This window comes from Rousettus aegyptiacus, unplaced genomic scaffold, assembly GCF_014176215.1.
Source record: "Rousettus aegyptiacus isolate mRouAeg1 unplaced genomic scaffold, mRouAeg1.p scaffold_m13_p_15, whole genome shotgun sequence".
In the NCBI taxonomy this organism is placed as follows: domain Eukaryota; kingdom Metazoa; phylum Chordata; class Mammalia; order Chiroptera; family Pteropodidae; genus Rousettus; species Rousettus aegyptiacus.
Genome location: NW_023416290.1, coordinates 33,673,190 through 33,817,368, shown reverse-complemented (window position 1 = coordinate 33,817,368; position 144,179 = coordinate 33,673,190). Strand labels below are relative to the sequence as shown.

The window sequence follows — 144,179 nt, the reverse complement described above, 5'->3', positions numbered from 1 at the left end:
CAGCAAAGGAACTTTATTAGACTTAAAATTGGCAATAATCTAAATTTTCCATTAGAGTCACTTTCTTTTCTATGCAACACTCAAAATGCTTAGACATTAACCAATTGTTAAGAGGACTATTTGTTATTATTTTATACCATTAAATTTCAGAATGGAGGATTATTTTCACATTAAAATTTTAGAATTTTATACTTGCCTAATAAAGATTCAGCCTTGTCAAATTTTGGCATGCCTTATTTCAGTTTCCTCCCCAGAATAGATCTTCATTAGGATAATTTGCTGTAATGACATTTTATGAGAGAGGAAGTTTTCAGGAGACATAATTTTGGAAACAGGCAAAGATACTCATATGTTGTGCTGTCTTTGGAGTTCCTAAATCCTTTTCTGTTTCAATGCCACTTGATTCTAATAGCTATTAAGTAAGCCTGGAGTAAGTGCCAGAGTTTTCTTCAGTGCTTAATATATCATACACACAAATATCAATCCCCTAAATAAAAATTAGGATAAAAGGGCAGACAGAAAAACACACAAACAAACACAGGAACCCAGAAGATGATGTAGGTGAACAGATTTTTCCGAAACCCTTCTTTATAAGCAGAATTAGGGGTCAGGAAAAGGAAGCCTTCCCCCTCCCCCTATAACAAGGTATCCTTTTTCCGTAAAGATGTCCCCAACAGTGATGAATCTGAGTGCATTCATCCACACAGTTTAATCCTATATTTTTTGTGACTAAGAGGCATGTTTTTGCAAGACGACTTTCTGAAAGAAAGGTGGAAGTGGGGAAGGGGAAGGAACAGGCGAATGAGTAGTCTGAAGCTTTAGAACAGGAAACCAGGAGGTGCACATCTTTCCCACCTTGGTCTTTTGACTTAACGAGATACACACAGGCCAGAATAACCACTAGTTCTTGGTGCCCCGTCCCTGGGCAAGAGACTCTGTGGCATATTGTTGGGTTTATAGATCATGTGAGAGAAAAACCATGCTCCCGAGCAAGCATCTACATTTTTGTGTCCTGAAAGGGCCTGAAGTTTTATCTTTTGTAGTCATGTGGGGAGGGGTGAAGGTCAGAAAGAAAACAGGTATTAGAAGAGCACTAGTGTAAACGTTTAGAGTGCAAAGTTCTGGGCCAGGTGGCATGGGTTCAGGATCTGACCATTGCTTAGAGCTTCTAGCCTTGGGCTAGCTTCTTTAACCTCTTTGTGCCTTAGTTTCCTCATCTGTAAAGTGGGGATCATAATACTACCTGCCTCACAGTGTTCTTGAGAAGATTAAAGTTATATGGGTAATGCTTTAAGTCTGCAGGTAGAAATATGTATGAGTTATTTTTTTTTATCAAGTACCCAAGAGGTACCAGACCCCATTTAGGTGCTTTTATTTAATATTTTATTTAATCTTTATGACAAACTTAAAAGGCAGGTAATACTACTCCCATTTTATAAAGACATTAAGGCTCATAAAGGTTAAGAAAATTGCTCACATGTACACAGGTAAGTGGCCTAACTCAAAAGCATTCAATCCAGGTGTCTTCTCCAGCAAACACCGCTGGTGCCCCTAACTCACTTAAGCTACTATTTGATAAATACCTACATTATAGTCTAGACTACTACATTTCTAGTCAATTCTATTAGAAAATTATTCATCTCTCCATCATCATTTGACTAACTCATTAAAATTAATAGACAGCATTACATAAATGTGTCTGAAATCTGAAACTGAGTCACTCTGGACCTTTAGAGAAAAGCCTATGTGTCATGAGTTTTTGTGCAATTGGAGGAAAGGCAACAGTGCTCCTTCCTTCCTTCTTTCTCTCCCTCACCAGACAGGAAGGGCCAGCAAATTACAGCTGCCTCTCAACAAAGCAACAAAGCCCAGGGCAGCCTTCTGTCCTGAGCTGGAGAGGATCTGCTCACTCAATTACCTGGTAGTTATTCTTATATGGGCTATTCTTTGGAGGCCCCAAAGCACTCAGAAATTTAGAGCCAGGGCTTTCCTCACGAAAAGCACTCAAGCAGGAAGCAAGCCTTCCTGCCAGGCTACCCTGCTCAGTTTCTTGGTTACACAAGAGGAAGGGGAAAGAAAATGCAACGACAACCAAAAAAAAAAAAAAAAGCAAAACAAAAAACAAAAACAAAAACACTAATTAAAAAAATAATAAAACAATAAATGACCACGTTAAAATAACACAATGAGTTTATAAGGGATGTAATCCTTGCTAACAGTTATCTTCTTCATCTGCCAAAAGTTGCCAAAGTTCTTTGGAAGTTTCTCTAAGGTCCTTCTGCTTGGGCAGGGGGACTGAGGATGGGAGAAGGGCTGGTTATTGCTGGAGCCCGGAGAAGTAATATCGAGAAGACCCAGAAGCCAGGACACTGCGATATTACCATCAGAGAAAGGCCTGCAAGGGCTTGGTCTCTGTAGGACACTTGGGCTGGGCATAGCGAGAGAAACAATATGACTCATTATTACAACCAAAGATGAGCTTGTGACCTTGACTTTATAGGCTTCTTAACATAACCAAGGATACTGACTATGGAACTACTTTAACATTTCCAAACTAGTGTTTAAGATGAAAATAATGGATAGGTAAAAAGGATCATATTACTGAATGGAGAAATGACGCTAGACAATTTCTTTATACAAAGCCCTCTTTGCAAGAAATATAGTGTGTACATATTTGGATGTACAGAACTGATTGGGCAATTAATTATTCATGTTACAAAGAGTTCTTCTCTTCACGAAAATTATCTTCCTGTCTTTTCTTAAATAAGAAGGTTTTTTTTTTTAAAAAAAAAAAAAAGATATGTGTATCTTGCCAGGCACACAACTTTAATGCTCCTTGCTCTGCCCCAGTAACTCCCCAAATGAGAATCCTGCACAGTTGCATCAGCATCATCTGGGTGTTTAGTAAAAATAGGTTCTTGAGCCATTTCCCAATCCTACTGAATCAGAATCTCTAGAAATGGAAATCTGGAATCTATTTTTAACAAGTGCTCCTGGTAATTCAGAGTGCAGGTAACATTGGAAACCAACTTTCATACAATGTTGACTTCTAAAATGTTGCATGATTTGATTTTAAAAAGATTTTTAAAAAGGCAAATAGATGGCTATAGAATACCTCTTTATTTTACTTTAATTTTTAAAAATTTACCTAATTGTAAAATACTTAAAACATATGGAATAGTACAAAACATAACAAGAGACCTTTGTGTATCCACAAACTCCAATCCTCATTCATTTCATTGACTTGCTTCCCCACCAATGGCATGTTGGTAAATCAACTCTCTGTTCTTAGTTTAGTTCTATAATAGCACTTGAATAGCTTGAGATTATTTTAAGAATTTGCTCACTTTATGTGATTTCTTTTTTAGACAGGGTCATATTTCCCACTAGGTGGATATTCCAAGAAGGCAGGAAAATATCCATTTCATTCATTCGTCATTTTATTCTCAGCATCGTGCACAGTACATGGCACATAGCAGGTGTGCAATAAATAGCTACTAAGTGAATGAACAGGAATGTGTTCATCCCAAACGCCATATTTCATTAGAAGCAGGAAATAAAATATTTATAAAATAAAAATAATAGATAGTAGGGTTTTTTAATGTTCTTAGTTGGCACATTTCAAGACTACAGAATTTCAAAGAAGTTACAAACTATTCCCAGTTTGTTGAATGTTTTTGTCATTAAGGGGAATTGAATTTTGTTAAAAGTTTTTTCTGTATCAATTGAGGTGATCATACATTTTTTTCCCCTTCATTCTGTTGATGTGACATATCATATTGATCAATTTTTGTATGTTGAACCATCTTTGCATTCCAGCTTGGACTGGAAGGAAACCACCACCACACAATAAATGAAAGCTATATATGAAAAACCCACAGTGAATATCACATTCATTAGTGAAAGACTGAAAGCTTTTCCTCTAAGGTCAAGAACAAGGCAAAGACATTCCCTTTTACCGCTTCCGTTCAACATAGTACTGGAAGTTCTAGCCAGAGCGACGAGGCAAGAAAAAGCAAAAAAAAAAAAAAAAATGCATTCTAATTGAGAAGAAAAAAGTAAGATTATCTCTCTTCACAGGTGATATATGTAGAAAATCCTAAAGTTTTCACTCAAAAAAACCTGTTATACCTAACATATGAATTTAGCAAAGTAGCAATATATAAAGTCAACACACAAAATCAGTTGTATTTCTATATATGAACCATGAACAATCTTAAAATGAAATTATAAAAATAATTTTACTTCCAATAGAATCAAAAAATAAAATACTTAGAAACTAACTTACCCAAGCAGGTGAATAACTTGCACAATGAAAAGTACAAAACATTGCTAAAAGAAATTAAAGAAGACATAAATAAACAGAAATACATTTCATGTTCATGAACTGGAAGACTTAATAATGTTAAAATGCCAATGATTCCCCAAGCAATCTACAGATCAAATGAAATTCCTACAAAATCCTGATGATTTTTGCAAAAATAGAAGAGTACATTCTAAAATTTATATGGAGTCTCGAGGGACTTTGAATAGCCAAAACTGTTTTGAAAAAAAGAACAAAACTGGAGGACTTACACTTCCTGATTTCAAAACTCACTGCCAAGCTACAGTTATCAAAAACTGTGTTGTACCGACATAAAGACAGATACAGAGATCGGTAGAATAAGACAAGAGTCCAGGAATAAACCTTCACATATACGGTCAAATGAGTTTTGAAAAGGGTGCCGAGACCATGCAATAAGCACAACAGTCTTTTTAATAAGTGGTGCTGGGAAACTGGATATCCACTTTTAAAAGAATGGAGTTGAATCCTTAACTTATACCATATTCAAAAATTCTCTACTTACATTGACATTTGTAATCCCTCTTCTGAGAGGATCTTGAATTTCATTTTGCTTCTGTCAGCATAGCTTCACTTAGAACTTACCAACATAATTGACCCACTCCCTCTATAGCATCCATTTTAAGAATCCGATTTTCTAATGATCATCACCCACCTTTCCAGCTTACACACTAAATATCAGATTTTATAAGTCTTTGACCTTATAAGGACCTGTAATTAGTTGATTCTGCCACCTTTCCAGTGTTCTTCACTCTTTCTCCACGTCTTCTTTACTTATTTGAGATTCCTTACTCATTCCCTTCCTTACTTATTTGAGATTCCATCTTTTTTTTTTTTATCATTTCCTTGTTTACTTTCTCAACTTTCTGATCCTCTTCCTCTTTATTATACTCATAAAAAAGGCCAAACTTAGTTAAAGCCAACTTCCACCTACCTGGAGCCCTAGAGCCCAAACAAACAATTAACCAAAAAACAACCATACTGACATACCACCTTACATTTATGACCCTCAACCTCGCAGGAATCTTTGGTATTGCCAGGAAAAGCTAAGTTTTGTCCCTTTTACTGGCTGTTTCCTGTACTTGGAGGATGTTTTTTCCAGATATTCTAATGGCTACGTTCTTAAACTCTTTCTCTAAGAGCTCAATATCACAACAACATTAGTGAAATCCATCTTGACATTTTTACTTAAATTAGTGCACCCAGCCTTGTCAGGCAATCTCTTTTTTTGAAGAAAAGTATATATGTATGTATTTATACACACACACACACACACACATACACATACACACATACACACATGTGTATGTGTGTATATATACATATATGTATGTACATATATATGTGTATATATGTGTGTATAATTTTTTGTAAAACTAAATTATATGTATGTATAATTTTTTAGAAAACTAAAAAAGTTAGTACCATCTGGGTAATACTTTTCCTTATTCAGGAAAATAATAATCCATTTTTTAAAAATTAATATGTCAAATTTGTGTATTTAAAAGAGTATTGTCCTGCAAAGAAGTCCCTGGCCTGGGCAGCTACCTACCTGTGACATGATAAACTATTTGAGAAAATAGGATCTTGTTTCCCAGCTGACTAAGAAACATTTCTGCTCCCTCTACTCTGTCAATCCTAAACCATTCCCTAGGACATGGTTTTTCAACTTTGTCACTATTGATGTTTGGGTAATGCTTTGTTGTTAGGGCTGTTTTCTGTGCATTGTAGATTGTTTAGCAGCATCCCTGACTGCTACCCACTAGATACCAGTCCTGAACCCCAGTCATGACCATCAGAGCAGGGCAGGGAATAAATGGCATAGATGATAGAGGCTCTGTTCATTCCTCTGGCAACCAAATCAAAGTTGTGACAGGAACAAGGAGCAAGCAGCAAGGAAAAATCGCCTGGGATCTAGATGAACAAGCCATACGACTAGAGAGAAATCTAAGAAATAGATAAGATAAAGCTCAAACTGTAAAACATTGGTAGGTAGTCTACCCAAATAAGTTCAAGATTATGAGCAAACATGCCAACCGACTTTCTCCTTTGCAAACTCTGACAAACTCCACTTGTCTCTATGTTGATTAGATCCAACCATCATGAAAAGCTGTAGACCCTCAGGAAGAAGCAGCGTCTTTCTTTTGCCTTCCTGGGTCCAGACCAAGTCACCATTCCAGGGAACACAGAAAGGAGTTCCAATTCCAAGGTGGGACATTTTCCTGGAGGAGGTCCCGCCCACCTCCTGTTGTGCTGTTTCGCCACCTAGTTTTCTGAGATTCCTGCACAGCTGGAGGCAAGACCTCCAGGTCCAAGCCCGGGCGTCAGCACACTGGGGAAAGGGTGTTAAAGGAAAATGCTGGGAAGGCCAATTACCTGAAGTGGAATGAGATTTAGGGTTTCCCTAACCCACACATCTTTTCTACAGCAAAGAGAATTGAGGCTGGGAGACGTTAAGTACATTTTTGAGTTACTAGGTTTCTTATTTTCAGTTCACTGTTTTTTCTACCACACTATTCAGCCACCCTAACTATGTACTATTCTCTCCTGTGTGTGCATTAGTATTGTTATTAATCATTTTTTCAATTATTACCCTCCCATATGTGGTCTTTTTTGTAGCATTTTTAAAAATTGAGATATATGTCACAGAACATACGAGTCACCATTTTAAAGTGCATGCTTCAGTGCTTTTTGCCATACTCATTCTGGTCTGCTGCTACCATCACTTTCTACTTCCAGAACACTTAAATCACCCCAAAAAGAAACCCTGTACCTATTAGCAGTTATTCTGCATTCTCACCTTCCCCCAGCCCCTAACCAAGCACTAATTCACTTTGTATCTCTGTGGATTTGCCTATTCAGTACATTTCATATAAATGGAATCATATAACACGTGGTCTTTTGTGCCAGCCTCATTTACTTAGCATAGCGTTTTCAAGGTCTGCCTATGCCGCAGCATGCCTCAGTGCTTCATTCCTTCTTATGACTATATACATGGGCTTTTTAAAGTAGATTTTAGACTGAGAGAGAAGTAAGAGTCTTTCCCTCTGAAGATTTTTCTTGGAAGTAGAACTTTGGTGTACCTGAGCTTGGGAACATGCAGCCTTTTTTTGAGAGGCAATTTCATTGTACACACCTCACAATGTGGACTTAATTTTCTCCCTCTCTATATATACTCTCTTTTCTCGATTCAGCTTGAGAGGCCCCCTTAACAGGGAGCAGCATGCTTTTAAACTCAGCCAGGATATTATGACCACTTTGTCTGGTCTTTAGCAATAATGTAACTCAGAGGTGCCATCAGTGGCCATCCTACAATTATTTTGCTTTAATATAATAAGATATCACAGAGGAGAAATTCTGCTAGACGTTCCGCTAAATGTAACTAAATATAGCTCAGAATGATCAAGCCTACTCCTCTCAAGCACAGATCACTTAGCTGCTGCACACTCAGCTCAGAATCAGAGGTAAACCAGGCCCATTTAAACTACAGCTAAATATAATTCACTACTCTCAGTGGTGGGAGGACTGGCTGCCATTGCTCTTTTTCAGCAAGAATTTGCTGTGATTTCTCGTATTATAAAATATCTGTCAAATGTGAAGGTTCCTAACTGGGAAAGCAATAGTTCTATTCGATCCATTCTAGGTGAATTTATTACCCATCACTGTATAAAAGGGAAAGGTAGCTTTATTTTTTAAAACTCAAATGTCTTTTAACAGGTTATATTGGTCATTCAGAACTTTTGGATTTTGTAATTTTTTTATATTTGTTACTTTCTAGAAATTCCTTTGCTAGTTGATTTTCAAAATTCTGCTTGGAATAGATTAAGTTTCAGAAACCGGGAGATTTTTCCTGATCCAAGTTAATGGGTAGTTTGGCATGTTTTCTTTAGGTAGGATTTAAGTGTGAGTGAGATGGGGGGGAAGGAGATGAGCTGCAGGGTAGTCACTACTTGATAGCAGGACACAATTAAAGAGAAAGCTCAGCATTATTTTTCTCTAAACCATGAAATTCTATTCACAGTTCTTATATGAACATAAATAAAGAAAAGCATGCCATGCAGCATTTTTGGCTTCAAGAATTTGTTGTGAAGAGATCGACAAAGCACGAAGACTGCACACCATCCACGCTACCGGCACACGTTCGGCTGACACACCAGTGCGCCCTTCTCATTCTCTCTCATCTATCTCCCGTCGTCAAATGCTCACTTTCTCAGTCAGCCGTCTTTACATCTAGGAAAGGCCAGGTGACACAGTTGCATACAGAAAGCTCTTGCTTTTCTGACAAAAGCGGAAAATGTTGTCACTGTGACCCACTTCTCCCTTCTTTCTTCCTTGAAAGTGGTATGATGCTTGGAGCTACCAAAGCCTTTTGGGGCAGTCACCTTGCTATAGGCCAAGAGTATTGCAGAGACGGTAGCACTGAGATCGCATCATTCAGCTGATAAATCAACACCATTAACTGCTTAAGTCCAGCCTTCATATTGTGTAAGAAATAGAAATCTCTTTTTGTTGAAGTCACCTTGAGTAAGAGTTTTGCTACTTGAATGTACTGCTAACTAATAGAAACAATTTATGAAAAGAATTTTATCCCATACCTATCCTCTGCTTTGTTAATATTTACTCAAATTTTTCTTCCTAAATATCCTATGTATTGTGGTACTGTCTAAAGTCTGTTTTTATTATCCCCACAGGTTCTTTTTATGAAAACTTATTAAATTTGGGGGGAAACATTTTAAAAATCCATTTTGAAAGAAATGTATTCATAAGTGGTTTCATTTTCAAAATCTAATGTGTGTCACTCCATTTAGATAAAAATGTTTCCCAGGGCAGTTGCAACCCACACATGGCAGAACTAGTTGGTGTAGGAGAATGAGAAAGGGAAATTGTGACTGTGTCTGTAAGCACAAAGCTGTTTAATGATAGGCCTGTTTTGTGCAAAGACAATAATTTTAGAAACCCATAACCTTTAGCATCTTTAAATGCCAAACGCAGAGTGTGAAATAGTCAGAGCAGAAAAAAATAGGAGCCTTATTATTGATTTTTGTTATAGTAATATACCTTGAAATTTTAAAGAAATTAATATTTTTAGGAGAAAAAAGAAATCTCTATTTTTAATTACTTTCAAATTAATCCCCTGAATATATTTAAAAGACTCTGGGTAGTTAACATATTTTTTTGTCTGTCAAGGATATGGTGCATTGTATCATGTAGTTTCCTGTTTATTCTGACCCTTGGGGAAAATTTTCTGTCTGATCATAAAAACAAGAATATTTATAGCTTAGCAATAAGTTTATTTTTATCTCACAAATATTGTAGCTGATTTAACTGTCAATGAAATGCTGACTTTTGGTTTATTAGGTGCTTTTTAAAAAGACATTGTCTAGGAAAGTGCATAAGTTTCATAGCATTAGTTTATATTAGAAAATAATGAGTTAATTACATTAGATGTTCATCCAATGGCCGAGACTGACTCCAGACAATGCCTCCACTTGACGTTTCTTAGCATTGACTCAGGATATGTAGTGTTAACTAATATTATATGAACTTATAATATTTTATTTATCACTATCACCAACTTGAGGAATGTATGTTACAATGACAATAAATAGAGGTGAATGGGCATTTTAATTATGATAACAAACAATTCTAAAAATATACAATTGCTTTAACATCGTGACTAAAGTTTATTTTTCACTCAAGCCAAGTCCAAAATGGATGTTGACAGACCTTTCCTCCAACCCATACTCCTTCCAACTTGCTGCTCCGTCATCGTCGATATACAGCTTCCAAGACTGCCCCAAGTCTCTGCATCGAGCCTGCAAAACAGGAAATAACGGAAATGATGGGGCCTGGGGAAGTGTTACGAGCCAGGCTAATCAAATTTCATTGGCCAAAAGTCAGCCAGATGGCAACACGTAACTGCAAAGGGAGCTGGGAAATGAAGTCTAACTCTGTGCCCAGGAAGGAGGAAACAGGATCAATGAAGACCAAGCCAGTCTCTGCCACGCTGAAACAGATAACGAAGTGAAAGGTACACATGGTTTTATACCCTGAAGGATGGAAAATGCAGTTAACTCTAAGCATTTAGTGAAAAGATAGGCTACACCCCAAGAGGGACTGTAGAATTCTATCCACCCAAATCATGTGTTAAAAGGTGAGAGGGGCTATGATAAAAATAGGATTAGAGTGAAATTTGAAAAATACTCTGGGGATGCCATGGCACACTCCACTTCTGGTGACACCTTAGGCAGACCAGTCGAGCCATGAAAAGCAGCTCAGTGTGTTAACCCATTGCTCAGATAGAATCATCCCAGAAAAAATCCCAGTCTTGTATACCTTACTGATAATCTGCAATGCAGTTCCAAATAACTCCAGACTGCCAGAAACACCTTCCTGCTCACCCTTGGCTGGGTAAGTGACTTTGCTTCCACAAAAACAGATTTGAAAAAGCATGCACATGGCGAAGCCAATCAAACTTTTACTTTTGTGTTAAGTTTTAGAAGTTTTATAACCATCGTGATGATCCGTTTGTGTCTGTTATTTAAGGAGTTTGAAATGTTTAAGAGAATCTAATAAATTAGCCATGTGATTTTATCTTGAAATGATAAATTGGTATTCGTTTTATGATTATCATTTGAAAGTTGTAAAATAATTGAACATGCTTATAAATGTTTAAATGTTTAAGAGAACCAAACTTATTACCTGTATATGCTAGTTTTATTAGATTTACATGCTAGGTTTGTAGCGTTGCCCCATCAGGCATTTGAAATGTTTCAGAAGATCAAATATATTAAATTTGTAAGAGTAGTTGAAAAATATTTTAGAAAACTTAATTACATGTGTAAAGGTGATCAATCATTTAAAGAAATTTAATCTTTTAAAATTTATATTAATTAAACCTGAATCAACCAACAAAAAAAACAATTGTTTTCATTTTTATATAAAAATCACTATTTTTACAAATAGAATAACTTAATTATAGGTTATGTTTGAAGAGTTTAAAAAACTAAAATAAAATATTCAACTTTAACAAACTGAATATTAATTAAATAGAACACATGTAAGTAACTATTTTGTTCACAAATCCCTCATATTTAAATATTTAATTTACAGGAATAAGGAAGGGGAAAGAGACAGGGTGGTAGGCATTCAGTAAAAAGCAGGACCAACAACAGAAACAAATTAGTTCTTTCAAAGTGTGGTATGTGACTAGAAATTGGCCCATGGTATCTTTAGCAAAACAAGACAAAACAAAACAAACAAAAAAAACAATCTTTAGATATCACAACACCATAGTTTGTAAATAATAATAATAAAAAAGATATAGTGGGTTGCTACATTATATACACATTAAATTCACACAAAGTCAGCTACATAAGCTTCATAATGACAAAAGGAATTAATTTTGTCTCAGTTTCCTAAGACCTCCTAAAAATTCAGAGACTTTTCAAGGCCAACGTTGCCTTACAAACTGACTTGAGACTCCACCTGAGAGTAAGACATGACTCTGCCCAAATGACCATCTGACCTGAGCCTCCATGTTGCCTTTGCCCACAGAAAGGAGGTGAGTCCGGCTGGGCCTGGTCGCGGAGCTCAAAAGAGGCTGAGGAGGCTGGGGAGGAGTGGGGAGGAAACCAGGAGGATCTAGGGAGCTGAAAACTGAGTTGTGGCCCCAGTGGCAGGGCCTGGCCTTGGGAGACTTCTTCCTCGCAGTAGGGTGTTGAGACACATGGGGAGATCCAGGGGGACTGGCAGGCAGAGTTATGGCCATTTGATGAATTCTATCCAGAGCAGGCAAGAGAGAACAGAGGTAGAGGCCCAGAAAATGTGTCTGACCAGGATTCAAAAGGGTCATCAGGGCTCAGTGTGGACACAGAAACTCTGGGAGCAGAAAGGACAAGGGAAGGTCCTGTGGGAAGTGGCTATTTCCATAATGCAACTGTCTGGCCAATTGGTGTTGACATATAGAGCAGAACAGAGACTAAATATAACCAGCATCCCTATGGCCAAGGGGAAGGAGAAGGGACAGATGGGATAGACAGTTGGTGCACTGACACCCTAATATATGTGGTAATCCTCATCATCATCTTAACTGTGAACCGGGTGAAGAAGAAAGGGAGAAGCATAAGAGAAGTCCTGAGATGCAGAGGTGAGAGCAGAGTGCTGTGCAAAACTGCAGCTGCTCGACATGGGCTGTGACAAAGGAAGAGGCAAGAAATGGGGCTACATTAACTGCGTCCTGGGCCTCCACCTTCCAGATGATAGGAATGCTCCTGTCCATCATGACAACCAAAAGTGTCTTCAGACATTGCCGAATGCTCCCCTGAGAAAAAAATCATCTGTGGTTAACAACCACTGCTCTAGAATGTAAGCTCTAGAGTGAAAACTAGAATTATTTCTTCTGTATCTCCAGCACTCATAAGTGGCACTGGATAAGTATTTGTTGAATGAATGAAAGAATGAATGAACGAATGGCTCATAGATAGTAACAGAACAATGGAAAGGTAGTGATACCATGATAAAACTCTGAGATTAAATAGGTGAAAATTGATCGTTTAAGAGAGAGCCAAGAGATACTTATCCCAGTAAATTAAGAAAATAATGGTTGTACATACAACCTTACATACAGCCTTGAAAGAAAGAAAGAAAGAAAGAAAGAAAGAAAGAAAGAAAGAAAGAAAGAAAGAAAGAAAGAAAGAAAGAAAGAAAGAAAGAAAAAGAAAGAAAGAAATCCAATCATATGCAACAACAGAGATGAACCTTAAGGATATTATGCTAAGCGAAATGAGCCAATCAGACGGATGAACACTGCATGACTCCACTTGGATGGAATATAAAAAATGGTCAAACTCCTAGAAACAGAGGGCGTGGTGTGGTGGTTGCCAGGGCTGTGGGGAGGTGCTGTTGGAGGTGTGAAGTTTCAGTCAGGCAAGACGGATGAGTTCCAGGGTCTGCTGTGCAACACTGTGGTATAGTTAACGATACCACATTGTGCACTTAAACATTTGTTAGGAGGGTAGCTCTCATATTAAGTGGTCTTACCAATTTATTTTTATAAAAGGAAATAATATTTTGTTTATACTTAAATTTTTAAATTATTTTTCTAGTTGGCACATTATTTGCTTTATTTCCTCATGTTAATAATGAATCTGTGTTTACCATGACAAATATATTTATGTTACTTCTCTGAGGTTCTTAATATTGCCATTAGAAAATCACTTTCGTTTAAACCACAGAGCCCGTTACATGGTCTAGATGAGGGGACCGCTGATTACTTAGTGGCAATAACAAGAGGCAACAGCCACAGAGTGAAGGAAGAGGGTGCAAAACACCTTTAACATTTCCCCCCAAAATGCCAGGGTGCAATAGCAATGTCTCAGAAGAAAATCTGATTGACCAATAGGATGAGAAAGATTTTGGCAAATCTGGGAGGCCAGGCCAAGGGGTTGTTAAGGCAATGAGCGCTGCAGAGCTAAGTTAACGTGCTGAGCAGTTTCCTGCTGTCAGCAATGCCCTTCTAAGAGTCCTCAGGCATCGGAGGGCGTAGAGGAGAGTAAAGGGGAGACGTGCCCGGGTGAACTATGATGCAAAGTGAGCCAAGGGAGCTGGCTGCTGGGACTCAGAGCCTAAGGAATGGTGTGCCGAAAGGGACACAAAGCTGTGTTTCTGTAGAGGAGGACAGAGATCTCACAAGGCTCACATCGCTGGTTTACAATTCACTGAATTTAACAACATAATGATGATAGTGGATTTATTTTCCTTTTAAAAAACAACTCTGAGAGAGTTACTAAGGCAGGGTCGTGAAGACCTGGACAAACCAGTGCTCTCAGTGCTTTAGATAACCTGGGCCACTGAGTCCAATTCAGTGTTATCTGAAAATGAGGGGATGATTTTGTCTCAAGCTTTAGGATAAGATTCTAGGGTGAAATCTGCATTTAAAAAATTATTTTCATTAAGATCTGGAAAACAATTTTGAGCTATTATGAAGTTACAACCTCTTAGCTTTGCTTTTTTTTTTTTTTGCTTTTTTTTTTTTTTTTTTTTGACCTGTGTTACACTATGGCAGAGAAAGCCAGAGAAGTCCCAACGTATTCATCCTTCTGCTCTCCCTAACAGAATCCCTGTTTTTTCAGCTGGGAATGTGGATACCCAGATGACACACCTTATATTCCAGCTTCCCTTGCCAGATGGGGCCCTGTGGCTAAGTTCTGGCCAATGAGATGGAGGCAGAAGTATCATGTGGAAGCTTCTGGCAATTTTCCTTAAAAGACACCAAGAAGGCTCTCTGCCTTTTCTTTTCTTTGACTCTTCCTCCTGTCTTGCTGCTGACCCAGATGCAGCCATCCTGGGAAAGGAGGAGGGAGGCCACTCCTAGGAATGACAAAGTGGGGAGCTGAGGGTCTTGGGCCTTGAGGACTTTGCAGAGCAGCCACGACAGCCCTGACTCCCTGACCGGACCTTCACATGAGACAGAAATAATCTCACATTTGTGTAAGTCTCTCTTTGGCAGGTTTTTCTGTTACTTACAGTCAAAACTAATCCTCAGTAATACAAAAAACAAAATTTGGTTCTATTCACTCTCACATACCCTATTAAAAATATTTTTAAATTTCTTGCCTTATTCATTCTGTCTTCCCTATGATCTGTCCCACATGTAGTTGATAAATAATCTCTTAAATTCCGGGCTGAATCATAGCGCATTCCACCTCTTACGTTCAGTGCCTTTCCATTTCCCTCTAACCGTCTTAGGCCCCTCAGCCTGGCGTGTAAGGGCTCTGCATCCACCTCACCTTTCCAGTCTCCTTCCACCACTCCCTCCGCTTGGCTTCGACAGCCCTCTTCTCCCGAAAGGTCTGTCTCAATCTCTACCTCTCAGAGTTCTCCTTGGCCAAAGCCTGTCTGACGTGTCGCCCTGGCCATGCAGATTTTCCTCCTTCCCCTCAACAGGAAGCGATCCCACTCTCTGTGCTCCATCCGCGGCACCGCGTCTCTCTTGCCTGACAGTTATGCTCTGTGGTGCCCTTTAATTATTCTGTCCTTATTTTATCCCCATCCTAGACAGCAAGATCTGCAAAAACAGAAACTGTTTATCCATCTATGTAATCTCTACTGCCTTTAGCATAATTCTTATTCAAGATGGATACTTAATAGCTATTTGTGGGATCATATGGCCAAGGCTTCTTGGTATAGAAAGAAATCGGTATGATTCATAGCTGATTGGTTTGCTTTAGATTTGAATGTTAAGTTTCTTTCGTATATTCCAGTTCTATTTGAAACAGAGCCCTTTGCATTGGTGAGGATAATCAGATACTGTCTTGCAAATTTAGTTGTCATCTCTTATTAAATAGTAACCTCTTAATATCAGCGACTATTTTAAACTTATTTTCTATTTCCTTCCCTGTCATCTCTTCACCCCACCTCTAATAGTTCTCAGTGTCGTACTCACTGAATTGTTTAAAATACTTGTTGAAGTATGAATGAATGAATGAATGAATGAAGTCAAGTTACCTCCTCCTTGATATTGTTCACATTTTCTTTTCCCAAACCTTGATTTTTCTTTTCCACTTTCAGGGCCTGCCACTCATTCTGATGTTCTTAGCTTTCTTCTGATAAGTTGCCCAAGCATCATTTCAGGGCTCATTCCTACCTCTTTCTAGAACTCTCTCAGGTGTCTATTTACCAAAGGGAAGAACTCATCCAGGCTTTCTCTAGTTTCCATATAATGAAAAGGTGGTACAGCACCAAATGGCTCGAGGTGCCAAATTCTTTTTTAAAGACGTGATCATAACATAGTCGGGGTTTTTAGATATCTGCATGGATACGTTTAAATCAAAAGCTGCTACGAGGCCAAAAAGTACAATGCTATGAGGTCTACACTCCAAGATAAATATTGTTTCATAGACAATCTGTTCTTGTTTGGTTTTTGTCTGAGCACATGCTACCATTTTTCAAATTAGAATTACTGTAGATTAAGATCTGTTCATTTTCTGTTTTCAGGTTTGCAAAGTATCCCCAGGAAACATCCCCAGGAAGGGACTCTCTTGTCGCTTAGGAATAAAGTTGGGGAAGATGACTGGGACGGTGCCCCCAGCAAAAGGGTCTGTGGCCAGCAGACTTTCTGTGGGTACTGCCGCGTAAGAGTTATTTTCCATAGACCACACTGTTTCCTAACCTAGCTCCCTCCATCTACTGTCCCTGGCATCTCTCTTCGATGGCGTGTTGTATGACTACAACACACTCACTAGGTGAGCATCCCCAGGAGTACATAGTTTCATTACTTAAACTACTTCGAAAGAGCTTTTTACAGTGCACATTTTATAGCTGACAGCAGATTTACTTCGTAAGTCCATTCTTTTCCCCTGTCCAACAACAGTCCTTTGCCTCATCTGTTCTGTCACTGAGGAATGAGATCCTGCTATCTGGGTCTGTGGCCAAAGAAAACTCCACATGCCTTGGATATTTTAAGTGGGGATTCTTCCTTAGTTTCCTGCTCACATAAATCTCCCAAAGCTCACTTCTTTTGTGAACACACACCTCCAGTGAAGCTCCCCTAATCTATTCTTCCTCCTCTTCTGTTTAGATAGTCCCTAAAGGCCACTCCCAGCAGTTACTCAACCTGTGTGGAGTCACAGTGCTGTCAGCTCACCTCATTTCCACAGTTTTGTTCAATGTAACAGACTTCTATTGACAGCCCATTTCATGCTAAGCCCTAAGCCAGGCTGTAGGGATATAAGATAAACACAGGAGTTCTGCTCTCTGTAGGAGGGGCTCATGGCTTCCCCCCACCTTTTTTATTTTATTTTATTTTTATATTTGACACTCTTCTAATCATTGATCCACATGGATAGAATATTTTCTGGGAATCAGCATGTTTTCTAGGGACGGGGACTATAACACATGTCAAACAATCAAAAGACATTCAGATGAATGTCAACGTATTTTCCCAGACCCCTTCCTTTACCCCAATAATTTTGTGTCTGAAATGACCTAATTTGACTTTCCCTGTATACTACCAGAGATATTTGAGAGAAAATAAACTCTCCTGTTGCTTTGAAATAAAGTACAACTTGGACCTGGGGCATTTGAACCACTTACTGGTTAGCTCCTATATTTTACCCTGACAGGATTATCCAGGTATCTTGCATGAAAATCTAGAAAGTAAAAGAAGGTCCATAAGTACTTATAAGCTATAAGAATCTCAAGATATAGGGAAACTTAAAGATTATCAGGAATAAAAGAGCTATGGAAGGGGGCATGCCAGCTAACCCAAGGAAATCTAAGAAGAGAAGTGTGAAGAGAGCTATGGAACTGCAGAACCACAGAAGGCTGTTGGTCCTTTGCTTTGCAGATTCTTCTCCGCCGCTGCCCTCCACGGATGGACTCCTCGTCTTTGATCTGGAGGAAGTGTCCTTACCCTTTTCTGGGGCGGGAGAAGTCCACAAGGAGTCAATGTTGCTATTTCTCTAGCTAGGGCATCCCACATGTGGTCCGCTCTCTACCGGTGGCTTTCACTAAAGACATCATCTTTCCAGTTAACCTTCTGCCATTAGCATCCACAAAGTCTACATGTCCTCCCTGTTAACCTAATTTTTGGACTTCATTATACTTTGAGAACGTGTTTCTTCTTTCTAATTCTGAGTTACGTTACAAATCCTTCTTCTATGAACTTAGCCTTGGGTGGCACCATGCCTGGATCCCTGCTTCGTGGCCTTCCCCCATCAACTGCATAAACATCCAAGACAATCCCTTCAAATGAGAATTAAGAGGGACAATCGCTACTGCAGATTTTCGAGATTTTTTGAGGTTTTATTACCTCCACAGCATTTTGTGTGTGTGTGTGTGTGCGCGTGTGTGTGTGCGCGCGCGTGTGTGCGTGTGAGAGTCTGCGACTCTATTTCCACCAAGCAGCAAAAACTCTTAAAAACGAAATGGAGGTTGTGCGCTTGTGTCACAAACAGCAGGGGGTGAAATTGAGGGGTGGGATGCGGAGCCTCCATGCTACTCTGAAAGTCCATCAAGGCCAAGAGAAAGGCTTAAAGTGAACAATCGCTGGACCCTGGGAAGGAGAGGAAGTAAGAGAAGTCCTCCGGTCTTGTGCTATCGGTAAGATTGCTTGGCACTAAAAAGAAAGGGCTGTTACTTAAGAAAGGCCCAGCTCCCCAGTGCTTCTGTGGCATTGTAGCTGGTCTTCAATATCTGTAGATTTGTAGAGTAAATGAATTAGTCCAGAAACATTAAACCAAGGCTTAGGGGCTTTTTCCTGGAAGCACCATGTTTCAAGTCAGAGGCCACGATTCAAGTCCTGGCTCCTGAGCCCCCTGGCTGCATGATCATGAGTCTGTCTCTTATACTTTGGTTTCTTGGTTTCTTCGTCCATGAGAGGAATAGTAATCCCTGCCAGCCTACCTCTCAGTCAACAGATATTTGTTCTACATGCCATTGTACTCCAAAACCTGAGCTAGATGCTGGGAGCCAGCAGTGAATGAGACACTATGGTCTCTGCTCTCTTGCAGCTTACATTCTAGTTCGAAATTGTATGTGAACAAGTAACTGCAAGTGTGACAATGTCACAATCAAAAAGCACCTGGATTTATGGGTGCATTTACCAGGAAACCTAACCTAGCCTGGGAGGTCAGAGGAGGCGTCCTTGAACAAGCAACTTAAGCTGCAATGCAAATGATGAGTAGCAGTCAGACAGACCGAGTGGGGAAGTGAGAGCTGGTCTTGTAAAGGAAAAGACCAAGGCGGGGAGAACATGGCGCGTTGAACCAAGAAAGGGGTAGAGTGATCGGGAGCACGAAACCACACGGGGAAAGCGGAAGGCACGCTCGGCTCCTTCTAAGGAGATAACATGAATAATAAGGTGTGAACATTTCTCCGGCCAGGTGCCTTTACTTTATGTGCATCATCTCATTTTTCTCTCCCAGTAGCTGCTAGGTCACACAACTATTCATTGGTGGAGCCAGAACCCAGACTCAGGCAGCCTGCCCCAGACCCCTCACGCGGCAACGTGCTTTAGGTACAAGCTCTGTGCAGACTTGAAGGCAGTATGCCAATGTCGCATATGGACAGTTTAGACCCAGAAAGAATCGTCTCTTCCCAAACCTCTTTTGGATATTTCTATTTTTGTAGGAGGTGTTTCCCAAGGCTGCAGAGAATGTAAAAAAAGAAAATCAGCTTCTTTTTAAAGAAATTCATGAGGAACAAACAACTTTTGGTCAGGCTGTTCTCGCTCTGGTCAACATCCTGGCAGGAAACTTCTAAGCACAAGAGACTTGAGAAGGAAGGAGTGTTTTCCCTTGCCTATAATTTGGTTTCCTGTTTTGCCCACCAAAATTTGCATAGACATTTTTTAAATGCTTTTAAGAAAAGTGTGTTTTTTAAAGTCTTTTCTGTGAGACAAGATTGATGTTGGTGCACCATCGGCCTCAAGGATCGCACAGGATCAGCTCGAGTTGCTGGAATATAAACTCTGCTGTCCTCTCCGAAGCCTGTTCTGTGCACCTCGCCTGTTCACTTAGGAACATCCACTTCTTCCTTGTGCTCTTACGTGTTCCTATGGCGCTTCATCAAGCCTATTTGCTTACATGCCTGTTACTCTACTAGACTCCGCTTCTTGGAGACAGGAACTGTCTGACTTGTGTTTATCCCTTTGTTTGTATGGTGCCCAGCACATAGCAGCCACTCAATAGATGCTTCTAGAATGAATGTCGCTCGAAGGACATCAGCATTGACTGACACCTACTCTGTGACAAGCACTATACCAGTGGCTTTCATGTATTATTATTTCATCAAATTCTCACAAGTCTTGTAAGCCATCAAATCCTGACAACTTACAGGCAATCACTCTTATTCCTCAGTTTTTAGACAAAGAAACAGGGACTCAGGGAGTTAAGTGAATCACACAGGTAACATACAATTGAGCCAGGAGTAAAGCTCAAGTGTTTTTCCCCATTATACCTCTTTGCCTCCACTCCTAAAGTGGCAGATGGAAGAAGCCCGCAGGCAGAGGGTTTCCTGATCCTTATAGGCAATGGCCAGTTTTTAAAAGCTCTTTCCCTTTTTGCATAAGACTTGCTTTGGGGCAACTCCAGCAGGATGAGGTCGTAGGGGAAATAATTGCCTTCATTTTCTGCAGTGTTTCCTAGAAGAGGCAGCACGGAGTTGGGGGAAGGAAGGAGGCTGTGGGTCAGCCAGGCCAGGGTCCAAACCCCAGTTCTGTCACTGACCAGCTGTGTTACTCTGGCAAAGTGTCAAGCAGCCCTGTATCTTTTATAGAGGGATGATCATGCCTACCGTATAGGAGAGTGAAGAGTCTTCAGAAATTTCAGGCAGAGCGGCTGGCGCACAGTGAGTGCTCCATAAAGGATAGTGGTCTTTAATGTGATGCTGTTCGGGAGGTGCCAATGTCACGGCGTTGGCTGCCCTAGCTGAGCCTGTCCTCTAGCTCTAGCAGGCACAGGGCACCAGGCACAGGTTTGGCCCTTTGCCTGGAGCACCCTTCTCTCCCTTATCTACTAGATGACATGATCCTCCACAGGACACTTTCTCTTATCACCTTTAACCCTGCCGTGCAATAGCACAATACCTTTTTTCGTGTGTGTGTGCGCGTGTGCGCGCGTGCGTGTGGTTTGTTGATTGATCGGCTGGTATAAGAGGTATGAGCCAGGAGTCAACAAGCTAGAACCTGCAAGCCACATTTATCCCTTCCCTTATTTTTGTATGAATCACAAAATAACAATGGTTTTTACATTTTTAAAAAGCTGAAAATTTTTTTAAAATATTGTTTAATGACAAATAAAAATCAGAGAAACTTTAAACTTTAGAGCCCATAAATAAAGTTTTATTGGCACACGGCCACGTCCATTTGTTTACTGCTGCTTTCCTATTACAATGGCAACGCTGAGTAGCTGCAACACAGACTGTGCGGGCTGTAAAGCCTGAAACATTTCCTATCCAGCTCTTTACAGAATAAGTTTGCCAATCGTGGTATAAGCAAACAACAACAGAAGATTCGTCATGCAGAACTATCTAGCCAGACCAATTCCTCTTCTTTCTTCTCACTCCATCTCCAAATACAGCCTCAGATCAGAAAAAATACTTTTTTAAAAAATTGAAGTAACATTGGTTTATTACATCAGATGTGCAACATTATAATTCACCATCTGTATATAGAATTGACTCTTAAACAGTGTGGGGATTATGCGCACAGACCCTCATGCAGCCAAAAATCAGTGTATAACTCCTGATTCCCCAAAACCTTAACTACAGTTGCCCCTGCAGTATCCTCAGGAGATTGGTTCCGGGACTTGAACAGACACCAGAATCCACAAAGCTCAAGTCCTTTATATAGTGTAGATCAAAGCATGCAGCCAGCCCTTCACATCCTAGGTTAGCCGAATCCACGAATATGAAACCTGGGGATACAAAAGGCCAACTGTATATTTATTGAAAAAAATCCATATATAAGTGGACCCACATAGTTCAAACTTATGTTGTCCAAAGGTCAACTGTATTACTTCATGCTCACTACCGAAAGTCTAGTTTCCACCTACCACCATACTGTTGACTCCCTTTACCTGTTTCGCCCTACCTGCAACCTTCGTCCCTTCAGAAATTATTCCGGATTAACACACTGCAAACGCTCCCTGAGAACTTCATACACACACACCATTCTTCCCTCTCATTTTGTTTGACTTTATCACACCTTAGCTCGGCGCAGAGCGGGGAGAAAGGAGAAGGTGGAAATAGATGAGGAGAAGAAAGAAAAAGCAAAAGAAGAGAAGGGGGAAGCAGTGAGAAAGATAAGCGAAGTCATAAATAAATGTGTCGCAAACCAGCAGATCCATAAAGAGCCAGGAAAGAGAAAGGCTTAACAGAAATTTATAAATTCCTCTGCTTTCTCTGCCATGGACACAATCGTATCATCTTTTCTTCAAGAAAGCATAACAGTTTCGACAAGATGGCAACAAGAGGCTATAACACCAGTTAGAGAAGATGATTAATCAAGCAACTGTTGTTGAAACAATTTAATATTTACTCAACTGAGGAAATGATCAGCTGACAGAGATGAACTCAAAACTCCTGGCAAAATCTGGCTGTCTTTGCAAATGAGCTAAGTCAGAACATTCAAAAACTAGTCACCAGATCCCATAAAAAGAAAGAAGCTGCAGTTTTAGCATTAAAATCTTAATTTTGAAAGACTATAATAATCAACAAGCCCTCGGGGGGAGGGGAAGGATGTTATTTTAAAAATTAAAATGAAAAAGTCTACGCATTCATTTGATTAACATAAATCTTTATTAGTAGAAAGAAAAGCCCCAGTGATCGTAATACCAGAGATGATCCGGTTTTGTTCTCTATGACTAGGGACCTCAGCAAGATTTCTGGGCGCAGACATAGATAGGCATTGTTAAAATACCAGAATAAGCCTAGCAAAGCATTCCTCCATTTTAAAACAAAGACCAGACATGAAGACCACAAGGACGCAAGTGTGTGCCAAATTCAAGTCCCACTGGGCTTTGTTTTTTCTGAGCGGGCACATAATACAGAGGAGAGATTTAATCTAAGCAGGACTCACAGAGGGATGTGAAAAGCCGAAGAATCTCATTTCCTCACCTCCCAGGAACTCGCTAGTAACAAAACATAAAAAAGAGAAAGCAGAAAAGCAAAAGGCAAAGCACTACAGTAAGATTAGTAAAACACTTGCAACACTGGCTACACCCTGGTTCATCTGTCATTTGCATGTGCTCCTGGATCTCCCACTTCAGCGCCTCACTTTTTCCATTTGGGGGGGGGGGTGTGGTCACAAATTTATGTAAAGACTGTAAAGGGCACCCAATGGTTCACTGCCACAAATTAGTAAAGGGTTAGATAAGGAGGAAATATAAAGGAATCATTCTAATCAATACTCAAAACTGTCAAGGTCACAGAAACCAGGTAAGTTGAGAAACTGTCACAGCCAAAAAGAGTCTAAGAAGATACAACAACCAATGTAACATGGTATCCTCGATGAGATACTGTAACAGGAAAAGGATAGCAGGTAAATACCAAAGAAACTTGAGAGAGTATGGACTTTGGTTGATAATAATGTATCAGTGTTGATTGATTGTGACAAATCTACCATTCTAATATAAGATGTTAATGAAGGGAAACTGTGTGCCAAGGTTTGCTATAAATATAAAACCAATTTTTAAAATAAAGCTTATTTTTGAAAAGAAGAAACCATTTATTCACTTAGTGTTTAGTGAGTGCCTACATGTCAGGCTCTGTGCCACGATTCTCACTTAAAGCCTGGAGTTCCAGTGAGTTTGTATCCCTCAAACTTTCCAGTGGTCTCACAACTATAAAGGCTCAGGGAGTCAGCTAACTCCTTGAACTTTCAGTAGCCTAAGTCAGTGTTTTCTAAAGAGAAAATCACTATGAGATTTAATAGGTGTTATTAAGAGAGAGAGGAGAGAGGGGTGGGAACAGGAGGAGGAGGGGAGAGAGAGAGAGAGAGAGAGAGAGAGAGAGAGAGAGAGAGAGAGAGAGAGAGAGAGAGAGAGAGAGGGGCAGGTGGCTAGTGGGGGATAGAGAAAGAGAAAAAAGGATGGTCTGTGGTTAAAAAGATTTTTTTTAAAAAAAAATTAGATTAAAACAAATTAAACACAGGACTTCTCAGGGCTGTTATTTACTTATCCAAATTACAACTATTTAAAAAGGAGTTATAGAATACTTATTTGATTATGAAATTCTTTTATTGCAGCACACCTCTTGGGACTAGCTTCCTTCCAAAGATACTTTTGAAAGCACTAATTATGCAATCTGAAAAGAGGACTAAAACAGCTGAAAACTGCTAAAGGAAGGGCCTGCTACAAAAGAAAGAAACAATGAAAATGATTTAATTAGTCATTATTGATTTTTAACAGGTCACTTCAGGGATCTCAAAAGCAAGAGATGTTGCCAGATTAATTTCTGAAAAATGCTCATTTTATGCCCATGGCCTTAAACAAGAGCCTAATAGACTATGTATCTTGCTAAATATAACTGGATGAGGAAACTATTAACATTAGGCTCAGTTGATGTCCTTTGTTGCTAAACAAAAGGCATTTGTATCTCAACCTTTTGAAATGTTGCACAAATTTGGGTGGACAATGACTATTTGGTCAAGATTAGTTAATGCAGACATGCATGAATCCTTTCTATCCGGGGAACAAAGCCAATTCCGCTTGCAAATAACTGCAGACACCCAGCTGTATCTTGGACAGTTCATATATGAGATGCTGTGCATTTTAGTCCCTTAGTGCAACTTTTTCAAGTCTAAATTACATTTTAATTTAATCAGCTTGGGCAATTGTATCTCTTCGGCTAAGATTAAAATAATAATCGGTTCAAACTGTGCAGGGTTTTCTTGCAAATTTGATTCAAAATATAACAGATGATAAAGAATAAGACTTGAATCTTGACAACACAGCTTTGTTATAGAATACATTAGTAACATTTTTATCAACCTCTGGTTGCTTTAGCACAGTCCTTGAGGAAACGAAAAAATCGTGTTTGAAATGTATTTAAAATAGCAGAAAAAATAATTGTTGAGGAAACAAAAGACCTGAATAGAGCAGCAGAATAGAGTAAGGAATCAGAATTGAGCAGAAAGAACACAGGCTTTTTGGAGGGTAACAGGCATGGGTTTGAACCTTAGATCCTTCCCCTCAAAACTGAGTAACCTTGGGCAAGTCACTTTTGGAACCTCAGCTTCCTCACTGGGATCAAGAATATCAACCTTTGCTCGGTTGTTGTAAAAAACAGAGATAGTACTTGCGAAGTGCCATTTACAGAACTTAGACACTATACTCTCAGCAAATGCTCATTCTAACAAGAAAGTACCATCCATTCTTAAACAGCAAAGAGTTTAGCAACGATATAAGCAAATATCAACGCAAAACAACTGGAAGCCAGGTTTATAGAAAATAGAGGGAGAGAAAAAATTTAGGTCAGCTAAAAAGTGAATGCTCTGTGGAAAGAACAACTTTTTGGAAGTCAGGCAAGACTAATAAACTTTCAGCCTTTTGGCATAACTAAACTCAATCACAGTGGTTCTGCTTAAGTCAATTTTAAAGTGGACTTCCCTGTACTCCTCAGATCAAAGTCTTCTAAAACTAGCACATTCCTAGACTCAAAAGAGAAAAACTTTTGGGTCTTCAAAAATGATACAAGGAAAGTGAACCAAAGAAATGTTTCCCAAAGTGCATTCTGGATATTATTCAGGAGGAAAAAATTATAAACTGTTAGCATTAAAATCTGTTACATTAAAAAACATTAAACCAGTTTTTAGACTTCTTTAAAAAGTAATGCATACATATGACAAAAATTCAAACAGTTGAAAAGAGCATAATATGAAAAGCAAAATCTCTTTTTGCTTCATCTTCTGTCCCCCAGTTCTTCACAGAATCAAGGATTGTTACCAATGTCTTGTCCATTCTTCCAGAGCTATGGTATACATTTGTAAGCATATTATTTAATCGAGATATAAGCAAATATAGGCAAATAGCTTATACGAGTTGCAGCACACTAAGCATACTTTTGCATCTTCCTTTGTTCACTTAATGTACCTTAAGGAAAATAGCAGTTCGTTTAGTGGTCCTCAACCAAGGGTGAAGTCTAGTGGTATTTTTGATTGTCACAGCTTGCGGGGTGGGGCGGGTGGCGCAGGTGCTACTGGGAACTAGTAGAGTTCAAGGATGCTGTTAAACATTCTACAGTGCACAAGAGAAACTTGACAGCAAAGAATTATCTAGCCCAAAACAGCAATGGTGCTGCTGTTGGGAAACCTTAATTTAGATCAATCTCATTTTTTTAATGGCCATATACCATTCCACTACATGGATGAATCATAATTTATATCACCAGTACAATATAACCAGTGCAATACAGTGATTTTTTAGGTTGTTTCAAGTCTTTCACTAAGAAAAAAAAAATCTGAAATGACTACTCTCATGCAAATGCAGAAGCCTTTTTATCATAAATATTGTCGGATGTCCTCCAAAAATGATGTAGTTATGTACATTGCCTTCAATAATGCATGACAATTTCTGTTTTCTCAAATCCTACCCAAACTGGTGTAATAACATAATTTTTTATATTTGCCAGTCTAATTGGTTAAAATTGAGTTGTTTAAATTTGTGTTTACTTATTATAAGTGAAGTTGACTTTTTCATACATTTAACATCTGTTAACTATTTTTATAAACTATTTGATCAGTTTTATTTAATGCAGGACTTCTCGGAGCCTTTATATTATAACTCTAAGAGATATCATTCAGTACTTCCCAGTTTTTTACCCTTATAACCTTATTTTTCAAATAGATCTTTTGATTAAATGTAGTTCTGTAAAATTCTCTTTGAGAATCACTGAATACAAGATGCCAAGATAAGATTGACTTGTGACAGAATTCTGTAAAATTTCCAAGGAATGAATACGTGATTAAGTGACTTATCAATTACTTGGTGGCGTGCTTAGCAGATAGGGAAATCTCTAACCCGTGATTAGAAGCAAGATCGATCAAAGTTTAGTTTTATCTGTCTTTATTACCCTTCCACCAAGTGTACTAATGAAGATTCTTTTCTTAGTAGGTGACTGAAACCCAACCAACTCTTACTGGGCTAGGCAGAGAAAGAGAGGGGTAGACAGAGAGACCGAAGAGATTGAGACAGAAAGAGAAAGAGAGGAAGAAGGAAGGAAGGAAGGAAGGAAGGAAGGAAGGAAGGAAGGAAGGGAGGGAGGGAGGGAGGGAGGGAGGGAGGAAGGAAGGAAGGAAGGAAGGAAGGAAAGGAAGGAAGGAAGGAAGGAAAAGGAAAAAAAACCTTATTTACTAATATAAATAAACTTCGTGAAGGTCTGCAGTTCAGCTATGCCTCATGTACAGGTGACATCAACAGTGCAAACTCTGTGAGGTTTTTCTTTCCTGTGCACGCGTGCTCGCTGGCTCTCTCTCTCTCTCTCTCTCTCTCTCTCTACCTTGTTTTCCTTCAGGTAGTCCTATGACATGGATATTTTTACATTTGTGTCCCATAGGCATCTTAAATTGCTATTATAATCTTGGCTTCTTTTTTCTTACTGTTCTAATTGAGTGTCCTTGGCTTCCTCATCCTCTATATCAGTGGTTCAATCCTCTTCTTTATCCACTCCGTTTGTTCTGTTTAATATACTCTTCATCTCAGACAATTTGTTCTTCATTTCTGATTGGTTTCCTTTTATAATTTTCATTTTGATCTTAATAGTTTTTATCTTTTTGTTGGAGTTCTCACTGAATTCATCTACACTTCCCCTAAGTTCATTGAGCATCTTTATTACCAGTGTTTTGAACTCCACGTCTGTGAGATCGCTTGACTCTATTATTTCTGGACCTCCGTTCTGTTCTCTCATATGATCTCTGCTTCTTTGTCGTCCCATTTTGGCTCCATTTTGTGTCTGTTTGTATGTACTAAGCAAAGCTGCTAAGTCTCCCAGTCTTATTAGTGTGGAATTGTGAAGTAGCTGTCTAGTGGCACAGTTCCCAGAGGGGTTCAGCTGCAGGCCAAGTTTATCTCCAGCCTGGGCTCCTCCAGGCCACCTGTTAAAATTCAGTAAGCAATCCACAGATGCTGCGCTTATAGTTGCCTCAAGAAACCATGCCAGAAATCAAAGCCACCTGCCACCAGTATGAGCCTTGGCAGCAGGAAGCACCTGACTCACTGAGGACACAGCCGGATGTGGCTTGGATAGTTCCGTGAGTTGGGGAGGCAGAGTTTAAGGGAATCCTTTGGGCGGAGCGACCTCTGTTATCCAGTTTGGTGACTTCTCATCTATGGCAGTGCTGGATCCGCACGCTGGAAAGGAAGAGGGCTCAACAGAGGAACAATGGATACCACTGGCACTTCTGCCCAGGAGAGAGCCTCACCCCTGGCCCTCACCCCAAAAAATCAGTGTCCCCTTGTAAGTCCCTGGTGCCCCTGTGGAGCCAACCCAGCACTGGTGCTCAGAACAAGAGAGTTCATCACTGGGAAAGTCCGCTCACAGACGCAGCCCCTTTAAGAGGCGTTTGCAGCTGCTGTAGGCTTTGTCCCACTCAGCTGCTGGGTACTGGGCAGCCTCATGTCTTTGCCTCGTCCTACCTTCTACTATTGCAGGCTGATTAATTATTTCTCTCCCTAGTTTTAGGGCTTCTATTCATCTAGATCCCAGGTGACTTTCCTTGCTGTTTGCTCCATGTTTCTGTCACAACTTCGATTTGGTCATAAGAGGAATAAACAAAGCTTCTATCATCTACGCCATTTTTTCCCCATCTCTCCCCTCTTCTATTTAAAGACCCTCGTGATTGGCCTCATACAAAAAATCCAGGATAATTTCTGTGTCAAGGTGGCTGATTAACAACCTTGACTCTATCTACAATCTTAATTCCCTTCACCATGTAATGTACCATGTTCACTGGTCCAAGGATTATGACACAGACATATTTGAGGAGATATTCTACTTACCGCACAAATTAAAAACCTAATGACAGCATCACTAGTTTCTCCTGGACCATCAAAAGGACAAATGGCATTTTAATTACTGATTATCAATGATATTAAGCGCTCTGAATGTATCGGGTAAATGTCTAAAGCTTTTAAATGTTTCGAGTGCTCAGGGAACAGTTTACATGGACATGGAAAGTCTCTCTGTAAGCTAACTCCTAACTTAGAGGTAATAAATTCACCGAAAAATATCAGGTTACTTTACAAACTGGATGTTTATTTTTGAATAATTCAGGAAATTTTTCACATTGTTTAATTTCCGTTATATCTTCTTAGAAACTGTATCGATCATATACAATATAACCATAGCATCCCGTGAACCCATCTATTAAATTTTGAAGTGTAAAATACCCATAACATAGAACCCAGAAGGCAGAAAGCACATTAATATACAGCAAATCATTATTTTTTTCATAATCAACAGGAGAAGCTTCTTCACTGTACTAATGAAATTATTTCCTCCTTCCCTGAAGGCAAAATGTATGCTTAAAGTTGTCCAAATACGTAAATACAATGATGAATAGGGTTTCCTGAAGATATGTCACTAAATGAAAAAAAAAAAAAGGTGAACTTTATGGTATGTAAATTATGGTATTTAATTATAGCTCAATAAAGATGTTACTAAAAAATGTTCAGAGAATCATAAATGGTGCATCTGCTCTAATTAAATAAAAATTAAGCCAAGCCCTTCAATAATACATTTATATTTATTTAAATAATTGCATTTATATTTATTGAGACTTTTTCTCAGTATTCTATACATATTAACTCATTTGATCCATATAATCACCCTATAATGTAAGTACTCATCCCCGCAGATAAAATAACTGTGACTCACTCAAGATCACACAATAGTAAATGGCAGAATTGGGATGTGAACTCTGTTATTCTTTGAAATTTTGTCAATAAGAGAAACAATGCAATCAGAGAAAATCATATATTACTTACCCCCAAAACATTTCATTTAGTAATGTAAACTGATTTGACATCAAGATGAAATATAAATATCTCCAAAATCCACTTTGATGCATAATTATCACTAGAATCTCTATGTCATGTAAAAAACATGCATCTTTTCCTTTTGTCACTAATTCTATTAAACTAATCTGGTGGGGGAAATTGAAATATATACAAGAGACTAGGGAAGATTTCAATAGCATTTTTTTTCATTGTCACAGAATAAAAGGCAATATATATCTGTTAAACAGGACACAAAAGAGTTAGATGGCAACAATTCATGCTTTATAGTAAAGATGACATTTCTTTGCTCATTTGTTTTAAAATTAATCTCCAGAGTCCTGCCCAACACTCACAAACCTAATCTTTTGTGTCTTATCAGCTACACAAAATACTGTCTTTTCAGAAAATGATGGTGCGCTTATTCTAAAATGTTCCTACATCCAAGGACATATTCTCATCTCTCTCACTTTGTGCTATGTGTTTCATAGAATACAAGAACAGGGAAATGGCATAAAACTGCATCAGAAGAGCAACGCTACTTGGCCAGGAGGTGTGCCTATTTTAGGATTTCAACTACAAACAACAGTTGTCACAATCTTAACCCTGAACAAGGTGCATGCCTGCAAGCCTGTCAAAGATGTGGAAAAGAAAATGTGGCTACTAACTAGTTTCTCATCTTTGGCTGCTCTCTTCTATGTCTCACTTATCCAAAACCTCGGGCTTCATCTCCGCCAAGCTGCCTTCCTGACACTTTCCTGCATCTGTTCTGCACTTCACCTTTGAGTCTTGGTCCAAGCTGCCCAAATCCTTGGAGCTGTCAGCATGTTTCTACTGAATCCCTCCTCCCCATTATCGCCCACGACACACACACACACACACACACACACACACACACACACACACAGTTTTTTCTTCTCTAACTCTCTATTAAACTCACTTAATTCCATGAAATTTTCATTAACTAGCTTTCATTCACTTATTTAATAATTTTATTGAACTAACATCTACTTATTTAGAATAAAAACAATGTGCCAAATACTACCAAACAAACTTTAAATTACTATTTCTTCTACGCAATTTTGTAATCATCATAGTGATTGTGCATATTCATATGATAACTCTCTGTCTCACTCTCTGTTCCGTTACTAAATAAGGACTTGCTGGATCTTTTCACCCATAAACACTCTAGACTCTGGCATACAACTGATTCTCAGTAAATTCTAGTTAACCTACTGAGAAACTTATGCTGTGAAGAGGAGCTAGTCTATCTATACTTCACAATAAGAGAAAGTAATTGCCCCTTGTCTCACATTTCTGACTTTTGACCCATCCTCCTCTCTCCCCCATCTTCTTCACCAAAACAAGCTTGAAATATACACAATACGTGACTATATAGCCCAAATTTACCAAAAAGCTGAAACCCTGAGGCCCAGAATCCTAGTTCTTTGCCTAAAAGACTGCTCATTAACTAAATGACATCTTAGAGTATGGTGGACCAGGTGGACCAGGAGACAAGATTTGAGTCCCAAGTGCTGCCACAAATCAGCTGTGACATCCTGGACAAGCCACAACTTCTTGGAGGTTTAATGTCCTCATCTGTAAGATGGAAATGCTGGTATCTGCCCACAGAGGCTTCTTGGGAAGATGAAATAAAAAAGTGTTTTGAAACCTACAAAGACTTACAAACAATATTGACAAACCTCTTCTGTCTTCCTCTGGTCCATTTACTGCCTTTCAAAAAGCCCCAGAGCACCTTTCAAACCTCATTCCACATTGATGAGTCAGCCCTTTAATCTTTAACTTTTGGCGCTAAAATTTTAAATCAAACCTCACAAAAGAAAATCATACTGATTTTCTTCACAACCCAGTCATGCCTCAAATCTCCGCAACCTGGCTCCCATTCTCAGAAATCTAATGAAGCTGTACCATTAAAGGTCATATATGAACTCAATTTGCCAAGTCTAAGAACTTTTTTTCTTACCAATCTACTGGTCACTTTTTTGCTATCAATCAACTTTTCTTTCTCCACTTCAGAGACATAGCAATAGTGTGGTTTTACTTTCAATTTGCAGATCCACCTTCTCAAAACTCTTTATCTACACTTCTTCCTCCTTCTACCTCCTAATCAAGGCAGTGTCCACTGTTCTGGCCCCACCCTCCTCTTTGCCCTTCCATTCTTACTTCGTGGACTCACCCTTCCCGAGCAAATGATTCTCATTTATAGCTTTATTCTTGATCTCCTTCCAGGCCTATTGGGTGCTCCCATACATGTGGCCTACCATCAGCTCAACCATGTCATGTCCAAAACAGAACATTATTTCTCCCCCAACTAGCTCTTCTTTCTGCTTTCTCTCTCCCTTATTCCCCAAATATGGTTAGTCACTCAATTCTAACAGTTCTTTCAAAATACCTTGTCCAAACCCTAGTTACAATATGAAGAGCTATAGTATTAGTTCTACATCTATCTTACACCCCAGTGGGTTTACCTTATTGACCAAAGAGGGTAAGTGCCAGTTTTGATTTGTGTTTTAATTATATGCTAAATTTTAAATTTATTAAAAAAATTTTTAAATGACAAATTTCTGCTAAGCATTTTTTATACATTGTCTTAGGAGGAAGGTTTGAGTATTATTCTCATTCAATAGTAAAAAATGTATGGTAAAATATTATATAATAAGTGTTTTTCAGATCAACGGACTGGGGTCTACAGCCATGCCACCTTGAATATGTCCAATCCCATCTGATCTCGGAAGCTAAGCAGGGTCGGGCCTGGTAAGTACTTGGATGAGAGACCACCTAGGAAGACCTGGTGCTGTAGGCATTAAAAAAAAAATCAGATCAACAGGCTGGGAATGATATGATTTGCCCCAAAATATTAACGGCACATATTTTCCAACTTTGTTAACTTCTGCCCAAACCAAACTGACTCCTGACTCAAAGTGAGCTCCAGATGTCCAGGTCTTAAAGATGGGGTCTATTTTATTCCTAGATGTCTAGGGATTCAGTACCTCCTCTACAACTCATGCCCACCCATCCTACCCCACCCACCCCAATGTTCCTGCCTAGTGAACACACGAACTCTGGTGAAGAAGCATTTCTTCTCTTTTTTCTGCCACACACGACCTGCTCACTTTCTCCACTGGATTGCTAAAACATCTTCCAAGCATCACCATTGCCATCGAACCCCTGCCTTCCAACCCAGTGAGCAAGAAAGTGTTCGTTGTTCCACTCGGGAACTAGAACCTAGGTTATCGCCGAAGATACATGAGGAGGTTTCAGTATGATTATTTTAAATCTGTCTTTTGATGTTATCCATATTTTAACATCTGCCTCTTTTTTTATAGCTCTAAAAAGAAAATCACATGACTTTCAGCCCCTTTAATTACTGAATAATGTATTTAATCCAATATGTGATTTTTGTCTCTATGCCTCTCATCCCTGACACCCCATCCCTGACATTTATCCCTCAAGATGCTATGACATTCTTCATGGGAAGTCCGGCCATGTTACTAGCCTGCCTGAGCTGGGCAAAGCTCCTTCTCATTGCCATGTTATTTGGTCCTGTACACCCTACTCCACTTATCTTGAAGGGAAAGTTTGGCCCCCCAAATCGACTCCAATACTCTATCACCTACTGCTCCCTCTCTCTTTCCAATTGCTTTCTCTGTTCCCCCAGAGGACCTTTCCAAGCTCAGTAGACAAGTTCAGCCCCATGACATTTACCCCCTCTCTTCTAGAGTCTCTCATCAGAGTTGCATTTGCCTAAACTTACACAACAAAATCATGGCAAAAAAAAAAAAAAAATCACAGTACTCCAGCTCATTTGCTCCCAGGAGATCTCTCAAGCAAACTGACTCTGTTGAATTAATGGAAAATACCTGTCTCTCTGTGATATGTATTTTTAGACTAGTGGTCCATCATAATCAACTCTTGTGTGCTACTTCATTTTTTATTAAAAATTGCAGGCATAGCTACCAAAAGACGAACAGCAACATTGAGACATAATTTCTCAGCCAGCAACAAAGGGGCTCATAGGAAGGGAAGGCAAACAACCAGGGGGAAAAAAGGCCTGTGGATGGACTTGCCACCACTTCAAGAACAGTCTGAGTCAGAACAGACAATCACAGGAGTGTTAACTGGGGCACTGACAGGACAAATCTCCTTCCATATTAATTCACAAAGATGTTTATGCCCCAGTTACTATTTGAAACATTTACTTATCTGGGGGAGTGTTGGGATCTATGACCTAGTTTCAGTTTACCTGTTTATGTGGCATACAGCCTCCACATTCACAGGCATTTTAGTTCAGGCAGAAATTATCTTTCAGGACCACTTCTGTGTAAGAGTCAGGAGAAAAAGAAAGATTTTTTTTTCTCTCTCTCCATCTCTCATCTCCTCTCCATCCCTCCCCATATAACCCCTAGCCCCTACTGACTGGACTAGAATTCTTCAATCAGCTCTTCATCCTTGAGCATGATCAAATGAGTTCTGCACTAAGTTAAAATGGAACTATCACAAGAAGAGGTACACATTAAGTCTTACCGGTCACTTGCATTTTGATAAAAATTAGTTAATTATATCTCTTTTCCACTTTCTACAGAGCAAGTTTTTAGAAAAGAGAAAGAGCAAATAGGTCATGGACATCATGAAGGTATAAAGGTCATGAAAGAGTCTGCAATCCAGGTGCCTGCATCACAATCTCGCCAAAAGCAGGGTCATGACTATTTTTATTTCCAGTTCTGACACTCCCCTTAGCCCCATGTGGTATCCAAGAGACAAATAGCTCACTACTCCACATCGCTATCTAAGAAGTAAGAAGAAGAAAGAGTCAATGGGTTGCAAGAGGAGAGCCAAAAAGACATCAAGCCAATTGTTTGGGGTGAGCTACTATTTTTTAAAGTTAGTCTTATTTTCTTACTTATCAATAACCTATGCAAGTTCATGTCTTCAAGTGACCTTTGTTGTCAGAGTTACAGGAGAAAATAGATGAATAACAAATATGTAGTGATTCCTGGAGTGAGAAGGGAAAGGAGGAAGTAACCCTGTAGCCATCATTTTGGGAACTTGAGCTTAATATTTTATGAAAAGTTGGCACCCAAGGTATATGAAACGTGGATGAAGAACAGCCATTTCAAGACTGCAAGCAGTTTTCTTCAAGCAAGGAGATCTAACAGGCCAGTCAGGACCAGCTACATAATTTGCAGGGCCTAGTGCAAAATTAAAATGCAAGACCATTGTTCACAAATTTGTAACAATTCCAAAATGGTGACAGCATAGCATTAAACACCCCATTCTAAGCACAGGGTCTTGTGAAGCTGCACAGATTATAGTCCCATGAAGCCAGCTATGGGGCTGTTTAATAATTCAAATGTGTGGCATAGACCCTCTTTCAGCATGGAGTTCATTAAGACATAACTCCAAAGAGCTAAACAACTCTATTTAAGAATGATTTTCATGAAGGCAGGAATTGGAACCTTTTGACGTACCACCAAATCACCAGAGAGCAGAGCAGGTGCTAAATGCATATGTGTTGGGGAATGGTGTGGGAAATGAATAAACGAAGATAAAATAATGTGCATGCCATGGGCAGCTGCATCATTATAGACTTTACTGTCTGTTTTCAATCTTTCTGTGTAGAAAACTAACCTGTAAGTACAGGTAGATTGTTGCTTGTGCTTATGAAGACAGCAATATTCTTTATGAAGTGTTTAGTAAAGAAAACCAAAGAGCTGTTTGCATTAAAGAGTTTAAGAGAATCTGGGTACCATGGTGGTCTGGAGTCAAGAGGACCAAATGCAGCCCCAGTAAGAAGAGGCCCTTCTCATTGCTCATGGTAGGAAGCCAGATTCATTCTTTTATCACTGCTATTGGAAATACTGGGAATATGTCTTGAAACATTAGAAGTTACTTAATCTTTCTGTGCCTCAGTTTCCCTCACTACAGAAAATGGTGGGACCATATAGCATTGACCTCCGAGGGCTATTTAAAGGATTGAATGAGTTATACACGTCAAGCCCTTAAAACAGTGCCTAGAACATAGTGAGTGCTATACAAGCATTTGCTGCTTATTATAATGTTCTTTGGAAGGACTCCATTGTCCATGGCAACTGTGAAGCCCTTTCAAGCATCTTCCAAGACAGTAAACACTGATGAAGGGAACAGGAACAGAAGAGGAGGAACAGGCTGGACACTATCAAAAAGCAAGTGTGTGACCACTTTGTCCCTCATTCCCTACCTTAGCAAGTTGCCAGAAATAGCTAGGAAAGAAGAGTTCTTCTTTACTTGGTGGGAAATGGAAGGGATTAGGGGTTGGAAGGGAAATGGAAGGGATTAGGGGTTGGAAGGGATTAGAGGTTGGCAGATAGGAACTTCAGGGCTCCAGTGCTATCTTGTGATTTGACTGTATGTTAAGACTAGAGGCAGAGTTGCATGGTGGGAGTCAACACACCCTAGCGGTTATGAGCAAGCGTTCTGGAATTAGACTTTCGGGATTCAAGTCCTGGTCTATCATGGGGTCAAATTAATCTAATGGTATAACTAGAATTCAGCCCTGAGTGATAATCCTTCATCTAAAAGCCCAAAGTTGAACTAAATTCCCACAGGACAAATCATGTTTTTCTAAATTCCCACAGAACAAATCTGTGTTTGAGTAACCAAAACGACAGCTGGCCCAACTGGCACCTGTGTATGAATCAGGAAATGTCTGCATTTCCTGAGCCTGACAAAGCTCAAGCTGGACTTTATTCCCAATTCATGTCCTTTTTCAAGAACCCTTGTTCATGGTATGTAACCTTAACACCTATACTCACAACACAGATAACCACCTTAGTTATTATTTTAGTCTGGGAAAAAAAAAACTTGAAAGAAAAAGGTTATTTAATTAAAAAATTAAAGTTCATGAATTTTGCATAAAGTTTTGCAACTATTCAAGTTGGAAAATGACCAGGGAGATTGACTCCTGGAAGTTCTAACCAGTCTTACTCTCTTAAGAGAATTAGAATCCTACCAGAAAACAAAATATATCATCCTTCTTAGAAGAAGTATTAATCAATGCTTTGCCAAACCGAGATTGGAACTGAAAAATAGTGGTTACTTTTATCAATCGTTTACAAGGCTTAAATAAATAGTAATAATTTTCCCCATGAATTCTTTAGGCAAAAAATTGTAAGAGTAACTTGAGACAGTTGTATAGTAAATTATCTGCATGGTTTTAAAATAGGGAAAGATACATACATTAAAATATGTTCTATATGTAATTTAGATAGAGCTGTAAGTTATAATTAAGTTAATAGTAGGAGATGTAAAATCTTTGTATTAGGAGAGTAGAAATGATTTAAAATTTCACGGTTACCACTGATGGTGTGTATTTTTCTGACATATGTTCTCCAGTGACCTGGAACAGTGCTGTCACAATCGTTTCCCAACACTGAGCATTTCTTTCCCTGGCAGTGTGGACAGATGAGTGCTGAACTGAGTCAGGATATAGGGGTTTGGGTTGGCACTCTGTAACCAACCTGCTGGACTGCCTGGAATGACCTTCCTTCTGTTCTCCATCTGGCAAACTTCTCCTTATCTTTCAAGACTCAACTCAAATGCCACCTCCTCTGAGAAGCCTTCAAGGACTCCTCCAGGAAGTCTGGATTCTCATACATTTTGCTCATATCTCTTTTATAGTATTTTTGCTGTTATATTTTCTAAAATATAACTTTCTCAAAGCCAGGTAAGAGGGCCTGCTATGTTTATTTCTCTAGTACCTAATACAATACTTGGCAAAATGAAAGATTAAATGAATGAACAAGTTGTGTGACCCTAGGCAACTCACACAGACTCTCTGTTACTGCATTTTCTTCATCTCTAAAAAGAAGGCATCTGTCTGTTTTCACAAGTTTGCAGCCAGTCTGAATGCTCCTTGAACACATAACATTCACTACAGATATTCCATCTAGGCCCTTTCCAGTGATAGGGCAGACAGGGTTACCTCTGAAACTCTGCTATCTCTCCTTTGTATTCTCTCCACTTATCTGATTCTCCTACATAGCCCAGATATGACTTTTCCACAGGCCCTTGCACTCAGCTACTTGTCAACAGTGTCAAAGTTAGGAGCACAAAGCCTGGAAACAGATTGAGTTAAAATACTGGCTCTAGCACTTATTACTTACATGACCTTTGAGATGCTATTTAACCTATCGATTCCCTAATTTTAAAATATGATGATAATAATAAAAATTACATCTACCACATAGGATGTCTAAGACAGGCTCTGATCAATCAGAATGGATGTCAGTCTTAAACTATCAGTGCAGCCATACTGGACATAGGTCCCCTCATGTCCTATGTCTCTCCTTCTAGGACTGATCCTATGGTTGAAAATGATCCTGTTTTTGAAAATAAGTGAAATAAAAACTTAGTAAAGGATACTCACCTGTCCTCCACCCTGATATTATCAATAATGCAAAGGGGAGTGGGGAAATTCAGATAAAGTCCAGGCCCTAGAAGGCTCAGCCCAAGACAGCTTTCTAAGCTCTGTTGATTTCACTTTGGCAATGAATAATGAGACCAAGCTTTGGAACTTATTCTTCCTGGTTTGTGAACAGAATATATGCCTATTTAATATCAGAAAACAATATTAGATGCTTTCTCAAGATTTATAGTTCTCTGATCATATCTGTAACTTAAGAAATTGTTATTTTAATAATAGTATTTAATATTAAAATAACGCTTTATACTTTTTCCTATAATTATTTCCTAAGAGTCTCACAAGCCTATGAGTAGAGCAGATATTATCTGTCCCATTAAAAAAGTGATCACTAATCTATTGTATGTGGAAATGTCTAATACATAAGATTTTTGCCAATTCTTTAGAAACTTACATAAACATAGATGAACCAGTAGTATTCTCTGGGAAGGTAAGAGAGTAACTCTAATTTTCTTCATCAATTTTCTAGAATTTAATTGTAAGTCTTGGATGATTTTAGAGTCTAGGTATAATAATATATTAAATGTGGCTTAGAAATTGCTGCTGTCACAAATAACACAATCCAAGAATATAAGGTAAGTGACTCTTGTAATTGACAGAGCAACATAGAAATAGAGACATATCTAGTATACACAGGTTAGGTACAAAATAACATAGCAGCATTCGTCTGAAATACAATGCTATTAGTTGATCCACAGACCTTCTCTCCCCTACGGAAGTGAGCATAATGTTTGGTCACAAATTAGAATTCTACACAACAGAATACATGGTGCAAAATGAATAATCTTTATTCAGGCAATTCACCATTATATTCCCAACCCTCTCTCACTGTTTATTATATTAAGATAGCCTTGATTTTTTAAGAGAATGCTTGACAAGTTAAAGCAGATGCCTTAAAAATGTGAGTTTGGGTGTAGATATGGATCTGTAGAATAGATATTAATATATACTAGCTGGATTTTCTGTCTTGAATTCTGGATAAGCATTTGTCTGCTGGTAATCTTATTTGATAAGTTCAGAGGAAAAGAATCGTATCGTCTTATCACTAAATGTGAAGCTTTCTTATTCTTGAGAGCAAATAAAGTAAGCAATCTTTTTTATTGAACATAAATGATAGAATAATATTTTGGAAAAATTATAGGAAGTAAGCAGATGGGAAATGGGAGAAAAGCCACATGGGTAAGGAAAATCATGAGCTTTTACCACATAAGTACAAAATATAAAGGAAATTTTTCTTGGAAAGTCCATGGGTCACTTGATTCAGCAACAGTGATTTATTTTTCATTCAGCGAGAATTTTAAACTTTGGGAGTACAGTAAGTTTTATGACATATGGTTCTCCGCACCAGCTGTGACAGAGAAAAAGGGCTGTTGATAGAATAATTCTGACTAAGATAATGAGATCCTTAGCTGGTTGCATCTAATAGCCTCACAAGAAATTTTAGGATGGAAGCCAGCCAACAAGCACATCTTCACTTGCCCTTTCCTTTGAGTTGGCACAAACAGTAGACATTTATTTCTCTGAAAAATTAATTTCTCTAAAAAATTTTTAATGGAGTCATTTCACATGATAATCCAGCCTATATCTCAACCAGGTAAAAGCTTTAAAATAACTCCCTATCTTGCTAGATTATTCCATCCCATCCTTGGCCTCATTATGTCATCCTGGGCATTATGGCGCGACTGCTAAAGGTGGAAGGCCAATCAATAACTGGAACCATTTGAGACAGAAGTGCAGTGAGGAAATGACCCACAAGGAACTCTGGGTCCTGGTAGACAAGGGTCTCCTATAGCAGACCAGGAATAAGCAATTACAAGCCACAGATGATTTCCCATTAGGGGTGTTTTAGATTGAATCTTTGTGTCTCCGCAAATTCACATGTTGAAATTCTAACTTCCAACGTGATGGTATTAAGAGATGGAGCCTGCGAGAGGTGATTAGGTCATGTGGTCCAAGTCTTTATGAATAGGATTAGTGCCTTCATAAAAGAGAACAAGAAAGCTCTTTTGCCCCTTCCACCATGTGAGTTTACAGGGAAAAGACAGCCATCAGTGAGAAAATGGGTCCTCACTAGACACCAAATCTGCTGGCACTATGATCTCAGACTTCCCAGCCTCCAGAACTGTGTGAAATAAATGTTGTTTATAAGTCATCTAGTTTATGGTATTTTTGTTATAGCAGCTAGACTAAGACAGGGAATATGACATAATGAGATTTGTGCTTCAAAAAAATCACTCTGTTGGCAATATGGAGAACAGATTGGAAGGGAAAGACAATGTGAAATCACTTGGAAGATTCCAGAGATAGGCTGAGAGGGGAAATTCTTATTTATTTTTTATTTTTTATTTTTTAAGGCAAGGCAACCCTTGGTTGACCTCACAGATTCCAACAATGTTGTCAGTTTACAATCCCTTGTTTGTTTATTTGTTTGTTTGTTTGTTTGTTTTTTATACCTAAGAGCAGCACCTGGTCTTCCTAGGTGGTCTCTCATCCAAGTACTAACCAGGACCCACCCTGCTTAGCTTTTGAGATCAGATGAGACTGGGTTTGTTCACGATAGCATAGACATAGACAAGAGGAGAAATTCTGAGAGCCTGAGCTAAGACAGTGGCTCTGGGGATAGAGAGAAGAAAACAGATTCAACACTTGGCTGACAGGTCCTATTCATTCTCTGAAATATCCTGACTAATTTAGTCAAATGTCCCAATAATGTCTTTTTAAAAAAAAATTTAAAATACATTTATTTATTTAAATTAGTTTCAAGTATACAGTACTTTGGTCAGACATCTGTAATGTTTATAAAATGATCCCAATTGCCCTCCTCCCTCCTCTGGCCCTCCACTTAGCTATCATATTAATGCTAACTGCATTCCTTCTGCCATGCTCCTCATCCCAATGACCAATTATCAACTACTAATTTGTACTTCTTTAACCCTTCACTCCATTCTCCCAGCCAAAATTGTCTTTTACAGATTTTTTTTTCAGTGCTAGATACAGTCCAGGATCATGTATTGAACTTAGTTATTATGTCCCTTTAGTCTCCTTTAAGCTGGAAGAGTTTATCAGCTTTTCATTATTTTTCATGACATTGACATTTTTTAAAAGTACAGGTCAGTTCTTTTATAGACTGTTCCTTCATCTTGGTTTGTCAGATGTTTTCTCATGATTAGATTCACATTGTGTATTTCCAGCTGGAATACCACATAAGCAATGTCATGTCCTTCTCAGGGTCGCATCTGGAGGCCACATGATATCCTCCTGCTCTTCATCAGTTATTTAATCTCCATCTCCCAGTCAGGATACTTTCTGGTTTCTCCACTGTATAGTTACTGTTTCCCCATCGTTTGTGACCAGTAAGCAATCTGTGGGGAAACAGTTTAAGACCATATAAGCATTCTGCTCTTGAGCAAACTTTCCTCTCCAGATTGAGCATTCTCTGGTGATTCTTATCCAAATTGATCTTTACCATGATGGTTGCAAATGGTGATATTTCCAGAACTTCCATATTTAATTGGACACCTTACTGCCTGAAATTGCGGTTTTATGACTAAATTCTCATTGAAGTGTTCTGTGGGGCATCCGAGAAATCTCATTAAAAGCACAGGAGTGAGGGACTGGTACTTATCTCCTCCCAACCCCTTCTACTCCCTATGACACAAATATAATAGCTGAAGTCCTGGGAGCCAAATTAGACCACCTTGGGCCTTGCAAATGAAATCCTCAAACAGAGGATGCCAGAACAGAAAGATAAGAACTTGGGTTCCTATTAATACTGTGAAACTTTGTCACTGGACTGTCTATGTTCAGACTTCTATCTTGTTAAAGCCAGTATTTTGGAGGCCTCTGTTATAGATGAACAAAAAAATTTTTAGCTAGATACATATATAGTAGTTGAACCCTCAAGAAAGTATGGAGAGCCTCCTAAGAAGGACATGGTATCAGAAAAGAGAAGGGCTATAGATTAGAGCCCTGAGGAACATTGAAAATTCCTGGGTAGAAGAGCAGCCAGTGTAGAAGTTTGTGAAAAATCAAACATCGGGACAGAGTGGTGCCTCCAAAATCAAGGCAAGAAAGAGGTTGAAGGGATAATGGAATGAACAACCCAAATATCATAAGAAGGTAAAATGAAATAAGGACTGAAAAGCCTCCATTGAATTTGGCCATTAGGAGGTCTTTGGTCACCTATCAAGAGAAGTTTTATTAAAATGAAGAGAAAAATCTGGACTGCAGCGAATTAAGGATCAAACAGAAGATGATATGTAAGAATTAAGTTTAGATGATTCTTCTGTAAAACTTGCTGAAAAAGGAAGAGAATAGGATCAGGCTAAACTAACTTTCAGACTGTATATTGAGGACAGAGATAAATTGTCTTGTTCACCTAGGGTCTCTGGCAATCAATGCATGCTTGGTACATAGTAAGTAATAAATAAATATTAGCTAAAAGAAAACGACACAGAAAACGTCCCTTTCCTCAGAGAATTTGGTCAAGTAAATAAATAAATGGAGTAGGATCGTGGTTGAAGGCTATTTTTTTAAGATAATAAGAAGGATTTTTTATGTTTATTGTATTAGACATACAGTTATATGACTTTTGACAAACACATACAGTCACATAGCAACCACAACAAAATATAGAGTATTTCCATCACTCCAAAAAGTTCCCTTGTATCCCCTTTCCCTACCCTCAGTTCTTGGCAACCACTAATCTGATTTCTGTTCACATAAATTTGACATTTTCCAGAATGTCATGTAAATGAAATCAAACAGGAGCATTTTGTGTCTGGCTTATTTTAATGCTTTTGAGATTCATCTATGTTGTTGCATGCATTAGTAGTTATCACAATTTGTCCATTTAGTTCTCAATTGATGGATAATGGGATACTTCTGGGTTTGGGTAATTATTAATAAAAATGCTATTAAACATTTACATACAAGTCTTTGTGTAGACATAGGTCTTCATTTCTCATGATAAACCCTCGGGAGTGGAATTGCTGGGTATAAGTTTAACTTCATAAGAAATTGCCAAACTTTTCCTAAGTGCCTATACCATTTCGATACCAGCAATATATGCAAAATTTGTCTACTGGTAGTCTTATTTGATATGTCCAGAGGAAAGGAATTGTTTTTTCTGTTTCAGTGAAACACATCATTAGAATTTTCAGAGGTCGCATTGAATCTATAGATTACTTCAAGTAGTATGGACATTTTTAACAACGTTAACTCTTCCGATCCATGAACATGAGCTATCTTTCCATTTATTTGGGTTTTCTTCCATTTTTTTCATATAAGTTGTATAGTTTTCAGTGTACAGTTTTTTTTTTTACCTCTTTGGTTAAATTTATTCCTGAGTATGTCATTGTTTTTGTTGCTATTGTGAATGAGATTGTTTTCTTTATTTCTTTTTCAGATATTGCATTGTTGGAAATGCAACTGATTTACGTATGTTGATTTTCCATTTTGCTACTTTACTGAATTTACTGATTCATTCTAATAGTTGTGTGTGTGTGTGTGTGTGTGTGTGTGTGTGTGTGGCATCTTCGGGGTTTTCTGTATATACCATGATATTATTTACAAAGACAATTCTATTTCTTCCTTTCTGATTTAGATGTCTTTTACTTCTGTTTATTGCCCGACAACTATGGCTAGGACTTCTAGTACTACGTTGAATAGAAGTGGTGAGAGTAAGCATGCTTGTCTTGTTTCTGGCTCTTTAGGAAAAAACTTTAACCTTTCACCACTGAGTATCCTGTTAACTGTGAGTTTGTCATTTTGGACCTTCATTATGCTGAGGTATGGTCCTTCTATACTCAATTCGTTGAGAATTTTTATCATGAAAGGATGTTGTATTTGGTCAAATGTTTTTTTTTAACTATTGAAATAATCATATAATTTTTACATTTATTATATTAATGTGGTCTATTGCATATACTGATTTGCATATGTGTAACCATTCTTGCATCCCACAGATAAATCCTACTTAAGCTTGGTGTAAAATCCATTAACAAGCTGTTGAGTTTGGTTTGCTAATATTTTGTTGAGAATTTTTGCATCTATAGTCATCAGGGATATTAGCCTGTAGTTTTCTTTTATTGTAATCTTCAGCTAATTTTAAAATTTGGGTTGTTTTCTTATTATTAAGTTGTGAAAGTATATGTTCTAGATTCAAATATTTTTACATATATGTGTTTTTCAAACATTTCTCCAAGCACATGGTTTGTCTTTTCATTTTCTTAACAGTATCTTTTGAAAAGCATAAGTTTTAAATTTTTGATGAAGTTCAATTTATTAGGGTTTATTTGTTTTTGTTTTTCAGTTTATACTTCTGTGTCTTATCTAAGAAATCTTTGCATAATCCAAAGTTCTACCTTTGCCTCTAAAAAGTTTATAGTTTTGGAGTTTAGATCTAAGTCTATAGTCCATTTTAAGTTAAATTTTGTATATAAGAGGGAGAAATAGAAGAAATGCAAATCGCAAAAGAGATAAAAAATTGGAAAAAGAGTTCATGATGATAGAAATAATTTTTTTTCTCCCACTAAAACAGAAAGAAAAATTAAAACAAAATTTTAAGTCAGAGAGTGAAAATTTAAATGGTCTTACACTTCTTGGCATCCACTTTCTTGAAGGAGACAGGGCTGGGAATAGGTTGGAGAAGGATGACCAAGATCTGGAACAGAGTCTGTGGAGACTGGGGAAGAGAGATGACCAGCAACAAATAAGAGGACAGCTAAATGATGTTAAAGGCCCAAGCGAGTCTAGAACCTTGAAGCTGTAGTCGTTCCAATTGCACAGTTCAGCAAATTTTCTTAGTTGTATTGCTCAACATCATCAGTGTGGAAGAGACAAAAGCCGACACATTGAGAGACTTGGCAGAGGAAGGGGGATGAATTCACTTAGATATTGATGAGAAGTTGGAGTTGTGGTTAGACAGGGAAAAAATAACAGTACCCGGGAGGTACTGAGAGAATGAGACAACAAAGAAGGGCTGCAGGAACTAGAAGTCTGGATGAGGTTGAAGAGCAAACCATAAGTTCAATGATTATGCTGTGCTTTTTGTTCATGGGAATCAAATTACTTGTTCTATATATCAGTTAGGATGCATTTGGTTGCAAGGAAAGTCTACCCGAATAAAAATGGCAAGTAAGAGAGGTGTGGGTTTTTTCACCTCATTTTCTCACATAGCCAGAAGCCTAGAGGTAGTAAGTTCTGGAAATAGTTAAATAAGTGGCACAACAATATCAGGATTCTGGAGCAATATCTCTGCTATTGTCTTGGTTACCCTCACAATTGCAAAATAGCTACCAGAGCTCCAAGCATCACATCTTTTTATGGTCGTATTCAAAGGTAAGAAGGAAGAAAAGGGTTTATGCTCATGTATCTCTCTATTAACATGGAGGAAAATCTTTCCTAGAAGTTCTATCTCCACTATATTTCTCCCAGTTCTTATTGGCCAGGACTGAATCACATGCCCATACTATACTGCATGGCAGGCTAGAAAACAAGTAACAGGGTTCCCAGTTTCTATAATAGGTGATGACTCTGCCAGCAAGGTTAAAGGGCTGTTGAGTAGCTAACTAGCAGTGTCTGTCACATCATTCTTTTAGAAAAGTACATTAGTATGACAAAACCTACAGCCATGATAGGAACCTAAGATATAGTTCCTAGCCTTCAAGAGAGGCTACACATTAGTCATATATCATGGATATAATTTCAATCACCTTTCAGTGTTTTCCTGAAGAAAATTTTCATAAAGATGAATAAGAAAATTCTCTAGCTTAGAGTCCAGAAAGGAAGCAGAAATTCATAATCACAACATACAATATGTCATCGGCCTTAAGGTGGTACATGACAGGATCAGTGAAGAAAGCAACTAATTACAGCTTGACATACTAGTTGGAGGATATAGGATTTGAGTTCACCCAGGAAAAAGACATTCTAGACTAAGAAAACGAAATCAGAAAAGAAAAGGCTAAGATTCATGAGTTATAAAATACAAGATTTATCCTTGAAAGATCTCATTTTTCATGTGGTGATAGCATAGTGTTTTAGAGACAAGAGCATGAGGCAATAGGCCTCCGGAGGTGGGCTGGGGTCTTATTGTGGAAGGACGCATAAAACAGCAAGGAGGATGGGCTTCATTCTGTAGGCAGTGGAGAGCTATCGCAGGTTCTCATGAGGCAAGAAACTAGTATAAATCAGTTTAAAAAGGATCCATCTAGAGGCCATGGGTAGAGGGAAAAGATGAGAGATAGGGATTAGGTAGAAGATTTTGCCACAATTATGGCTATAGTGTATGAGCGTAAACATGGGCTATGGCAGTAAGAGGAGAAAGAAGAGGATGAATTCAAGAACCATTTCAGAGGGAGGAAACATGTCTTGAAAATATTATTACCATAGGATACTTGTCTTTGCAAAAGACTACACCTAAATCAGCCTTTGAAGACCTAAGCCATGGAGTGATTCCTGCTGCTATGGTATGATTTTTCCCCCTCTAATGACAGTTGGAATAACTTCTGCTATCTATGGTAACAGTGAAGAGCAGTCCATGACAATCAGAAGTCTTTATTCCTTAGACTATTCACCTAACAAAAGATCGCTACCATTTATGAAGTACCTACTAAGTATCGGTCTCTGCTCTGGTGCTTCATATATTTTCCTACAAATTTTTACATCAATCCAGAACGAAATAATTTTCCCATTAACCAGTGTGAAAAATAAAACCAATAGAAGGAAAATAACTTGCCTGGGGTCACTCATGACATCCCAAGTCCAAGCACTTAACCCGATGGAGATTGTGACGAAAATGTGCAATATCTTCTGAACCTGTACTAAAACATTTGCCTTTTCAGAATAGCTAAATTTTTACTGTCTTTTTCTTTTACTTAAAAAATATCTTCCTCCTATCTAATCTCTTGTCTTACTAATATGCATCCAAATACATTGCAAATATTTCTGAAAAAATGATTTCAGCATTAAGCCTTCCATGTACTTTACTGCTTTGATTTCAGTTTACAGTAGTATATTAGATGATGCCCCTGACTTGTCTGCTTGTGCTGAGCTTGGATCTTTTGTGTTTCAATTAACAAATTGTTATTTGAGGTCAGCTGGGGAAGTTGGCTGGAAGGCAACAGGTTGGTTTCAAATATATTGCCATCTTTCTTGTCACAGTGTTTGGACAATTATTTGAATAGTTTATTTTGCCCTTATTTTATTAAAAGAGTAAAAATATAAAATAAAAGTGTTAATAATAAGAATTGGTCTTATAAACAATACAACCATGCTAGTCAGAAAGGAGTGAATCTTTAGACTCAGATGCTTTTTAGACTTAAACTAGTTAATTTTTATTCAGTTAATGGAAAAATACAAAATCGAGAATGTGAGTAAAATTCTAGAACCATATTGTCAAAGATTATATCTAAGAAGTTATATATATATATATATCTTATAAATATAACTTTTGTGTGTATACATGAGATTATAAATGTGTATGTATGTGTATGTGTGTGTGTGTATGTATGTATACACATACATATATATATATTTATTTATACTCTGGAATAAAATTCTCCCTTAAAGCACAGTTATACTGTTTAGTTTTTACTCATTTTATTTTAATTCACATTTTCACAAACTTTATACAAAAAGGGACTATTTGCCTCTCTTTACATTCAAAGTTCTCCAATGGTCTTATTTAAATAACTTCTCTGGCTTCTTCCTAACACCCACCTTAATCCTTTATTCTTAAGGGAAATCTGACGCTGCTATTACTCTGTGTGTCTCTAACTTTTCCTCTCTGCTCCAAACTGCAGCTCTCTCCGCTTCAGCTCTTTCCATTAGTTGTACTTTCTCCTTTCTCCTAAAATGTTAGCTAAATGTGTAGATTATTTTTCTTCCCAAAGTGATCCTAAATGCTTTTAAACAAAGAGATTAGGAATATATTCAGCACAAAAAAGCAAGACTTCAAAATAAATTTAACTCATGTGTTGGCAGGTGACCCATTTCTTCATATTTTATTCCATGTGGGTTATTTCATGTTCATACTATCTAGATCATTAGAACTATTAGAATTCCCCTGCCTGGCACAGTCCTGAGAATCCTGTTATAAGCACCCAATGTAATATTAATAAAATTTAGTGAATAGTGTACACAGAGAACCTAAATTGCAGTCAAACATCTGCCCTTGTTATAATAACAAACACAGCAAAATCTTGCTCCTTTTAGATTAGTAGAGGGAAAAATCTAAATTAATGAAATGTCTGAATTAGAGACTTTTACAAAGCTAAATCTTCATATTACTTTTGTATACCTAGAGTAACTTGAACCGTTAGATATGGAAATTCCTTAATCAGAAGCCCTTATTTACCTACTTTAGGTAGTTAGTTCGACCTGTTTACATATAAATAGTAAATTGCACTTATTTCCTTAAAAAAAACATTTCTTCTTTTATATAGGCTAGCATCCTAACAAATAATCACAGTCTCACTTAAGGGACTAATTTTCTCTTTTTAAATAACATTGTGAGTTATTCCTTCCAAAAATAGTTTCGTTAGAGATTTACATTTTATTTTAATCTTGATAATTAGGGTTACATTCCTGACAAAATTAGAAATAATCAAAAAGGGATACACTGAATTAAAATAGTGTATATGATTTCAACTTTGAGGGACGGGGTTGAATATTGTCTTCAGCTGTGGTAACCCTCAATCTATCACTTTTAGTTTATCGTAAACAATTGGGTGATAGTTTTGTTACATTACCCAGTGTATGGGCCTTGGAGTAAAAAAGATAAATCAGGACTATACTGAGGGCTGTATACTGAGCATTTGCAGATTTTGAAACACTCCTTTCTTCCTCCCACAATTCTTAGGAATAAAGTAAAGTGAGAGCAAAACGCCACGTAAAACCCACAGGGTTTAGAGTAAAATGACTATTTTTTACCTGGAGCACAAAGCACTGTGACTTTAGATAAGTCATGTAACTTTTCTGAGCCTGTTTTCCAGCTACGAAATGATACTTCTAACCTCAGAGTATTAAGTTCAATCATACATGAGAAAATGTTTTGAAAACTGTTTAGTACCATTCGAATGCTAGACTAAAAATGGAGAAACATTTAATTTGCATTTTATTGTCTTTAAAATAGAACTGTTCTTGTCTTGGCCTCAGAGAAAAATTTTTTCTAACACTTGGCATTTTTGAAAAACTAATAATAAACGCTTCCACTTATGATTGACTCATAATTATTTCATACTTTTGTGAAGGGAGGGAAACATGATAGAAAGTAGTGATTTTAGACAAATTGTGAAATCACTCCTACATCTGTGACAACTTTTTGGTCAGGAAAGCATTCCTGTGTAGATGCAATATGAAGTTTAAAGCTGTTTTCAATGAAATATGAAAAACAACTTTTAGCTATGTTGTTAAAAATAAATTTGCATTACATTTGGCTTAACACAAACTAACGTTTTACAAAGATAATTGAGTAATAGGATCGTGAGGAGAGGTGACAGCAGAGAATTGAAAGGAAGACAGCTTTAAAATTTTTTGGGGATTTGTATATGAGTGAAAACCAAAATGGTGACTATTGACTGGACTTGATCATCTAACTCCAGATGGCGATAGGAAATATTACCAATAAATGATTTGTTTATCGTTAGCAGGACTCTAAGCACTGAATGGAGAATAACAACAAAGAGGGAAAGTAAACATGTAATAACATATCACCTATGGAAGCTCAGAAATTTAGAAATTTCACTCTAATTGAAATGACAATCATTTCCTCATTGCCAAAATCTCCTCTGAGAGCCTGCTACCTACAGACAGGAATGGCATTCCTTCAGGGGCCCTGCACTGCTGTCTGACCACCTTAAAGAGAAGCAAAATAACCAGTCTGAAGAGAGGAAAACAGAACAGGCGTGAAACAAGCACAAAGTGAGACTAAGAAACCAAGCAGCTCAGGGGAGAGAAGGAATGGGAGAAAGACAGAAAGTGGGAGAGGGAGGACGTCTGACCAGGAATGCACACTTTCTTCGGCTGGGTTCTGCGTAATGTCTTAAAATAAATCTCCTTTCCTTTACTCCCCTGGCTTCAGTGTGTTTTGGTTCCTCAGAACCAAAGGATATTTTAGTAAGCTATTCACTGATTGGACTAAAGCCAAAAGTAAAAAAAGTAAACAAGAAAGGCACTGAAAAGTCAGATTGTATTTCCAAAACACTATATATTAAAAGCTCACATGACACTAAAAGCCTTTCATTGCTTTTTAAATTTTTATAACAGCTTGATTGAAATATAATTCACATACTGTAAAACTCACCCTTCTTTTATTGCTTGTTTACTTTTAGTTTTTTTTTTGACTTCCACCAAACTTCCAGATATAGCGTCCCAGTCTACAAATAGCCTTAACAACAAAGAGAGAAGGGCTAGTAGAAGCAAGCCAATTACAGCAATAAAAACAGTTGACAGCCTAGTTAAGCAAAGGAAGAAACAGAAAAACTATAAATGGGAGAACAATAATTCCAAAGGGAGAAAAAAGGAGCAGTCTGGGCCCATGTTGAGTATTTTCGTTAGGCTCTTTTTGTTCCGAGAAACAGCTCAAGTTACATCTAATATTAGGGGAAGGAGTTATAAGGAATGAAAACATGGATCTTAGCCCCACGGGCCTCATGGGAACCACAAAAGGCCAAATCACCAAGTCTCTGGAAGAACCGGCGATGTAGTGGAGCCAGACCACGGGAAGACTGGACCCAGGACGCCATCAAGAATCCAAGTTACCCCAGGACTTTGGTATCAGGAAGGAGTTTGCACATCATCACCTAGTGATCAGTTTATTTATGCGATTCAGCTCTCTCACTTGCTGGGCAGTGTCTTTCGACTTCTTGGCCTGCCCTTAACTGGCTTCCTAGCCTCTCTTTGGAATTTGAAAAACTGTCGGCTTTTAACCTCCTCAACCTGCAGACTCGTTTCCTTTGCACAGAATGGTGCCTTCATATTGTTGAGAAATCCAAAATCTTTAGGAGGGGCCTAAGCTTGGCAGTGGCCAGAATCTTCGCCAGATGCAACACCTCCGCCACACCCTCCTCCCTCATCTCCACAGCCTGCTGGTGTTCGCCTTTGCGACTCCGCTCCCTACCTCTTTTCTACCTCCCGACTTCTGCCCATCATCATATCTGCTTCTGCATCACTTTTGCTTTCTCTACCCTATTGTCTTTCTCTGTACACCCTCTCAGCTCCCACTGCTAACCAGTAATTCCTAGTTCAAATTCCCCAAAGGGAGGATCTGGACCAAATTGCCCATTTTTGCCTAAACTTTCCCCACTGGTTCATATCTCAGACTGCTGGCCAGCCCAGAGCATGGCTGCTTTAAGGTGTCCTCTCTGCGACATCAGCTATTGCTGAGGCTCTGCAAGGCCCACGCCAGGCCTCAGCAGGGACTATAAGCAGCACAGCTCCCTTTAGAAGAGACTGAGGGCAAAGTGGCCGCTGTAATTGTCCAGTGCAGTAGGTCAGAGTGACCTAACTCTAAACCTCAAAAAGCCTTCCCTGAGTAAAGTTTATGACACTAACATGGAGGCTTTAAGAAAAGGGTAAAGTGTATTCAGTGTTCTTTAAGGAAGATGTAATGTCTATAGTATACTTTGGAATAATTTCCACTGAAAATTATACTGGTTAAAATAATGAAAGGTATCTAATGTGTACTCAAATATTTGAGAAACCGTAGACATATATTTCTATAATCTCATTTTCCTTTGAAATAGGAATTAGTCCTAGAAAGTTGGTAAGAACAGAAGTCCTGAAAGTTCTAATTCTGGCTCTGCCACTTGACCAGCTGCCAAAGTCTTTAGTAATTCAGTGCCTCAATTTCCTCATCTATAAAATGAGGGTAATAGTGGCACCTATGTTGTAGAGTGGTGAGATTGACTGAAACAATCCAAATAAAGCCTTTAGAATGAGTACCTGGTACATAGTGTTAAAATTGTTCATTATTATTATTGCTGCTATTGTTTGTTATTATTTTATAAATAAGGGAGCTATGTACTACTACATTAGTAGAATTTTTATAATGCTTGAGATTTCCAATTTGTACATATTTATTCTCTTCTTTGACATTCTGTTCTAGATCTGTCACACAAATAATGTGTTGCATTTCCATATGAAACAAACCACTTCAGCTAGCTTACTGTACTGTATAGCCACAGTGTTTTGTTTGGTGGGGATTTGGGCTGGTTTTAACCCTAATGCTGGTCTGTCTGTCCATTAGCTTATCTTGGTGCCTAGACTGAAAGGCAACACATACAAACCAATCTTTAGAGCAGGCTCCAACGCAGATAGTTGTCAATTTGTAAATAAACACCTTTGAAAAACAACAAAGACTACAGCTGACAAAGGATTTACCTAAAGACAGTCTCTTTGGAGTCTCTGACCAATTCTAGGATGACTTCCTGCCTGGAAACAACACCAGAGAGTGCTGTAATGGGCGCACGCCAAAGAGCTGGGGCTTGAAAGGAGTAGGACTTAGTGAAACCATTAGAATCAGCTAGGGAGCTTTAGAAAACATATCAATGGGCCAACTAAATTCTAAACCTCAGGGATGGGGCAGGAAAAGGGAGAGAGCAAACGGACATAGTTTTTAAAGCTCCCCAAATGCTTATAATGTACAGCAAAGGTTGAGAACCTTACTGTTCCAGGGCTTTCCTCTAGTTTGCTTCTGCTACTGAGCAGAGCCTCCTCAGAAGAGAAGTGTCCAGGCAAGAACAGAAGAAAGGAGAAAAGAAGACATTGCCCAAAAAGCTGCTCATCATAGCAGCCTCCTCAGAAGCTGGCCAGGCCTTACCCTCTGCTCAGCACTGTGTGGAAACCAAGTGGAAAGAGAAAATAAGATTATGATTATTGTTGCTTGCCTTCACAGAGTGTTCAAAAAACAGTTAGAGAATTAATATTAATGCACAAGAAATGGTGGCAGAACCGTGAAGCATTACGTTGTGTCTGTGATTAAAAGGATGTGCTCTTGAGAGTTCAGCCAAGGGTGCAGCGAAGTTTGACAGGGAGAAGATAGAACTTACTGAGGATGAGAAAGGTCTGGGCACGAAGAGAGAATGAGGAAGGCAGTTACAAGAACAGTGAACAGAATGAACAGAGTCAAAGAAAGGGCGTGGGGTGGCACAAACCGAGATAGGACCACTCCAGCTAGGATGCAGGATGCTCCCGGGGAGTAGTAGGAAATACACTGGGATTATATAGCAGAATGGGGCCAAATCATAACTGGCTGGTATTCCAGCCTGAGTAATTAAAACATCATGCAATAGGGAATAGGAAGTGTTGTGGGGCCTTGAGTAATGATAGACAATGTTTTAGAATAATCTAACAGAGTGCTGGATGAGATCAGAGGAGGCGAGACTGGGTAATATAAAATTGTAAGAATAATATCAATGTGAGAAGCACACATACACACACACACACACACACACACACAGTAGAAACAGATAAAGAAAAAGAGTATATCCTCGATATAGTTTATGTTCTTTTTGTGATGCTTGTTTTGATTTTGATTTTTATCAGATTATATAATATATGCACATTATAAGATTTGAGAAATCACAGAAAAGAAAAAGAAGAAAAATGTCATGCATAATCTCTCTAAACCTAAGTAACTACTGCTTTGACATATTTCTTTCCAGTTTTTCATATATTTTTATGCAGTTGTAATTTCACTGTCTAAGCACTTTTGTATCCTGTCTTTAATGTAATCATGTGAGAATTTTTCTCATGTCATTAATAGCTTTAAGCTTCATTTTTGTAGCTATGTGGCCTTTGTTGGTATGGGTGCACTGAGAGTTTCTTGTAGGACAACAGCTTTCAGATTACCTTCAATTCTTCCGCTGTTAAAATAGGGCTGTACAGAAGTACATCAGTCTTCAGCTGTCTTAATGGTTTTATCCCTAGGATAAATTCTTAGACATGCCATTACTGAGTCAAGATTTTTTTCCTTAGTTTAAAGCTCTTGCTACTTACTGAGAATTTGCTTTCCAAAATTATTAAGATATTGGCACTCCTGTCAACAGAGTATAGCAATACTGGTTTCACTTTAATTATCTTTGCTAATTTGCTAGAGTAAAAATAAACCTAATTTGTATATTTTCTTATTTGTGAAGTAGAATTTTTTATGCGCTTATTAGTCAATTGTATTTCCTCACTTATGAATGGTCTATTCATTTTCTTTCCCCATCACAAAAATAGTAAGGAGGAACAAATTTTAAAACTTACCAACATATAGAAGATGAAAAGGACAGAAGAATCAAAGTTGTCATGTTATTGGCAAAAATAAACAAAGTCAAATAAAAAGACCTCATAAACAAAATGAAAAATTAAATAGCAATCTAGAGGGAAAAAGTAAGATATATAGCAAAAAAAAAAAAACCAGAAAAAAAAAAACCAGGCTAATTTTCATAAAATATAAAGAGTTTATATCAATCAATAGGTCAACAACCCAATAGAACAGTGAGCAAAGGACATAAATGGATAGTCCTAGAAGAGGAAATACAAGTGGGTTTAAAACACAAACAGATACTCAATCTCACTCACAATAAAACATACAAGTTAAAATGAAAATGAGACAATATTTCACTTGACGAATTTGCAAAGACCAAAATGTTTAATAATGGACTTTATCAAGAGGTTGTTGGGAAACAGGCATATATCCGTTGTCGATAGACTGTTCATTTATATGATCACTTTGAGGAATAACTGGAAAATTGATAGATATTAATACGGAAAATGGACATATCCTTTGACCCAACAATTCCACTCTAAAGAATTTATCCTACAGAAAATTCAAAATATCAATGAAATAATATATAACCCAGATAATCATTGCCAATATGTTTGTAAGAGCATACTATTGGAAACAATGACAAGCATATCAATAGATTATTTAAATAATATATGGTGCATCTGTGCTGTTGAATTTATGCGTTCATTAAAAAACACACACACACAGTATTCCTTTGTAGGTACCAATATACATTTCTCTAAATAAATTGTTGAGCAAAAATGCAAAGTGCGAAGACTTCCACTCTGTAGAAGGAGTAGGGGTGGGGAGGTTATATATACATTTGCTTATATGTGCACAAATTTGTTTTGGATGAATACATAAGACACTGATGATGATAATCCCCTTGGGGAGGACCCCTGAGAGGATGGAAACTGAGGGGTGGAGGTAAAAAAGGGAATTTTCACTCTTTTGCTCCTTTTGAATTTTTTATTATACACCTGCAATGGGAAAATGTGACTTAAGAGTATGATGATGGCTTTCCTACATTGTGTCAAATCAAGGTTCAGAAGGGCAGCTTCTTGGATTCTCTCCAAGTTATGATTCAGATAAAGCTACATCAGTTATTCTTCCCTGGAATGTAAGAATGAGATGACAGGAGCTCTGAATGTTGACTTCCCATTCAAATCACCAGCATCTAGCCCAGCTGGGCGATGCTTAATAAATATGTCTTAGATGACTAAAGTTAGGAGCCACCGAGAGAAACAGACAGATCAATGTGCAAGGAAGACTCAGAGACCAAAAGCATTTAGGAGTGAAAAGAAGGTTATTTGCAAAAACGTTGCAAGGGAGTCAGACTTCAGAAGGACTGGCTTAGACCCAGCCTGCCCCTTCCGTGCCAGTGCTGTGTGCCTGCACCAGTGTCGAGAGGGTTGTGGAAAGATGAAGCTGGGGAGGTGGGCAGGGCCAAGTAGCAGTGGGCCTTGGACACCATGCGAAGGAGTGAAAAGAGAGAGAGAAGTTAGAAAGAAACTGAAAACACAAATACATTGTTCAGACTACTTTGGCTTCAAGAGACAGTGATCTAAACCAAAGAGGGAATTTATTGGCTTGTGTAACTGGAAAGTCCAAAGAGTCAACAATATCATCAAAATATCCTTTCTCTTTCTCCACCTCCCACACCCACTGTCTTGTGTCGGCTTCAGGCTCTTGCAGACTCTTTCCACATGCTGGCTTCTGGCAACTCCAGCTTTACAATAAGCAAATAAGTGGCCCTAGAAGTTCCTAATAGTTCCAGTAAAAATCTTAGGACTGATTCTTATTGGTCAAGTTGGGTCACATGCCCATCCCTGAAATGATCACTGTTTGAAATTCTAGTAGGCCAGGCAAGGGTTATGATCACCCCTGATTGGGGCAGTTAACACCACTTTATTCTTAGGAACCAACAGCAAGGGAGGGGTTATCCCCGCAAAAAATCAGGATGCTGTTTCCAAACACGAAGATGCTGACCAGGTTAAAACTCCACTCTAAGCAAAAACAAAAGCTCAAATGCAGATTGTTCCCCTTCTTAAGAATGAAAATAGGAAAGAACATTTGGAGAAAGAAAAAGTTATGGTGCTAGAGAAGGTGGGGGAGATTGTGGGAGCAAACGTTGGAGGAAATGGGAAGGGGTGGTGTGCAGGTGGCAACATGGGTAGTTGAGAATAATTATGGATTCCTGGGGATAGGAAGGATTTTGGAGGCCACCTAATCCAGCTTCTCTCCTCCTCTAATAGGAGCCTCCTCTCCCTACTCCATACACACAAATTAGGGTCCCTCACAGGACCATTCAAAATCTACTTGGACATATTCAGTAATGGATAGTTCATGATTTTGGAAAGCATTTAATTTTATTGTCTCATAGGTTTGAGTCCCTAAAACATCTTCTTTTCATTGAGCTAAAACCTAATTCTCATTTTTCCCTGTGGGTTAACAAACCTTAAGGCTACCACTTCATCAGATGATCCTTTAAGTATTGGAAGACTGTCCCAGTATTTTCTTTTTCCGCCAAACTCAACAAGTTCTTTTGACTGCGTATTGGGCAGTAGGGTTTCCAGATTTCAACAACCTAATTGTCTTTCTCTGAATTCATGCTCTTTCGCATGTGTCTCTCTTTAAAAGGTGCTTAAATATAAGCCTCCACATGAAGCCTGACCACTGCTGAGTTCAGTGTGGCTATCTTTTGTTTTCCCTCTCTTTATCTGGACACTATACGAATGCAATTTAAGATTTCATTGGCTGTTGAAATTCTAGTAGGCCAGGCTTTTTTTTTTTTTTTTTTTTTTTTGCAACATTACATCACAACTCATCATTTTGAACTTGTTACACACAAAATCTCCAGGTCTTTTTTCTCATGAGTGGTTGCCAAGTCAGGCCTTTTGTAATTATGCAAGCGGTTTTTGTTTGTCCGTTTGTTTGTTTGAGCCAAGAGAAAGGAACGTCCTAATTTTTTCTTTTAAATCTCTTGTTGTTTCTTTCAGACTTATCCTGTTAGTTGCCATGACAAAATTGTCCCTTGATAACCAGGTGGTTTAAGGCCTGTGGACCCTGCTGCAGAAAAAAGGGAACCCTCCTCTGGCACTCCATTGACCCAACTGGTCTTTCGGTTTATGCATGAGCCAGCTCTCATGTCTGATTCCTAAATAATCTCGTTTCTATTTCTTGCTGATGCCTTGGTCACATGTTGTAACACTAATAAGTGGGCAGCCTTTCTAGTCCATAGCTTGTGTGCGTACATGTGTACCAGATGATGTGCTTTGACCTGTGGTTTCAGGTCAGTTACAGACAGCCTTTGCCCTCACTTTAGTTTTGTGTCAGCTGTTCTGGATGAGTGGACACTGTGGTGCTAGTAGGCTGTTCCGCCCCTCTCTCATGGCCAATGAAAGGGTAGCAGCCAGGACAGCTCCAAGGGAATTTGCAATCAGTCACATCTGGCTTGTGCTTTAGAGCAGAGCCTGTTAGGCAGAGCCCTAACTAACCAATACCTTGTAGCCAAATGGTTTCATGAGCCTTTGACCCAAGTTCCAGATTCCTAGATGCTCTAACCCACAACATCCTTCCTGGAGCTGAAACTTTCTGTACTGTAGCTGTGTCACCTGCGGGTGGTAGGGGAGGAGAAGGTCCTGATTCCCTTATGACCCCTCATCTGGTTCATAGAAGACTTTTGGGGGCTATATATCTGCTTCCAGAATTTCTAAGGACCTCTCTGACCTAAGATTTGCATACCCACTTGATGTTTTAAGATGCTAATACCTAGAAGCCTTCTCCTACACATCACCCCAAGCCTCTTAGACTAAACCCTTCGCATATACAGACAAACTTCAAAGTGAACTAAAATTCACCTTGTCCTTTGGACTAGATGATTTTGACTTCTGACCTCTCTCTGTTAGGGGCTAGCTCTTTTGCTTCGATTCATCTCCACTGCTCTCTCCACCCCAATACTGCACTCCTATCAGCTTGAGCCTGCTTCTCCACCAGGAGTTCCTAAGTACTTGAGGCTCTGAGAAAGTGAGATTTTGATAATTAAAGAAAATGTGCAACTGGGACACTGTGGGTATGGTCAAAAGTGGAGCCTGTTCCCTAACCCAAAGAAGGGATGTACCTTGTGCCTGGTAGATACCAACTACCCTTGCATCCTGTCTCCTGTAATGCATGCATTCAAGACTCACGGTAGTTGCCCTTAAAAAAAGACAGAGGTCTCAGATTCTCACTACAGTGTGGGACTCATGCCTAAAATATTTGAAGGACCTACCTGTTTGTCAGGATTTATTTCTCAGTTTTCTCACAAATCTCTATAATAGCTCACTGTCGGATTGTGTCAACAGCAATAAAGAGATGATATATTTTGCTTCTTGCTCTCATAGTCTGCATCACTGAAGAAGAAATGCTGGCTTGAAGAGCAATGGTGAAACAAAACCATCGGCGACGCTCTCATCACCTTTCCAAACTTGTTTTGTGTGATGCCCTTTTATATTATTTTAAAAAGAGGAACCAGATGTTTTACTAAGGGGAAATTTCTAACACCCTCTTTCTGAAAAATAAGACATAAGAATTAAGGGACCACACGCTCAGGATTTTCCAGATTATGACCACAATAAAATAACAAATGACATCACCTACAGAAGAAAGGTTTTCATGACTCAGTGCAATAAATAGTGTATAAGAAGTAATTACTAAATTTAATAGGAAATGTAAGGATTCTTAGATACCGAAACATTCTTCCTTGCCAATCCAAAATTAGTAGATCAGAAAAAAATATATATATTTTTTATATTTGTTAAATAATCCAAGATTAAAAACTAAAAACCCAAGCCTAGATGTGTGGGACTTTTTCATAGTAAAATAGAAAGTACCTGGAAGGCAATCCAAATAAAATCATTTAAGAAGAAGTCATGCTGACATATCTGCTGAGGAACTGTTCACCATAATGTTTAGACCAGATCCAAAAATGTCAGTCCACTGGCTTATATGCTGATTATTTTGGGACAGAACACAGATTTCAAAAGGAAAGAATACAAGATAGCACTCAAAGAAACTGAATTTGAAGATATTAGCAAATGTACTCAGCTTTTCTTTCACCAAAGAAGTCAAAATACAGCTTTGGTTTTGTTACACACAGTTTAAAGAGTTTCGGATAAATATCATTTATTTCAAATAAAAAATAAGGTCATAGAAGAGGAAAAAAGAGGATGGATTTGAGAGCTCATGGAACAGAAAATAAGACTGGCTTTCCCCTGAGTCAGGAGTAGTAGAGAGACTTGAAGAAGAGGCAGAGAGACAAGACACGTAGAAAAGGAAGATGAGATGGTTGATGCTTCCCCAAAGGCCCAGATGTTTTTAGCGAAGGAGGAAGGACAAGAAGCTACCTTTGTTTCCCTCACCAGACTATAAAATCTGTCAGGGTAGGGACTTGGTCTGTTTCGTCCCTCACTGTAATACCTACCACTTAGCACAGTGCATGGCATATTGTTGATTCCCAATTAGTATTTGTTGCATAAAACTAATGAGTGTAGGCATAGAGACTTAGAAGAGTGGGATTTTCTGGGAATAGCTATGTTAGGAGTCAACAAAAAGTACATAATGGGGTTGCAAATTTGAGGTTAGATAGTATGCATTTAAAGCAAATCAGCATTTTCCTGAAGTTTAGAAACAAGAACAGAAAAGCAGACAGATGAGAATTGCCATGACCAAGAGAGTAGAATGGAAAAGGGGTAAGAGGATCTATACACAAGAGCAGTGGAGGCCAGGCTGGAAATGGGGTCAAGGGTGGAGACAGAGTAAAAGCAACAACAGACTGTCAAGGTCGCAAGATTACAAGTACTTCTGATGGTTTTAGGCAAAGAGCATATAGCTTTGTAAGAGGCTAAGCATCCAACTCAAATTTTTACTCTAAATTCTGCAGGTGTTCAGACATGGACTATGTCTGACTCATTTTCCTTTGTAACTCAGTTAAGTGAATGCATAAAAATAAGGAAGAGAGAAGGAAGGAAATTAGTTAAAGACATGATTGGCATGTGCTATGTCTGTTAAAATTATGAGCTATTCAGATTTTTATGTGTTTATAAATATATATGAATGTTTGAATGTGTGTATACTACTACTCGCGAATACACATTCCATCATAAACATCCCCAGATATGTTCTGCTATATGGGAATTGATAACCATGTTTGAAAAATATGTCATTTAGTTGAACTATGTTTTATCTTCTATGCTGCAGGATTGGGCCGAGATCTGGTAAACATTGGGCTTGAGGATCCAGGTAACCAAGAACCAATTTCCTCAGTATAGACATCTCATCCAGAGGTGAGTTACTGAAATGAAAGAGCCTAGACCTGACAGAGTTTGACCAGGATCAAAGACCATGGGACTAGCCAGGTCAAATGGAGAGACAAATGGGCAGGTACCATATAGAAAATCAAAATCCAGAATTACTATGTTTGCTTCTTTGGAAGACCCAAAAAATCAAAGCCTCTGCTAAGACCCTTCCCTTCGGGGTCTTAAGTTCTCTGCCTTCAGTATCAATCATATTTTCCCTTCTAGGATTTTCTATTTAAAAGATGGATCTTTTGAATTAATTTTCATATCACCTCTTGTCAAAATGTGTTATTATGTGGTTCTTTTTATTTTAATTGTTTTAAATTTTTAATGTCATTTATTTTTCAAATTCATTACCATATATTTAGATTTCTCAGATTGGAAATTCTTTACTTGTGAAAAATCAATGCAAATGTATCTTAGAAGCCTAATTAAGAGCAAACAGTGACTCATTGTTAGATGGGAGTGAGGTAGGAGTGTGGGTTGAAGGGAGAAGAGAATGAAAGGAACTTCCACTCTCCTCCAGATTCCCTAAGCCTTCAAAATGTAAAATGTAATATTTCAAGGGAATCCATTGTTCATTTTAAAGGAAAACAAAAATTCTATACTTGTGTTCCTATTGGGTTTATAAATCAGGAAATTATTAAGGGGGAAACAAAAGAAATACCTCTTTATGACTGATCATCTACTTAGTCATCCAAGTCCTTGAGCTGGATTTTGTTGCCAGTTTGTACTTCCGAAAATAGAATGTCTCAAGTATTGTTTCCAAATCCCCAAATGCTTGCTACTAATTATTCCTTTTTTATTTAATGCAGAAAACACAGAGAAGATGATACAAAGGAACTGGTGCAATGTATGGAACCAACATTGTACAAAATCTGGATTGGACAGCCTTCTCCTCTTGTTAAAAAAATAAATTATAATACAGCTTTAGGGTGTGGGAATTTTTATGTGAACAAAGCCATCTCAAAATCACAACTCTATAGTAATTGTTCAGTTGCCCCCTCATGTTCTTAAGACTTAGGGTTTAAAAGTTTTTCTTTATCGCGGAACATAAAACCCCTAAGAAACATTTGAAATTGAATACAGACCTCTGGCCCTGAGACTTCAGATATTTTTCTCCCTTGTTTAGTTATCCAACTATTTTAAAATCTTATTCTCTTTGATCATTGATAGGAATGTTGGCTTGGTACAGTCATTTTAGCTCCAAACTTGTGATGTTTTTTGAAAATTCTCAAGTATGAATTTCAACAAGTTAACCAAGGGTCCTTAATTCTCCTCCCAGCACTAAGTATCATTTGATGCATTTGAAGTATTACATGTCATCTCTTGCCTATCTTTTTAGATCACACAGACTTTCAGTTAGCCATTTTGGATTCTGACCACATATGCTAGGAAATAACTGTTTAAATATGTTCTTCTCCTAACACATTTCTGATGGGATTCCCCTGGCAAAGGTAGATGGGATTTTTTAAATTGGAACCATACTAGAAAACAGACTTGTTTTGAGTAATTGCTAATGAGTTTCCTGACTAGCATACAGGGAGCTAAAGTGACAATTCCACTGAACAGAATAGATGGCAGAAAAGAAGGGCAAAAGATGGCACCCTACAAAACCAGGCTATCCACTTCCAGCAGGAGTTAATTCATACTCAGTTTGTTTCTCCCTACTGTCCTCTCCTTGCTTAAATGTCTTGTATCTTCTTACTGTTTAAGTGCGGAGATTCTGCCAAAAATATTAAACTCAGTTTGAAAGAGAAAGGAAAACATAAAGATAAAATTTCAAAAATTATAGGGAGGAATAGTTTTTTTTCTTCTTTAAAATTCAGTCTTTCTATGACACACTATCCTCAATTAAAAGTCACTGAAACTAGTATCCACTCATCTTAAAAAAGACACTATTGACAATAGCTAATATTTATTGAGCTATTACCAAGTACCAGGAACTCCTCTAAATGCTTTACATTCATTATTTTATCTAGTCTCTCAGAAATCCCAGGAAGGATGTACTTTTATTACCCTCATTATAAAGATGAGGAAACAGATGTGATGGGATCTTGATCTGTGAGAATTCATCTTCCTACACAAGCAAAACTTGGAGATATTGCGGGTTCAGATTCCAGACCACCATAGTAAAGCAAACGAGGCAATAAAGCAATTATGATTTTTTTAGTTTCCAAGTGCACATAAAAGTTGTCTGTGCTATACTATATTAAGTGAGCGATAGCAGTATGTCTTTAAAATGTTCATACTCTAAAAATACTTTATTGCTAAAAATGCTAACCATCATCTGAGTCTTCAGTGAGTCTGAATCTTTTTGTTGATAGAGGGTCTTGCCTCCATGTTGATGAAAAACAATATCTTCAAAGCGCAATAAAGCAAAGCTCAATAAAATGAGATATGCCTGTATTAATAATTTTAGACCCTTTATTGAAAGGGCTCTGGGAATCCCAATACACACATATATATTTATCACCCACTGAATATTAATTAACACTTGTAAGAAGAGCAAAGTGGGGCCACAAAAGCAGTTATTAACTTTTAAAGAATTTCTCCAGTAATTCTGCTTCTAGAAAAACTCTCACGAATGTGCAAAAAGAAACATGTATAGGAATGCTCATTTATATAGGACTTAAAATGAATGAACTAGAGTTCCATGTATTAAGATGGGTAGATCCTGAAAACAATTTCGAGTAAAGAAAAAAAAAAAGGGGTCTGCAGGATAAAACATTTGGTAAAATGTCATTTATGTAAAAATTTTGTTTAGTAAAAACTATGTTTAGAACATAAAACAACAGAATATGTTATTTGTGAACATATATTTATGTAATAAGAAGATAAAGATGTCACCCAGAAAGGTAAAACATTCAGGATAACAATTGCCTTGGGAGGAAAAGGACAGGTCTGAGGAAGTAGACTTTAACTCTATAATGTCTCATTTCTTTTGCTTTAAAAAATAATAAAAATATGAGAAAATAATATTTGTTCTTTCAGTATCTACATGGGTTTCTTATCTTATTCTCAGAAAACTTTTGTATTTAAAAAAATACTTCCATCTTAAGAAAGATAATTAGGAAAATTCATGCTGGAAAGGGGCAGAAATCACTATAAAGAACATGATCTCTATAGTTTCAGGGTAAAATTGTTTGAAGCAGATTTAACTGGATGTCCAATTTATCCATAAAATAACTTGGTATGCCATACATAGACTGTCTAGCTTTGAGTCTCGCAAATTCAGGGAAACCTCCAAAATAAATTAGTTGTAAAACATATTCCTCAGTGATTTCACTAAGATAAATTTCTTAATATGGTTTTATGTTAGCTACGAACCACAGAGTACCAGTCCTCTAGACTCTGCAATATTATCAAGGGAGCAGGAAGAACAGTTGTCTGGAGATTGTTTTAAGCCACACACTTCTGGCCAAAGACTCCTGTTCATGGGTCATCATTATTATCTGGACTGTACATTCCCAAATCTGATTCCCTGACTCCCCTTCTCCTCCCTTTCTTCATCTCCCAAAGCATAGAATTTTATTGTAAAGATGAACACCCCTGAATGCTGTCTAATTAGGCTATGTAGTTTTGATAGTGAATGTACTTCGTTACAGTATTTGGTATAAGGTTCTGGGTCATACCTAAAAATACTTGAGCTTAGAAATTAATCTAATCTCTTGTTTGCTTTTGTTTGGAAGCTTTTTACTTTCTAAATAATAACACAGTTGAAGAATGTTAAATCCAGCATTACTTAAAGTGCTATTTATTTCTTAAGACTATGTTTTGTAAGTGATGAAATTATTCTTTGTACACATTTAAAAATAATCTCTTTCAGTTATATAACTAACAATCAGTACCAGTTTGTTTGTGGGCATGTGTTCATACATATTTTTTATAGCTGCCTTGTTTCAAAAAGGATAAAAGATGATTTGCAGATAAATATAATATAGCACCAGAAAAATTAAGTCTGAAGTTAGCGAAGGAATGAAAACAGGATTTAAGTCAGGAGCAAGTTAAGTATATAAAGTGCTTCCTGTTTAATCGTATACACAGGCCGGAAGGAGGCCACATATATGGCTCTAAGCTTTCTCACAGCCAAGGGAAATAATGTCAGTTCCACAATTAGGTAACCAGAAGACAAAAACAAATGAGATAATAAACAATGGAAATAACAACTGTGCCAGGTGCTAAAACCAAGGAAAATTTTCCAGATATTGTCAGAGAGATTATTACAGCCACAAATTTCGTGGCACTTTCCTATAAATCCTTAATGTAGGCCCAAAGTATTATACCAAAGTGAATTCATTAAGGAAATCTGAGGAGAGGAAGGAGCCATGGCAGGGGAATGGAGGCCGAGAGGGTGGGAAGGGGGTGGTCTAGGCACAATTCAGGGCTATGGTTGCAAGTGTTGGTCCTGACATGGGATTCATTATCAGAAAGACCATGTAGTTTATTGTCTAACCCAGTATCTTTTGAGAGTGAAAGGGGGTACTATTAAGCCCCCAGGACAAGTATAAGCCAGGACTGTTCTAAGCAAACTAGGACATATGTTTACTCTAAGTTCTTGCTCATCACTCACTGACATCCTGCTCCCAGTACAGTCCACCACTGTGGACCTAGTTAACCAAATCCATCCTGTCCAACATGGAGTAAGTCTACCCAGCTCTAGTTATAGGGGACTCTGAGGATTTCTGGGGTAGGCTTGCTCATGCATCAGCAAAACAGGGAAGATAATCAAGAAAGACTGGAGTAATCAATGGGTAATGATAGCCTGAGGATTCAGTCTCCATAAAAAATAATTAAAAAAAAAAAAAGGTTAAAGGAGACGTTACTTCTGGTAATGGATGAGGGGGGCAGTGAAATAGTTGTAGGTAATTGGATGGGTCCCGTGAAGAGGAAAGAGACACACTACTTTCTGAAGGACTCAATGAGAGACCTAGTGGAATAAAACTGCTTGAAGTTGGAATGTTATCATAATGGCTAAAGCACTTAAGTTGTAGTTCTCAAACACATATTATGAATTATCTGGAGCATTTTTTAAAAACTAGATTCCAGGACCCTAACCTTACAGATGATTCTGTTAGTCTGAGATGGAACCTAGAAATCTATTTCAACAAGCACTCCAGGTGATTCTAGTAATAAGGTTCTAGCCTGCACTTTGAGAAATATTACCCTAAATACCACCTGATTAAATAGTCTTTCAGGGAGTCTAACCTTCCCGCTGGAGGATACAATGCCGGTTCCCCTGTGGAAGGTAGGGTGCAAGAGATGGAAAGGAAGGAAAAGTGGATGATCAGAAAAGCTCAGGCTGCAGTTACCTGAATGGTTTGCTCATTGAGAAACCTAGGTTCTCAATTTGAAAGAGAAAAGATCTCTCCTCTCCCGATTCTCTATATGGTCCTCTGTATAGTCCTAACACTAAGAGAACTACCCAAGCAGGGACACAAATGAGCCCCTTTTAAAAATCTTAGCTGGAATAACTCTAGCAAGCTTCTCTTTATCTAGTAACAGTAGCTAACATTTATTGATTTACTACACGCCAAGCCTAAATGTTATACCTGCATTTACTTAGTTAGTCCTGAGAACAGCCCAATGGGGTAGGTATTATTTTTAACCCTATTTTATGGCAGGGCCACTGCAAAACACATCCGCGGGGCACTGTACCTAGTATGGTCTGTGTCTGTGGCACCCCCTGCAGTAGGCAGGACACAACCTGCACAGCTTTACATACTGGGCCCAACATTGTGGGTCATAAAAGTTTGGTGTAACTTTCCCAAGGTCCCAGAGCTGGATAAGTTCTGAAACCTTGTACATGAGAAAAAGGAGGGAACTGTACAAGAAGAAATTTCTATGACCCTGCCAGGAAGGTAAATGAACCAACTTGGAAATCAGTAAATTTATTCATATAAAGACAGATAAGGGTAAGCAGTCAGAAAGTAACACTTTCCTCAATCAATTGTGTCAACTGAGACTCTCCCAAGCCTTCCTGGATGAGGTTCCAAGACTGCCTCCCCAAATCACATTCAGTGATGGTAGGAATAAAGCCCCAAGCTCCCATTCCTGGTTGCATTTTTTTTTCCTAGTGAAACAACCCTCAGGCAAGCTTCTTGTCCCCAGTGTCCTGTCCAGTGCTCCTCTACATGTTGTTTCTATCATATTTTGGCTCCTGTATTAGAGTAATTTTCTTTGTATCTGTTTCTCTGCCAAGTGTACCAGCTTATTTGAAGGCTGCGACAATGCTTTACCATATTATTGTCTCCTGGGGTCCAGGGAAGGTGTGCCATGTGTGTGTGGCTAGGAATCTTTGCTTGCTTCCTTCCTCTCTCCCCGGCATTATGCTCCCGGCCTTGAAAGTTTAGTGGAAAAGACTTACAAATAATAGGAAAGTGCTTTGCACAGCAAATTATAGAGGAAAGCACAGGATTGTTGTGGAGCCAGAGAAAATGGGCTTGACTTAGCCTGTAAGGCCCAGGAGCGTTGACAAATGAAGCCAGGCAGAAAAAGAGAAGGGAGAGGGCATTCTAGGAAATGTAAACGGCACGAATGAAAAAAGTTAGATGTTCACATGTAAGAGAGAACAGAAGAGAGGGGAGGGGTGGGAGAAAGAGGAGCAGGAGTAGGAGGAGAAGGAGAAGGAGAAGGAGAGGAGAAGAGGAAGGGGAAGGAGAAGAAGGGAGAAAGGAGAGAGGCTGTGTGGTACTGCAAATAGCTTAGTATGGATGAAAATATTTTCACTTTTGACACCAATGGAGGGGTTGGGGCAGAGTGGGAGAAGAGTATGAGCGCTGGAGCCAGGAGGCCTGCACGGGTCAAATCCCAGCTCTACCACTTACCGGCTATGTAACTTGAGCAAATTATTTAACCTCTTGAGCCTCGGATCTTAATTTGTTAACGGGCTAATAATAGTACCTACCTTTTTGGACTGTTATGTTAATTAAATGGCTTAATACTTATAAAATGCTTTTATAATAGTACCTGCCATGTAGTACGTCCTCGGTAAAGGGTAGTTATTATTGTAACCTCATTGTTCTTTTTCTCTCATTCCCCACTTTTACTCCGTTCCAAGCAAGTTTTACATATTCTGCCTCTTAAACAATTACCGAAACCATCTACTTCAGTCTCCACAGTATCCACCTTGGCCCAGAGAACTATGATTTCTTTCCTAGATTCTTGCACTAGCATATTAATTGGTCTCCCTGCTTCTGCTCTTGCTCTCTCGCAGAACAAACAGGGTGATTCTTTTCAAAGGTAAATCAGCTTTTACTCTATTTAAAAATCTGTTGTGTCTCATAACACACTATACCAACCATTTAGAATTCTTCTTAGCATGACCTTAAAAGGTCTTAAATAATATGGCTCCCTCTACCTCTTTAACTCTATGCCATTCATATTCGCCTTACTCACTATGCTTCAGCCTCTAGCTGCCTGAACTTGGCAAGTTTGTCTTACTAGGATCTTTGCATCTGCTATTCCCTCTGACTTTTCTACCCCTCGACATGACTGTCTTCTTCTTGTCTTGTAGAATCTAGCTTGAATGTCAGAACAGAGGACTTTCGTTTGGGACACCAAAGTAAAGTAACAGCCTATCTGGTTTCTGCATGTTACTCTAGAACTTAATTTACTTTTCTTTATTTGTTGTATTTTCTACCTCCCCCAACTGTGCCCCACTCCCCGAAATTAAGCTCCATGAAAGTAGAAACAAGAGCTGTCCTTTTCATTGCTGTATTCTCAGTGCCTTCTCTCTCCAGCATACCAGACACTCAATAAATATGTATTGAATTGATGTCAAATGAAGTAGAAGAGAGTAGAGAAAGAAGGGAGAAGGTTGCCAAATATTAGGGCAACCTGGGGCCAATTATTATGCTTTTGCAGTAATCCGGTGAGAAATGATGAGGCCCTAGCAGTGGTTTTCAACCTTGGCTATGCATTGGAATCACCTGGAGAGTGATCTTAAAACTACCGATGCCTGAGCACCACCTTCAGAGATTCTGATTTAATTGGTGTATGCAGCCTGGGAATCGGGATTTTTAAAAGCTCCACAGGGCATTCTAATGGGCAGCCAAAGTTGAAATCAAAAGGCAGAAGAGGGATACAGGAGAGTGAGTGCAGGGATGTTTAGTATGTATAATAAGCAGTACTTGGTGGTTAATTATGAATTGGAAATGACCAAAAAGAGAGTTCCTGGGAAGAATCCTAGATTTCTGGCTTGGGCGTAGGCAAATTATGAAAAGATAAATCTGTCTTGGACAGATTAAGTTTGAGGTTCCTCTGGGAATTCGAGTGGAGATGTTTAACAGACATTTTTTCTTAATAGATATATGTTGCCTTAATGAAGAGTAGGAAATCCCTCTAGTTTTTAAGAAGATAAGCAGAAAAAGGCATCTCTGGAAAATATAACAATTGTACAGTGTTTAAGACCACTCCCACTTAGCACAGCCTCTTTACGCAAAACTTCCTTCTAAGCAATGTTTCATCTGTTCTGAAATGTTGTTCAACATGTTGACATATTTTTAAGAAGGATTATATTATGTAAAGGTACTGTTCCATAAATTCGTTTAAGTTGCTATTCTTGTATTACCTATAGGCTTAAATTATCCCATTGATTAAATTGCTGGTAGCCTTCAGGTAGCATTCAAAGGAATACACAATAGCTTAAAAATTTCCAATAAATGAAAATGAGCATACACATTATTACTTGCTTTTAAGATTCATGGTTAAAGATACTTAGACCTAAATTGCCTAGTTTGTTTAGTTTTCTTGTTGGTAAACATTTACTGGGTTACCAAAGATACCAAGCATTATCTGAAAGATCATGGCCCCTTGGTTCTAATTTAAATCAGACACATTAAAACAAGTATTGAAGGGTGATATATTTAGTTAAGTAACAGATGGTGAATGGACATTCTGTCCAGCATTATCACATTCCATTTCTCAGTAAGTATTCCAAGGAAGAGTGACTCTAAATCTTGAAGAGAAATAAAGTAGGAGGGAATGGACCAGATCTTGGATTGAATGTATTTATTCACCTAAGAATTGATACCAAGTCACATTAAAAACTTGGATTAAAAACTTCAAAGGGGATATGACTGGCTTAAAGAATATGAGGGGATGTGACAAAGCTAAAGTCATTCAGAATTTATCAATAAGGACTGAAAAATGAATTCTGAATAAACAACTTTTTGATATTGGGAGGAGGAAGGTAAGCGTAAGATAGTCTCTGAGCCCTCGCATAAGGTGTTAAATTGTGGCTAAAGAGCTGCTCCTGGCAGCCCCCGCGGAAGACTAGGGTCTACTAAAACTAAGAACGAGGGGGCGGGGGCGCCGCCACTCTCATGGAAGGACATTCTCTAGCGGAGAGCCGCAGAAATTCGCTGCAGCATTTCGGTTCTGCTCTCCCTGGAGCTGCCAATCTAGCAGGTGAATCGTGATAACACAAAGGAATGAATGTGTAATGGCCTGCGAATGTCAAAAGCCAGGGTTCCCAAGCCTGGCAACCTCCTTCGCCTCATAAGCAGCCCCACCCGTCCTTGGAGGAGACACCTGCCCCATAGCCCAGCCGGCTCGGGGCGAAGTCCTGCGGGCCGGGGAGGCAAGCAGGGCCGCTGTCTGCCCCGCGCCAGGCGCGGGCAGGGTGGCCACGCTCCGGGTCACGGGGCTCCCAGGCTGAGCGGTCCCGGCGGGCACGGGGCGACCGTGGGCACGCGAACGACAGCGTCCCAGGGCCGCCCGCGGCGGCTCCCAGTGGGCGTGACGCCATGACGTACGGAACGCGGGCGGCGCGGCGGGGCGCGGCGGGGCGCGGCGGGGCGGGGGCTGGAGGAAGGAGTGGGAGGAGGAGGCGGAGACAGCGGGGGCCGAGGGAGGGGGAGAATGGCAGTTGCGGGCTGGCTCGGGGCAACAGCAGTCAAGACGGAACTGCGGAGGAGGAGTTCGGGAAAGCGGCGGTCCGTACCCCTCCTCTCCGTTCCCCCCGCCCCAGCCGAGAGGCGCCTCGGCAGGCCCGAGGGACCCTCCTCCGTACTTCCTCGGGCTTCTGCTGCTGCCGCTGGGAGATGGGCCTGCTTGCCCGCCGCCTCTCTGAGGAGTTGAAGGTACAGGGGAGCACCGGGGGAGGTTACGCCCGGGAGCGGGAGGGCAGGGGCGGCTCCCGTTTCCGATCCGGAGCGCTCTGGCAGGGCCGCTGCCCTCGCGCCCCTCCCCGAGACGGAAATGGATTCGCAAACCCCACGGGAAAGGCGCCCCCTCTCGTGCTGAGCGCGGAGTTGGGGCTGGTGCTGGAGCCAGGGGTCAGGCCTCGGGCTGGTTCCGCGTCCCTCTCGCGGCTGTGGCGCCTCGGTGGCAGCGCGGCCTGAAGTGGAGTGTGGGGTCCGCCCCGAGCCCCGTCTTGGCCGGGGCAGACTGTGGAGAAGGCGGCCGACCCGGCAGTGTTGTGACGCGCCGAGGCGGCGCTCCCCTCGAGCACTTCCCCGACCCCTGAAGTAGGCGACACCGAGGACTGCCGCCGCGGGGAGGCGGCGGGGGCGGAGCGCATTCCTGATGGGTGAAATCGGCTCTAACGGGACAGATTTCCGGGCCTCGCTGCAAATTTGGAGTCGGGGCCAGAGTCCCCAAACCCCTGCTGCCGCGGCCCTGGGGAAAGGGAGTCATGCACCAGGGCGGTCCATCGGGAGAACTGCCACCCCCTTCAAAAGCAGAGATTGTACAGAGGAAAAATGATGTATCCTTGGAGTAAAGTATGTTAATAGGGGTCTCCTAGTATTGTCTCCCGCTTGCCAAACCTTCAAGGAGTTCTCAGCCTTCACCCAGCAAATAATGTCTACTGGGTTCCTCTCTGCCATTGCTTTACCAGTTTCCATTAATGGAAAGAAGTGCAGTGTTCGTTAACCCCGCGATAGGATAGTAAATAAAGAGGGGCGAAAAGTGGTTAAGGTTATATATGGGAGAAAGCAAGGTCTTAATTTTTTCCCATTGGCTCTTGAAGGTAGAAATAAAAGAACGGTGCTTTGTTCTGGTTAATATTTACCGTTCAAAATGTTGCAGAATAGTCCCTTGGGTTGACGTTGCAAAGGACAGCGTTTAAGTGCCGCTGCAATTTTCAAACCCAGGTGTTGGCTGGAATTGCTAGTTTTAAATGTTAGTAAACAGTGGAGACATAACAGCAATCCTTTCTCCTGACTGGTTGCCTTAAAATGTTTGTGATCTTTTCCAGTCCACTTTTTAAAAGGTAGAAACGTGGCTGTCTTTTCATTTTTATCTTTTTATTTTAACCTGGATTCATTGACGCCTTCGGTTGTATGAAGTCTGGTGGTATACCTAAATTTCTTTTTCAGTTTTGCCATTAATCATCTTAATGCGCATCTTTCTATTTTTGTTTATAATTCAAGCTATTACCACATTAGTTTATGCTTCCCTAACATCTTTCTGTCATAACTGAATTAAAGTATAAATACTGTCCATGTAGAAAATGGCGATGATCTGTTGTTAACTCGTGTTTTCAAGTGCAATTCTGTGGTAAAGGTTTAGAATTAAGTCTTGAGACTTAAACCAAATTATGCAACAGTAGCACCAATTTTTAAAAAACTTTATTTGTTAGTTTAATATTCTGTTAATACAGTATGCAATATCGCTTAAGTTTAAATTTCATGTGTCTGGAAACTATTTTAATGTTACCACAAGGTATCTTTCTGAGGAAAATATTACATTTGGCAACTAACGATAGTGTTTATTTTTTCAATGTCTCTGACTTCCAAGGAGGAGTCCAGTAAGATTAGCTTTTAAAACTGCAACATTATTTCAGGAATTGAAACACAACCCAATTCTTAGTCTCTAAATACTATTTGAAATATTGCTTCATTTGTAGGATGCCTCAATTGATTGTTAGAGTTTGTATAAAGAATAGTCAGTCCATTTTACTGTCATCTAACCAGTGCTGGATTTTTAAAAAATTTTGGTGGTGATTTGTAGAATTTTGGGTGCCTTTTAATTTGGCTAACTGAAACCATATTTTTTCTAACATATGAAAGAGGCTAAAATTGGTGTCTGTTTTTAAAGATACCTCAGCATCTTAGTGGGAACTAAATACACTTCACAAATTTTAGAGGATGTCATAAAGTAATATTTTTGCAGGTGTGAGTGTAAGACACTTGGGGTCACCTCTCTTTAATGGGATTGGATTGAAAGGTACTATTTGTTCTTATGGGGTTGTTAGATGCAATTAGAGACAGGTAATTTGAAGCAACTTTTTAAACATTGGAAAGAATGTCTTGTATGTTATGGCAGGTTCTGATTTTATCTTACACACTTATTTAGATTTATCACAAGTTCTTTGATTTCTGATCATCCTCCTCCCAGCTTTTTTCTTTTCTTTTTTATCTAATCTGTAGGGCACTGAGGGTTGAAAAATGTATTTCCCTGACCGAGTTTTTCACGGAGAGGGAAGACAAATATTGATGATAACATGGAAAAGTCCCTAGCCAAGAGCCGATCACAGAGTAAGCTGGAGATGAATTTTGTTGCATTTATATCTAAATTGCCTCCTTATATTTCTTCTCTACTCTGGTTATAAAGAAAATCTCAAGAGAATTATTATTTGTTTTTCTGATGCTACTAACAAGTGACAGTTGATTGTCACTGGCTGGTTTTGTGCTGATTAAGCTTTATGCTCTTTTATTGTTTGAGGGCCATATAAAAATTAGGCCATTCAAGACTGAAGGCCAAAGAAAAGTTGAATTTCTAAATTTATATTTGATTGGATATGCCATTATATTTGGTATACTGTCACTAGTAGTTTAATGAAAGTCTTAAAGGACTCATGATTGTATACGAAATATATTAGCTTCAGGATTTTGGGTTTACTCCTTTTTGGCAAATTGTTAATCTGATTATAGAGTATAGCTAATTTTTCCTTAGGTAATTTTTTTCTCCAATCAGGAATAATTATTTTTCCTCTGCTTTAAAGTTATAAAATACCAGTTTTTTGTTAGTTAACAAAAGATGTGTGACATTGAAACAACTATGTATGTAACCATACCTGCACAGCTAAAGACTGAGATATAACATTCCTTTGCTAAACACAACTGTATTTCAGGTGGTGGTAGACTTCAACCAAAAAAGGCAATGACATTATTTGGGCATTTCATTTGCTTCAATAGCTATTGTATGTCAGTAATACTTTTATATTAAAGTAGAAAAATTTAGCACCTTTTGATAAGTAGTTTTTGTTTATATTCTTTGTAGCTGTTAATAAAAGCTGAACAATTATTTTGTTTATTGGTAACATTTTCTTGGAAGCTAAGCCATTATCCTTAAAAGTATTAGATATTCTTGTCCCATTGATGTTATCTAGTATTTTATTTTTAAAAAATCATTTACTAGAGATATACTGTTTGTTAATTTGTTTTTAGAAGTCCTGTTTGGGAGAGTTTTCTTATGTGAAAGCTTCAGTGGGACAAAACTAATGAGTTCTTTTGGCCCTCAAATAAGTTTGTGCATTGAATTATGAAGCAAAAGCCTGCTAAAAATCACCCTACTTCGTTTAAGCCCGAAAGAAACTTCAAAACTCAGTCGGAGCCAGCCAAAAGCTGGACTTGGCCTCTTAAAATTATGTACACTTAACAATCTTCAACTTTTGTCCTTCTCTGGAGACCCCTGAAAGTATAAATAGCTCTGCTGTAATGTGAATAGCAGGCAGGCTGCCAGTTGAAGAAACAATCTTGTAGAGGTGAGCTGTAAGGAAGGGAGCAAACTAGTTAAAGGGAAGGAACAACAACAACAAAAAAAACCCAGAAAAGCTATTGGGAATATGATAGTATTAGGCTTCCAGATAAATATTATATAGCACAATAATCTAAATTCTTATGCATTATTACAAATGAAATATGTGAAATATACGGTAGAAGTGTAGGAGATAATATAACTCTATGATGGCAGGGACCATTCTCTTTGTTCAGTCTTAAGGTCTCAGCGCTTAGCATAAAACCTGACAATAATAGATTTTGAGTAAGTGCTGCTGAATAAAGTATGTATAATGTAATGTATCTATTTATTGTGTGGAAGAGTAATTTTAATAAATTTATTGGGGTGACATTGGTTAAAAAATTACACAGGGTTCAGGTGTAAAATTCTATATCATCTGTATATTGCATTGTGTCGACCACCCAAAGCCAAATCTCCTGTCAACATATATTGACCCCCTTTACTCTTGTCTACCTCTCCCCTACCCCTCTTTCCCTCTGGCAGCCACCAGACCATTGTCTGCATCTATGAGTTTGTTTTCTGTTTCGTTTGTTGATTTTAGTTTTATATCCCACATATGAGCGAAATCATATGGTTCTTGACTTTTTTCAGTCTGACTGATTTTGCTTAGCATGATATTCTCAGGATCCAACCATGTTGTCTCAAATGGCAGTATTTCATCTTTTCTTATGGCTAAGTAGTATTCCATTGTATATATGTATCACATCTTCTTTATCCAATCATCTGTCCTCTCTTGAAGGACACTTAGGTTGTTTCCATGTCTTGGGCACTGTGAATAATGCTGCAGTGAACATAGGAGTACATATATCTTTATGAATAAGTCTTTTCAAATTTTTTCAGTTAGATACCCAGGAGGTTGATTACTGGGTTATGTGGTGACTCTATTAATTTTTTGAGGCACCTACATACTGTTTTCCATAGTGATTGTACCAGTTTATATTCCCACCAGCATTGTATGATGGTTCCTTTATTTCCACAACCTAAACCTAACGCTTGTTATTACTTGTCTTATATAATAGCAATTCTAACAGATGTGAGGTGATATGTCTCATTGTGGTTTTTGAGTTGCATTTCCTTAATAGCTAGTGAAGTTGAGCATCTTTTCATATATCTGTTGGCTATTTGTATGACTCCTTGAGATAAGTGTCTATTCAGGTCCTCTGCCTGTTTTTTATTTGGATCATTTGTTTATTTGTTGTTGAGTTGTATGAGTTATGTATATATTTTGGAAATTAACCCCTTATCGGAGGTATTGTTTGCACATGTATTCTCCCATTTGGTAGGGTGCCTTTTTGTCTTGTTGTTCATTTCTTTTGCTGTGCAGAATCTTTTTAGTTTGATACAGCCCTACTCATTTATTTTTGCTTTTACTTCCCTTGCCTTTGAGGCCAATTTCATAAAATCCTCTCTAAGACCAAGGTCTCTAAGTTTAGAACCTTCTGTTTTCTTTGTATTTGATTGTTTCAGGTCTTATATACAGGCCCTTGAACCATTTTGAGTTAATTCTGGTGTATGGTGACAAATAGCAGTCGAGTTTCATTCTTTTGCATGTGACTTTCCAATTTTCCCAGCACCATTTATTAAAGAGGCTTTCTTTTCTCCATTGTATGTTTTTGGCTCCATTGTTGAAAATTTTTTGCCCATATATATGTGGGTTTATTTCTGGGCTCTCAGTTATGTTCCATTGCTGTGTGTGTCTGTTTTTGTATCAGTACCATACTGTTTTGATTATTATTGCTTTGTAATATAATTTAAAGTCAGGGAGTGTGATACCTCTGACTTTGTTCTTTTTTCTCAGGATTGCTTTGGCAATTTGGAGACTTTTGTGGTTCCATACAAATTGATGATTGTTTGTTCTACTTTTTAAAAATATGTCTTTGGGATTTTGATGGTTATTGCATTAAATCTGTATTTTGCTTTGGGTAATATGGCCATTTTAACTATATTGATTCTTCTAATCCATGAACATGGAATATTTTTCCATTTCTTTGTTTTCAATTTCTTTGAATAATATTTTAATAATTTTCAGTGTATAGGTTCTTCACATCTTCATTTAGTCTTAGGTATTTTATTCTCTTTTTTTTTGTTGAAATTGCAAAAGGAATTGTTTTTCATTTCTTTCTGAAATTTCATTGTTAGTATGTAGGAATGCAGTGGATTTTTGTACATCGATTTTGTACTCTGCAACTTTACTGTACTTTTTTATTGTTTCTAATAGTTTTTGGGAGATGGAGTCTTTTAAAAATAAATTTATTTATTTAAATTAGTTTCAAGTATACAGTACATTGGTTAGACATCTATATTGTTCATAAAACAATTCCTCCAATTGCTCCCTCCCTCCCCTGGCCCTCCACTTAGCCATCATATTAATGCTAACTGCATCCCTGTGCTGAGCTCCTCATTCTCATTTAGCCGAGTCTTTAGAGTTTTTTATATAAAGAATCATGTCTGCAAAAAAGCAACAGTTTTACTTCTTCATTCCCAATTTGAACGTCTTTTATTTCTTTCTCTTCCTGATTGTTCTGGCTAGGGCTTTCAGGACTGTGTTGAATAACAGTGGTAAGAGTGGGCATCTTTATCTTGTTCCTGACCTTAGAGGAAAAGCTTTCAGTTTTTCGCTATTGAGTATGATATTAGCTGAGGGCTTGTCACATATGGCCTTTATATATCTAGGTGCTTTTCTTCTATACCCATTGAGTGTTTTAATCATGAGTGGATGTTGTAACTTGTCAAATGCTTTTTCTGCTTGTTTTGATATGATCATATGATTTTTATCCTTTATTTTATTAATGTGTATCACATTCATCGGTTTGCAGATGTTGAACCATCCTGTGCCCCTGGAATCAACCCCACTTGATCATGATATATTAGCTTTTTAATGTATTGTGTTCGATTTGCTAGTGTTTTATTTAGGATTTTTGCATCTGTATTCATCAGAGGTATTGGTCTGTAGTTTGCCTGTGTGTGTGTGTTATCCTTGCCAGGCTTTGGTATCAGGGTAACATTGGCCTCATAAAATGAGTTAGGAAATATTGCCTCTTCTTCAGTATTTTTAGACTTTGAGAAGGACAGGTATTAAGTCTTCTTTGACTGTTTGGTAGAATTCTCTACAGAAGCCGTCTAGTCCTGGACTTTTAATTTTGGGGATGTTTTTGGTGATAGTTTCAATTTCCTGTAAGGTATCTATTTCATAACTTTATCTACATCAGGGCTATCTAATAGAAGTATAATGAGTCATCAGTGTAATTTAAGATTTTCTGTTAGCCACATTAAAAAGTAAAAATAAACAAGTGAAATTAATTTTCATAATATATTTAACCCAACATAATCAAAATATTGTTTCATCGTATATTAATGATTGACTTTAGATTCTTTTATTCATACCAAGTCTTAAATCCAGTATGTGTTTATACTGGACAGCATAGCTCTAGGGGCATTTTGTATGAAATGTTCCCCCCACACACAAACACACACACAGAAATTCTTCTTTGTCTTTTTGATACTTTTTCTAACTGATTGACATGTGTTTTGAGACCAAATACAGAAGCACATATGTCATTTAACTGGAATTACTGAGTTGAATTGAAAGTCAGGATACCTGATTTCTCTGTTTTACAACTCCCCTGAAATGACTGCCTCACTCTCTTTCCTTCTTTGTAAAATGAGGGAGAATGTGCTTTCATATATCGATACTGGAGTAGTATAAATTATGTCTTTGAAACACTCAACTACTCAGACAAGACGGTTGCAAATTCTTTTTAATTATTAGGAAGTTGTCATAGCAAATATCAGTATAAAAACAAAAGGAATAAGTCCCCATGAGACTGACAAATGCATATGGAGATCCTGTTATCTCTCGCATTGGAATCAGTTACAATGTATAAATCAATACAAGGTGTTCTTGTAACATACATAATCAGGAAAGGTGACTAGATCTGTTTGAGCACCAGATTTTAAACCTCTAATTTATTTAAGTATTGCCTGAACTAATCTGTCCTTCAGTTTTTGTTTGTGTGAATAACTGATGCTTCTTATATAGGCATGTGAAATAAGATCCTTTGGAAAGGGGAGGTGGGACTGATAAGTGCATGTTAGTGGGGAAAGTAAATAATTTAGAAAAGCCTGTCATCACAGGGTGTGTTGATGTGTAGTACAATGACTAATTCTTTTACCCAAACCAGCATGGCAGTGGTTACTTGAGTAAGCAGTTATTTATAGCCAAATATAGCCAAATTATATACATAGTCAAATCAAATAGATATAGAAAAACTTTTTTTTAAATTATGGATGAACATCTTTTGACTTTTTGCATAAACAAAACCCACTTTACTGATGCCCTTAGCAGAAATTTCTGGAATCATATTGTAGGTTGAATGGTGGTCATTCAATATGTTCACACCCTAATATCTGGAACCTGTGAATGATATCTTATTTGGAAAAAGAGTCTTTGTATATAATTAAGTTAAGGATTTTGAGATGAAATCATCCTGGATTATCCAGGTGGGTCCAAAATCCAGTGACAGTGTCCTCATTAGGGGAAAGCAAAGGGGGAAATTATAGGCAAAAGAAGAGGAAGAGGCATTGTGACCACAGAAGCAGAGATTGAAGTAATGTGGCCACAAGCCAAGGAATGCTTGTAGTCACCAGAAGCTGGAAGTGGCAAAGAATAGATTCTCCCTTGCAGCTCCAAAAGGAAGCATGGCCCTGTTGGATTTTGGACTTTCAGCCTCCAGAACTCTGAGAAATAAATTTCTGTTGTTTTAGGCCACCTACTTTGTGGTAATTTGTTACAGCAGCCACAGGAAATTTATAGTCAAAAGTCTTTAGTAAATAAACCAAAAATCTTATCTTTATTTTATACCCTGTGTTGTGAATATCAGAGACTAGATAGTCCTTCATTTAGAATTCTAATCCTTAGAAATATCAGAGGAAGTATCTTAATACCTGTAAGTCTCAACACACTTAAGAAATAGGTTATATCTTGTATGGTACATTGTTATTTTTTGTAATGTCATTCCTTTACTCCTAGTTTACCCCTTCTTTGCTCTTGACTTCTTAAGACATAGTTTACATTTAGGGGAGGGGATGAGTAAAATACCGATGGGAATAGACTAACAGGTTTTGTCTTCTGGAGGTGTAATTCCTAAAAAATCCCGCTTCTACCTTTTCTCCATCCTTTACTGGATCCTTCTCTTCTCCCAACATCTTAATGTTGGAATGCCACAGGGCTCAGTCCTTACTGTTCTATATTTACTCCTTTGGTGATTTCATCCATGTTCATGATTTTATACACCATCTGTATCATGACTCCAAATTTTTATCTCTAGAACAGACTTTTTCCCTTAACTCTTGGCTTGTCAAACAGGTATTTGGATTTCCCACCTAAGATATAAGAAACATCTTGAACTTAAATGTCTGAAAATGAACTCCAGCTTTTAGCTTCTTCCTAAAACTTGTTCTTTACACAGCTTTCTCCATTTCAGTGAATAGCAGTTTCAGCCTTCTGGTTAATCAGGACAAAATTCTCTTGGAATCCATCAGGAAATCTTATCAGTTCTACCTTCAAAACATGCATCAAAACATACATTTTTCACCTCCACTGATAAACCCATCTTTATCTCTCTCCTACATTATTTCTATAGCCTTTAAATGGTTTCCCATGTTTCTGCCCATGCCCACTTCTTTCCATTAATTCTTAACACCACAATTATTCCTTTAAATTACTCAGTTTCTAAAAAAATAAAAGCTGATTGGTCTGCCCACTCCATGAAATAAATAATAAATAAACAAATAAATAAAATTATTCAATTTTTAAACTATCTCTGTTTAGAGGGCCTAGAAGTTTTCCTATATCACTTAGAATAAAAGCCAAAGCCCCTGCAATGGCTTGTAAAGCCCCACATGGTCTGGCCCCTTTATATTGACCTGTCTCATTTTTTTTTCCTTGCTCGTTTATTTCCCTTTGGCCACATCTGGCCTCCAGGCTATTCCTTGATAATTCCAGGCACATTCCTGCCTTAGGACCTTTATAGTGGCTACTCTCTCTGCCTTGGGTGCTCTTTCCTCAGATTTCCACATGGCTCACTCCTTTACTTCTTTTAAGTTTCTGTTTAAATGTCTTTTCTGTAAAGTCTGATCACTTTTAAAAATTGTAATCAGTACCAGACATTCACACATTCCTGATCTCCTTTACTCTGCTTTTCCCCCACATTCTAACAAAGAATCATAGTAAAATATTTAGATGAAGTATTCATAAATTTATAAACTTTTATATAAAAGTATGAAACCATTTCTAGTAGTTTATTATAATTACTGACATAAAATGATTTGTGGAGATAAGATAGGAGTTGGGCCTTGAAAGAAAAGTAGGACTTTAGATAAGCAGAGAAGATGGAAAAGAGTATTCCAGTCAGTCAGAGACAAAGGCATAGGAGAGGTCATGGAGGTGAAACTGTATTTTGTTGATATATTTAATAAATAGATCATTTGTTTAGACTCTGGTTTTTATGTAGGAGACAGGTGAGAGAAATTAAGGTTAGATTGTGGAAGGCTTTCAGTGCCATGCAAAGTTTAAAATTTATTATAAGCAAATGGAGATTTGTAAGCAGATCTTAATAAAAAGATTAATGTTATCATTCAGAAACCAGATGATTAACAATGCAATATACAGATGCCGTATTATAATCTCTAGACTACTGTTGTTCAATATAGAACTTTCTGCGGTAATGGAACTATTGTAGATCTATACTGTCCAGTATAGTAGCCAGCAACCACATACAACTGTAGAGCATTTGAAATATGACTGATCAACTGAGAAACTTAATTTTTTTTAAAATTTTGATTTCAATGTAAGTAGATTCATGTCTAATAATGATATATTGGACTCAGTAGCCCTAGACTACAGTTTTCTCACTCATAAAATGTACAGGTTAAATTAGAGCATTAGCATCACTAGAAGGATAGGTTCCACAGCCAAATAAAGCTGGTGCAGCGTTCTGAGAGAAAATGGGTATTCTAGCAGATGCACCTGTGCATGACCAGTATTTGAGAAATAGTTCCAGGTTTGTAGCCTTTTTACTTTTTGTATCTCTATGACTTACTTAAGTGACCACTCCATAGCTGATTTTAAAGATTGGTCTTTAGGTCGGTGCTTTCCAGGAGTATGTAGTTAAATATCTAATGCATCTAATTTAATAGTATGTTTTAGAATTGTAGTTAAACCTATTTTGTTTCTCTTGAATCCTTGATGAGAAAATCATAATAATAGTCAACCTTATGATTGTCTACCTGTTTTGTAATTCTTACCTAGATTCATCTGTTTTCTTTAGAAAATACTCCCTTGTTTTCTTCCCTTATAATTAATAAGTATTTCATTTTGTATTTCAGTTTTGATCTTATTTTGGGGAGACATGTTTAAAGAAAGGCTATCCGAATGCTGTGTATCCAAAGGAAAATAGGCACATTTTGCTTATTGTGCCTCTTGTTTCCCAAGAGATTTTATTCCTTTCGAGACTTACTTTATAATTTGAAGAAAATTTTTAAAATAGCTTCTAGGACTTCGACCAAACAGCTGCTCTTCCAGCATATACTCTACCTCTTTGTGTACATATATCTTAAAATTACACACACACATACACAATGATTTACCTAACTAGATGTCTTTTCCCCTACCCCTCATGTTCTTTAGGAGAAAGAGGCAAATGAACTTCCAAAATTGAAGAGGCAAGATGCTGCTATTATCAATAATTTTTATTTAAAAAAAAAAATTCCAGAAGAAGTGGTTAGGACAAAATTAACCCAAACACTTAATACATCCTAATAATTGTCTAAATAATAGAATTATTCAGATTAATGATTTAGCTTGTAAGATTCAGTTCGCAAAGATTATACTTGTTCCACTGGATTTACTAAGACAGAGAGTACACTAACATTTTAAATAATTTAGAGACATTTTTAAAGGGACATTTTATCTCAGGACATTTTAATTATCCACTTTTAACCCCAGAGTATGCTTCGTATTAAAACTGTCTAGGTATTTGTATTTTAGAACTAGGGAACTTCAGACGTAATCTGGTACAGTCACTTTCACTTTCAAATAAGGAAATTGAAATTCAAAAAAGTAGATTTGGCTAAGATACTGGACTAAGTTAGTATTTCCCTTCTGTTGATCTGTAGCAATGAGTATTTTAACTAGTTCAAAAAATTTTTGACAGCTATATCTTTTTTAAAACCAAAACTTTTTATGTCTGGATACTCCCATCACACCTGGCATTTTGCGTTATGCTTTTTTCCCCTGCTATTTCCTACTCTGTATTGTTTGCTCTGCTGAGCAAAGTGGGCCTGGAATGAACTAGTCAAAATGTTTTTAATCTTTTTTTTAATTGAAAAATGGAATGAATGACTTTTTCTTTCTGCAGCAGCTTGGTTTTTGTAATGGATTGAGTAAGGAATATTACTTTTAATGAGTATTATTTAAACCACAAAGTACCATACTGTTCTACCTCCCAATCAGAAATAGGCTTAAATAGGTAAGTGTGGCAGGTGTGTGTCTGTGAAGCTGTTTAAGAACTATCTCTTTGGGGAGGCTTTGTAGCACATGGGAATAGTTTATTGTGAACTGTTAGTTGCTGGTTTGGGTAGATACAGAAAATATCTTAAAGATAGAGTTCAAGGTAGTATCTTTGAGTCTTGGTAAGCATTCACTTTCCAAAAAGCTTGCTGGAAACTGGTACTTGCCTATGCTAATGATCTGCTAAATTACTCCTGCTTCCCCTTTTGTAAGTAGTTAAGTTGAAGTTATTTATTCCATTTTTAATATTCAAAAGAGCACTTGAGGTATATTTGTAGCTATATAAACATAAGACTGGAAACATTAGTTACATTTACCTTGGAGACATTTTTGTGCTATAATGGTGTATTCCAAACTTTCAAGTAGCTAGCTATTCTGATTACAGTAGAAAAGCCATTTCAGAGCCAACTGTTTGTTTCATTTTTTTTTTCTACCCTTAAGTGTGATAGTCCTTCCAACAGTTTTATTCAGTAAGTGATTTAGTTGCATTTGTGCCATCTACTCATATTTATAATAGTCATAGCCAATATTTGTTAAATGATTAATATGTGCCGTATCCTATGCTGGATTCTTTATGTATGTTATTTTACTTCTAACAATAATCTTGTGGACTGTAGGTATTATTATTTCTAGTTTACAGTTGAAGAAACTATCTTACTAATTTAACCCAATGTCACACAACTAGCTAATAAGTGTCAGAGAATGAACTTAAATCTAAACTTTGTGACTCCAGAGTCTGTGCTTTACTCTCTGAATAAAATACATGCTATCATTACCCCATATTGTATAGTAGTTAAAAACAATTTTCCCCCAAGCTACTCTAAATTATCTCATATTATCTTATATCCGAAGCTGCTCATATTATATCTCTCCATAAGGTGGGTACGATAATTGTGTGCGAAACAGACAATTCCAGAATTTCATGGTGGAACACAATAAAAGTCTATTTCTCACTCAGACAAAGAAACATGTGGGTGACTCAGGTATCCAGATTCCTTCCATCTGTGATTCAGCTGTCTCCTAAGGCCTGCTTGGAGTTAACCACTAGAATTACTACATTCAGCCAGCCAGTGAGGGAAGAGAACTCAAAGGATGTTTGAAATGATGATTTAGGGACTAGTTTGGAAAGGACTATAAATTATTGTACTCGCATTGGCTGGGACTGGACTCAAGGCTGTATCTAGCTGCAAGTAGAATAGAAAATGTAGTTCTTTGTGCTCAGGAGGAAAATCAAACAGGTGAAGATATAACAACATCTCTCACAATTGCATTTTCTCTGTTTTAAAGATTATACAGAGATGTTATTACTGAACTAAAGCTACAGAACCATTTGGTATAGTGATCCATAGAACTCAGACTTCCTTAGGTTTGCATATAATATGCTCATGTTTCTGAGGAGACATTCAAATAATCGAAAGACATAGATTTCTAGCACCACTGCTGAATCTCGTTGGGCATGAAATATTTTACCTCTTTGTGTCATATTTTAAGTAGAGATGTTATTATTGACAGGAGAAATGAAAAACTTAAAAGAACATTTTCAGTGGTAATTGCCATTTTAAGTGAAGATGATATTATAATGGCACTATAATATCTTTATATACATATTTATAACCAACTATTCTTTGAATATAAGTTATTGATTAACCTTAATTTGTATGATTTTTTCAGATTTTAATTTTTCATATTAGTTTCAGTTATACAGTACATTAGTTATATAGATATTTATATGGTTATGAAATGATCACCCCAATTACGCTATCACCCGTCTGGCTCTACAGACTGCCATTACAGCACTATTAACTATATATTCCCTATGCTGTACTCTATGTCACTATGACTATTTTATAACTATTAATTTGTACTTCTCCATCCTTTCACTTTTTTCTCCCAGCTCTCTACCCCCTCCCTTCTGGTAGTCACCAGATGGTTCTCTATATCTGTGAGTCTGTTTTTCATTTAGTCTGTTCCTTTTATTCCTTAGATTCTGCATTCAAGTGAAACCATGTGGTATTTATCATTCTCTGTCTGACTTATTTCACTCATAATAACGTCTAGGTCCATCCATGTTGTTGCAAATAATAGGATTTTATTTTTTATGGCTGAGTTATAGTCCATTGTATATATGAACCACAATTTCTTTATCCAGTTATCTATCGATGGGCATTTAGGTTGCTTCCATATCTTGGCTATTGTGAATAGTGCTGCTGTGAACATAAAGGTACATAGATCTTTATGAATCAGTGTTTCGTGATTTTTTGGTTAAATACCTAGAAGTGCAGTTACTGGATCAAAAGGTAGCTCCATTTTTAATTTTTTAAGGCCCCTCCAGACTGTTTTCCACAGCGGCTGTACCATTTTGCAATCCCACCAACAGTGTTGAAGATTCCCTTCTCTCCATATCCTCGCCAACACTTGTTTTCTGATTTATTGATAATAGCCATTCTGACAAGTGTGAGGTGATATCTTACTTTGGCTTTATTTTACATTTTCCTGATAAATAGTGATATCGAGCATCTTTTTATATGTCTGTTGGCCATCTGTATTTCCTCTTTGGAGAATTACCTATTCAGGTCTTCTCATTTTTTATTGTTGTTGAGTCCTTTATAAATTTTAAGCATCAAATATTTTACCTTTTTGTGTCATATTTTAAATAGAGGTATTAATCCCTATTATTAACCCCTGTTAACCTTATCAGATGTATCATAGAAGAATATCTTCTCCCATTCAGTAGGTTTTCTTTTAGTTTTGTTGATGGTTTCCTTTGCTGTACAAAACTTTTTAGTTTGATGTAGTCCCATTTGTTTATTTTTTATTTTGTTTCCCTAAGACAGAGTTCTTAGTATTGTTCCCAATTGCCTAAATTTGGGTACACAATGTTTATTGAATAAATACATAAATAAATAACTCCCAAAACACAATTAAAGATAAATCATCCATGAAAACAAAAGCAACATGGAGAACAAGCAATAAAAAACAGCAGCTTTAAAATGGAAAGAAAGGAAATATAGGGGGGGAAAAAGATAATACAAGATACATGAAAACTTCCCTAATCTGGAAAAAAAAAAAAACTTGAATTTTCTGATTGAAAATGACAAGCTAAGTACCAGGAAGAATTAGTTTTTAAGGTCATAAATATAGATATTTCCTGTGAAATTTTGAACTACAATGATCAAAAGAAAATCTTACAAGCTTCCAGAAAGAAAGAAAATGATACTCACCAAAGAAAATCATACTTCCAATATATTTCTCAGAAAATCCACTATAAATATGACCTTTCTGGGGAAATTATTCAAGGGTATAGTCTCATCAACATGAAAATTAAATCAGAACAATGTCCTCAAGATAGAAGAAAGCAAAAATACAAGAAATCCAGTGAGCAATAGATGCAACAAAAATATAATCTATGAAATAATTATCCCAAACTTCCCACTAGGAACTGGGTGCTATCTGATAAATCAGATAACAAAATTAGGCCTGCCCAGGAGCTTTCTATCATAAGACAAAGTGACATATACAAGATGGGCCTGGGAGGGTCCAGGAGGCCCATGTAAACTACCTGTGGATCAAATCCCACAAGACCTGTCCCTGCTACTTCGCTGCCATTACTGTGGCCCACGCCCATGTCCTCATGCAAAATCCTTATGTCCATGAAATGAACATAATGAAGAGGAAATGAAATGAAGAAGAAAAAAACACAACATGCCAGCACCAGCCCAAAGTGGATGGCCACTCAGGAAAGGCCCTGAAAGACAGTGGTGAAGGGAGATCCCCTCAAAGGCAGAACTTCAGGTGAGGTATCTAGTAGTCCATGTTGTAAGTGGAAAAATGGCCTTTGACATGGACCTTCAGTAGTTTGTGGACAGTGGCTAACAGATTGGCTAGATGCTCAGAGATTTGGAAAGAAGCCAAATATCTAGCAGTAGGAATACCCAGCAGGTGTCATCCATTCCCTGCAGAGGACGTGCCCATAACCTTCTGTGGGTGTCAGTCAACTTCTTCCCCAGATGCCCTAACACTTGTTCACTAGGTCTGGTACAAAGTGGCCATGGAAGCAAGATGGACACCCTTGCGTGGCCTTTCCTTCATTGAGGCTGCTCTGCCTACAGCCACTGCTAAATTCCTGCCAAAGGCAGATGCAATGATGGCACCACTTGCTAGGGAGAATACCCGGCCCACTCAAGGTGATTACACTCAGCACTTCTGTCATGGAGGGGGCAGCAGTTTGTCCTCACAAAGACACATATTCGTAGTATGAATTTGCCTACCTTGACCATAATATTTTTGGAGGCTGCTATAATCGGGATTCCAAAACTAAAAAAACAAGGACATGTTTTTAAAAAGAAATAGAAGGAGGGAAGGAAAGAGCAATAATAAGGAAGGAGGAAGGGAGGGAGGGAAAGAAGAAAGGGAAGGAAGATCACCTTACAAATAAATGTAAAATTTCTAAATAAAATGTTAGTAAATAGAATCTAGCATTCTATTAAAAGAATAATATAACCAAGTAGAACTTATTTCAAGAATATAAGGGACTTCCAATCAAGATGGCTGAGTAGGTAAATGCTCACCTCCTACCACAACCACATCAGAATTTCAACTAAATTATAGAACAACCATCATTGATAATTTTGTTTTTTAAACACATGATGGATTACTCTGGACCATCTACGTACCTTATGTTCGTTCTTACATTATAAATCTGGGACATTTGTTTCTGAATGAAAGGCATTTTTTAACCTTCCCCAAAACTTAAGTCTTCTGGAAAGTACTGCAACTTAAAATCTTAATATAGTAGAAATAGGTACTAGAAGTATGAGTTAATAATGGATACAGATATGAATATTGTATTAATAATGTAAATTAGGGAAAGCAGAAAAGATTTACAGAAACCGATGTTAACTTTTACTGACAAATTAAAATCCAGCATCTCAACAGTAGCAACCTTTTGTTATACTTTAGATTCTTTGGAGAAGCTGTTGAAAGCTACAGATTCTAGCCCTAGAATATACATATATTCACTATTTAGTTATAGTTTTTGAGATTTCATGGGTTTCTCTGAAACCTACCCATGCATTAGCTGTTACTTTTAAGCATTTTTATGCTTCTCCAAACATTTATTGTTGTGCCTTTTATATTTTTAGTTTAACAGACAATATAAAGAGATGGTTAATGAAGTCAGAGGTTTTATAAGGGTATCTGTCTCCTTAATGTTATTTTATTTGGACCATAAGAATTATGCCCAGAGCCTGCACTGCTATAGCTGAATTTGACAGCTATATTGGGGAATAGATTTATTAGAGGAAAATATGGTATTTCCAAATTGAGATTGGCAAGATGAATGACATAACCTAAAAATAATTTAAAATGTTTAACCTTTTTGAGCAATAGCAAACTTCATTATTATGAACTTTAGTGATTTATCCCTCAGAGAAAGTCATATATATGAAAATCAAAAAAGTTTAATACCTCAAACTTCTCTTAATAAGAGGGGTCAGATTTATAAAAGCTCTATTTACTTTGGGCTGTAATTAGCTTGTGTATGGATACATCACTTCTAGTTATGGTCTGACCAAACGATGTGATAATTCATTCTGTTTTGGTAGTTAAATGCTACATTAAATCACACCTAGCCATATTTCGATAGGTGATTGTTTGCAACTCCATGTGTAGGAAAGATAGATACTTTCTTTTCTTATGGCCCTAGGAACCTTTACTTAACCTCAAATTTTGGGATTTTCCCCTACTTTTTATTTACTGGTTACTAAATACTGGTTCCTAAGGTTATATATACACAGTAAGCTAAATGAATATTCTCTATACTAGATCATTTAGTCAGGTAACTAGTGATTTCTTTTGCTACAACTTAAATTGTTTGCAATTTACGGGTTAGAAAACCATTGTCACTATGAAAAATAGAGTGCTATCAAAGTATAGTTTTTTAAAAAGAATGCTTAAAAACAGATTTCAGTCATTTTTTGTTTAGATTACGGGTCTACCATATATGCCAAATATATAGTCAAAGTTTCTTCTTTCAAAATTATGCTTATGAAAAAAGGTAATCATGTTATTATAATTTAGGTCCTTTCAAAGTCATTTGTATTACTGTTTGGAGAAGACATGGTCTGAAACGTCTTTGGTGCTTGTTTTAGATGCAGTAGAATGAAAGTTCCAGGGGTCTTGTCTGTTTTGTTCACTATTGTATATCCGCCTTTTAGAAGAGTATCTGGCACATGATAGGCCTTGAAAATATTTATTGAAAGAATAAATGAATTAATATTTATACAAGTTACTTAACAAATTTAGTTATTCCTAGAAGCTGTTACTGTTGCAAGTATTGGATAATGCAAGAAAACCTTTTAACGATCATTTTTTTAAAAAGCAGTATAGTAATTATTTCTATTGTAGAGGTAACAAATGCATATTTAAGCTTAGGCTAAAATTTCCTGTGATCACATCATATACAGGTTAAAGAATACTGTATCTCAGCCTAGGTGAAGATATCTTTTGGAAATCTGCCAAATATTCCGTGCCCCCCCCCGCCCCCCAAAAAATTATATAGTTTTCCTCTTGAGGAAAAGTTCATGCAACACAAGGCAGCAGAAAGCCTAGAGTCTTACTGGCTTGAGGTGTCGGGAGATGGAGTTTGGGACTGCTAGAATGGCTGGAAATTGAGTGAATAAATCCCAGAAAAGAGGGTGTTATAGTAGGATAGCCCTAAAATCTCATAAACTCCCCCTCAAACACCTAGATAACTTCTGAACTGTGCATGGGAGTTTTCAGGGGGCTCAGTGGGAAAACAATAGCTGTGAGGCAGAAAAAGCCAACTAGAAATTTCAACTGTTACCTTCTGCTGTGGAGAATGTGGTATTTGGTTCCCACCAAGTTAACAGGGGTTGGTAAATATTTGTGGTCATCACAGATCTATATTAATAAAGCATAAAACCAAACCTCTACAAGTTCAACTTGATTGGCCAGTGATTTAGCTGCCAGGTCTAATAAAAATCCTCACTCTTCAGGAGAAGATAAGAGGCTCTTAAAATCTCTACAGCATGTCATCCACAACATCCAGTTTATAATAGGCGATTACTAGACATATGAAGAAGCAGGAAAATGTGACTTGATGTCAAGACCATTCTCCCCCATAATGGTAGCAGACCCTAAAAATAGACTTTAAAGCAACTATAGTATTTTCAGACTTAAAGGGTCTGGTCATAATGAACAAATGGGTATTCTCAGTGGGGAAATAGAAGCTATAAAAAAGAATAATTAGACATTCTTGAACTGAAAAGAACAATATCTGAAATGAAAATTTCCCCGAATGAATTGAGCAGCAGATTGGAGATGGCAGAAGAAAAAGTTGATAAACTTGAAGATAGATCAGTGAAAATTTGCCAGTCTAATGGAGGGTACAAAAAAATGAACAGAGCCTCAGTGGCCAATGGGAAAGTATTAAGCCATCTAACATAAATAACAGAGGATAGATGAGAAAGACAGATGGGTAAAAAATATTTTAGGAAGTAATTGCTAAAAATTTACCTATTTGGTTTAAGTCAACTTTAAATCTTAAGAAGGTCATTGAACCCCAAGCAGGATAAATGCAAGGAAAACTGCATCTAGGGTCATCCCAATCAAATTGCTGAATATCAAAAATAGAAAATGTGAATGCAGCCGAAGGGAAAATAAAGATACATGCAGAGAAATTAAAATATTTGTGACAACTTATCAGAAATGATGGATGCCAGAAGACGATAAAATGATGCATTTAAAGTCCCAAAAGGATAAAGCTATCAACCTGGAACTCTATATTTAACACAATGTCTATAGAAAATGAAGGTGCTAATAAATATTGTTGCTTGCTGCTCTTTTTACATGCATGTTTTAGAGGTGCTGGACATCTGGGTGTCAGATATCAAAAAAAATTTTTAATGAGAAACTATAGGTACTCTTTGCTCTTATTTTTAGTATTTTGACCATCAACACAAAACTATTGGAGCGTCTCTATAATTTAACCTTTTTGAGAAATAGTAGAGGAAACCTAATTTTAGCTGAATAACAGAGACAAAAACAAATATTCAAGATATAATGGGATTTTCCTCCCAGGAAGTAATTTCTTTATTGTCTATAAACTTTTTTTGTCCAACCTTCTTCCTTCCCAGAATACCTTTTTATGAGTGTCAGATTTAGGCATGTGGGTGGGTATTAGATGGTACTAAAATATTTATGGTTAGGAGATGTTTATTGGTAGAATATTTTAAATCTGTCATTTTTGGGGTTGTATCAAGATACTTAACATGTTGTATTTATTCTGTAGCACTTGTGGGGTAAAGGTCCTTATCTTTTCAGTTTAAAAAGCCTGATGTAAGAAGGTTGTATTGCTTAATAAGAATCACACAGCAAAAGTAAGCCAAAAGCAAAGATGTGAGCAGAATCCTTAGTTCCTCGTTTCTGCTTATGTGTGTTCTGCATTATACTTTATTTACTCAGTGTTTATTAAGCATCTGTTATAAGTTTCACATTGCGTTAGGTATTAGGGATGCAAAGCTTGTCTTAATTTCTTTTCGGCTAACATGTAGTGTGGCACCAGATTTTGTTGGGTACTTTCAGCACATGTCAGTTTTACTTTATTCTCATAACATCTATTTAAAATGAGTGGTATCATCCATATTTTATAGTGGAGATTACAGACTCAGGAATTTACCTTATTTAGGATTTTATAACCAAAAGCAGTCAACCAGGTCTTGACTCCTAAATTTTATTTTTTTATACACCCAGTACTGGATGGTTTTTATTTGCCCCTCCAGATCTGCTCTTCACTCTTCTCTGTCTTGCTTTGTGCCCCAGAGGAAGTTGACTTCTAATGAATGCCTCACTTGTTGGTTTCTCGTTGGACTTAGCCAGTGTGAAGCACTAGCAGGATTTTGGAGAGCCAGAGGAGAGAGATGCTGGATATTTATTCTTCCAGCTGCTATTGGGCAACTCCTTTCCAGTAATCACTCCCTTTCTGCCCCTTCATTCCAAAGGGTAGCAGTGGCTTCCTGAGTAAGTTGCCATCACTCGTTGGTTCCTTTAACTCTGCCCATACCTTTGTAAATTCACCCCTTGGTACCTCTTTTTTCGTTTGTTTGTTTGTTTGTTTGGCCAGGACCCTGACTGATATGATACATACAGCTTTCTTAAAATATGGGCTACTATTTATATGGATATAACCTTTCTGACTGTTTTATGTATCCTACGTTTATAAGTTGAGTGTTTAAAATCGGAAACACATTTTTATTTAAAACAGTATTATAATTGTCTGTTTGATGCTTCAGCTGGAATGCTCAACTTCTTAATTTTTACAAAGTATAAAAAAACAGCATGGTACTGAGGGAGCAAGTTGAAGCCAGCACCAGGCTGTTACTCAGCAGACCTGTCTGGCTTGGGGCCCTGGGTTTCCTAGGCAGGGATTCTGCACCTGCACTCGCCCAGCTGCAGCCCACTTTCCCGGTGTGGCTGCAGTCCCAGCTGCAGCGTGCCACCTGGGTGTCTAGGCAATCCATGGGCAGCAGTGAGGACCATGATGACAGATTACAGCAAGGAGCAGCCCAATGAACTGGAGGCTCTAGAGTCCATCTACCCCAACTCTCTTCACAGTATCATCAGAAATTCCCCCTAGCTTCACCATTACTGCGACGTCTGAGGCTGAAGAAAATGATGAAACTTTCCAGACTATCCTCAAGTTTACATACAGTGAAAAATACCTAGATGAAGCTCCCCTTTATGATATATTCTCCCAGGAAAATCTAGAATATAATGATGTCTCAGACATTTAAAAATTATTAACATTACTGGCAGAAGAAAACCTTGGTATGGTGATGACCTTTAGTGACAGATGTGCAAGCAAAATTAAATGAAATAATAGATCAGATAAAAACCAGGAGTAGAAAAGAAACAAAAAGACATAGAAGCCCAAAAGCAATTATTTTATCCCACTCCTGTTACAAATGAGAATTTCTTAAGTTGGAAGGCCAATTTTGATGCAGACCTCTTGGAAACTAAAAAGAAACAAATGAAAGAACAAGCAGGAAAGGAAAAAATAAATTAAGGGAAACAGCTATTTGAAACATCATAATCTTAACACATGTGATATCCAGTTCTTGGAGGATGCCGAAAACAATGTGGAGGTAGAGGAGTCTTTGTTCCAGGAAATGGATGACTTGGAGTTAGAGAATGATGAGGATGAATGGGACTACAATCCTGCTGGTTCACAGAGTGACTTGACTGACTAATGGGCTATCCCTGTCTGCACAGAGGCTTGACTGCCATAGCATCTATGGCTACGCTGAAAGGGTGTTGATTTTCCCTTCTTTTTTTCTAAGAAAAATTTTTCAGGAGAATATTCTTCTGCTAGCTTTCATTGTTGAACTTAATAAACTGACCTTAAAATTTCAATATAAAAAAAATAGTATGGTGCTAAATTAAGTTGTATTTTATAATGAGTCAGTACAGTCATTGACACTTTTACTAAATCTTTGGTCCATGAAGCTTTGACAAATATAGTAGAAATATCTTTTTTTGGTATCATTTCTTTTTCTTAATTTCTCACATATTCCTCAAGAAGAAAAAGGTAAGAATCAAGAGATCTTGACTTTAAAGGGATAGAAACACTATGGACTAGAGCAAGTTATGTAAGCAGGTTCAGGTCTTTGACCTTTTCAGTACCATCTTAGGTACTATTCTTCAGTCGAAGTACGTAAAAAGGTCAGGAGTTGGGTTCCTTTGCTGTTAATAAAAGTGGTTCTCTGACCAAGTTCTTCAGGGGGATGAAAGTGTGTGGCAGAAAGTACTGGTTACTTATTGGAGTTGTGCTAGACTGAGAAAAAGGGAAAAAGACATTTCTCATAGCTTAATTATCAGGTGACTGGAATTCCTTGTGACATTGGTGTTGGAGAAATGCCTCCTTTATGATTTTAGATACTTGGTTGAAAATACATCATTTGGAGTCCCTTGTATTTTACTGTTCTTTTCTGTTTCAGTAACTAAACTCTTCTGTCATCTTTAATTGCTGATCCATACTTTTATTTTTGAGGAGGAATAAGACAATAGCCATAACATTATGGAGGACAATGTCAGTTATCTCTCTCTTTCCACTGCTCTTCTTTGTATTATCAGTGCATTATTATTTGACAGATCCTCGTGATAGGCAGTCAATTTAAAGAGCTTCCAAGCTTGGGAATTAGTAGGAGTTGGTATGTTTCAAATCATGTCATTAAGTACATGTATTGCCTCTCATGATCTTTTCCTACTCTGAGATGATGCAAATTCTATTTGATCATATAAACATCTAGGTTTTTATATATTGTTTATTCTGTAATTTAATCCAGTAAACCTCATATTTGTCTTTGTAGACCTAGTATGAACTAATTGGGCTAAAAAAAAAAAATAGAGTATATATATGCCTAGGAGGTATGTCATTTTAAGAAATGATGTTCATTATGTTTATGTTTGTGACACCATCTTGGCTCTGTTGTGTTAAATCACAGATATTCAAGATCTACCTTAAAAACCTTATTTAAAAGTTGAAGGTAATCAAGAAAGAAAAACAAAGTGAACAAAGTAAAATTTATTTGAGTTGTAAAAGTATAATTTCATTAGGAAGGGAGAAAGAGAAAAGGGAGTGATATTTCAGACCAGGAGAATGGCTTCAGTGAGGCGTGGAGTTGACTGCTAGCTAAGATCAGCCCAAGGTGATATAAAGATACTATTGTCTTTCATCTGAGATATTTTTTGATATCCTGATAGTGACTGGAGAAGTTGTTTCATGAAGGCAACTGCAGATAGCAGATAGTACTGAGGCTAAGATATTAGAAGACCTGAATTTGACCCCAACTCTCTCATTTACTAATAGTGCAATATTTACCCTCTCTGAACTTCAGTTTTCTTGTCTGTCAAATAAGGATAATATACACCCATAGGGCAATGAGGTTTATATCCAGACAGATAAAAAGCTCTTTTAAAACACTAACATGTTGTGGTATTATTATATACAACATGTTTTTCCCTTCTTTTTCCAACTGGCAACCCAACTATTTGTATTAAAACTCAAATATTTTTGTTTTAATAGTGTGTGCATTTCTGAGGCAGAGCATAACAATAACACAGATTCATACAGTCAATAGTTGAAAAAGTTGAGTTCAAAAAGAATAGTACTATATTAAATGATGCAAATAATAAATTATTTTTCACTAGAGAATGAAGTCAACTTGATTCAAAAATAAGTAAAGTTCCTAAATCACTGAACTTTGTTTTTTTTTTTTATTTCACACATTTTGTCATCTGTTCAATTTGGCAGAATTTCTGTAGTACTCTTTTTTAGTGGTTTAAGATATAGTCTTAGAAATCCAAGTTAGTACTAATTTCTAAATGTTTATGCAAATAAACAGTTTAATTAAAAACTCTTTGTTATGGGTGACCCATATAATCTTAATTTAATGTAGTAGTCAAACAATTAGATTTAGTTTTTTACTAAATATTCATCTGTTTTTCCATATGCAAAGTTAGGATAATGAAAAAATATATGTGACTAAAACTTGTAAATTATAAATCATTGAGATGAGGGGAAGTAGGGATGGGGTGGTGGGATGAAATATTGATATATCTTCTGACTGCTGTTACATAAGGCCTCTTGTTACTCTTCAGATGGCTTGCAAGATAGCTTTCTTTTTAAGGTAGATTTTGAATTAGCCTATTATTTGCCATAATGTCTCAAAGGCTCTCTCTAAATTTGGTGAAAAGTGACTCAGCTTTTTTCAAGAGATATCATAACAGAGATGGACATTTAATATATATAAATTTAAAATTATTGGTTTTATGATATGTTTCTTCTCCAGACATATCATATTGAGGCTAGAGACCAAGTCTGTCTTGTCCTTGGTGATAACCTCACAGTTTAGCAAATGCTGAGCTAGATTTCAACTCTGAAACTATGCCACAGTACCTTTGATTGAGGCATTCCCAGTACTTCAGTCACATCCTTATAGACACCTTCATGGATTATTTCTACAGAAGGATAGTATTAAATTATGTGGGTTTTGTTTATAAGTCTCTCTCAATTCCATAGATTGTTAAAGGGTACCTCACTATAGCCCTGTAGGCAGACAATGATTATAAACTGAGTTGTTATTTTTATAATGGAACTTTTATTTTTAATACCTAAGGTAATGAAAAACAAGGAACCTTGTTTTAGAGGCCAATTGTGAAGTACTGGCAAGATGATGGAGAGCCAGAGGAGAGAGAAGCTGGATATTTATTCTTCGAGCTACTGTTGGGCAGCTCCTCTCCAGTAATTGTTCCCTCCCTTCCCCGTCATTCCAAAGGGGTGACAGTGGCTTCCTGAGTAAATTGCCATCCCTGTTGGTTTCTTAAACCTGCCCATATCTTTGTAAGTGCACCCTTTGGTACCTCCTTGCTTTGTTTATAGAATTTTGTATTTAAATAAGAGTGTTTAGCAAACTCTTTAGTGTTTGTGGTTCTTAACCAAAGTGTGCAACTAAATTATTGAGGAACACTTGCAAAATGTACAAACTCTGGACCCCATCCTCATTTTGATTGGGCAGTTTAGGGAAGAATATTTTTGTTGTTGTTTTTGAGGTTCAATCAAGGTTTTTTAACTATAAGTAATAGATGCTCATGATTCAGTTTTAAACTATAAAGAAGGGAGAAAGTGAATACTAAAGGTTGTTCTCTCTAAAGTAACCATTGGTAATGCTTTTTAACATTTTTTCAGAAATTGTGTATGTATATGTAAGCCTGTGTGGGTATGTTTTTTCTGCATATGGCTCATACTGTACATACTATTTTGCAATTATTGTTTACTCGGCAGTATATAGAGAGATATTTTCATTATATTACATATAAATTGTGGTTGGTTGATTTATTTTTACTAGTCCCCTGTAGGACCCTTAAGTTATTTCCAGGTTTTGTGTGGGTTGGTTTTTTGTGTGTGGTTTTGTTTTGTTTCCTTCTGTCAACTAGGCTGCAGTGAATTTCTTTGCACAATATGTTTTTGCACAATTGTGTTCTTATGTTTTCTGAAGGATAAATTTTACGTGTAGGATTGCTGGTCAAAAAACATTTCCATTTTGAAGTTTAATAGATAATGTCAAATTTGGTTCCAAAAAATTGTGCTGATTTGCACCTCTCCCAACCATTTACAACTTTTGTCAATCTAAGTGCGCAAAAATGGTATCTAGTGTTTGAATTTTCATTTCTCTAGTTTTTTTGTTGTTGTTGTTGAACACTGTTTCCTGTCTTTGTAATTTTTGTAATTCTTTTTCTCCAAACTTCCTTCTTTTATTTTTGCTCATTTTGCTAGTATGTTTGACACTTTTTTCTTATTAATGTGTAAAAGCTGTTCTTTAGGATTTTTGTGTCTGTGTTCATGAGAGATATCGGTCTGTAGTTTTTTGTGTTTTACCTTTACTAGATTTCGGATCAGGGTAATACTGGCCTCATAAAATGAGTTGAGAAGTATTATCTCCTCTTCAACTTTTTGGAAGAGTTTGAGAATAGATATTAAAACTTCTTTGAATGTTGGGTAAAAGCTGTTTATATAGTGAGGAAATTTGTTCATTGTATACATGTTTTCCTAATTTACATCTATTTTGTAGTATTTTTTATCATCAAGGTGCATATTTTTTAACACAAATATTAAATTTTTAGTGTTTAAATTTATTTTCTTTTGAGGCATATTTATGTTTTTGCACAATGTTTTAGAAAGACTAAGTAAAATGACCATATATATATTCTAGTTTGCTCCTTTTATCCCAGTTTAAATATTAATAACACCTCCATCCACTCTTATATGGTTCTCATTTGGATAATAAATGATATGGCAATTAAATTTATAAAAGTGTGTTTTAAGAAATACCCCAGGTGATACTGATTAAATGCCACTGGTTCTATATTTTAAGCAATAAATTCTTAGGACAAGATTCTTAAGATAGATTCTCTCTACAATTCTTTTCTAAGACATATATATATATATATATATATATATATATATATATATATATATCTCCATCCTACATATGATATATACATGTATAGAGAACAGAAAGCATTTTGAGGTGCAAGAGAAAATAAAAACATAGAAAACGTGTACAGAAAAATTTTAGTAAAACCTATCATTACACTCTAGTTTCCTCACAATTAAGGGGGAATACTGCAAATAATGGGAAAATATAAACTGATGGATGTGAATAAAGTTTGCCTAAATGAAATGTTTTTCTAGATTGTGAATTGGGAAATCAATGTGACTTTCTCAAGAATACATGTGGATTTCAGAAGCTGGGTGTTTTTTGTTTTTGTTTTTGTTTTTTTTTTAACCTTTAACTATGATATAATAATCATCCAGAAAAATGCATTAATTGTGAGTTGTAGGTCAGTGATTTATCACAAAGTGAACATAGCTTTACAACCACTACACATGTCAAAGTTCCCTTTGTACCTGCCCACAGAAGGTAGCTACAATACTGATTTCTAACATCTCAGATTAGTTCTGCTTGTTTTTGAACTATATTTATATGGAGTCATACAGTACACATTCTTTGACGTGAGATTCATTCTTGTTTTGTGTATAGTGGTATTTTGTTCATTTTAATTGTTTCTAGTATATTGATGGAAATGTGGGTTGTGTTCAGTATTTTTGCTTATAACTAATGCTGCTATGAATATTGTGTATATCTTTGATGCATCTGTATATTCATTTCTCTTGTGCACTTATTTCTAAAGTATAAATGGGTAATAGAGTTATGTAAATGTTCAAATTTGGTGGATACTGTTAGACAGATTTCCAAAGTAGTTGTGCCATTTTATACTTCCACCAGCACTCTACATCTTTTATAATACTTGGAAATGTCAGTCTGAATTTTAGCAATCCTACTGGGTGTGTAATGGTCTCTCAATATGCCTTTAATGTGTATTTTCCTGATGACAAATGACATTGAGCATATACTTTTGTGAAGTGCCTGTTAAGTCCCTTGCCTATTTTTCTTTTGGATTGTCTGCTTTTTCTTATTGATTTGTAAGTGTTTTTTACATAGTTGGGTACTGGTCCTTATTAGTTATTTGTGGCAAGTGACTTCTCTCACTTCCTTAAAATAATTTCTTGATTTTATTGTAGTCCAATTTATCAGTCTTCTCTGATAAAAAGTTTTTGTGTTTTTTGTTTTAGAAATATTTTCATTGAAATAGTCTTTTCTAATGACTTATAGAAGCTTTATGATTTTACTAATCACATTTAGATTTGTGAGCTATCCGGAATTGATTTTTATGCATGAGGTGAGCTTGAAAGTCAAGTTCCCTTTCTCAGATGATAACCAGTAAAACAGTACTATGTTGTTTTTCTTTTGAAAAGGCTATTCTTACTACTTAGCAATGTCACCTTTTACATAAATCAAGTATCAATACATATGTGAGACTTTTTATCAAGACTATGTTCTGTTCCTTTGGTCTTTGTATCCATTCTTGTGGTGTACCACAGTGTCTTCTTAAGTACTGCAACTGTGTAATAAGTCATTAGTAGTATAAGAGCAACCCCCCCCCCCCACACACACACAAACACGATCTTTTTCAAGATCATGTAAGCTGTACTTAATTAGCCCTTTGTATATTTTATTGTCAATTAAACACACACACACACACACACACACACACACTCGTAAAGGCAGTAGGGAATCATTGAGGTCTGAGTGGTAATGATCAAAAATTTTGTATATACTTTAAATATTGATAAGGTCAGCTCAAATCTACAGTCTTTTATTAAGATTAAAGAATGTCCTTGTTATTTTATCATTTGTTTTATATTCTCTTGTTGACTATTCAGTAAATTGACCTTATTAAAAAAAAAATTAACGGTAAAGAACATCCTTGTTTGACGTTTCATAGTGATTTTTTAAGTATTTTAAAAACATGCAGACTAAGAATGTGCAACTAAATAATCTTGGTGTTTTGGTTTTTTTTTTTTTCAGACCATCTATGATAACAGTCTTCCATAAGTCGAACTTTCTCAAGAATTCTGTGAAGGAACCAAGTAGAATTTTCTTACACCATGACTTAATCTGAATGCAAGAACAAGAAATAGGTTTTATCTTTAAGTATAATGAAGGACTGTGTGTGAACACAGACCCTGACTCAATTCTAATGAGCATTTTAGACATGAGTTTACATCGGCAGATGGGTTCAGATCGAGATCTTCAGTCTTCTGCTTCATCTGTGAGCTTGCCTTCAGTCAAAAAGGCACCCAAAAAAAGAAGAATTTCAATAGGCAATCTGTTTCGGAGGAAAAAGGATAACAAACGTAAATCAAGGGAGCTAAATGGCGGGGTGGATGGAATTGCAAGTATTGAAAGTATACATTCTGAAATGTGTACTGATAAGAACTCCATTTTCTCTACAAATACCTCCTCTGACAATGGATTAACTTCTATCAGCAAACAAATTGGAGACTTCATAGAGTGCCCTTTGTGTCTTTTGCGGCATTCTAAAGACAGATTTCCTGAGATAATGACTTGTCATCATAGATCTTGTGTGGACTGCTTACGACAATATCTAAGGATAGAAATTTCTGAAAGTAGAGTTAATATCAGTTGCCCAGAATGTACTGAACGGTTTAATCCCCATGATATTCGCTTGATATTAAGTGATGATGTTTTGATGGAAAAATATGAAGAATTTATGCTTAGACGGTGGCTCGTTGCAGATCCTGATTGTAGGTGGTGTCCAGCTCCAGACTGTGGGTAAGAAGATTTTGTTAGATTTTTCTTGATAATTTTTTTTCTTGTGGATAAATAAAAATTTGCTGACTATTACTCAAAAGAAAAAAATCTTAACCTGTCAAGTAATTCATTCATCCAACAGGCAAACATATCAATTGCATACTATGTGTCAGGCAGTGTTTGGTGTTAAAGACAGGAAATCTGTCTTACTCATTTTTATATTGTCTCTGCACAGCATATTCACATAACATATTTCAGAAGAAAAGGATAAGATGGTAGAGTGCAGGATTTAGTTGTGAGCAAAATTGATTTTCCCCATCCAGTTGGAGAATTTTTATTTTGGTATAGTGGATGAAATGATCAGGAGTTTTGTTTGTTTTTGGTGGGGCAGTCATTTATATAAATTTAAATGACCCTTTGAAAGGCACCTTAATATGTGCAACAGTAGGATGTGTTCATCTTGGTGTGCGTAAGTATTTGCTAGTCTTAAAATCTCAAGGTTATATAATACATTTGCCTCAAGTTTTTTTTAATTACAAATGCTTTTTTCCCAACATTTAAAATAAAATAATTTTGCTTATATGTTTGGTTATTAGGTTAGCAGCAGCCCCTATTTATAGAGCATTTACTTTATACAGTTAATTGTCAGAACTAGGAAAAACAGTCATATGCTCTTCAAGAATTTCAAAAGCCATGAACACTGTATATGATTTAGCATACCATTAGTAAACCAGAGGTTATCTGTAAGTAAGAGTTTGGAAAAACCCAGAACTTCCAAGAGACAGGGGTGGAATGTGAGTTTAATTTATCAAATGACAATTTCAGGATTGATTCATCTGAATCATATCCATTATTAAAAGCTTGTTGAGTAGCAAATTTTCAGATTGCATCTAGCCTATATTCCATAATTTCACTTATTTATTTTTATTTTTTAAATAGTTTTTTTTTTGTTTTTCAATTACATTTTGCATAGAGTATTATATTACTTTTAGGTGGACAGTGTGATTTATACATTTATATAACTTATGAAGTGATCACCCTTAAAAATCTAGTACCAATCTAACATCATACATAGTTATTACAATATTATTGACTGTATTCCTTATGATATACTTTACATCCCCATGACTATTTTATAACTGCCAATTTGTACTTATTAATCACTTCTCCTCTTACACCCACCCCCTAACCCCTTTCCTGTCTGGCAACCATCAGAATGGTCTCTGTATCTATGAGCTTGTTTCTATTTTATTTTGTTCTTTAGATTCCACATGTAGGTGAAATCAAATGACATTTGTCTTTCTCTGTCTGACTTATTCCACTCAGCACAATACCCTCTAGGTCCATCCATATTGTTGCAGATGGCAAGAATTTTTTTTTTTGGCTGAATAATATTCCACTGTGTGTGTGTGTGTGTGTGTGTGTGTGTGTGTGTGTGTGACCTCTTCTTTATTCATCCGTTGATGGACTCCCAGGGAGCCTACATATCTTGACTATTGTAAATAATGCTACAATGAATATATGGATTCATATATTCCTTCAAAGTAGTGTTTTGGGTTTGTTTGGATAAATATCCAGAAGTGGGATTACTGGGTCCTTCTTTGCCTCTTGTTTTAGCCTTTGTTGTAATGTCCATTTTGTCTGGTATACATATTGCTACCCCAGCTTTTTTTCTTTTATTGTTTTTCATGAAGTATCTTTTTCCATCCTTTTACTTTCAGTTTGTGTGTGGCTTTCAATCTGAAGGAGTCTCTTGTAGGCAGCTTATGTAAGGGACTTGTTTCCTTATCCATTCAGCCACCCTATCTTGATTGGAGCATTTAATCCATTTACATTTAAGTAATTGTTGATAGATATATAGCTTTTGCCATTTTATTATTGATATCTGTGATCTGTTTTTATTCCTTCTTCCTCTTCCTCCTCCTCCTTCTCCTCCCTCCTTCCCCACCTTCCCCATTTCCCTCTCATCATCTCCCCACCCTTGTCTCTCTAAGATTTCCTGTAATACTTGCTTGGTGATGATGAAATTTAGTTTCTTGTCTTGGTTGTAGGTACTTTTTATTGCTTTGACTATTTCATGCTAATCCCTTCTGGTTAGAAAAGTTTTTGTTGAGAAGTCAGTTGACAATATATGGGAACCCCCTAATTGCTTTCTCTTGCTACTTTTAAGAGTCTTTCTTTGCCTTTAACCTTTGGCATTTTATTATGGTGTATCTTGGCGTGGGACTCTTTGGGTTCATTTCTGTGCTTCCTAGGCTTATATGCCTATTTCTTTCACCAGGTTAGGGAAGTTTTCCATCGTCATTTCTTCAAATAGATTTTCAATTCGTCGTTCTCTCTCTTTTCCTTCTGGTACCCCTGTGATGCAACTGTTAGTTTGCTTGATGTTGTCCCAAATGCATTTTAAACTAGCCTCATCATTTTGGATTCTTTTTTCTTGTTGCTGTTCTGGTTGAGTGTCCTCCACTACTCCATCCTCTAAATCACTGATTTGATCCTCCGCTTCATCTAATCTATTGTTGATTCCCTCTAATGTATTTTCTATTTCAGTTAGGGTATTCTTTATTTCTGACTGGTTCTTTTTTGTGTTTTCTATTTTTAAGTTTTCTATCTCTGTTTAATGTTCTCACTGATTTCATCTACTCTTCCCCTAAGTTCATTGAGCATCTTTATAACCAGGGTTTTGAACTCTGTATCTGTTAGATTGCTTGTCTCAGTTTTGTCTAGTTCTTTTTCTGGAACTCTGTTCTGCTCTTTCATTTGGAACATGCTTGTCTCTTCACTTTGGCTGCTTCCCTGTGTTTGTTTCTGTGTATTTGGAAGGGCTACTATGTCTCCTGGTCTTAGAGTGGCCTTCTGTAGTGAGTATCCTGTGGGGCCCAGTGGCACAGTCTTCCCTGATCACCTGGGCCGGGTGCTCCAAGTGTGTCCTTTGTATAAGTTGTATGTGCTGTCCTGTTGTAGTTGAGCCTTTGTTGCTGTTTGCACAACAGTGGGAGGGATTGACCCTCAGGCTTATTGGCTGTGAGGATTGGCTGGTGAGGGGCCAACCATACAAGCAGGATTCAACTGAGCTGGGCTCTGGTGCCTGTCTGGTCTCCCCTCTGAGTGTGTCATCCTCAGATGCAGTCCTGGGTGGAGCTCCAGCTGGTCTGAAGCAAGCCACCAGGGTGTCAGACCATGGGCCTCCTGGGTGGGGCTCCAGCAGCAGCCTGCGCCCCGCCCAGGTCCACCTGGCAAGAGTCACCAAACAATTCGCAAATGGCTACCACTTGCACTGGGCTTGGAAGTGCGTTGAGAAACCAATATACAAACCTAGGCCAGCTGCTGCTGGTGCCAGGCTTGGGGTTGCTCAGTTTTACCTGTGCAAATCCCAGACAGTTTTCATAAGTATCACTAGTACTTAACACCAAAGATTTCTGTGTAATATGAAGTAATAAAAATATTAGTTAATATTTTATGAATTCATTAGTTTTGTGAAGGACTCAGAGTTACTATTCAGTATCAAATGTGAGTTATACTCTCCTGTACTGCAGGAAACTTGTACTATAAATATAAATAGCAAGATAAAATGTTAAAGATACTGGGCCAGTGTTGGCTGTGCTTTCAAGTATACGGCAGAAGCAAACTCTGGGAGCCATGAAGAGCTAAACTCTCAAGAAAAAGATGGGAAGAAAAAAGCAATAATGAACTTGAGCAAGAGACAGTATCCTGTCCAAAGAACAGCTTAGATACAATTGTATCACTCTTGGTCCCATGGATATCTGCACATTTTCACTGATGCAGATATGCACATTCATTACAGTAAATTTCAAGTTGGATAGCAAATTTCAAGTTTTAAAAAAAGCTGCTTTTAAAATCATTATGGCAAATACTTCAATAGCGAAAATTCAAATAATAAGGAATATACCTATGTATTGGTTTTTATCTGATTTTCTAACTATCTTTTATGGAACCCTAGGGTAAGAGGTGCTTCCCAAGTGCCATTAAACATTTAATAACTTTAAAAAGTCTGAAAATGATGGAACAAATGAAAAAGAGTCTTAAAAATCACAACCTATGGCCAGAAGAGATTGAGACAATAAATCCAGGAGCACAAGCTTTCTGGTCACTAAATATTAGGTGTACTCTCTTGTGCCGGATTGATTGATCATGTCATCAAGTGGATAATATCAACACTATCAACCTAATAGAACACAGTAGACAGGGTTGACACAGATTCTAGTTTGTATAAGAACTTGATTTTAGGGGAAGGATATCAAACCAACTGGAAAAGGATTGATTATTCAACATATAGAATTGTGAAAATTAGCACATAAATTTAATATGTATACTTTGAAAACATAAAGTGCTATGTGAGCCATCACTAAAATTTAGTTACACTTAGCATGAGCATGTACAGACCTGATTTTGAATCTCCATCCTATCATGTTATAAGGATTGAGACAGATTTTTAATGTTATTACTAGCATAATTCCTAGCACACAGTAAGCGTTTAACCCTCTTCTCATTAGAAAAAAGCGCAGCTTACTGACAGCGTTAATTTAACATCATGCATAGGAATGCTACATTTTCTAGGATTTGACATTTTCAGTGATCGAGAATTACTATATTTTATAAATGGAAATACCACTACTAAAAACAGAATGCTATAAATAGAATGATCTCATTTGTTTCCAAAGACTATCAGTATACTAGAGTAATAGGGGTAAATGCTGCGGCCGCAAGCACTGCCACTGAGTATTCTTGGGGTAAACGGGAATTGGGTTAACAGCTCTTATCATTCTTCATCTCCATTTTTGAAATTTTTATTTTTTATTTTATATCAGTCGTTTAAGTATGTAACCCACCTACATACCAAGTACCAGAGATTTAATAATGAACAGAAACAAAAATTCCTGCCCTCTTGGAACTTAAAATCTTTGGATCCACAGAGGGACATTTTTTATTTAAACTCGATTTATTATTTAAATCTGACATAAGGGGTACTGGTAATCACCTGACTGTTTGGCAGTCATTCATAGAAATGCTTAGCCAACAGTAATAGGATGATAGGCATTGATGCAGTATTTAAGTCCTTTCATTGAACAACACACTTGAAAGGCTTTTTTTTTCCAGAAATGCTAAATATGAAATGACTTTTTCCTTCTGCACTTTTTATTTATCAATATGACCATTTTTTATGTCTGACATCAATTTTACTTAAACACATAGTTTTATATACACTTTGAGAAGTAATGCCCTTAGCTTAGAGTAGAAAGAAACCTAGCTGTTTTTTTGAGCTCTCTCAGGGTTTCCCACCTAACATCCTTTCTACTCTTCTGCGGGCCAGCACAGATTAAACTGGTTTAAAGGACAGTTTAAAAAACAAACACACAAACAAACAAACAAAAAACTTTTGACACAGAGTCTAAGAGGCCAAACCTGTGTGCTGTTGATTTAACCAGGGTAAAGTTAGCAAACCTACTTCCAGAAAATGCCACTCTACATAGGTTCAGAGAAAAATCTGGCTATGGCTGAGAAGAAGAATTGGTAAGAGACATGTAAGAGGGAAAACATAAAACCTGTCTTGGATTAAAATATCGATTACCTTCCACCTAGGAGATCTGGTTTATACATGGTGTAGGCAGATAGCAAAAAGTTGACATTTTAGTTTCTGTCATTATTTAATATTTCAATTAAGACCACCTTCTACAAGCACACATTATCCGTGTCATTTCATCTGAGCGCTTCTAACTTTGTTGGGGAACTTTTAACATTAAGAGGCATTTATTATACTAGAATATAATTAATGATTTAATGTTTGTGAGCCACTCAAGGGCAGAAAAACAAGTGTTTTTTCTTTGTAACCACAGGGTAACCCCATGCTCAGTAAAGAATTGTGTAATGAACCAAACTGACTATATGCCACTAACATAAATTATATATCCTAGGAACATTAAACTATTTTAAAGCAATGTAATCAACTGTAATCAGGTTTGTGTAGCTTCAAGCTGATTTGCTGATGTTTAAATGGCTCTAAAGAGTAAGTTATTCTGGTATAAGATAATGTTCATAATGGATTTTTTAAAGGGGGTGCCATAGATATAGGGACTAAATAATATGTATGGTTAGAATTCTTGTTAATGTCTGTATGACTCATTCCCATCCTAAAAAGAAGGGTTTTAGCCATAACTTGACCATCTTTTGGCATGTTAGAAATGCTTTTGGAGACTGACCTTTTAGAAATTTTATAGGGAACAGATCCAACTTTGATTTTCTCTGGAGGAAGCAAGCATGTGTCCCTTAGAAAACAGCAGGCTTTGTGTATAGGGAGCCATAATGAGTAAAGTATATTTCAGGGAGAGGTTGTAATTTATAATTAGTGATAAATTATATATATTAGAATAGACATTCATAAAATTACTCTAAGAATTAATAGCTTCAGCTAAGTGAAAGTTTGCTCTTTTTAATTTATTCTTTTTTAATCATAAAATTAATCTAGGTATGTTTAATGACGTTATTTCATGTTAAACATTATTAACTGGTACTAAGATTTGTTGGTGGAATTTTAGGGAATCAGTGAAAATGACATTCTTTCCCTCACACCCTTGTTAAGAACCAAGGTGATAAAATACAACACAGGGCATGTGTCAGCTTTAGTAGTGGCTTTAGATTACAGCCAAAATGGCTTACTAACACATTCAACCCCTAAATTAAACAGACCTCTCCAAGTAGAGTGGGCAGCTCTCAATGACTGTAGGCCTCCCCTGCAGCATGTAGGGGAAAGCAGATCCTGAAAGGGAACCAAAAGATGAGCCTCACTTTATCTAGACTTTCTCCCAAGTATATTAAGTCACTTCTTTTCCTCTGGAATAATAGTGACTTCTTGTAAATGGAAACATGAGCCTCTTGATTTTGATATAAAACCTGACTCTTCCCCTTAAATGGGTCAAATAATTTTGATATTTCTGATTATATTTTCTTTGTTCTTAAAAACTGTGTTAAAGCTTTGTGCTTTTGAAAAGGAGTTCTCTTGGACTCCTAGATAAACTTTCTTTGTTCTTTTTTCTTATTTTTTAATTAAAATTTTATTGAGACTATTAAATCTCCCTTAGGATTATAGTTCATGTTGGGTATAGTATGTTTGTTCTTCTCGTTCCTTCATAAGGAATTTGCTGTAGGTAGAATATGCCACCCTGACTGGTATCCTTCCTTCCTCAGTGTTATCGATAGCCTAAATTGCAGAACTCTAGTGCTGTGAAACTCTCCCAGGAGATAGATAGATGTGGTCAAATAAATTTGGGAAATAGTGCATATTATACTGAACATTGGTCTGTTAAAAATTCTTTTAGCAAATACTGTAGTAAAAACAAAACAAAACAAAACAAAAAAACTTTAATTTTGGTTAGGATTTCCCTGGCATGACCATCAGGTACTTTCTTCATACGGATCACCTGTTAACAATCCAGTGAACAGAAAATATTTCTGGAAAGACTGCCCTATTTCATTCCCTTTGTATCTTCCTCACTTTCTTCCTATCCCTCCACTTCTGCCTAAGTAGGAAGATTTAATCATTTCAAGTAACCAAAGACCTTCAGCTGAAGAATAGACGGATAGTAAGACTTGAGTTAAAAAAATGGACTATAGAAGGAAATGGAGGTATCTTCTAAACCAAGATCTGTGTACGCTGTAAGCCAGAAATGTTTAGTTAATTAGTATTCATTTATGTGTGTGACCTTCTGCTTAGCCTGTTCTTTTCCCAAATAATACTTAATGCTCCAGAGCAGAAAGACTTCTGAAATTTTTCTTTAAAGCATTTTGTATTTGTTTCACCATTTGCTTCTATTATAGCTTGAGAACTGTTTTCTAGTGGAAAATAAGTTTGGCTCCCCACACAATGAAACTCACCTTCAAGAGGCCTAACATTTTGTTTTCAAAGTATGTGAATGCGAGGTACATTTAATTCTTTGATATATTATACAGTGTACCTAATCAGTTACTATTCGGAACACATACACAGTAAGCACTCAGTAATTGTTAACATAAGAAAAACTACTAGACAAAATCCTTTTACAGTCCTCAAATTACACATTCACAAAAATTTGGTTGGTATTAAAGATAATCCTGTTTTTGTTTGGAATTTGCACAGATTGAATGAGACTTCAATGTTTAGTTCTGGGGTAGGACATCTTAGCTTTTCCATTAAAAAAAACAACAACTGAGAAGTAACATAAAACAAGATTGATATACTTTCTTTCTAACATTTAAGTACATACAATGTACCCTGATCTAATTCTTTCTCCCTCCTTTCCCCCACCTCTCTTTTTTTCCCTCCCTCTCCCCGTCTCCATTCCTCCTCCTCCTCCCTGTCTCCTTCTCTCCCCCATATGTATTGTCTTATGTTAATATCACAGCTATTTATATTATTATATCCTAATTTTTCAGATGCATCAAGATCTAGATTTTTACCAATCATATGTCAATATTTTACATCATAATGCAGGAATAATTGCTCTGTCTGTCAGCTATTATTTGCTCCTCACAATTACATTGCATATTTAAAAAATTCTAATTAGATATTCACTATCTATAAGCCATGAGTTATTTTCAACAAACTTAAGTCCCTAGATTCAAAACTATAGGGAATTTTCATCTTAAAGCAATTTATGATGCTGTTTTTAAGTTTGATTATTGAGAAGAAAATGTGTTTTAAGTCCTCAGTTTTCTCTCAGGTTTCTTGCCATACCCCTTCATGTTTTAATGACTATTGTGTGCAATTTCGGAACTTGACACGAAATTTTGAAATGGCAAAGTTGACATTCTCCTTTTAAGTCTTCTTGTCAAGATGGGAAGAATTCCCTAATAGAACTTTCTCTTGAAAGACTCAAAGCCTAATTCATTAATTTAAAATTAGGTCAGTTCCTTAGAGTTTTATTTAGTGATATTCTACAAAATTTAGAATTATGATATGACCTAATTTCTATTAATCTACCTAGTATATTTTTATAAATAAATACTTGCTCAAAAGGATATGTTCTTCCTAAATTTATCTAGTTAAAACACCCTCAGTATTCATATTAACTATAATTTCTTTTCTTTATTATTTGAAAGTTCTTAAGTCTATAAATAAATTTGGCTTTCACACAATTTTCACTATAATTATGGCAGTTTTTTCTTGCAAAACTATGTCCTTTTATACTCCAGTTGTCCAGTAAAATTTCACCATATAAAACAAGATTTTTACTCAAGTTATGTCTAGAATGCCTACCAATATGTTTTAAAATGAATATTCAGAAATTAATATTTAATCTAAATGACATTATACTGATGTAGAAGTGATAGTAACTTATATGATCACATGGTCATTAATCAGGCACCAGTGCAGAGGTACTAGTAATGTCACGGAAGCAGTCATTTGCTTGTTTGGCTTTCTCATGGTCAGGGCCAAATCTGAAGTTGATTTTGGCTGAATACTGAGGCTAAGCAAATTTCAGTGAATCCCTGTTTTATTTTTTGGAAAACTTAGTTGTAGAGAGTGTATGTAACTTACATAAAACTATATAGGTAATAAGTGTTGGAATTTGGACTAAGTAACCTAAACTTTTCTTCCACCTTTATAAATTGTGACTGACTTTAAAAAAATAAAAGGTTGGTGTTAGCATTGTCCCCTGCACACACACAGATTTCCCCATTCTGTCCCTCCTCTTCCCTCCTCCTTCAAGAAAAAAGTAGGATAGAGAAGAAGTTAAGAAAAGAATGCCCTTTTTTTCCCCACTGAATTTACTGTTTTAAAGACTACTTTAGATTATAACTTGATAGAAATAAAGTGTATAGTCTTCAAAGATTCGTTTCTTTTTATTGAGTCTGCAATGAATAAACCCTCAGGAAAATCTTAGGCTCAGGGAAATGAAACATTGCTAAATTTCCTCCTGTTGGTTTACATTGCTTTTAATTCAGTCGTGTTTGAACATATTTCTCTAGACAATGGTAATTGTAGAATTGGTCTATCAGAAATAAAGTGGAATTTAAGATGTAAAGTTTAAGTTTAAAGGTGAGATAATAAGAGAGGAATAGGTCCAAAAATGGAAGAACTTCCTGACTCTTAAAATTTTGCATAGTTATATAGATTATGCAATTTTAATAAATTTAATAAAAATCTGGTATTTAAATTTTTTAATTAAATATTTAAATTTTTAAAAATTATTTAAATTTTTTATTTTGCCAGTAACAAGAGGAGCCCCAAAAAGTCCCCCTAATTTCCAGGCAAAAATGTTCAGTATTTACAAAAGCCTCTTAGTCATAGATAAGACTCTTTTGTTTTTCTTTCAAAGAGAACTAGAAACCCCTAGACATTTTTTAGTTGAAAGTTTTATTGAAATAGTGTAGATTCATGTATAGTTGTAAGAAATAATACAGAGAGATCCTGTGTGTCCTTCACACAGTTTGCCCCAATGGTATCATTTTGCAAAGCTATAAAACAGTATAACAATCAGGATATTGGCGTTGATACAATCCACTGATCTTATTCAAATTTCCCCAGTTTTGTACTTATTTGTGTGTGTGTGTGTGTGTGTGTGTATTGAGTTATATATCATTTTATCACCTATAGGTTCTTGTATCCATCATAGTAGTCAAGATACTGAATAGTTCCATCACAACAAATATCCCTCATGTTGCTCTTTTCCAAATACATCCACTTCTGCCCTTCCCTCTGCCCTCCCCCATCCCATCCCTAACCCTGCCAACCACTAATCTGTTTTCTATTTTGAAAATTACGTAACTTCAAAATGTTATATGAATGAAATTATGTAGTATGTAACTTTTCAAGATTGACTTTTTTCACGCAACATAATTCCCCAGAGATTCATTCAAAGCGTTAAGTGTACAAGTACTTAATGTTCTCAAGTAGTATTCCATGTTATATGTGCACATACATAGTTTGTTTAACCATTTACCTGTTGAAGAAGGACATCTAGGCTGTTACCATTTTGGGGCTATTAGAAATAAAGCTACTGTAAATATTTGTACACAAGTTTTTGTGTAAACATAAGTTTTCATTTCTCCTGGATAAATGCCCAGTAAGTAGTGCCCAGAATTTGTCAGAAATTTTTAAGTGCCAAAAAATTAACTCAGAGAATAAATATTAAGACTAGTCATGAATCTACTGTTCTCAGTCTTTTATCTGAAGGAAAAAAAAAATCCTAATTGAGAAATTCAAGTTTGTGTGCTTGTTGGTGGGAGATTGGCACCAGAGACCACTTTTATTATGCATCTTAGAAACAAAAAATAAGAGAATATATGTATCAGTATAAGATAATCACAAACTTTATGAATTGGCATGGTTTGCCATTAACTGACAGGTGTGGCTGATCCATAGTCATTATCTTTCTGATTTTAAAAGTAACAAGTAATTATAAAAGTCAGAAATGTATGCATATATTAAGAAGAAAATTAAAATACCAGGAAAACTGCTCTTAAGAGTTTTGGTATATTTCCTTATGGTCTTTTCTATGTTCACACAATACTAATTTAATAGAATTTTTATAAAATTGGGACTATATATACAGTTTAGGTCATAAATACAATTTGGTATCCTTGTTAAAAGTTCGAAGTCAGAAGTTAAAATTGAACTCTAAAAATACTTTTTAGCCATTTATATGCCTTCATTTGTGAAATGTTTATTTTTTTCCCACTTTTTATATTGATGAGATAATGTTAGGGCTCATGACAGTTTGCTCATGCATAAATAGAAAACTTTTTCAGGAACAGCATTTTAAGTTGGATAATACTTTTACTTAATGAATATCTCTTATTTTATGTCACATTTTAAATCATTTTTCTCGTTCTTTCAAGATATGCTGTGATAGCATTTGGATGTGCTAGTTGTCCAAAATTAACTTGTGGGCGAGAAGGCTGTGGAACAGAGTTTTGCTACCACTGTAAACAGATTTGGCACCCCAATCAGACCTGTGATGCTGCTCGACAAGAGAGAGCCCAGAGTTTACGTCTGAGAACCATACGTTCTTCATCCATTAGTTATAGTCAAGAGTCTGGAGCGGCAGGTATTTATGTCTTAACTTTTCAACAAAATATTTGACATGTACAGAACACTACTTAGAATAAAAAAATAGAATATTCAGTTTTTGTTATCACCTGTTCTCTTTTCAAGTGTTTTACATATTAGTTTTTTTGTCCCAAAGAGACTCATTCTTTCCTGTGGAAGATAGGAAAAGTTTTATTGTCAAAAAAAAGGAAAAAAGGGTCATAATGCTTTATATTAACTGATAGCTGAAGATATTCTGAAACTGTTGTCTATAAAAGTGTTTTATGCAAAGCTTAACAAATATTTTAAATAAAATATTAATTTTGAATGTTATCTTTTCATTATTTTCAATTATGTAAATATCACTAAATTGCAGATTTAAAACAATATTTAGAATTCTTTTCATTTACATATTTTGCAAAATATATTTTTTACTTACAGATGTCTCATCCAATTCTAAGATCAAGGATTCAAAATCATACCTTAGTGGGAGGACACTAGGAACTTTATGTCTTTGGGCAGCAATTTAAAAAATTACCTGGAGCTCTATACATGAGCAATGTATGCATCTCATAAATCTCAAAAATGAAAAAAATATTTATGAACATCTTAATGTTTTTTAATAAAAATTCAAAAAGTTAATATTTCACATTCGTAGGTTTTCATTTTTATTGGAATTTTAATCATTTTTAGAAAAATTTTTACTTTCTCACTGACTATAAAAGAGAAAAACTTGGAAAATATAGAAATTTATCAAGAAAATAATTTATATTCCTACCAGCAGTATACTGAGGTAGGTAGTCATGTACTTTAAGAAAGTCTTATTTAACATTTAAAGTTGAACTTAAAATTAAACATTTTAAATTAAATTTTAAGTTCAACATTTAATACTTTATATTATATACATGGATTTCCATGCTTGTTTGATGACTGACTTGTTTCTATTATTTTTCCTTAAGATTGGGGGTAGAACTCAAATGTATTAGTAACAGTTTATAGATGTGGGTCCAGAAGCAATTCAGAGAGGACCCGAGTATACCTAAACTGTCCCATGTAGAGTCAGCTGTAGCCTTTCAGTGGTTCACTTGGAAATAACATCCCTCTTCTCTAAGTGGAGTTGGGTATTTATTGGTCACAGGACACACAGACATATAGAATAAGAGAATGGACTCTGGAATAAGACTATCTGGATTCAATTCCCAGCTTCTCGAACCTTTGTCTCTGTGTTACCCTGAACAAGTTACTTGCCTTATCTGTAAAATGAAGAGACTAATAATACTTATGTCCCATAAGGTTGAAACATTTCCTGGCTCATAAAAACATGCTCTGGTTATATGAGGTAGAGAAACTTAGAGAATCCACCACAGTCACTTGCTAGAGGTTTGCATACGGGGATAGAGATGGATCATTAAGAAAAAAATGACTAAGAGATGGCTTTTGTTATTTTTAAAATAAATATGATTTAGTCAAGTGAATGTTGGCCTTTCTCACAGTAGTCACCATGGGAAATTTTATATTTATGTTAGCACCCTGGAATGCCTTGTTGATCATAACCTTTCGACCATGATGCATTCAATGAAATTATCCCCTTAATGTCAGTTTGATTCTGGTTGTGACCAAAAGTTCCTTCGGAACTAAGGCTAACAACTAGAGTATCATATCAAGTTGAATCACCAGTTTGGGGTGAATCCAGAGTAAGATGTGAATGTATGATCATGAGAGGCATTTTTTAATATATAGTAGCTTTGTAAGTAATTTTGAAAGAAAAGCTTCCTAAATGATTTGAGCCAAATAGTAGCATTGTTGAAATAAATATAGCCTCTCAAGTTGATCATTTTAAAAAATAAACTTCATTTGTAATTTTTCCATGTTTGTTTAAAAATCTTATCTCATGTTCTGAAATTTTAAAGTACGTGCATTTTTACCTATAATGCTCCAAAAATCAAAGCTCTTGAAAACAAATGTTTATGTGATAGTTTCTTTTGATGTAATCTATAAAAAAATTAAAAACTTGAACTTGGCTTCTCACTGACTCTTGGGGAAAAAAAAGAGGAAAAGAATGTACCATCTAAAATGGTTTTATTAATTCCTGTAATTCCAGATATTTTTGGTATTTTTTTTCCATTATGATACATCGAAAAATTGGCTGCACTTTTAATAATTGATATAGTAATAATTAGGTGGCTGTTTCTTTCTAATCAGTCACCTGAAGATAAATAAGTGTTCTTAATCATATGGTACATTAAATAATTTATATTGTGATTATATTTGTCTTTGAACTGTGACAGTATTATATGTACATGAGACTCACAGCTACTAGGAAGTTTATGTACTTGGAGTTACCTTTTAAAGGAACCACATATTTCCATATTTCCCCACCTTCATAAAAATATATTTAATTGGCTCCCTACCTCCTCCTCTATCCCCTACTACTACCACCCCAAGAGATAACTACTCTTAAGATTTTGTTGTAAGTCCTTACAGGCAATGTGATGGGGGTGGAGACGATTTAAAACAAATTTCGAAAATATAGTGTTTTATAATCTATTGTTTTTTCTTAACATGAAAATGGCCCATATTTTAACAGTAAATAGAAATACAGTAACAAAAAAAAAATAGCTTTGCCAAACACTTTACATAGGAATGGGAAACTTTTTTTTAATATAAAGGACCTGTGGATTAATTGACGCTTGGGAAATGGGGCATCTTTTGACCATCTAATCAGTAAAATAATTTTATGTAGGATGTTTGCAATTTGAGAATATTTTGAGAGACTTATGTAATGTACACAATAAATTTTTTCTAATTTGTTTAAAACAGACGAATCGGACAAAACAGTCTTTTATAGATAAAGAAGTATATGGAGAGTGAAAACGTATGGGTACAGATATATAAAAAGACATCAAAAATATATTGTTTATGATGTTAATTCTCTAACATGTAATCTTAGCTATTAAAAAGCTGTTTTATGTTTTCAGAACCGTAAGAATAAATGGGGATGTCACTTTCAGTTTGTTCTAAAGATTGCATTTAGCAGAGCCAAAGCCTGAGTCTCTTTACTCCTGCTTCTAATTGGGATATTTACTACTTGAGTACATCCTGGAATGAGGAAGTTCATCAATTAATATGCCACCTAAGCAGATAGCATTAGCATTTCTTTAATTCCATGTACTAGATGTTGTATTAGGTATAAAAGTCAGCTTTTTTCATTTATGCCCAATGTTAAAATTTTTTTAATTCAGACTTTATGTTCTTTGGATCATTTAAATCATGACTTATGGATACTTTGTATCTAGTAACATTTGTCTTAGTCTGACTGCATAGAGTTATTATCAGTTTGCTCAAAATTATTTGAATCATTAAAACACTGACTGTGAGCACTGACCATTTGTTAAGTTAAAAAGTTGTTTGGTTTTAAAAGGCGCACTAAGGAAATATGAATTCACTGATAAAGTACAGGTAAAATTTGACCATAAAATGTACAGAAGAGAAAATAGAATATAGCTTAATGCTTATATATAAGAAATTGGAACAAATACGTGAATTCAGTGGCTAGCACTATACAGATCTTAACTGTCTATGTGTAGTTAGAAAATATAGCTGGCTACTAGTAACAATAAAATAATTACTGGTTGCTGCTTAAATAGATGCCAAAGTTCAAGATAGTTGTACAGTTTGAGGTAACGTACTCTGTGTCATTGATTCCTAAAGTTATGTACCCACTCGATTTTAATTTGGCATTATAACCATATTGCTCTATAAGAAGCATGTAAGAACAGTATTTGAATAAATGAATGAAAAGGGGAAAGATAAATGAAAAACAGTCATGAGCATAACCAACAAATGGTTGCATTAACTCTGAAACTGTTTTCCATTGTTAAAGTGTTTATGACTATCTAATCTTTCTTTAACCTATTACCTCTTCTGTTTTATTCTGGGTACTGATTCTTTGCAAGTCCCGTCTGTCTACTGTATGAACTAAAATATGAGGAAAGGGCTGCTTTTCTAAAGATGTCTATATTATTTTTACAGTGTTTATAGTTGATTTTACTTAGAAAAGTAAACTCATAGAGCTTTATATATATATGATACTTCAGATTGATATCAAATTGTCATTTCCTATTATTCACTAAAGGAATTGTATATATAATATTTAACATTTTAATTAAGTGGAGATAGTTAGTAAAGTTTTAGACATGAAGTGCCACTTGCAGAAGGTGGTGCTCTGGAGTAGGGACAAAGATAAACTTTATATAGTTCACAGTTTGCCAAGAGCCATCCTTTGTTCTCTTCTCTCCTTTTATCATTTTATTATTCTTTGTTCTCATCATTCTGCTTCTGTGTTTGAAAATGTTTACAATTTGAAAATTTAATGTAAAATATGTTCCTTTCCTCAGAAGGGAAGGAAAAAAATATATGCTAAAAATAGCAGGCTAAAGCTCCACATGTTGATTTTTTGGGGACAGTGCTAGACTGGATTATCAACTAGAAATTGTAATTTGTAGACCAGTTTTATATACTAAGCAGGTGTTTCTATTTTCTTAATAGCTGATGATATAAAGCCATGTCCACGATGTGCTGCTTATATAATAAAGATGAATGATGGGAGCTGTAATCACATGACATGTGCTGTCTGTGGTTGTGAGTTTTGTTGGTTGTGTATGAAAGAAATCTCAGATTTACATTACCTAAGGTAAGTTTATAGAAGGAGCTATTTATATCTAAATATAATTTTATATCATAAAACAGAAGCCCCCTTTTTTTGGAAAAAGTGTTATCCTAATCATTTTTAAACTTGGGATTTATAAGATACAGGAATGTTTTTTTCTAGCTACATAAGTTTAAAAGGAACCAAATTATTCTGCTAATCATTTGGGATTAATAAATAATCAAAAATATGGAACAGATTTTTTGTTGTTTTTGTTTTAGTTAAACTCAAAAACTAGTATTTAATACCCTATGTCATTACACTAGGTCATAAATATTTCCATTTAATTTTCTCATATATAAATTCCCTCATAGGCCACAGTGCGATTTTATGATATAATCAGGTAGCTATATACCTAATACAGGGGTAAAATAAGGATATTTTGCATTAATATACCCTTCAAAAACTAAATTAAGGTTTTGAGGCTAATGGAGGACTAGGGGTAAATATTTAACCTGAATCCTAGTTATCAATATCCTTTTAATATAATTTATGGTGTTTTTTACCATGATATTTTTGGCTTTTAATACTCTCAGAATTCAAAGAAAGGAACAAACTTATAATCAATCTATAAAACTGATTATATTACTTTAAAAGTTTTATAGCTATTATATTGCTGTATTATAGTAATTTGTTGTGATGTTTTGTAGCAGTTACTTTACATTATAATTTTTTTCGTTAGTCCATCAGGATGTACTTTTTGGGGGAAGAAACCCTGGAGCCGAAAGAAGAAAATATTGTGGCAGCTGGGAACACTTGTGGGTGCTCCTGTAGGAATTGCTTTAATAGCAGGCATTGCTATTCCTGCAATGATTATTGGCATTCCTGTATATGTGGGCCGCAAGGTAAGATATATAATTCTTTGTTAGTTCATTGTCTTATTCTAAATCTTTAGGTTTAGAGTTCATGATTTTTGCTTTGTTTTTGTTTTTGAAGACGAGGGTCATTGTTAGTATCCAGTATAAAACAATTGCTATTTTTTTTATGAGGTAATAAATTTTCAGTGTTTGGCAAGCTCATATGGATGCATTTAAAAAGTAGACTTGTTTTAAAATTATCTAAATCTGAAAACTTTAGTGCATTTGCATTATAAACCAACTTTATGTATAAAGTACTGAAGGATACACACCTGAGATTTTTCTCATAGGTTTATCCTTATAAACTCAGGTCTATAAAAAAGTTAATAGCTAAATAGCAGATGCCCTTGGGGAAAGAATAATTAGCCAGTTCCTGAATTATTTCCAGCTTCAGTTCACAGCTTTTTTTCCCCTTCAGATTGCTGCTATTAGTTAATATGATGTTTTATAGATTATAACAATCTTGTGAAAGTAAAAACACCAATCTTTATTATTGTCCTGAGGGATGAATGACACTTCATTAACTAAGCAAAGAATTCTCTTTTGAAAGGCTGAAGGGATAATTTATAATAAAGTGGCCAAGAAGTCTGCTGCTGCCTAAATTAATAGAATCTCAGAATTGAGAAGTAACTTTAGAAATTCTCTAATCCAGCCCTGTACCTAAGCTGAACAAAGTATAGGATTTAAAAAAAGGGTGGGCGGAGGCAGGCGGCTAAAGTCTATTGAGCCCTTACTGTGTGGTAGGTGTTTCATGTACTTTTTAACTCATTTTAACCTCACAGAAATTTATGTGTTTAAGAAAGCTTATGTAATTTATCTTCAGTTACACAGAAAGAAGCAGAGCCTGGATTTAAACCCAGATGCACACATTCCTTATATAAGATTCCTGATAAATTTCAGTCTAGCCATTTGGGTACTTCAGTGAAGGGGAAACCACCAAGCCATGAGGCAGCCTGTTCTGTTGCCAGGTAGCTGTAATTGTTAGAAAATTCTTCTGAGTCAGATCTGTTTCTCTTTAAATTGTTTCATTTCATTATAGTTCTGACTTTTGGGACCAAACTCAAGGCAAGACTGATCCTCTTCTATATAACAGCCATTTTTTTATATGTATATATTTAACATATATTAGTTTTATAACCAGAAAAAATACATACTACCTATAAATTAGCTTTGAGACACAGGACAAAAATAGATATGAGCCAATGTTTATTTCAGAAAGTCGAAGTAACTAAAATTGTTTAAAGCCCTGAATATAGTAGCTGGTTATAATAATTATTCATGTAGTTGTTATCTAAAGCAAGGTTTTACTGAAAACAAAACTGTTTATTTGATACTTAGAGGTAGAAGAGAAAGAGAGACCGTTGTACTGCACACATCTACAAATAATTTATAGAGGAGAGATTATTTACCTCATTGTTCAAGTCTTAGATGCACTTACAAGTCTCCATTTTCAAACATGTACTCAAAAGGTTGCAGATCAATGAATTAGTTTTCCATTGAAACAATGTTCTCTGTGGTGTTTAAGTACACAAACCAGCCCAAACCTATTAAGTTGATAAAGTACCTAAAAGCTGAGCCTTTATTTGCAGTAACAAGTAGAAAATATGGCATAAAATAGTAAAACAGAAAAAATTAAATCGAACCAAAGCTAGTGAGATGATATGACCTGTTATTGAATGTTAGTGCTTGAGGATGCAGAATTTTCTGGAAGACTCCTTTCTCCTGGCAGCTGGCCTTTGCAAGTCTGTCTATTCCATTTGTTTTTAGCTTTGGCTTTTCTCTACTTCAGTGTTAAGTTGTCCAGGAAGGGAAGTGGGGTGGAGCAAGAATTAGTTACAGTACTGAAGGATAATGAAAGGTACTTTGCAGTTTCTGTCTGCATGGACTATTTAGGACAATGTAGAGGCTCATTCCCTGGGAACATACAATCAAGCAATGCTTGGAAACGGGATTCTGAATAGGAAATATAAATATTCTTTGTCCCATTCATGCTTTGCCCACCTCCTCACCCCAGCTTTTTCACAGTATAATATATCCTACAAGACTCTGTGTACTTGGCAGCCTTCAAAATAATCACATAATAATAATATTTTTTTTATTAAAATAGCTTCGTATGTAAGATTGTTTATGTCAGATAATTTATTTTAGAGACTACTTAAACACTTTTGAGGCTGTTTTGAATCTGTCTTGAAACAGAGGGGGAAAGGTACTTTATTAGCTTTAGCCCTTGCCAACCATGAGAACAAAGATACTATTTCCCAAAGTTCATATAATATCTTACAAGCCACTTATATTAAATTCTGTATAGTAACACCTGTACAGTACAATAGAATCTCAGAATTGAGAAGTAATATTAAATTCTGTATAGTAACACCTGTACAGTACAAAGATTCTGAATAGATCCAGCTCCTGTCTTCTGACAGCATTGTTCTTTCTTTTTTTTTTTCTCTTTCTCTCTCTCTACCCCTTACTTTGAGCTATAAATGAAAGCTCAGGGTTCTGTCATTTGGTAATATCTATCTTCATAAAAAGGGATCTGAGAAAAAATTATTTCAATTTGATGATGTTTGCTTATTCATACTGCTTCTTAAGGTCAATTTTTAAGAAAAGGTTGTGGGAACCTCCCCTAGGAGCCCATTTTTACTATTTAGGGATGCTTATTTAGAAAGAAACCTGTGGAATGCTAAATTTCTTAAAAGTAATCCCATTAGTCAAATATCCAACCGATAAGTATGTTGAAAAGAATTCTTTTTCTTTGTTCAAAACATGATTATACTATTGTTAAATAAGATTATGAAGACTACATTTACTCAAGACTGTTTAAAAAGTAAAATCTACTAAATCACTTTCTTACATAAGCAAATTAATGAGGAGCAAATTATGTGTAAGAATATGCTTTAAGAACAATAATACAAAAAACAATAATTCATTTACCTTGAATTAGGACACTTAACTATGAAATTATAAAAGAAATCACTTTAAATTTCTAGCAAATGTAGATCCATTTTATTTAAATTAAGTACATAATGTACTTTCTCTTTAACCCTCCACCCTCATTTTTATTTTTTATTTCAGATTCATAATCGATATGAAGGCAAGGATGTTTCAAAGCACAAACGGAATTTGGCCATAGCAGGTGGTGTAACATTGTCTGTAATTGTATCTCCAGTTGTAGCTGCAGTAACCGTAGGTAAGAATATGCTTTAATACACCAATTACCTCAAATTTTATAAAATTCAAGTTTCGTGGAAGGATTTTTTAAAAACATAGTGTTGAAGATAAAAGAGTTGCTTTATTTTTAAAGACAGTTTAAGCTGAGCTTACAGAAAACCTCTCAGTAACTGTATTGGTTAAAAGTATTATAGACTCAAGAGCCTCATCTTAGGACGGTTGGTAAATTACTAGTGGCTGATACTCCTTTTCCTGGATACAGCTTAGAACACTGGCACTTAAAAATGTTTACATCTTATTTTAAATTCCTGTTTGTCACCTGAAGGCTAGAACCTTTGAATTTGTTTGTGTACCTAAATAACTGGGTAAACCCATTTTTAGCAAAGATTGCAGAACCCTAGCACTTTTCTCCTGTACACTTTCTCTTGAAAAGACTTTCTAAAACTGATTTATTTTTTGGCTTATAATGACTAATTTATTTCCTTTTCAGGTATTGGTGTTCCTATTATGTTAGCTTATGTCTATGGTGTTGTTCCAATTTCTCTCTGTCGAAGTGGAGGTTGTGGAGTCTCAGCAGGCAATGGAAAAGGAGTCAGGATTGAATTTGATGATGAAAATGATATAAATGTTGGTGGAAATAATACAGCTGTAGGTAAGTCCTCTCAGAAAAAGAGGAAAATATGCTTATTAATAGTTTAAGTCAGAGGAAGTTGTAGATAACATACAAGTCAAAATTTCTTTTGCCCTCCTTTTACTAAGCCTAATTAGTGTTCATCCAGAATTACATCTGTGAAATATACTGCCAAGGAAAGGCAAATGGTTAAAAGAGGGTACCATAATTCTGAGTATACAACTCCAATGGAAATATGTCTTAGGAATTCTAGACTTTTAATCATAGATTTTGCCTAAAGCATTACAAATCAATAAGAAAAGGATATGAAGAGAAATACAGTTCATAGAAGGAAACAGATGGCAAATGAGTAGAAAATATCTTCAATCTAGTGTTATTTAAAGAAATATGAGTTAGAACAATGACTAGAAAATGAAAAGACCCTCATAGACTGCCAGTAGGAATATAAATTAAACTTTAAAACATGTGCGTGTTCTATATTCCAGCAATTCTTGTTAGAGAAATTTGTCTTAGGGAAATAATCAGGCAGATGCGCAAAGATAACGCCCACTTTGTTACCTACCATTCTTCCTTGAACTCACTCCAGTTAGATTTTGGTCTCTACCACCACTCCAGAATTTCATCTCTACCACTCCACCAAAGCAGAGTTACACCAGTGACCTGCATGTTACCAAATATAGTGGTCAGTTCTTGGTTTACATCTTAGTAGAAGAGTACACTTGACATGGTAGACTGATTACACTGTATAAAGTAGTCCACAGACCTGCATGCACACACTCCTCATCACTCTCACTGCCATTTACTCCCTCTCCTTTACCCTCCTTTATTTTTTATCATAGCATTTGTCACCATTTAATTTTATTTATGCTTTCCTCAACTAGAATATAAGATTCTTGAGGGTAGAATGTTTGTCTCTTTGATTCAGTGTGTCCCCCAGTGCTTTGGACAGTGTTGGGTATGTAATAAGAACCCAAATAATGGAGAAAATAAATGAATCCTTCAATGCACAAAGCATATGAAAAGTACTATAAGATCAGAATATAGTAGTATCAGATCTTGTAATAGCTTTTGGCAATTAGAACCAACTTTGGCCCATTCTTATTGACCTAGAGAATAATAAACTCTAAATAACACCCTTATTGAAAACCATCACATAATTTTCCTCCAAAGTTAGCTAAATTTTTCAACAATCAGGTTCTTTATAGAATTTCTAAATTTCTTGGATTTAAAAATAGTGACCATCTAAAAGAGAGGGCCAGTTCTTAATCTAACTTTATTTTCTGAAATAGTTCCCTTTATTCTTACCCCACAGTTATGTGTCCCTGACTCCAGACATTTTTTTTCTATTCCTGTATAGATTTTATACTTTCTATGATACAGTGCCCTATCTGAAATCATGGAGGAATTTAAGAAGAAGAACGTTAATAATTGTACTTATTTATTTTCTTTGAAATATTTGCATTTAGATACAACTTCAGTAGCAGAAGCAAGACACAACCCTAGCATAGGGGAAGGGAGTGTTGGTGGTCTGACTGGCAGTTTGAGTGCAAGTGGAAGCCACATGGATCGAATAGGAACCATTCGAGACAATCTGAGTGAAACAGCCAGCACCATGGCACTAGCTGGAGCCAGTATAACAGGGAGTCTGTCAGGAAGTGCCATGGTAAACTGTTTTAACAGGTAAGAAAAATGTTTTGTTTTGTTTTGTTTTTGCCTTCTGTTAACTGAAGATTATTAACTTCAGGAGAATTTTGAACATAATTATCAACCTGTGTCAGGGTTGAAAACAGTAATATTAAAAATTGAAATTTAGTGGCGAGTAAGGAGATTTTTACTTAGTCGGATTTTCGATCACACAATATGCAGTAAAACCAAGACTAAGGCATGACATTCTGCCAATTTTTTCTCTGCACTTGTCAGACTTTATGTTTGAACCCATGCTGGAGCTGCTTCAGTGGCCACAGTAATGGTAGTGCTTAAGCCTGGACCTGACCTCTGGAGGTGCAGCAGCTGGATGTTAGGAAATGAGGCATTGGTTGAGCCCTGGGGGAGCAGGTAGAGTCAGGACACCCAGGAGTGCATGAACTGAGTGCCAGGGTAATCTGCCTGGGTCCTTTGATGAATTAATGGTTAGTTCATTCTCACTAAGTCTTTTACAACCAGCCATATAGAAAAGGAGGAGAAATTAACGCATTTTTATCTTCTCTTTTTCCTATTTATTCACTATTCTTTACCTTTGTTTATTAGCTGTTTTTTTAATGTAGAGGGAGAGTACATGAATTAAAAGACTTATTGGTTATGCTTATTTTTAGTTTGCTTTTAAACACAAACTTTTAAGTTATAGTGGTGTTTATTATTATGTCTTTTTTAAAGACTCAGGTGTTGAATTTATAGAACCATTTTTAATCTATAGATGCCCAAGATTTTTTGATTTATTATCTGTCACATAGAATGATTTTTAATGTATTTGGATTTTGTGTTTTGCACTGAACATGGCAAGCAAATTGCCACATCCTGAGTGAAAATAATTGCGCATATTTAAGTTAAAATCCTTTATGTACTTTCGTGTCGTCGTTACTAACTTATTTGGCAGACAGCTAATTTTATTTGGATGGCTGGTTCTGTTCAGAAACAAAAAAATAATGTTTATAGTCAATTCTAAAATAGCTTTTGTTACTAGGGCTCTTAACTAAATTACTTAAAGATACATATTATAAGAATACTGATATTGTGTGTATTTTTGGTTTTTATCTGATATCTCTCTCTTTAAGGTTGGAAGTACAAGCAGATGTACAGAAAGAACGGTACAGTCTAAGTGGAGAATCTGGCACGGTCAGCTTGGGAACAGTTAGTGATAATGCCAGCACCAAAGCAATGGCGGGATCCATTCTGAATTCCTACATCCCATTGGACAAGTAAGGAATTATCACTGTCATTAGGCAAAATTATCATGAATAATGGTTATCAACTCTTAGGTTCACTGAGAAAAGAAAATGGTGACATATCAAGAATATGCAAACCTACAGATACAGAAAGTTGCCAGAGGTTGGGAGGAGGGAAGAATGGGAACTAACTGCTAATGAGTTTGAGTTTCTTTTGGGGATGATGAAAAAGGTCTGAAGTTAGATAGTGGTGATTGTCGCACAACTCTAAATACACTGAAAAACCACTGAATTGTATGTTTTAAACAGGTAAATTTATGCAGCTGCTTCTGTTTTTTTTTTAAATTGAAGCATTGTTATAGTCCTTTTATTTCAAGCAGTTGTTTTTAGCAGAATGTATCCTGCATTAATTTGTTCTGATAGCTTTTATATAGCCTTTGAATTTTTCACACCGAAACTCTTCCCCCTTTACTGTCATCTGAATAAAAATCAAAAGGAAGTTAGAAATTTATTTATATTTGTTACTCTTGTGTTCCAGAGAAGGCAACAGTATGGAGGTGCAAGTAGATATCGAATCAAAACCATCCAAGTTCAGGCACAACAGTGGAAGCAGTAGTGTGGAGGATGGCAGTGCTGCCCGAAGTCATCCTGGTGGTTCAAGTGGCTTGCCTGAAGGTAAATCCAGTGCCACCAAGTGGTCCAAAGAAGCAACAGCAGGGAAGAAATCAAAAAGTGGTAAATTAAGGAAAAAGAGTAACATGAAGATAAATGAGACCAGAGAGGACATGGATGCACAGTTGTTAGAACAACAAAGCACAAACTCAAGTGAATTTGAGGCTCCATCACTCAGTGACAGTATGCCATCTGTAGCAGATTCTCACTCTAGTCATTTTTCTGAATTTAGTTGTTCTGACCTAGAAAGCATGAAAACTTCTTGTAGCCATGGCTCCAATGATTATCATGCCCGCTTTGCTACTGTCAACATTCTTCCTGAGGTAGAAAACGACCGTCTGGAAAATTCCCCACATCAATGTAGCATTTCTGTGCTTACCAAAACTGCTTCCTGTTCAGAAGCTCTACAGTTGAATCATATTGCTGAAGAACATGGTAACAATGGAATAAAACCCAGTGTTGATTTATATTTTGGTGATGCACTAAAAGAAACAAATAACAATCACTCACATCAGACAATGGAATTAAAAGTTGCAATTCAGACTGAAATTTAGGCCTATAAATGCTGCAAAATAATTACCACTGAATAACCTTGTTTGGAGCTGGTTGAACTACACATGACTACTTTAAGTTTCAAGTTACCAGCAAATGCCGGGTTACATAATTATAATTCAGATATTTTCTGTGTTCAACAAAGCATTGTGTTTCATGTGGACCTTAATTACCAAACTATGAAATGAAGGCTTTAAAAGTGCATAATTGTAAGGACAATAATTCCTTAGAGAAGTATGATTTGTGCATTTGCCACAAAACATTGCTTTAAGCACATACTCTTGTGTATTTAGATAGAAATTTGGCTTAATTTATAATCAATATAAAATACTAATGCAGTTCTATAGCATTCTTATGGAGAAAACTTGAGGCTTGGTATTAAGTGGTTAGTGACATTTTATTGAAACCACTTAGGGATACTGTTTAAAGAACCTTGCAGGTTACTCACAGTATATGATATCTTTTGTAACATTTGTATTCATAACTGGGCATAAATTTAATTTTTTTCTTCATATGCAATGTGGATATGTAAAGCTTAATGCAGCCCATTTGCTACCATCTGTATACTTAGACACTTTGAGCAAGACTGTGGCAGTTTTTGCACAACTTTGAAATAGAAATACCTGGTACTCTGTATATCTTGTATATTGTTGATGCCATCTTAGAAGAAAAGTAAAAAAGTAGGTAATTAAGTATATTGACAGCACCAAATAAGATAACATAAAACTGCAAAAACAAAATTCCATTAGTTTATAAGTATTGCAAAAAAAGTCACCTTCACTGTGTGGAAGTTTGCACCCCATTTATTCTTGGTGCCTTTGGTATAGACTGGATTTTAAGAGTCTAGTTTTAAGATTTTGCTGTATTTTCCATAATGTCCTCTCTAGCCACCTTGGATTATGTAGAAAAAATACAGGATAGATAAACATAATTATGATTAATAATAACAATGCTGAAAAAGTATTAGCCTACCAAAGACACACTCAGGCTTTAGTAAATAACTTTACATAACCTCAGTTTTTAACACATGTGTATCTTCTCCAATCATGAAATCAAAGTACGGTGCAGAGTTTGTACCAAGTACTAAGGAGGGGTCCATGTATGGCTGGCTTTATTGTCTTTTGCTTTTGTTTATGGAAGATGTTCAGCTTACATAAACAGAAGTTGGCCAAAATACTGCCTGTAATGTTAAATTTCTAAATAATTCACTTAAATAAAACAGGTTAACCTCAATGATAGCAGTTAAAATGTTCCATCTTATGTGTTTCTTTTAAGTATTACCGTTATGGTGCTACTGAGCGTTTTCTTTTGATAAAAAGAAAAATGCCATGGGCTGCAGTCTTCTTCCATCACTTTTTCTCACAGGTCCATTAATATGCTTATAACACTAGTGCTTATTTTATTTGATAATGCTTATTATGGTATTTGTATATTTGTTTGCATTCCAATTTTGTTGAATTGTGTGTAAACTGAATAAATGTAAATACTAATATATTGCTGCCTTATGGTTTGTGTGTAGGTTTTTTTAAAAAATAAGAATGGGAATATTCATTTGCCATATGTTAGTTATTCATAAATACTACAAGCCATTGAGATGATTCTGCATTTAGTCTCAGCCCAGAGAGAAGCATTTGCTGAACTTCTCAACAAAAAATTATTAGAAACCTTTTTCATGTCTAATACCTACCTTTCCTTCAGAAAGAAGCTGCTTTATCCATCAAAATAATTTTTTTTTAAGTAAACTAGTTGGAAAATAAATAGATCTATCAAATTATGAAGAGGTATTATAATTTTCATCTTAACAGAAAAGTAAAAATATCTTTAAAAACTAAGAGATTCTACTCTAGCAACATTAGATTATGAACTAGAGCCATTTAAAATCAAGCTAATAATTGTAATCAAATAATTGTTCTTATTCTCATAGCCTCTATAAAATGCATAGGAGGTTTTCCTGTTACATAGTTAATACTTCATGAAAATAATCTGTATGAATATGTGAACTGCCTTCTTAACATTTCTATAAAAGGCTAAATAAAGATCAAATGGAAAGTTTAATGATTTTAGGAGGAATAAAGCAAAAGCGGTGTTATGTAGGAGGCAAGTGCAGTTACGTTCACCCCATCCCTCTAGTGGTTGTATTCCCCAACCAGTTACCACCTCACTCTCACTTTTTAATGCTCTAAACTTTTCAACTAGATTCAAAAGTTCCTTCATTTTCCAGGAGTTCTTCAAACATGGGTTAATGTAGGACCAAGCCAGATTGTCCTGGAGCTCAACTCTGGAGTAGCCCAGAACAAAAGAACACTCTAAGGTTCAAGAAAGGCCTTCACTCACCAAAATCTTTTAAAACCTTTTGTACTTTGCTTTCTTTAAGGCCTATATGAAAATCACAAGGTAGTGAGAAAGGAGAATACAAAGATTGTAATCGTATTCTCTACTGTTCATTATGTAGAACACCAGTTTAATTGGATTGTCATAAAAGTACAAACTCCCAGCTTCAGAGCACTGAATTAACTTTTTATGTTAAATTCACAGTCACTCATTTTCACTGCAAATTTGGTTTGTTTGTAAATGTGACATGAGCAGAATACCTAAACTCCTGCTCCTTAGATCATTTTGCCTTTCTATTCTGAGTCATCAGAATTCTCAGGGCTATATTTTGTATGGTTCCTTTTAATGGGTTTGTTGTTTCATTAATTTCCTTTATTAAAATATGAGCTATCATTGCTGAAAACCAATATTTACATACTGGTTGGTTTCGAATGCCCAAAATAGTATTCTAAACTTGGAGAGAGTGACAGTATTTTGGTAGCCATCATTTAATAGATGATTGGTGAGAATTTGCAGTTTTTAAACTTAGTTCAAATTTAATCACTATATTTATATGCCAGTCAGAATTTTTTGTGATTTCTCTTTGTTTATTCATTCAACGAAGTAACAAAGTAGATCTGGAGATACAGCATTGTATCAAACAGACACTCTGGCTTCAATAAACTTAAGTTGGGAAAGAGACATAATAAATATATCCATATAGCTTAAAATAATGATGGGTACTATAAAAAATACAGAGTGGGGAATAAAGTGACTAGATGTATTGGGTAGTGCTATTTTATACAGGGAAAACCGGGAGGGTCTCTTCTTAGATGACATTTACGCAAAGATCTGAAGGAAGTGAGAGAAGAACTATGTAGACACGCCTAATAGATGAGCATTCCAAATAGTGATCTCCCAGGTGAATTAATGGACAAGTTAAACATCAGTCTTAAAAATTTTTTGATATTTAGTAAAGCGAGTCTGCCACTTTTTCTTAAAGAGTGTCTTGACTATTCTTGGCACTGTACATTTTCATAAACATTTTAGAATAACCTTGTTGAGTCTACCAGTTTTGAATGGAACTCCATTGAATCTATAATTATCCTATAAAGGTCTTTCATATCTTTTATTAAATTTTTTTTCAGGTACTTGATTTTTTTTTAGATGTCATTTTCTGTTTGTTATAATACTATATAGAAATACAGCTGATTTTTGTGTAATTTATATCTGGAATATTATTTTTGGAATTCTAATGGTTTATCTCTAGATTATTAGATATTTCTATACATAATCATCTGTGACTAATTTAACAAAATTTTTACAGTGCTTTGAAGTGTCACTTTTTATGTACCTTTAAAATGTTAACTTACTCTTCAAAACAACTCTATGAAGGACATACTCATTATCCCCATTTTATAGATGAGAAACTGAGGCACAGAGTTAACTACTTTGCCCAGAGTAACATAGCTGGCAAGTAGTAGAGCTAGGATTCAAACTGTTTTGTTTCTTCCTCTTTAATCTTTACATCATATATTTCTTTTTTTAACCATTTGCATTGGTTAGGACTTCAAATGTACAGTGCTGAATAGTGGTGGTTATGGGGCATAACTCTTAGTTTTATAAGAGTTTTTACCCTAATATATTGAAATTTTTTGCTGCTGTTTAGCAGGAGGGGGGCATCTGCCATATAATTATGGTTTATTTATTTATTAATATGGCGAATTTGATTTTTCAACTATTAAACTAACTTCCTAAGATAACCTTCAATATCAGAGTGAGTAAGACTGGAATTATGCCTTCCTGGACTGTTTGGCAGAAATTGCTGTTAAGGTTGTCTGGGCCTTTTGAATTGTTTATTTTTTTTTTTCATTTTTTTTATTTCAAGTATACCACTTGAAATATATAGTTTATGAAATAATCCCCCGATTGTTCTTTTTCTCCTCTGGCTCTCTACCTAGCCAAGGCATTAATGCTAACTGCATTTCCTATGCCATGCTCCCATCCCTGTGACCATCTAACAACTACTAATTTGTACTTCTTTAACTCTTCACTCCATCATCCCAGCCCCCCAACCCCCTCCCCTCTGGCCGTCACCAGATTGTCCTCTATATTTGTGAATCTGTTTTTGATTAGTTTGGTTTTTTTGTTCCTTAGACTCCACATATAAATGAAATCATATGGTATTTATCTTTGTCTTATTTCACTCAGCATAATAACTTTTAGTTCTATTCATGGCATTGCAAATGGTAGGATTTCATTTTTTTTTAATGGCTGAATAATATTCCATTGTGCATATGAATTATAACTTCTTGATCCAATCATCTGTTGATGGGCATTTAGGTTGCGTCCATATCTTGGCTATTGTAAATTGTGCTGCCATGAATATTGGGATGCATAGATCTTCACAAATTTTTTTTTTTAATTTTTGAGAAACCTTCATACTGTATTCCATAGCATCTGTACCAATTTGTAATCCCACCAATAATATATGAGGGTTCGCTTTTCTCCACATCCTCGCGAACACTTGTTGTTCTTTCATTTATTGATGATAGCCATTCTGACAGGTATGAGGTGATATTGCGGTTTTAATTTTCATTTCTCTGATGATTAGTGACCTAGAGCATCTTTTCATATGTCTATTGGCCATCTGTAGTTCCTCTTTGGAGGATTTTTGTATCAATGTTCACAAGAGATATCAGCCTATATTTTATTTTTTTGTAATGTCTTTGGTTTTGAAATCAAGGTAATGGTGGCCTCATAAAAGGAATTAGGGAGCTTTCTCTCCTCTTGAATTTTTGGGAATAGTTTGAGAAGAATAGGTGTTAATTCTTTGAATGTTTGATAAAATTCTCCTATGAAGACTTCTGGTCCAGGATTTGTTTTTGGGGGAGGTTTTTGATTACTGATTCTATTTTGGTGGTGGTAATTGGTCAGTTCAGATTTTCTGTTTGTTCTTGACTCAGCCTTGGGAGTTTATATGTTTCTAGGAATGTATCCATTTCTTTCAGATTGTCCAATTTGTTGGTTGGTATATGATTACTGTTAGTATTTTCTTAAGATCCTTAGCATTTCTGTGGATTCTGTAGTTATTTCTTTTCTTTCATTTCCGATCCTATTTTCTTGAGTCATCTCTTTTCCCTGATGAGTCTGTTTGAAGGTTTATCAATTTTATCATTTCAAAGAACCAGCTCTTGGTTTCATTAATCTTTTGTATTGTTTTTCTAGGCACTATTTTGTTTATTTCCGCTCTGATCTTTATTATTTCCTTCCTTCTGTTCACTTTGGGTTTGTTTGCTGTTCTTTTTCTAGTTCTTTTAAGCGTAAGGTTAGATTGTTTATTTGAGCTTTTTCTTGCTTCTTGTTTCTAATTTCTCTCTTAGGACCGCTTTTGCCGTGTCCCATGTATTTTGAGTTGTTGTGTCTTCATTTTCATTTGTCTCTAGGTACCTTTTGATTCCTTCCTTGATCTCATTGTTAACCACCTCATTGGTTAGTAACATGTTTTTAGCTTCCATTGTGTTTGTGTATTTCCACTTTTTTTCTTGTAGTTGATTTCTAGTTTCATATCATTGTGATCAGAGAAGACAATAGATATTATTTCAGTCTTCTTAAATTTATTGAGACTTGTTTTGTGTCCTAATGTGGTCTATCCTTGAAAATGTTCCATGTGCCTTTGAGAAGAATGTGTATTTTGCTGCTTTGGGGTAAAATGCTCTGAAAATATCTATCCATCTTGTCTAGTGTGTCTGTTAGGCCTGTTGTTTCCTTATTGATTTTTTGCCTGGAGGATCTGTCTGTCCATTGGTGTCAAAGGAGTGTAAAAGTCTCCTACTATGAGTGTGTTACCGTTGATCTCTCCTTTTATGTCAGTCAATAATTGCTTTATGTATGTAGGTGCTCCTGTGTTGGGTGCATTTATGTTTACTAGGGTTATGGATCCCTTTATCATTACGCAATGCCCTTCTATGTCTCTTATTATAGCCTTTGTTTTAAAGTCTATTTTATATGATAATAAGTATTGCTACCCCAGCTTTTTTTTTTTCCCCCATTTCTATTAGCATGAAATATCTTTTCCCATCCCTTTACTTTCAGCCTGTGAGTGTCAGTTGATCTGAGCTGGTTCTCTTGTAGACAGCATATGCACAGGTCTTGTTTTCTTATCCACTTGGCTACCCTGTGTCTTTTGATTGAAGCATTTAATCTATTTACATTTAAAGTGACTACTGATAGGTATATAGTTACTACCATTTTATTATTCATATGTGTGTTTTCTATTTTCTTTTTTTACCTCTTTTAGCAGAAGTTCCATTAACATTTCTTGTAACACTGGCTTCTTGGTGATGAACTCCTCAAGCTTTTCCCTCTCTGGGAAGCTCTTTATCTTGCCTTCCATTTTAATTGAAAGCCTTACTGGATAGAGTATTTATGATTGTAGATTCTTGTGTTCCATAACTTTTAATATTTTTTGCCAGTCCCTTCTGGCCTGCAAAATTTCCTTTGAAAAATCAGCAGACATTCTTATGGGGGTGCCCTTGTAAGCTGCCTTTCTCTTGCTGCTTTTAAAAGTCTCTCTTTGTCTTTGACCTTTAGCATTTTAATTATGATGTGTCTTGGTGTGAGTCTATTTGAATTCCCCTTGTTTGTGACTCTTTGTGCTTCCTGAATTTATATGTCTAATTCCTTTGCCAGGTTAGGGAAATTTTCTGTCATTATTTCTTCAAATAGAGTCTCAATCCCTTGCCCTTTCTCTTCTTCAGGTACCCCTATGATCCGGATATTGTTACGCTTCATGTTGTCCCAGAAGTCTCTTAAACTATCCTCATTTTTTAAAATTCTTGTATTGTTGCTCTGATTGGGTGTATCTTGCTACCTTGTCTTCCAATTTGCCGATTTGATCTGCTTCATCCAATCTACTGTTGAATCCTTCTAGTATATTCTTCATTTCTGTCTGGTTCTCTTTTATGGTTTTTATGTCTTTTTTTTATGTTTACTGTCTCTCTGTTGAGGTTCTCAGGGTGCTCATCCGTTCTCCTCCTAAGTTCACTGAGCATCCTTATAACCATTATTTTGAATTCTAGCTCTAGTAGTTTGCTTGCCTCCATTTCAATTAGCTTACTTTCTGGAGTTTTCTCCTATTGTTTCATTTGTGGCATGTTTCTTTGTGTTCTCATTTTATTAGCCTCTCTGTGTTCATTTCTATGTGTCAGGAATATTTTTTGTCTCTCAGCCTTGGCCAGATGGCCTATGTGGAAGGTGTCCTGTGTGGCCCAGTGGTGCACTCTCCCTGATCCCCTATGCTGGGTGCTCTGCACATGATCTCTGTGTGGGTTGTGTGTGATCTTCTGTTGTTGCCAAGCCTTTACTGTCGTTAGTACATCAGTGGATGGGATTAACACTCAGGCTAGTTGTGGGAACTGGCTGCACCGCAGGGTAAGAGTTGCTGTGGGGGTGCTGACCCCACTGAATGGGATTTGCCCTAGGAGGCTTGTGTACTTGTTGAAACCACTCTTTGTATGTATCTCTAATGGGGCTAGTCACGATTTGCTCTGTTGTGGTTTTCTGCAATTTCTGTGTCTGCATGTTCCCACAGTAGTCACAGATGACAGGGAGATAAGCTACTCTCTGGGGCAGTCCCACAGACCCTTCCAATCCCCTCAAGAGATATTGCAGCATGTACAGGCAGCAGTGGTCTGCCCACAACTGTTTTCCCCGAAATGCACTCACTGCCCTAGCCAGGATCTGTTGCCTGTACAGAATGTGTAACCCCAGAGCCAAGCAGGGCACGGGAGGCTGCCTGTCAGTGGACTGCAGGCACTTTGTGGCTTGGGTAAAGCAGGATCTCAGGGAGACAGGCCAGTACAGCCTCGGTTTTGCTGCAACTTCTGTGCCCGACATTCCTGCTGTAGATACAGATCGCAGTGATACCAGCTGCCATCTGGGACAGTCCCACAGACTTCTGTACTCCCTAGACACAATATTGCAGCTCTTGCCAGCAGCAGAGGTCTATCTGCAGCTGGCCTCCCCGCAGTGCCTGACCTGAGTGTGTTTGTTCACTGTCAATGGGCTGCCTGAGGCATTTTGTGCATTGGGTGGGGCAGGATTTCAGGGTGACGATGGCTATCAGAACAATACAGCCTCAGTCTTGCTGCAACTTTAATTTTCCCACAGAAGTCCAGATCACAGCAAAACCAGCTGCTGTCTAGGACTGGTCCACAGATCCCCAAGATCCACCCAAGTTCGTGTTGGCAGCAGTGATCTGCCTGAAACTGTTTCTAAAACGGAAATGCACATAGAGCTGGTAGCCAGCTGTGAATGTTTGGCCGGTAATCAGTGCAGGGCTTGGGAACCATCCAGCAACCAAAGCCTCAGGCAAGCTGCAGGTTGGGTGGGGCGTGCTGATCTCAGGCCAGCGCTTCCTAATAGCCCTGAGGGAGCTGGCAGTGGTCTATAGATTGCCCGGTAGGGGCCCTGACTAAGGCACACTGGTGCTGCCCATCCAGTCCTTGTTCTGAAACCAGGTAATGCAGACTCTCTTGGCATAAATCTGTGCGAGCCTCTGACCCCCCACTGGTGTCCCAGGTGAGTGTCCACATGTCAGAAAGCCAGTGCACAGGTCCTTCAAAGGAGCATCTAGAGTTTCAGTCTCCTTCTGGCTCACCCAGATGGCCAGAATCCCCTCTGGTTTTTACAGTTGGAGTTATTGGGGACTCCTCTTCCTTGGGCTGGCATCCCGGGCTGGGGCCCTCCAAAATGTGGCCAAGACCCCCCTCTCCTTCAGGGGGGCCTCTGCAGCCTCGCTGTCCCTCCTGGTGTTCCTCCACTTGCAGGAGTGGGTCCAGCCCGATTCAAGATTTTGCCCTTCCTACCGGCTTCAATATGGCTTCTTTATAATATCAGATGTACATATTATGGTCAGCTAGCTGGTCTTCAGGTGATTCTTCACGTTGATTATTTTATAATTTGGCTGTAATTTCAATGTGGACCTTGGAGGAGTCGAACCCTGCTTTTTGACTTGTTTGGTATTTTTAATACCACAGAAAGCCAGACTTTTAGGGCTAGTTATCATATATATAATATGAGCAGTAAAGAATGGCAAATTCTTCCCTGTAAGAGTTTACTAATCCTAGAATATGTCAATTTTGCCAGCTCTGTGGTGACAACTAGCATTGGAGCACCTGTTTCTGTTGTCACTTGTCCTGCGTGAAGGAAGTAAAACTTAGATACTTCACAACCCATGTATACCAGGTGCCTCCAAATTTGAATTCAGGGTACTGGGAAAACAAATCTTAAAAAGAAAAGAGACTGGAGGCTCCTGAGAGCAAGGACCTTTTCCTTTTTGTGTAAGTATGTACTTAATAAGTACTTTATTTGAAGAGGGAATTGAGCATAAGCTAGCTATGATGGGACAGAATAACTGAGCAAAGGGAATGAGAGTGTGGTGGACTTAGGCCTCGGAATTGGTGGCCAGTCACTTCATTGCATTGAATGCTACAGCAAGTTGCTTGAAACAAGAGTGGCTAAAAAGGTAGTCAAATTTTAACAAAGTTTTATACCAAAATGCTACTTTACAAATATTCTAAGATGTATGACAGCCACTGGAACATGATTTTTCAGGTTAGTGTAGCTAAGGCGTTTTAATTGTGCTTTTGGGGGGGGGGGAGCTCTTTTTATTGTTTAGTTATTTAAGGGAAATGTAATACTTTCAGCTAAATAAATTGTTGCTTTATGGATAATATGTGAAATATGTTTTTTTTACTTTTATTAATTTAATTTTATTATTAGATTCAAGTATACAGTACATTGGTTAGACATTTATATAGTTTATGAAATGATCCCCCTGATTATCTTCCCTCTGGCTCTGCACACAGCCATTACTTTACTGCTGTCTGCATTCCCTATGCCGTGCTCTGCATCCCCGTGACCCTCTATACTAATATGTACCTCTTTAACCCTTCACCGCTTTCTCCCACCCCACCACCCACCTCCCCTCTGGCCATCACCTGATTGTCCTCTATTTTTGTAAGTCTGTTTTCGATGAGTTTCTTCCTCTTCCTCCTCCTCTCCTCTTCCTCTTCCTCTTCCTCTTCCTCTTCCTCCTCCTCTTCCTCTTCCTCTTCCTCTTCCTCCTCCTCCTCCCCCTCCCCCTCCCCCTCCCCCTCCCCCTCCCCCTCCCCCTCCCCCTCCCTTCTCCTCCCTTTTCCTTCCTTCTCCTTCCTTTTCTCCTTCCTCTTCTTCTCTTCCTCCTCCTCCTTTTTTTGTAGCAAACTGATGTTTTAAAGACAATTACTATTGAGAGTTTATGAACAAAAGAATTTATTTCCCCCTTTTTTTTGGCTCCCTCTTTGTCTTCTCTTACTCTTCCCACATTACGTTTCCTCATAACCAATGCAAATGACCAAGTATGTATGATAATACAGTTTTTTCGGTGCATGTAATCACACAATGTGTAGATAGATAGATAGATAGATAGATAGATAGATAGATAGATAGATAGATTTGATTTTTTTTTGTAATATCTTACAGAAATCAGTCCAAGTCAACTGATATAGCTCTAGTTCATTCTTTTTATTTTTTATTTTTATTTTTTTATGTGCCGAGTAATATTCAAAGATCTACATATATTATCTCATAGCTTTTTCAAAAATTGAGATACAATTCACACCAAACCACTCACTCTTTTAAACTGTACAATTCAGTTGTTTTAGTATATCTACAAGGTTGTGCAACCATCAACACTATTTAATTCCACAATATTTTCATCATTCTAAAAAGTAAACCCATAGCCATTAGTTCCTGCTCTCCCTGTTCCCAGCCCTGGCAACCACTAATCTACTTTCTGTCTCTACTGAATTGCCTATTCTTGACATTTCACATGCAAATGTGGCATAATGTTTTCAAGATTAATCCATGTTGTAACATGTATCAATACTTGTTTTTAATTCCATTGTATGAATATACTACTTTTGTTTATTCATTCGTCAGTTGATGGACATATGCATTGTTTCTACTTTTTGACTATTGGGCATGAGACTATGAACACTCATACACAAGTTTTTGTATGAACATATATTTTCAATTCTTTTAAGTAGCTCCCTAGAGTAGAATTGCAAGGTAATATGGCAACTCTACATCCAACTTTTTGAGAAACTGCCAAATAGTGACCACACCATTTTACATTCTCAATAGGAATCCTTGAGGGTTCCAATTTCTTCACATTCCCATCGATGTTTGTAATCGTCTATCTTTTTTATTATAGCCATCCTCATGTGTATGAAATGCTATGAGGATGGCTCATTTCATTTGCTTTTCCCTAATGACTGATGATATTAAGCACCTTTTTATGTGTTTATTGAACATTTGCATATTTTTTTACATCTTCTTTAAAGATCATGTTTTTCTAATCCATTCTGCCAAACCCAGCCTTTCAGTTAGTGTTTAATCCATTTACACTTAATGTAATAATGATAAGCTAGGGTTTTTTTTTTTTTTTTTTGGTATCGAAAGAGATAAATTCTTTTTTTTTAATTAATTTATTTATGGCAACATTGGTTAACAAAAGCTGGTAAGTTTCAGCTGTACATTTTAACAGTAAGGCATGTATATATTTACATTGCGTGTTCACCTCCCTCTGTTAGATTTCTTTTTGTCACCACATAATTGACCCCTTTTACCTAATCTACTTCCCCATTCCCCTCTACCCTTTGGTAACTATTAGTCTATTGTCCATGTCTGTGAGTCTCTGTTTGTCCTGTTTGTTTGTTGCTTTTAGGGTTATATTTCACATATAAGTAATATCATGTGGTTTTCAACTTTTTCTGTCTGGCTTATTTCGCTTAGCATGATCATCTTGAGCCATCCATGTTGTTGCAAATGGCAGCATTTCATCTCTTCTTATGGCTGAGTAATATTCCATTGTATATATGTACCACAGCTTCTTTAGCCAATCATCTATCGTAGGACACTTCAGTTGCTTCCATGTCCTGGCCACTATGAATAATGATGCTATGAACATCGGTGTGCAAATATCTTTTCAGATGTAAGTTTTCAAGTCTTTGGGGTAAATACCCAGTAGAGGGATTGCTGGATCATACGGTAGATCAATTCAAGATTTGAGGAAACTCCATACTGTTTTTCATAGTGGCCGTACCAATTTGCAGTCCCACCAGTAGTGTATCAGGGTTCCTTTTTCTCTACATCCTCTCCAGCATTTGTTATTACTTATTCTCATGATTACAGCTATTCTAACAGACGTGAGATGGTATCTCATTATAGTTCTGATTTGCATTTCCCTAATAGCAAGCAATGTTGAGCATCTTTTCAAATATTTGTTGGCCATTTGTATGTCCTCTAGGAAGAAGTGTCTGTTCAGGTCCTCTGCCCATTTTTTGATTGGATTGATTGTTTTTTGTTGTTGTTGTTGTTATTAAGTCGTATGAGTTCTTTGTATATTTTGGATATTAGGCCCTTATCAGAGGTGTTGCTAGCAAATATATTTTCCCATTCAGATGGTTGTCTCTTTGCCTCGTTGATGGTTTCTTTTGCTGTGCAGTTTCCTTTTAGTTTGATGTAGTCCCGTTCATTTATTTTAGCTTTTACTTCTCTTGCCTTTGAGGTCAAATTCATAAAGTCCTCTTTAAGTCCAAGGTACTTGAGTGTAGTTCCTATATTTTATTCTATGCATTTTCTTTTTTCAGGTCTTATATTCAGGTCCTTAATCCATTTTAAGTTAATTTTGGTGCATGGTGATAGACAACAGTCTAGTTTCATTCTTTTACAGGTGGCTTTTCAGTTTTCCCAGCACCATTTATTGAAGAGGCTCTCCTTTCTCCACTGTATGTTTTTGGGTTTTTTGTCAAAAATTATTTCCCCATATAAATATGGTTTTACTTCTGGACTCTCGATTCTATTCCACTGGTTCATGTGTCTGTTTTGCTGCCAATATCTTGCCATTTTGATTATTGTCACTTTGTAGTCTAATTTGAAGTCGGGCAGAGTGATGCCTCCAGCCTCATTCTTTTTCCTCTGGATGGCTTTGGCAATTCAAGGACTTTTGTGCTTCCATACAAATCTGATGATTTTTTTGTTCCATTTCTTTTAAAAAATGCCAATGGGATTTTGATGGGGATTGCATTAAATCTGTATAATACTTTAGGTAATATGGTCATTTTAACTATGTTGATTCTTCCAATTCAAGAACACAGAATATCTTTCCATTTCTTTATATCTTCTTCGATTTCTTTCAATAGGGTCTTGTAGTTTCATTATACAGATCTTTCACACGTTTCATTAAATTTATTTCTAGATATTTTATTATTTTTGTTGCAAGTGCAAAAGGAATTATTTTTTCCACTTCTTTTTCTGACACTTCATTAGAGTATAGGAAAGCTATGGATTTTTGAACATTGATTTTGTATCCAGAAACTTTACTGTATTTGCTTATTGTTTCTAGTAGTGTTCTTGTGGAGTCTTTAGGGTTTTCTATATAGGGAATTGTGTCATCTGCAAATAATGAGAGCCTGACTTCTTCGTTTCCTATTTGGATGGCTTTTATATCTTTCTCTTGTCTGATTGCACTGACTAGGACCTCCAATGTTATATTGAATAACAGAGATGATAGTCGACAATGTTGCCTTGCTCCTGACCTTAGAGGAAAGGTTTTTAGTTTTTCACCATTAAGTGTAATGTTGGCTGAGGGTTTGTCGTAGGTGGCCTTTATTATGTTAAGGTACTTTTCTTCTGTATTGATTTTGTTAAGTGTTTTGATCGTAAATGGATGCTGTATCTTGTTGAAGGTTTTTTCTGCATCTATTAATATGATCCTATGATTCTTATTTTTCAATTTGTTTATTCTATTTGTGTATGTTGAACCATTTCTGTGCCTTTGGGATGAAGCCTATTCGATTGTGGTGTATAATCTTTTTAATATGTTGCTGTATTTGGTTCACTAGTATTTTATTTAGGATTTTTGTATCTATGTTCATGAGATATTGGTCTGTAGTTTTCTTTTTTTGTGTTATCTGTACCAGGTTTTGGTATCGGGGTAATATTGGCTTCATAAAATGAGTTGGGAAGTGTTGCCTCCTCTTCGATTTTTTGGAAGAGTTTGAGGAAAATAGGTGTTAAACTTCTTTGAATGTTTAGTAGAATTCACTGGTGAAGCCATTCAGTCCTGGACTTTTACTTTTTGGTAGGTTTTTGATGATTGTTTCGATTTCCATACTGCTAATCGGTCTATTAAGATTTTCCAGTTCTTCTTGATTCAGTCTAGGAAGACTGTATTTTCTAAGTACTGGTCCATTTCTTCTAGGTTATTAAATTTGGTGTTATATACTTTTTCATAGTATTCTTATATGATCCTTTGTATTTCTGTGATATCAGTCATAATTTCCTCTCTTTCATTCCTAATTTTGTTTATTTGAGTCTTTTCTCTTTTTTCTTCAGTCAGTCTAGCCAGGGGTTTGTCGATTTTACTAACCTTCTCAAAAAACCAGCTCTTTGTTGCATTTATTTTTTCTATCAATTTTTTTCTTCAATTTTATTTATTTCTGCTCCAATTTTGATTATTTCTTTCCTTCTACTGACTTTAGGCTTCATTTGTTCTTCCTTTTCTAGTTTTTTTAGATGAAGAGTTAACTTGTTTATTTGGGCTTGTTCTTGTTTTTGGAGATAGACCTGCAATGATATGAACTTTCCTCTTGTGATTGTTTTTGCCATGTCCCAAAAGTTTTGATATGTTGTACTATCATTATCATTCATTTCTATGTATCTCTTCAACTCTCTTTTTATTCCTTCTCTGACCAAGTTATTCTTCAGTAGCATGTTGTTTGATCTCCATGTATTTGTGGTTCTTCCTGCTTTCTTTTTGCAGCTGATCTCTAGTTTCAGAGCATTATGATCAGAGAATATGGTTGGTATGATTTCAATCCTCTTACATTTGTTGAGGCTGTCCCTGTGTCCCAGTATGTGGTCACCCCTTGAGAATGTTCCAAGTGCACTAGAGAAGAATGTATAAGCAGCTTTTTTGGGATAGAAGGCTCTGAAAATGTTCATTACATCCAGTTGGTCTAATGTGTCATTTAAGGATGTTAATTTTTATTGATTTTCTGTTTGGATGATCTGTCCATATCCGACAGTGGGGTATTTAGGTCCCCTATTACGATAGTGTTTCGGTCTGTTTCTCTCTTTAGTTCTGTCTGTAATTGCTTTACATATTTCAGGGATCCCTGATTAGGAGCATAGATATAAGTATTATGTCTTCTTGGTGCATAATTCCCTTTATCATCATGAAGTGTCCCTCAGTATCTTTCTTTACATTTTTTTTATTTTGAAGTCTATTTCATTCGATATTAGTACTGCTACTCTTGCTTTTCTTTGAATGCCATTTGCTTGAAATATCATTTTCCACTCTTTCACTTTGAGTCTATTTTTGTCTTTGGAGCTGAGATGTGTCTCCTGGAGGCAGCATATGGTTGGGTTTTCTTTTTGATCCATTCTGAAATGCTGTGCCTTTTTATTGGTGAGTTCAGTCCATTTACATTCAAGGTCATTATTGAAATATGAGGTCTTCTTACAATCATTTTATCTTTTGCTTTCTGGTAGCTCAGTGTTTCCATTGCTTCCTTGTCATTATGTGTCTGTTTTTTGTATTTTGGTTGGGTTCTTTGGGTTTTCCCTCTGGGCCTTCTTGTCTTATGTTATATACTTCAGTTCTAAATCTTTGACGTGTGGTTATCTTTACAAATATGTAACTAATAGTTATATATATGCAGTTGTCCATTTTCTTCTACATGTTCCTAATCTCCATTTCCCTTTGCGAATTTGGATAGTCGAATTTGGATCATTGTTGTCTCAGTTTGTCTCTATGAATGCTGACCATTCATTACTATCTTGCTATAGCAATTCTCTTCTCATTGTTTAAGCTTAAAATGCCCTGTTCTTAGTAAGGGTTGCACTCATCTGCTTCTATCTGCCTGCTAGTCACCTTAGTTCTCATTATGTATTTTTTTGTCATTTTGTTTTAGGTGAGCTGGCCCCTTTCACTATTTCCTGTAATGCAGGCCTCTCAGTGCCCAATTCTCTCAATTTTTGTATGTCTGGAAAGGTCTTTATTTCTCCTTCATATCTAAAGGAGAGCTTAGCTGGATACATTATTCTTAGCTGGTTCCTTTCATTTAATAGTTTGAATATTTGATTTTACTTTTTTCTGGCTTGTAAGGTTTGTGCTGAGAAGTCCAATGATAATCTAATGGGTTTTCCTTTATAGGTTACCATCTTCTTTTCCCTGGGTGCCCTAAGAATTCTGTCTTTGTCGTTGATTTTTTATAATTTTAATGCAATATGTCTTGGTGAAGGCCTTTTTGGGTTGAGATAATTGGGTGTTCTGTTGACTTCTTGAATTCCAAGCTCCAGCTCATTCTTTAGATTTGGGAAACTCTCATCAACTATTTGTCCGAATATGCTTTCTAATTCCTGCTCCTTTTCCTCGCCTTCGAGAATTCCCATTATTCTTATGTTTCCTCTCCTAATGGTATCAGCTAGTTCTTGTATTTCTCTTTAATTATTTTTAATTCTTTGGTTTCTCTCTTCTTCCTCCCGATTTATTTCTAGATTTCTGTCTTTGATATCATTGATCCTTTCCTCCATTTGGTCGACTCTATTTCCCAAGCTTGCTGTTTCATTTTTCAACTCTTGTAGTGTGTTCTTCATCTCCAGAAGTTCTATTTGGTCCTTTTTGAGGGTTTTAATCTCCTTGCTAAAGAACTCATTCTGCTCATCTAGCTGTTTTTTTCAGTTCCTGAAATTGTTGTTATGAATTGTTTTGAATCTCATTGAACTTTTTCAGAAGCACCATCCTGAATTCTCTGTCATTTAAGGTGCATATTTCTCTGTAAGCTTATTTTCTGGAGATTTTTCTCTTTCTTTTTGAGATGCCTTGTCACCTTGGTTGTTCATGGTGTTTAATGGACTATTTCTCCACTTGAACATTAATGGGAATGTATTCTGTTTTTTTTTTCCACAAAGAATATTGACCATACAAAGGTCTTTCTTTAGCCTGTTGCAAAGAAGGCATTTTTCTTTTGGTTTCTAGTAGGTGGCGTCTAATCCTCTTAGCTCCCTGCTTTATACAGTCTTAATACCTATTTTCTCTTATAGATATTCAATCATTCTTGCTACACTCAGTCTCAGTCCCTGTCAGTGTTAGTGGCAGTTTCAGTAGCATTAGCTCAGATTCCCTTGGGGCTCCGCAGTGTTCGATCTCCAAGGGTATGGGGGGAAGAGCCTTTTGGGTTGGGGATTGAGGGTTGGGGGCTGCAGCTCAGCCTTGTGTTTTGCAACCACAGCTAGTAATAATCAACTGTTGTTTCT

General features: G+C 36.7%; 2 protein-coding genes and 2 pseudogenes across 7 annotated transcripts in view; all 4 read left to right on the top strand.

Annotated features, from left to right (window-relative positions):
* Window positions 1-9,365, top strand: part of LOC118611995 — a 24,158-nt gene extending 14,793 nt beyond the window's left edge. The window contains exons 3-4 of one of the 2 annotated variants that reach the window (XM_036232902.1): window positions 6,434-6,551; window positions 8,364-9,365. In XM_036232902.1, coding sequence (XP_036088795.1) covers window positions 6,434-6,551; window positions 8,364-8,784 — 539 coding nt within the window. In that variant the 3' untranslated portion in view covers window positions 8,785-9,365. The remainder of the gene's footprint in view (window positions 1-6,433; window positions 6,552-8,363) is intronic. The other variant, XR_004954619.1, reaches the window with a different exon arrangement.
* Window positions 9,366-32,540: 23,175 nt separating this feature from the next.
* On the top strand, window positions 32,541-32,659 carry LOC118612336 (annotated as a pseudogene).
* A 38,111-nt stretch (window positions 32,660-70,770) lies between these two features.
* Window positions 70,771-127,994, top strand: RNF19A (ring finger protein 19A, RBR E3 ubiquitin protein ligase). 5 transcript variants are annotated; one of them, XM_016129768.2, is made up of 11 exons: window positions 70,771-71,013; window positions 73,306-73,413; window positions 100,256-101,023; window positions 112,838-113,046; window positions 117,576-117,720; window positions 118,418-118,580; window positions 121,668-121,782; window positions 122,254-122,415; window positions 123,861-124,074; window positions 125,166-125,309; window positions 125,815-127,748. In XM_016129768.2, the coding sequence occupies exons 3-11, from the start codon at window positions 100,350-100,352 to the stop codon at window positions 126,500-126,502; spliced, it is 2,514 nt and encodes an 837-aa protein (XP_015985254.2). In that variant the 5' UTR covers window positions 70,771-71,013; window positions 73,306-73,413; window positions 100,256-100,349; the 3' UTR covers window positions 126,503-127,748. The 5 variants fall into 5 exon arrangements, with proteins under 5 accessions (XP_015985254.2, XP_015985257.2, XP_015985256.2 ...); XM_016129769.2 differs by lacking the exon at window positions 70,771-71,013 and adding an exon at window positions 71,536-71,655; XM_016129771.2 differs by lacking the exon at window positions 73,306-73,413 and having other exon boundaries at window positions 125,815-127,994.
* Window positions 87,647-95,763, top strand: LOC107502499 (annotated as a pseudogene).
* Window positions 127,995-144,179: the final 16,185 nt, after the last annotated feature.

What these genes read in the sequence shown, in the direction of transcription:
- RNF19A (XM_016129771.2), top strand. Translation starts at nt 100,350, where the DNA reads ATGCAAGAACAAGAAATAGGTTTTATCTTTAAGTATAATGAAGGACTG. An exon ending in TCAGATTTACATTACCTAAG is followed by an intron (nt 117,721 to 118,417) that starts GTAAGTTTATAG and finishes TTTTTTCGTTAG; the next exon opens with TCCATCAGGATGTACTTTTT. An exon ending in TGTAGCTGCAGTAACCGTAG is followed by an intron (nt 121,783 to 122,253) that starts GTAAGAATATGC and finishes TTTCCTTTTCAG; the next exon opens with GTATTGGTGTTCCTATTATG.